The sequence below is a fragment of the Mustelus asterias genome, chromosome 8 (assembly GCF_964213995.1).
Source record: "Mustelus asterias chromosome 8, sMusAst1.hap1.1, whole genome shotgun sequence".
NCBI classification, from domain to species: Eukaryota; Metazoa; Chordata; class Chondrichthyes; order Carcharhiniformes; family Triakidae; genus Mustelus; species Mustelus asterias.
This window is the reverse complement of record NC_135808.1, coordinates 106,087,639-106,231,817: the sequence shown is the minus strand read 5'-3', so window position 1 is coordinate 106,231,817 and position 144,179 is coordinate 106,087,639. Positions and strand designations below refer to the sequence as shown.

General features: G+C 44.7%; 1 protein-coding gene across 1 annotated transcript; it reads right to left on the bottom strand.

Moving 5' to 3' along the window:
• Window positions 1-81,770: 81,770 nt before the first annotated feature.
• On the bottom strand, window positions 81,771-85,608 carry klf17 (Kruppel like factor 17). Its single transcript, XM_078218672.1, has 3 exons — window positions 85,328-85,608; window positions 83,384-84,434; window positions 81,771-82,940 (listed from the first exon to the last, which is right to left on the bottom strand). Exons 1-3 carry the CDS (start codon window positions 85,412-85,414, stop codon window positions 82,765-82,767), a joined length of 1,314 nt encoding a protein of 437 aa, XP_078074798.1. The 5' UTR covers window positions 85,415-85,608; the 3' UTR covers window positions 81,771-82,764.
• Window positions 85,609-144,179: the final 58,571 nt, after the last annotated feature.

Here is a 144,179-nt window from a genome sequence, read left to right as displayed (position 1 = left end):
AGAAAGGCACAGATTGTTCATGAAGGATTGGATTAACATGTTGTGGGCTCATTTAGTTAGATTAGGTACAGAGGAACATTAATACAAAGGTAGAAAACTTGAAGGCATCAGCAGCAGGGCTGCGTGGGCTGTGTTCTGCTCACAGGCGAAAGTGAAACTGAGGCTGGATCACATGACACACTTACCTGCTAATGATAAGAACAGAAGAACGTAAGAACTAGGAGCAGGAGTAGGCCATCTGGCCCCTCGAGCCTGCCCCGCCATTCAATAAGATCATGGCTAATCTTTTTGTGGACCCAGCTCCACTTACCCGCCGGCTCACCATAACCCTTAATTCCTTTACTGTTCAAAAATGTATCTATCCTTGCCTTAAAAACATTCAATGAGGTAGCCCCAACTGCTTCACTGGGCAGGGAATTCCAGATTCACAACCCTTTGTGTGAAGAAGTTCCTCCTCAACTCAGTCCTAAATCTGCTTCCCCTTATTTTGAGGCTATGACCCCTAGTTCTAGTTTCACCCGCCAGTGGAAACAACTTCCCTGCTTCTATCTTATCTATTCCTTTCATAATCTTATGTTTCTATAAGATCTCCCGTCATTCTTCTGAACTCCAATGAGTATAGCCCCAGTCTACTCAGTCTCTCCTCATAAGCCAACCCTCTCAACTCTGGAATCAACCTAGTGAATCTCCTCTGCACCTCCTCCAGTGCCAGTATATCCTTTCTCAAGTAAGGAGACCAAAACTGTACACAGTACTCCAGGTGTGGCCTCACCAGCACCTTATACAGCTGCAACATAACCTAGCTGTTTTTAAACTCCATCCCTCTAGCAATGAAGGACAAAATTCCATTTGTCTTCTTAATTACCTGCTGCACCTGCAAACCAACTCCTTGAGATTCCTGCACCAGGACACCCAGGTCCCTCTGCACAACAGCATGCTGCAATTTTTTACCATTAAAATAATAGTCCATTTTGCTGTTATTCCTACCAAAATGGATGACCTCACATTTACCAACATTGTACTCCATCTGTCAGACCCTCGCCCACTCACTTAGACTATCTCTTTCCCTTTGCAGACTTTCAGCATCCTCTGCACACTTTGCTCTGCCACCCATCTTAGTGTCATCTGCAAATTTTGACACACTACACTTGGTAACCAAATCCAAATCATCTATGTAAATCGTAAACAATTGCAGTCCCAACACTGATCCCTGAGGCACGCCACTAGTTACTGATCGCCAAGCAGAAAAACACCCATTTACCCCCACTCTTTGCTTTCTGTTAGTTAACCAATCCTCTATCCATGCTAATACATTACCCGTAACACCGTGCACCTTTATCTTATGTAGCAATCTTTGGTGCGGCACCTTGTCAAATGCCTTCTGGAAATCCAGATACACCACATCCACACATGTCCACTGCACATGTAATGTTCTCAAAGAATTCCACCAAATTAGTCAAACATGACCTTCCCTTCATGAACCCATGCTGCGTCTTACCAATGGGACAATTTATATCCAGTGATGGTGTGCTGCTATCTCTTAAAGGCATATTACAACAGTAACCACCATAGAGGGGTAAAGGTAACTTGGTCTTCGAATCTCTCTCCTTGAGAAAACTGCCTCTCCTCCACTCTGAGCCCATTTTGACTGAGTTGGGGGCATCGAGATTGCCACCACTTGTCAATCCTTCCATGAAAATTGAGAAGAGAAACCAAGCTTCAGAACTCAGCTGACCCGTGCATGTCTTTTCTTTAGAATTCCACATACTGGTAAGAATGACAGCATAATTGTAAAGTGCAGCAAAGTTGTCATGGTTCCAACACCCATAATTAAAAGCATTATTCATTATTGTATTGTGGCATATAAGACAGAAACATTGAGACTTTGTTGATTGATAACACATATCTCTACTGGGATATTGTTTATCTTTGATTTCTGAACAAATAGATTGTGTGTTTGACAAATATTGAAAACACTACAAAGCTAGAAGCAACTATTGACTAAAGGTTGAAAAAGTGACTGGGTGTGTTTTACTGCCTTAGAGCAAAGAGTCCTACTGCATGTTCTTGTTCAACTCTATATTGAATAGAGCAATGGATTATATTGGATTCTGTAAACTGCATTCTCTAATCCGTATTTATTTGTTTTACCAATGGCCCTTAAACTTGTTCGACCAGGTTGGACAGCAAAGGTGGAAGGCTATTGAAATGGGCGGAATATTGTTTCACAACAGAAGATTGTTTGCATTGAAGCTGAACAAGCGTGAAAGGTGGTAACTAGTGAGATATCTCGGGGATTCATTTTGGGCAGTCCCTGTTTACAATATATGCAAATGTGAGTGAGAATCGGAAACAAAATTCTCCAGGAGCAATTTTAACCCAGCTGACCCCTGCAGGAATAGTGTGGGTAGCTTGTAAAACAGCAGATTGACTTATCCTGTTCCTGCCAGATATGCATTGACAGTCATTTTAACTTGGGAGTTGATTCAGGTGCCAAGCGCATCAGTTGGGGACTGAGAAAACAATTCCGTTCCAAAGCATTTAGACAGCAAAACTGAAAACAAAGCTGTAATTCAAACCTCTTGACATTAAGTGCAAACAATTTGTGCAAAAAATCAGGAAAAACAGATGCCTCATTATTAAATGCAAATTGTCCTGCAATGTAATTACAGCTCCTCTGTGATTTTGAAGAGGACAGACTTCTCAGCCTGCCCAGAGGCTAGCCCACTCTGGAAAATATTGCGGGGTTGCCTTCACAAACCGACTGCAATGAATGGAAGCATAATTTAAAGAGATACTGTGGATGCTGGAATCTGAAACCAAAAGAGAAAATGACATAGAAATGTCTTTCTGTGCCTTTTAGCTTTGACAAAGGGTCATCTGGACTCGAAACGTCAACTCTTTTCTCTCCTTACAGATGCTGCCAGACCTGCTGAGATTTTCCAGCATTTTCTCTTTTGGCTGCACTGTAGGCACTTAGATCCGAAGAATCTGCATGCTGCTTATTAGATTCTGAATGGATTTCTGAACCTGGAGATTGATTGAATTGAATTTTAACTCCCAAAAACTTGTCAGGTTCAATAAATCTGAAACAGGAAACCTACCTGCAGTTTTTCAGGGAGGTGGGATGGGAGTGGACAACTGATCCACTCATGGGAGGTGGATTGTTCATTTAACTATTATAATGAAGTTGCCTGCCTCCCTTTCCATTGTCATTCCATTTTTAACACACGTCAGCCAGGTGTTCCCAGAGGTAAGAAGGACTGAGTGCGTGAGGTAAATGCCTTTCCAGCACTGCTTGTGGGCTAGGAGGAGCAAGAACATTTCGCCAGACTCAAAAAGATACCCAGTAAACCACACAACACCCCTCACCATAATAATCTGTCTGCTATGCCCATCCTCGACAATCGTTGGACCCCGCCCAAACATTATCTGATCATGCCTCCCCTGACAACCAATGCTGCCCCTGACCGTCACTGGGCACCCCTTCACTATCAGGATTCTCTGGTCCATCATAATCAGGGACCTCCCGCTCAATCACTAATATCCTCTCAGTAAGAAGTCAAACAACACCAGGTTAAAGTCCAAATGGTTTATTTGGTATCATGAGCTTTCGGAGTGCTGCTCCTTCACCAGGTGAGTCAAGTCCCACTCACCTGAGGAAGGAGCAATGCTCTGAAAGCTCGTGATACCAAATAAACCTGTTGGACTTTAACCTGGTGTTGTGAGACCTGTTACTGTGCCCACCCCAGTCCAATGCCGGCGTCTCCACGTCATAATATCCTCTCACTTAGCTACTAAAAGAACTGGGTGGGGATCCTGTTCAGATCTAAATTGGGTGGGATCCATTCACTTGCTGAACTTAAATGAGGTCCAGGAGTTAAAATGTGATGGGCCTGATATTTTCTGCAGCAAGTTTGTCGCAAACTCTCCCTCTTAGAAATCGACTCAGGGTTAAAATCTATTCCTCTTATTTGGTGATGATAGTAGCTGGAAGAGACTGTAAACAGTCAGGAACCAGCTGATTAAATAGACACAGGCCTTTGAAATTGGAGTGCTGAGCAGATGAGTGGTAGGTTCGAAAAAAGGCAAAAATTGTGAGATCTTAGAATACCTACAGCACAGAAAGAGGCCATTCGGCCCATCGAGTCTGCACCGACCACAATCCCACCCAGGCCCTACCCCCATATCCCTACATATTTACCCACTAATCCCTCTAACCTATGCTTCTCAGGACACTAAGGGCAATTTTGGCATGGCCAATGAACCTAACCCGCACATCTTTGAACTGTGGGAGGAAACCGGAGCACCCGGAGGAAACCCACGCAGACACGAGGAGAATGTGCAAACTCCACACAGACAGTGACCCAAGCCGGGAATCGAACCCAGGTCCCTGGAGCTGTGAAGCAGCAGTGCTAACCACTGTGCTGCCGTGCTGCCCAAATGGAAAAAAAAACAGCAACAATATATGTTAGTATTATCCTACAGGACATGGTACATCGAATCATAGAATCCCCCTATTGCAGAAGGAGGTCATTCAGCCCATCGAGTCTGCACCAACCACAATTTCACCCAGGCCCTATTCCTGTAACCCCACATATTCACCCTGCTAATCCGCTGACACGAGGGTCAATTTAGCATGGCCAATCAACCTAACCCACACATCTTTGGACTGTGGGAGGAAACTGGAGCACTTGGTGGAAACCTACCAAGGGAAGAATTTGAATGTCTCGCTGACTAGATTGCTGAAGCCACTAACACAATGCAGTAGGAGTGCGATGAACAAATGGAGTCTTGGCTTGGATAGCTGGAGGAATTGAGAATGACTCCCAGAAACTTACAGAATACTGAGAGACCTGGATAGAGTGGACATGGAGAGGATGTTTCCACTTTTGGGAGAGACAAGAACTCAAGGGTACAACCTCAGAGTGAAGGGACACTTCTTTAAAACTGAAATGAGGAGGAATTTCTTCAGCCAGAGGGTGGTGAAGCTGTGGAACCTATTGCCACAGAGGGCTGTGGAGGCCAGGCCATTGAGTGTCTTTAAGACAGAGATAGATAGGTTCTTAATCAATAAGGGGATCAAGGATTATGGGGAGAAAGCAGGAGAATGAGGATGAGAATCATATCAGCCATGATTGAATGGCAGAGCAGACTCAGTGGGCTGAATGGCCCAATTCTGCTCCTCTACCTTATGGTCTTATGATAACCTGATTTAAGTAAAATAATAAAATGCTTAAATTTCCACACGCAGAAATAGATTACAGAGAGGATAGAATAAGCAATTTGTAGTGCAGTAAAGTTAAAGGGTATATGGCTTTTGAAGTTTGGTGACTTGGCTGGCTTCAAGCTGAACTCAGTGGTCTTCCTGTGATCAGCATTCAGGCGATGTAAAGATATGGACAGATGATTTATCTGTTCTTCTGAAGAAAGCAACAGTGGGGTTGAATTCTTCGTCCGTGGCACATGGAGAGTCAGAAGCAGCTGACGTAAATGAAACATGCAAGTTGGATGGAGAGAGCGAGAGGCCAACCTGAGGATCTTGCTCCTTCAGCATCCCATTCATTTCTGCTGGTCTGCAGAGAAAACAGGTGCTTAAGCACATGAAGAGTTTGCTGGCTTGTCACACAATCCTCTCTCTCGCCAACTGCCCAGTAACCCAAATATGTTTGTACGATGGTGGAGTTCAGAATCATGGCTTACATAATTAGATGATGTCCTTTCATAGCCAGGTGACTATCCAGGTGATTAAGGCTGGAATTCTCCGACCTCATCTGCGGCTGGGATACTTCAGACTTGCAGCTGTGAATAGAAATTTGACTGAGTGCCAAATTCTCCATTCTTGCAGGCAGTTGTGGCAGGGCATACGACATCCATGGTTTGTCTCCACCCTGTTGAGTGCCGAGGTGAGTTAATGGATGCCTTGCTAGCGAGTAGAAGATGGCCCTGATTCATACTCCTTAAAAGCAATTGTTCCTGGTGAGACTTTGCAGGTCGGTTGTCTCCATTTCAATAGTGTAGAAAGTAGCATGATGCAAGTATGCATCCATCTTCCATGGTGATTTCAAATCCTTGGACTGTGGCTTTAGAGCGAGATTTGAAATAGCCATTTCGTATTGAAGACACAGTCAGAAGTCTCACAACACCAAGTTAAAGTCTCACAACACCAGGTTAAAGTCTCACAACAACAGGTTAAAGTCTCACAACACCAGGTTAAAGTCTCACAATACCAGGTTAAAGTCTCACAACACCAGGTTAAAGTCTCACAACGCCAGGTTAAAGTCTCACAATACCAGGTTAAAGTCTCACAACACCAGGTTAAAGGCCCAGCTTCCTCGCCATTTCCTCTGCACAAACCTGCTTATAAGCAATAGCCACAGATGCCACTGGCATGCAATGCTGCCGAGGAGCCCTGACTCACACTGATGATCTGACAGCAGTGACCGTAAAGGGTGTTTCACATTTTAGAATGCTGTAGGGACGCTTCCATGTTGAGGCATGCTTTCAATCTCTTGCGTGTCTCAGCAGTGCTAATCCACCCACCACCCTGAATCAACAAGTCTCCTGGATGCAGCTTTTTAATTGATTGCCTCTGGGGAGAGATTGAGCAATTGTGAATTGTGTCTTTGTCTATACATGCTGTGTTTATGAAACCTACCTCTCCACTCACCCTGATGAAGGAGCAGAGCTCGTGATCCCAAATAAACCTGTTGGACTTTAACCTGGTGTTGTGAGACTTCTGACTGTGCCCACCCCAGTCCAACGCCAGCATCTCCACATCATGTATTGAAGACAGAGGGAGCAAAAAGTTTCCCAGATATTATAAAGATTTGTTGACGTGGCTGTGGCAGGACATTGCACAACCCAACTTTTCAGCAGGCTTCCTGTTTGCTGCCACACCAGATTGAGTCTTCCAGTTGTCCTTTGAAAGTTATTCCAATCTTCTGAGTATACCTGAACCAACCTCAGCAGCATGGCTCTATTCAGCAAATCATTGTCCCTGAACCCTCCACAAGTCCCTGTCTTCAAACAAAGAAAAATTTCTCATTAGCATCTTGTCTGGTGCCTAACACAATAAAAATATTTTTTCTGTTCTTCACCACAGCAGCTCCCTCTGTCTCTCTGCCTGTGTCTCATGTCAAGGTGTGAAAACTGCCACTTGCTTTTCAATAGATTTTGGTTACAGATCACATGGGCCAGTATCTGGGCAGAATGAGCATGATCACTATCCAGGAAATTTTGTTTTACTTTCAGTTAAAAAGACACATTTCTAAACGTAATGGGTGAGGTTCTCCGGCCTCCCAACCACGTGTTTTCCGCCGGTGTAAGGTGGTGCATTGTTTGCTAGCAGTGGGATTCTCTGGTCCCGCCACTGTTAATGGGAATTCCCATTGATGACACCCCATGCCAGCAGGAAACCTGCAGGTGGAGGGTGCACTGTCAGTGGGACCGGAGAATTCCTCCAGTATAAACAGCTGGAGAATTCCGGCCAACCTTCTTGTAAATTTCCACTTTGGGCAACTGCTTAGATTAGCACTTTGGTTTCTCACTGTGGTGTGTTGGCACTAACCAGTTGCAACACAATCTTGATGGCATGTGCTGTTAGGTAAGAAGGAAGTAATTCCTTTATATGTATCAATAACATTTAATTCTCAGTCAATCTTTCTTTAGAAGGATAGCATTTGGTGAAGCATTCCTTGACAGAATTGAATAGTTCAAAGGGACATTGCAACAGATATACATTATTGATAGCGTAGATTTCTTGCAAAATGCCATTGTTATCCAGCAATGAGTACCATCTCTAATGTTGCCCCTTTTATATGTTCATTCACCCAATGATATCAGCTTATGTTGTGTATCTATGTCAATATATAATTGTTCTCCAAGGCGGCCTTCACGACAGACGACGGTGCAGAGTCGCTGAGCAGAAACTGATAGCCAAGTTCCGCACACATGAGGATGGCCTCAACTGGCTTATTGGGTTCATGTCACACTATCTGTAATCCCCACAGCTTGCCTGGACCTGCAGAGTCTCACTGGCTGTCCTGTCTGGAGACAATACACATCCCTTTAGCCTGTTTTGATGCTCTCTCCACTCACATTGTTTGTATCTTAAAGACTTGATTAGCTGTAAGTATTCGCATTCCAACCATTATTCTGTAAATTGAGTTTGTGTCTTTATATGCCCTGTTTGTGAACGGAATTCCCACTCACCTGAAGAAGGGGCTTAAGGCTCCGAAAGCTTGTGTGGCTTTTGCTACCAAATAAACCTGTTGGACTTTAACCTGGTGTTGTTAAACTTCTTACAATATATAATTGATCAGTTTTTAATGAGATTTTCTCTAATTTTTTGCAATCTGCTGAGAAACACATGCTGCTTATGGAAATGCTTCCTTGTTGGATAATTAGCATGTGACCCAATTACATTTTTTAAACTAAACCTACAGGTTTAAAGCTTCTGAGCATTTCAGTTTAGTTTCCCTACCCAAAGTGGGGAGTGACTGAGAGAAAGCAATCTAGCTGCCAGTATTATTGGCAGGGGCAGCAGAGGCCTTTCTATCAGCAGAGGCTCGCACCAGGAGCCTGTGCTGCATTGCGCATGATCCTTGATCGAGGGAAATGGATCGGGTGGATATCCCATTCTGCTGCTACTTCACCCCAAAGAGAAGAATGCAGTTCTGATCTTTAAGCTGGTTGCTGCTTGGATATGCACGATGCCACACTGCATTGTTGCTGGTTGTTGTTGCATAATAAGCCTTAATGTTTACAACTGCCAATGTGGCATATATTCAATGATTCATATGTAGCTTTTAGGCTGAGCACATGGCCAAAACTTATTGTATTCTTTCAAATTCTGACATTTGCGCATTTTATGTGTGATTTGTTTGTTTAAGCATGGGCACATAAGTTGGAAAGACTATAGGTCAGAGGACTAGGTCTACAATCTACATTCCTCCTAAGTCAGCCCCCCTACACCTGGCTTGCATCACCTCCTCTCCCGACTAACACGAGGCTGTCCTCTCCCATTCTTCTTCACCCAGGTTCAACTGGGTCCATATTTTGCTCTCCATTCCTCCCCCATTGCCCATCAATCCCCGCACCTCAGCTTATACCTGGCCAGCATTGTGTTCACCTTCCGCCATCACATATGAATTGCTTTGGGCTGCCGGGCAGTAATGTATATTTCTGCATCCTGCAGAAACAATCAGTATATGCTGTAATCGTTAAGGAAGAATATATTGAAAAAGTTCTGTCACATCTTCATCTCTTTTTTTTTCAAATGAACTCTTGCTTAATAGTTTTAGTTTTATTTCCAGACCAAGGCAAAATTTTACTAGTCCCATTCACAAAGAAAGCCCTACAAATGCCAAAAAAAGTCACACAACAAAAAGTTAACTTCCAATGGGCTCAGTGTCAGGAGGATAACAATTGTCACACATAACAGCCTGATCACCAAAGCTTTACATCATTTGTGACTAAAATGAAGCAGTCATGATTAGTTACTGCAGCCTCTCCCCATGGCTCACCGAGGAATGTAGGACTATTTGGCTTAGTCGATTTCTGAAAGAGCTCCACTGTATTCTTCCGTTTTGAGCACCAACTTTTAGCAACAGCTTTCTCACTTCCTTACCTCCATTACATAACCATCAATGGATCGCAGCTCCTGCTAAACACAGATTCAGAATATGGCAGCAGGTTGGCACTCTGCCTGTACATTTCTCCGCTGCCCTTCACTTCTCCAAGGCAGCAGTATTCTTAATCCACTTCACCTAATAGCTGTTCTCTTTATGGGGTCAGAGCTGAACTTGTCCTTTATACTTACACAAGAGGAGGGGTAATCAGCATTCTCAGCTACCCCCTCTTGCTTTCCTTCATCTATTTAGGCAGCTGTCACAAGCTATCACTGCTCATTGTACAATCTTTTTCACTTTCAGGCTCCTACTGATTTCACAAGACTTTCTTTAGCAACTGCTGCTCCATTCTGCTACAGACCTCACTTGAAGAAAATAAAAAGCACCAATCCTTTGCTGTATCTCCTGATTAAACAATATTTGATTACTTAATCCCATTCCTAAAAGCCCATTAACAGAATTCCCATTGCTTGCTTTTGAGGACACGCTCCTAATCAATGTCTCATGCAAATATAAACCAAACAAGTTGTCATTGCCAGATATATATCACCCAGTTAACTCCTGTGCCTGCCTGACTTCCTCACCCCTCCCACTATTTTTATATTTATTTGTGGGACATGGGCATCACTGGCTGGCCAGCATTTGCTGCTCTTGTTCAGAGTTGAGAGTCAACCACATTGGGGTGGCACTGTGGCACAGTAGTTAGCACTGCTGCCTCACAGTGCCAGGGACCCAGGTTCGATTCCGGCTTGGGTCACTGTCTGTGTGGAGTTTGCACATTCTCCCCATGTCTGCATGGGTTTGCTCCGGGTCCTCTGGTTTCCTCCCACAGTCCAAAGATGTGCGGGTTAGGTGGATTGGCTATGCTAAATTGCCCCTTAGTGTCAGGGGGACCAGCTAGGGTAAATGGAGTTATGGAGATAGGGCTTGCGTGGGATTGTGGTCGGTGCAGACTCGATAGGCCAAATGGCCTCCTTCTGCACTGTAGGATTCTATGATTGCTGTGGCTCTGGAGTCACATGTAGGCCAGATCAGGTAAGGACAGCAGATCTCTTTTCCTCAAGGACATTAGTGAACCAGATGGGTTTTTCTGACAATCGACAATGGTTTCATGGTCATCAGTAAATTCTTAATTTCAGATATTTTTTATTGAATTCAAATTCCACCATCTGCCTTGGTGGGAAGATTCTTAGAGATAGGATCTATACACATTTAGAACTGAATAGTCTCATTAGGGATAGACAACATGGTTTTGTACGAGGGAGGTCATGCCTCACAAATTTGGTTGAGTTTTTTGAGGAGGTGACAAAAATGATTGACGAGGGAAGGGCTGTGGATGTCGTCTACATGGATTTTAGTAAAGCATTTGACAAGGTCCCTCATGGCAGGCTGGTGCAAAAGGTTAAATCTCACGGGATCAAAGGTGAACTAGCTAGATGGGTACAGAACTGCCTTGGCCATAGAAGACAGAGGGTAGCAGTGGAGGGGCCTTTTTCTGATTGGAGGTCTGTGATTAGTGGTGTCCCGCAGGACTCTGGGACCTCTGCTGTTTGTGATATATATAAATGATTTGGAAGAAGATGTAGCTGGTCTGATTAGTAAGTTTGCAGACGACACAAAGATTGCTGGAGTTGCGGATAGTGATGAACATTGTCAGAGAATACAGCAGGACATAGATAGGCTGGAAAATTGGGCAGAGAAATGGCAGATGGAATTTAATCCAGATAAATGCGAAGAGATGTATTTTGGTAGATCTAATGCAGGGGGGAGCTATACAATAAATGGCAGAACCATCAGGAGTATAGACACACAGATGGATCTGGGTGTGCAAGTCCACAGATCCTTAAAGGTGGCAGCACAGGTGGAAAAGGTGGTGAAGAAGGCATATGGCAAGCTTGCCTTTATTGGACGGGGCATAGAGTATAAAAGTTGGCATATGATGTTGCAGTTATATAGAACGTTGGTTAGGCCACATTTGGAATACTGCGTCCAGTTCTGGTCGTCACACTACCAGAAGGATGTGGAGGCTTTGGAGAGAGTGCAGAAAAGGTTTTCCAGGATGTTGCTTGGTATGGAGGGTATTAGCTATGAGGTGAGATTGAGTAAATTATTCTCCCTGGAAAGACGGAGGTTGAGGGGCAACCTAATAGAAGTTTTTAGAAAATTATGAAGGGCATAGATAGGGTGAACAGTTGGAAGCTTTTTCCCAGGTCAGAAATGACAAACACAAGGGGTCATAAGTTCAAGGTAAGGGGCGCAAGGTTCAATACAGATATGCAGGGGACATATTTTACACAGAGGGTGGTGGGGGCCTGGAATGCACTACCAAGCAAGGTGGTTGAGGCAGACACGCTAGGATCATTTAAGACTTATCTAGATAACCACATGAACAGACTGGGAATAGAGGGATACAAACGGATGGTCTAGTTAGGAACACATGATCGGCGCAGGCTTGGGGGGCCGAAGGACCTGTTCCTGTGCTGTATTGTTCTTTGTGATTCAAGCCCAGGTCCCCAGAACATTATGAGAGCTTCTGGATTAATAGTCTCACAATAATACCATTAGGCCATCACCTCCCCTCTGTTATTTGCCCATATTGGTTAACTAACCCAAGGTAGATTTGTATGGAGATTAGCACATCCAATGCTATATTTTCTAAAATTAGAATCTTGCTCCATGAATACTTAAACATAATTTAATTGCAAAAGGAGTTATCCATTAACTTTATTTTTCTGTCTTTGCAAAGTAATGTTTGCTCAGGTCCCAAAAAAAGTACATATAGCTAGGTTGGATTTATTTTGAAAGATTGGATGGGCAATTGGCTTCCACGATGCATTGTGAGTTCAGGTAGAGAAGCTGTTTGTCCTCAATTCCAGCTATCATTCTATACTAAGGCTGCTGTAAAAAATAGTTTGATTTTCTGATGGGCTTCTTTCATACCACGATAGTTAAGCATTACTATTGAAAGTTGACTCTCTGCCCTGATTTTACCGGGACGGCCGCCCGAGGCTCATAAGGTCGCGCCCGAGGCCAATGGGGAACGCCATCCTGCAAGCCTTGCCTGCCCTGATTTTGGGGCGGCCGTGCCAGTAAAATTCTCTTTTATACTTCCTTCCCACTGTTCTGAGCCTTATTCCATTTACTTTTTTCAGATGGGAGGTGTGCTTTTGCTTGGGAAGAGTTTTTTCCTCCCTCCTATTCTCTCCTTCTATTTAATTTCCTCAGGGGAGCATGGTTGGTTTGAAAATTTAGTGGTTTTTAAAGATTTCTTCATTAAGGTGAGGAAACTCACTTTGTTTGCTTTTCTCTTTCTCTTTTTTCTCTTTGTATCTTCCTGTCTCAATGTTAATAATTGGAATGTTAACATTTTCTATCAACAGAATATCAGTGGAATGATCAAAATATTTTTGCTTGCTTCAGAATCAAACGTGTGCATTTTTTTGAATGATGAGAAATATTGGTTCTGAATTTCTTTGACGGTTCTAATAATACCTTGGCAAAAAATATAAGTACCTTGTTGCACTGGACTTCCTATGTCCCTGGAAGTTTATAGCAGGATTGTGAAAACAAAACTTATGGCCACCTTATACAAAGACAAGAGAGGTGAGTGTTGGAGAAGGGGCTAAGCTTCCCTATTTTGGGAGGTCCCAATTCTCCTATTCGGAAGAGAATAGCATGTTCCTGAAAGTTAAAACAGTTGGAGGAATACAAATGGATCCCACCAAAGATTCACAAGAGATCAACTTGGACCCCCAAATAAAAGTTTTTTATTATTATTCATTCGTGGGACATGGGCATCGCTGGCTGGCCAGCATTTATTGCCCATCCCTAGTTTCCCTTGGAGGGCAGGTGAGAGTCAACCCTACTGCTGTGGCTCAGGAGTCACATGTAGGCCAGACCAGGTAAGGATGGCAGATTTCCTTCCCTAAAGGGCATTAGTGAACCAGATGGGTTAAAAGTGAGAATTTTATTTTTAAAATTTGGCTGCTTTCCCTTACGTAGGAGATTGCCCATAGAGACACTGGTATTTGCCAGCTCCATGTAAATGAGATGCCCTCCCACTGACTGCAAACATCGGCAGGGTCAGTACTCGAAGATCAATAGGCACAATCCTGTCAGAATTGCTGGTACGTAGCCTGCAGATTTTCAGGGCCTCTGACTGCCTCTCAGTTTAATATGCTTTCAGAAGTTTATGCACCAAATGCAAAAATTACAAGTAATTTGTTTACACACACAGCCTTTCTGTTTTCTGAAATAAAGATAAATTTAACTGATTTCAAGTGTAAATTTTACTTGGATAAAACTTGTAAATTCTCTGGCCTTTTTCTCCAAACAACAATTGAACAGGAAGCTGCTGGAAGGTACAGAAAAAGATTTGAGCATGGAATCGATACACTCTGGGAAATCAAATACACTGCAAAGGCTTAGTCTGCACAATATACATTCAGCTAACAAAATGCAAGATAAAACTGTTAGGATTGAGTTTTATATTTTGTACGTGTTGGGTGGGTAGTGGATGGTTCACTGAAGTCAGTGTTAGGTCTGATCAATTTTCATGGTTGGATCTCATTTGCATGCAAGGGTTGAGGTGCCAACACCAGCACTAATCGTTCTTATAAGCTGCCCATTCTTTGTGGAGATGAGAAATTGTGTCTACTGCCATTTAAAAGCTAACTGCTGCCTTTAAAGCAGTTTTTAAGGAAGGTCGGTAGAGAACACACCACTGAGACAGCAGGTAGCATCACATCGTCCAAAGTCCATCAATTCTCTGAAACAGCCTTAGAGACACTCATAAAACCATAAAACCATTAGGCATAGGAATAGGCTATTCAGTCCTTCGAGGTGCTTCACCATTTAATAAGATCATGGTTGATCTAACACTCACTAAATTCACCTTCTTGCTTTCTCTCTAACCCTTAATTCCCCTGCTGAATAAAAACCTATTGATCTCAGCCTAAAAGTTTCAAGGACTCAGCCTCTACAGCTTCCTGGAGTAAAGAATTCCAAAGCTGGTAAAATTCCGGCCTCAGAACCAATCTCGTAAAATTCCGCCTCGCAAATTGCTACCAACTAATGCCAACACTACCCCACTCCCTTGTCTCCCTCCATCCAATTGTCATCATCACTGCCTCTGCTTTGGTCACCACTACCACCCGCTGGCCACTTCTATCTCCTGACACCCCCCCCCCCTCACTTCTCTTTCTGATACAATCACCCCCTTGCTGATTGTCTCATTCCCTGCCCTAATTGCCTCCCTTCCTGGTCCAGTTGTCCTGTTTCCTGATCAGCAACGTCAACCATTTCCCCCTAACCCCGACCACCCCCAACTATTTCCCACGTACTCCCACCTTCCTTATTTACCTAAGGACCAATACTGAGATGACAGCAGACCAATCCTGCTTCACTGACAAGTTGCCTCCTGATGCGCGTCAATAAGCACATGGAATCAAGGCTTCGGTATTGAAGGCTTTAATAAAGTAACAAGGGAACTACTAACACGAATACACCAGTTCAGACTGAAGGGGTCCTGCCGGAGCAGGGGGTCTTATACCCTGCCACCGGAGGCGGGACCCCACTGGAATGTGCCACGATAACTCTCATAACAGGTAAACACCCTAACCCAACAACATAGTACAACCCCCACAGTAATAACACCCTAGCCCAACAGTAACGTGGTAACAAACCCCAGTGGTGAACCAACGATGGTTCACCACATTCACCCCTCCTTTAAGAACAAAAGGTGGCGGGGTGGACGAAAAACAGGTCATATAAACAGACAATAACAGAAAAGTTACAGGATTCACAAGTCCAGACGGTCTGGAGGACCGCACCGACGCTGCGATCTCCTCAACACCGGTTGCGAAACCGGAGCAGGTGCCGATCTCTTCAACACCGGTTGCGAAAACGGAGCAGGTGCTTGTGGTGGCGCTCTTAAAGTAACGTCTGGCTGTCCCCTCAAGGACTCCCGGGCCGGCCGGCCCTGGTGAGGCGATGGTGCAGGGGATCCTGGAACGTTTGGTGGTAGTGGTGGTGGTGATGATGATGGTGGCGCCGATCTCCGAGTCTCAGGCAAGCTGTACATGGGAGTAAAAGTGTTATGCACTGGTCCCGGTGCTGACCGCGCCACGTCTGGGGAAGTAATGAGGAGTAGTGGATTTGTGACTGGGGGAATAGGAGCGACAGGGGTTGCTACGTCCCCTGCGGGCGCCAGGTCTCTAATGGAGACAGTGTCCTCTCGCCCGTCAGGATATGCCACATAGGCATACTGAGGGTTGGCGTGGAGGAGTTGGACCGGTTCGACCAAGGGGTCGGACTTGCGAGCCCTCACATGGCGCCGCAGAAGGACGGGTCCTGGGTACGTCAACCAGGCTGGCAATGAGGTCCCCGAGGACGACTTCCGAGGGAATGAGAACATCCTCTCGTGGGGAGTAGCATTGGTTGCCGTACACAGGAGGGAGCGGATAGCATGGAGCGCATTTGGAAGGACCTCCTGCCAACGGGAGACTGGAAGGCCCCTGGATTTCAGTGCCAGTAGGACAGCCTTCCAGACTGTAGCATTCTCCCTTTCCACCTGTCCGTTACCCCTAGGGTTGTAGCTCGTGGTTCTACTAGAGGCAATCCCGAATGAGAGCAGGAATTGCCTCAAGTCGTTGCTCATGAACGACGAGCCCCTGTCGCTATGAATGTAGCAGGGGTACCCGAACAGGGTAAAAAGTTCACTGAAAACCTTGATGACGGTGGCAGTTGACGTGTCCGCACAGGGGAAAACAAACGGAAACCGGGAATACTCGTCTATTATATTGAGAAAATAGACATTCCGGTCCGTTGAGGGAAGGGGGCCCTTAAAATCCACACTCAGCCTCTCAAAAGGGCGAGTGGCCTTGACCAATTGTGCCCGGTCTGGTCGATAAAAGTGTGGTTTGCATTCTGCGCAAATCCGACAGCTTCTAGTTACTGACCTGACATCCTCCACCGAGTAGGGCAGGTTGCGGGCTTTGATGAAGTGGTAGAGTCTGGTGACTCCAGGATGACACAGATCATTGTGGAGAGCCTTCAAGCGGTCCTCCTGCATGATGGCGCATGTTCCGCGCGAGAGGGCATCCGAGGGCTCATTGAGCTTCCCTGGACGATACATAATATCGTAATTATAGGTGGAGAGCTCAATTCTCCACCGCAAGATCTTATCGTTCTTGATCTTGCCCCTCTGCGTGTTACTGAACATAAACGCCACGGATCGTTGATCCGTGATCAGGGTGAACCGCTTACCTGCCAGGTAATGGCGCCAGTGTCTGACTGCCTCCACAATGGCCTGAGCCTCCTTTTCCACCGCTGAGTGCCGAATTTCTGGGCCTTGAAGGGTGCGGGAAAAGAACGCGACGGGCCTGCCTGCCTGGTTTAGTGTGGCGGCTAGGGCGAAGTCAGATGCATCACTCTCCACCTGGAAAGGGATGGATTCATCCATCGCGTGCATCGTGGCTTTCGAAATGTCGCTCTTCAAAACCTTGAAGGCCAATTGGGCCTCCGGCGTAAGTGGGAAGGTCGTGGACTTAATGAGCGGACGAGCTTTGTCCGCGTAGTTGGGGACCCACTGTGCATAATGTGAAAAGAACCCGAGGCATCTCCTCAGTGCCTTCGTGCTAGCGGGCAAGGGAAGTTCAGTGAGTGGGCGCATACGGTCTGGATCAGGGCCAATGACCCCGTTTTCCACCACGTATCCGAGGATGGCTAACCTACGCGTACGGAATACGCACTTCTCCCTGTTATAGGTCAGATTCAGGCGAGATGCAGTGCGCAGAAAGTGTTGGAGATTCGTGTCGTGGTCCTGCTGGTCATGGCCGCAGATGGTGACGTTATCCAGGTACGGGAAGGTAGCCCGCAACCCGTTCTGGTCCACCATTCGGTCCATAGCACGCTGGAAGACCGAGACCCCATTGGTGACACCAAATGGAACCCTGAGGAATTGGTATAGACGACCATCCGCCTCAAAAGCCGTATATTGTCGGTCCTCTGGGCGGATGGGGAGTTGATGGTAGGCGGACTTAAGGTCTATGGTAGAAAACACATTGACCATATCAGAAATGCGCGGGAGAGGATACGCATCCAGCTGCGTGTATCTATTAATGGTCTGACTATAGTCGATGACCATCCGAGGTTTGTTCCCGCTTTTGACTACCACGACCTGCGCTCTCCACGGACTAGCACTGGCCTGTATGATCCCTTCCTTGAGGAGCCGCTGAACCTCAGATCTAATAAAGATCCGGTCCTCAGCGCTGTAACGCCTACTTTTAGTAGCGATGGGCTTGCAGCCAGGTACCAGATTTTTAAAAAGGGATGGTGTCGTGATCTTCAGGGTGGATAAACTGCACGCGGGGCGCCTTGGGCAATTTGGAGGCTGCGGCTGATTCCCTACTGCCAGTGAAGGGAGTGGCCCACCGTACTGTAGGATCACACTCTTCATGTGGACCATAAAGTTTAGTCCGAGGAGAATTGGCGCGCAAAGTTGAGGTAGCACAAGGAGCCTGTATTGCTCGTAAACTGTGCCCTGTACCTCAAGAGTTACCATACATCGTCCTTGGATCGGTACAGACCGGGACTGTGATGCCATGGAAATTGTCTGTTTGGCAGGGAGAACCCGGAGTCCACACCTTTTAGCAGTTTCAGGGTGTATGAAACTTTCGGTGCTCCCACTGTCAAACAGACAATTCACAGTTCTGCCACTAACCTTTACCTCCATCATAGAATGTTCCAGTCTGTAATGCCTGGTCTGATCCAGAGAGATCGACGCCACCGTTGGCCCCTGGGCGTCACTGCATGCTGCCGATGTGGATGCTGAGGACCCCTGCTGGTCGCTGCTGCATGCTGCCGATGTGGATGCTGAGGACCCCTGCTGGTCGCTCCTAGTCGTCGTGGACCATGATGGCCGCCCCCATGAATCGCACGTGGGCGAGGGCGCCAAGCGCAGCGACTCCTGGTGGTCTTCCTCCTCCTCTGTCTGCCACGATGGCGCCGTCCTGAGATCGCACGTGGTCGGACCTCGTGGGTACTGCGACGCCGAAAGAGATGGTCTCCGTTCTGGAGGGTTACAAGCTGCACTGCCGTTTTTAGGTTTGGACCTGCAGACTTTGCCGTAGTGGCCTTTTTTACCGCACTGGCTGCAGATTGCCGTTCTTGCCGGACACTGTTGCCGTGGATGCTTGGCCCCTCCACAAAAATAGCATCGCTGGCCACCTGGAGCTGCCGCCGTCGTCGAATCGGTCTGGGAGCGCGGGTTCGCGGGGCGAGGAGGGAGCAGAGCTTGCTCCAACCACGTTGACTGCACGTGGTCCTCGGGGTACAGCGCCAAGCTCTTCGACGCCGCCTCCAACCTCACGGCCATCCCCATTGCCTGGGTCAAGTTGAGTTTCCCCTTTTCTAGCAATTTAAGCCTGATGTACGAGGACCCTACCCCTGCTACGAACGCGTCTCGGGCGAGGTCGTACATATACTGCTCGGCGGAGACGTCCTTACAGTCGCAACCCCTGGCAAGCTGCAGGAGCTCATTGGCATAATCCTCTATGGTTTCGCCCGACTGCCGACGTCGTGTAGCGAGGAGGTAACGAGCATGTATCTCGTTGGGTGGCATAATGTACCTATTCTTTAGGAGCTCGACGGCACCCTGGTAAGTGGGAGCTGCACGAATGGCTAGGTAAATCGTGTCGCTTACCCTCGCGTGGAGGACCTGGAGTCTATCACTGTCCGTAGTGATAGCTACCGAGGCTGCCAGGTAGTCCTCAAAGCACTTCCACCAATGGTCGAATGTGTTAGCTGCACCGACCGCACGTGGGTCCAGTGTCAGACGATCCGGTTTTAGGATCTGTTCCATACTCTGTTTTTTTTTCTTCTTGTTGCACAGTTGTGAGTTTTCTGTTTACTTTATTAAATTGATGCGCGTCAATAAGCACATGGAATCAAGGCTTCGGTATTGAAGGCTTTAATAAAGTAACAAGGGAACTACTAACACGAATACACCAGTTCAGACTGAAGGGGTCCTGCCGGAGCAGGGGGTCTTATACCCTGCCACCGGAGGCGGGACCCCACTGGAATGTGCCACGATAACTCTCATAACAGGTAAACACCCTAACCCAACAACATAGTACAACCCCCACAGTAATAACACCCTAGCCCAACAGTAACATGGTAACAAACCCCAATGGTGAACCAACGATGGTTCACCACACCTCCTAAAGCTCGCTGGCTGTTAGTGAGCATTTTTGTGACTCCGAGCCATAAACGAGAAGTTAAATGTAACTACATGTGAGCCACATTCATTTGTTTACACTAATATCATTCATGGCCATCTTGATTTGTTCTACAACATTTCATTGTTAATGGTCCCAGCTAATTTGTTACACTGTATAAAGAGATCAGATAAACAGCTCACATAATTGTGTGGGTCTCAGTCCATGTATGGTGGTTTAGCAACACTGTTATTTTTATGATTCTGAATTCTTGATAAGAACAAGTTGATTCAAGTAGAAAGCCATTTTTTTGCTTGAAGTCCCTCTTCTTACCCGTAGAATCTGTCATATTCTATCTTGGCTGAGTGGTAGAACTCCCTGCTTTTAAGTCAGTGGGTTTTGAGGTTAAACCCCGATCCAGCACAGCCCTTTCAGGGTTGTAGAGTTGTTTGAATTTTGACGAGGTATTAAAACGAGGTCCTCTCAGATGGAGAAAAGATTCCTCAGCACGAAAGATGATCTCTCAACCAACAACGCTAACAGATTATTTAATTATTACCACGTTGTGGGATCTTGCTTTGTGCAGATTGGCAGCTGTGTCTCCAACATTACAACATATGGGGCCCGATTTTACCAACAATTTGCGCCTGTTTTTGGGTGTGAAATCGCGGTAAAATCGGGCGTAAGGCCTTTATCACGATCCGCACCCGCGTCCGAGCAAATCGCGACTTTACCGACACCCGATTCGGCCGCGGATCTGTTCCGTACCCGAATCGGGCGGCCCGACGATTTAAATGCATTAGCATTTAAATTGATTTAATGAACTGCCCACCCAACTCTACCATCAAATCCCATTTTACCTTCTTCTGTTCCGTTCCGGATCCGCGCTTTTAGCGACCTGCAAAATAAAAATCTGAAGCCGATTTTTATTTTGCAGGGGAATCTCCGAAGTGGGTTCAGAGCCTGCAACGGCTCTCTGACCCAGATCATCCTCTGGTAGAGGGGGGGGGGGAGGAGGAGGGGGGGCGGGTCAGATCATCCTCTGGGGGGGGGGGGGGAGGAGGAGGGGGGCGGCTCAGATGTATCTCTGGTTGAGGGGGAGGAGGAGGGGGCGGGTCAGATCATCCTCTGGGGGGGAGGAGGGAGGCGGGTCGGATGGATCTCTGGGGGGGGGAGGGAGGCAGGTCGGACGGATCTCTGGGGGGGCAGGGGGGTCCGCTGCCACTCTGCGGGTGATTGGTGGGGAGGGAGGGGGGCAGGAGTGTCTGCTGCCACTCTGCAGGCGATCCCTCCTCCCTCCCAGAGGAAAGAATCCTCCGTGGGCGGCACAGTAGCACAGTGGTTAGCACTGCTGCTTTCGATTCCCGGCTTGGGTCACAGTCTGTGTGGAGTTTGCACATTCTCCTCGTGTCTGCGTGGGTTTCCTCCGGGTACTCCGGTTTCCTCCCACAGTCCAAAGATGTGCGGGTTAGGTTGATTGGTCATGCTAAAAAATTGCCCCTTAGCGTCCCAGGATGTGTAGGTTAGAGGGATGAGTGGGTAAATATGTAGGGATATGGGGGAAGGACCTGGGTGGGATTGTGGTCGGTGCAGACTCGATGGGCCAACTGGCCTCTTTCTGTACTGTAGGGATTCTATTCGATTCTCCCGGAGTGGCCACGCGTCCACTCCAGGAGGAGGGATTCATTCCTCCGGTGGGGAGGAGGGATCGCCCGCAGAGTGGCAGCAGACACTCCTGCCCCCCTTCCCTCCCACCGATCACCCGCAGAGTGGCAGCGGACCCCCCTACCCCCCCAGAGATCCATCCGACCAGCCTCCCTCCTCCCCCCCAGAGATCCATCCAACCCGCCTCCCTCCTCCCTCCTCCCCCCCAGAGGATGATCTGACCCACCCCCTCCTCCTCCCCCCCAACCAGAGATACATCTGAGCCGCCCCCCCTTCTCCTCCTCCCCCCCAGAGGATGATCTGTGTCAGAGAGCCGCTGTCTTTGCTTTCTGCTTTTTTTTCCTGCAACTGGTTTTAATGATACATCACACAAACAACTAAGTATATGCAAGTCAAATCCACACAAATGTAGTCAGGAACAGGAGGCACCGAATTAATGTGAATGGGTATTGTCCAATTAACATTCAAAGCATTTTCTCCTTGCATTTAAGCCGTGTAATAGTAGAAATAAAAACAGGAATCTGTTTTTTCATTCCCTGTATCCTTCCTGTAGAATCACATTTTAATAAAATAAATGGATTAGATCATAAATAAAAAACACAACTTATTAATGACATCACAATAATATGTGCATTTGTCAAAGTTCCACTGATGTCAACACCAGTCAAGCAGTCCAGTGATGGTTGTTTCTAAAATCCAAAATTTTGAAGACTACTTTTTCTTCCAGAATTTGCTATAATTGTCAACTTTAAATTCATCTTCAAATTGCTCCTCTTTCATTCTAGCTCTTTTGGGAACACGTTTGCACATTCTTGCTTTCCTTTCAGCTTCTGGCAGAAGGGAAACATCGACTGGCATCATAATAATTTTTTTAGGCTCCTTGTATCGGATATTGATAGTGGACCCATCAGGTCGAACCAGCAAAACAGGATACAGCCTGGCATAGACCTGCCTTCCAAAGCGAACTACTGATGTTCTATTCGAATTGTCCTGCCTGGGTACGCTGGACACAGGATACACAGCAGGAAGCAATCTTTCAGAAACATTTAGCTGTAAAAAAAGCACAAACCGCCACAGCCGCGCACTCCAGCCCAGCGCCCGGGCGCGCTTTTTCAAATTTTTTTCGAACTGCGCATGTGCAGTTCAGAGCTCCGATCGTTCCGGCAGCGCTAAGCCCCCTCGTGAACGTCACCACCGACCTGGGAAAAAGCTTCCCACCGTTCACCCTATCTATGCCTTTCATAATTTTATACACCTCTATTAGGTCACCCCTCATCCTCCGTCTTTCCAGTGAGAACAACCCCAGTTTACCCAATCTCTCTTCATAACTAAGCCCTTCCATACCAGGCAACATCCTGGTAAACCTCCTCTGCACTCTCTCTAAAGCCTCCACGTCCTGGGCGCAGTATTCCAAATGCGGCCGAACCAACGTTCTATACAACCGCAACATCAGACCCCAACTTTTATACTCTATGCCCTGTCCTATAAAGGCAAGCATGCCATATGCCTTATTCACTACCTTCTCCACCCTGTGCCATCACCTTCAAGGATCTGTGGACTTGCACACCCAGGTCCCTCTGCGTATCTACCCCTTTATGGTTCTGCCATTTATCGTATAGCTCCCCCCTACGTTAGTTCTACCAAAATGCATCACTTTGCATTTATCTGGATTGAACTCCATCTGCCATTTCTTTGCCCAAATTTCCAGCCTATCTATATCCTTCTGTAGCCTCTGACAATGTTCCTCACTATCTGCAAGTCCAGCCATTTTCGTGTCGTCCGCAAACTTACTGATCACCCCAGTTACACCTTCTTCCAGATCGTTTATATAAATCACAAACAGCAGAGGTCCCAATACAGAGCCCTGCGGAACACCACTAGTCACAGGCATCCAGCCGGAAAAAGACCCTTCCACTACCACCCTCTGTCTTCTGTGACCAAGCCAGTTCTCCACCCATCTAGCCACCTCCCCCTTTATCCCATGAGATCCAACCTTTTGCACCAACCTACCATGAGGGACTTTGTCAAACGCTTTATTAAAGTCCATATGGACGACATCCACGGCCCTTCCCTCGTCAACCATTCTAGTCACTTCTAGTCACTTCTTCAAAAAACTCCTCCCTCTCACAAAACCATGCTGACTATCGTTAATGAGTTTATTCCTTTCTAAATGCGCATACATCCTATCTCTAAGAATCCTCTCCAACAACTTCCCTACCATGGATGTCAAGCTCACCGGCCTATAATTTCCCGGGTTATCCTTCCTACCCTTCTTAAATAACGGGACCACATTAGCTATCCTCCAATCCTCTGGGACCTCACCTGTGTCCAGTGACGAGACAAAGATTTGTGTCAGAGGCCTAGCGATTTCATCTCTCATCTCCCTGAGCAGCCTGGTATAGATGGGATAGATTCCATCAGGCCCTGGGGATTTGTCAGTCTTTATATTCCCTAAAAAAACCTAACACTTCCTCCCTTGTAATGGAGATTTTCTCTAACGGGTCAACACTCCCCTCCAAGACACTCCCAGTCAACACATCCCTCTCCTTTGTGAATACCGACGCAAAGTATTCATTTAGGATCTCCCCTACTTCTTTGGGCTCTAAGCATAATTCCCCACTTTTGTCCCTGAGAGGTCCGATTTTTTCCCTGACAACCCTTTTGCTCCTAATGTATGAATAAAATGCCTTGGGATTCTCCTTAATCCTGTCTGCCAAGGACATTTCGTGACCCCTTTTTGCCTTTCTAATTCCTCGTTTGAGTTCTTTCCTACTTTCTTTGTATTCCTCCACAGCTCCCTCCGTTTTTAGCTGCCTGGACCTAACGTACGCCACTCTTTTCTTTATGACCAATCGCTCAATTTCCCTTTACTTGGCTTTAAAGTGCTTTGAGCCATGTCAAGATTGTAAAAGGCACCACATAAATGCAAGTCTTTATTTATGCTTTATATATGATCCCCTAGTTTCAGAACTAGATCTTGTAAAGGTTGTAATTTGTTTTGATGTGAACAGTGAGGAATACATTTTATAAATTGGTGTTCTCACCATAGTTCCGGAGACGAGTCATAGTGGGCTTGAAACATCAACTCTGTTTCTCTCTCCAGAGATGCTGCCAGAACTGCTGAGCTTTTCCAGACCTTTCAGTTTTTACTCCCATCACAGAGTTTGGGCACACAATGGGACTTGTCACTTCAGACCAAGTCTGCACCGACCACAATCCCACCCAGGCCCTATTCCTGTAACCCCATGTATTTTCCCTGCTAATCCCCCTGACACTAGGGTCAATTTAAAATGGCCAATCAACCTAATCCGCACATCTTTGGAATACTCTGGGCAATTTGGGGTCACAGTCTCAAAACAAAGGGTTGGCCACTTTGTACTGAGTTTATGAGAAATTCCGTCACTCAAAAGTTTGTGGATTTTGGAATTCTCTGCTCCAGAGAGCTGTGGATGCTAAGTTGTTGCGTATGTTCAAGACATAAATTGATAGATATGTTAATATTAATTAATTGAGAGATAAGGGGATAATATGGGACGATGGAGTTGAGATAGAAGGTTAGTCAGGATCTTATGAAATGGTAGGATAGACTCAAAGGGCTGAATGGCCTACTACTGCTCATATTTCTTCTGTTCTTATGAATTCTGTGAGCTGAGTCACTCCCTGCTCTCCATCAGATCTTGTATGCTACAGACATGAGGCAACTAACATCTCATTACTATACTCATACATTGGTAATAAATTATGGTTCAACAGGTTATGTATACTGTCAATGTCACAGTCTGTGTGGCATGCTTTAGCTTAGATAATCAGGTCTACAGCAGGGGCTAATACAGTCAGGGTAGAATTCTGGTGAAGTGGATTGCTCTCAACTGTCTGATTGGTCTCATCTTCACAAAGGACTGATAAGGGACAGTCAGCATAGCTTTGTGAGTGGAAAATCATGTCTCACAAATTTGAAATTTGATTGAGTTTTTTGAAGGGGTAACAAAGAAGGTAGATGAGGGCAGTGCAGTTGATGTCGTCTACATGGACTTTAGCAAGCCTTTGACAAGGTACCGCATGATAGGTGTTGCATAAGGTTAAATCTCACGGGATCCAGGATGAGGTAGCTAAATGGATACAAAATTGACTTGATGACAGAAGCCAGAGGGTGGTTGTAGAGGGTTGTTTTACAAACTGGAGGCCTGTGACCAGCGGTGTGCCTCAGGGATCAGTGCTGGGTCCACTGTTATTTGTCATTTATATTAATGATTCGGATGGGAATTTAGGAGGCATGGTTAGTAAGTTTGCAGATGACACCAAGATTGGTGGTGTAGTGGACAGTGAAGAAGATTATCTGGGATTGCAACAGGATCTTGATCAATTGGGCCAGTGGGCTGACGAATGGCAGATGGAGTTTAATTTAGACAAATGCGAGGTAATGCATTTTGGTAGATTGAACCAGGACAGGACTTGCTCAGTTAATGGTAGGACATTGGGGAGAGTTACAGAGCAAAGAGATCTAGGGGTACAGGTTCATAGCTCCTTGAAAGTGGAGTCACAGGTTGACAGAGTGGTGAAGAAGGCATTCGGCATGCTTGGTTTCATCGGTCAGAACATTGAATACAGGAGTTGGGACGTCTTGTTGAAGTTGTACAAGACATTGGTAAGGCCACACTTGGAGTACTGTGTACAGTTCTGATCATCCTATTAAAGAAAAGATATTATTAAACTAGAAAGAGTGTAGAAAAGATTTACTAGGATGCTACCGGGACTTGATGGTTTGAATTATAAGGAGAGGCTAGATAGACTGGGACTTTTTTCTCTGGACCATAGAAGGCTGAGGGATGATCTTATAGAGGTCTATAAAATAATGAGGGGCGTAGATCGGCTAAATAGTCAATATCTTTTCCCAAAAGTGGGGAGTCGAAAACTAGAGGGCATAGGTTTAAGGTGAGAGGGGAGAGATACAAAAGTGTCCAGAGGGGCAATTATTTCACACAGAGGGTGGTGAGTGTCTGGAACAAGCTGCCAGAGGTAGTAGTAGGGGCAGGTACAATTCTATCTTTTAAAAAGCATTTAGACAGTTACATGGGTAAGATGGGTATAGAGGGATATGGACCAAATGCAGGCAATTGGGATTAGCTTCAGGGTTTAAACAAAAAGGCCAGCATGGACAAGTTGGGCCGAAGGGCGTGTTTTCATGCTGTTAACCTCTATGACTCTATGACTCTATTTGTAAGTGATGTGGTATTGTGATAGGAGGACCATTACAATGGGGAAACTTTCCAGCAAAACCTTTTTAGTTGCTTGCATTTATTAGCTCCTCCGTCATCAAACGACGTGATGGAATAAATTTTCACCGTCATTGCCTGGGCGACAATCTGGTTGAGCAGATTGCTTTCCCTTTGCAGAATCCATCTGGATTTGATGGTGGTGCTTTCTCATAGGAAGGATCAACCCTGTGAAAGATTGCACAACATATCAGGAATTTGATAGACGTCATTGTGTACATCATGATTTTCTGTTCATCTGTTTGAATTCACAGTTAAGGATCTGGTGGCGTAATCATTTGAGTAAGTGACAGCCACAGGCAAAATCATTCTGGTTGTGGCAAGTGTCTCTATGTTTGGCTTCAGGAACTGGCGAGGTGTCAGCCTCAAAGCTAGACCTTGCCTGCCATGTCTAATTAGCTGTGAATAAGGCAAATGGACATGGGTGGTTGTGTCGGGTCAAGTGTAGGCCTGAGTGCACCTTCCTCCCATCTTTCCTTAAATCCTTCCCCAAAGTGAACAGTGGGAAGATTTGGATGGAATGCCCACCTTATTCCTGTTGTGGCAGCTAACAAAGCAATTGCCAAAAAGACATTGATATGAAATCTGAGTACCTCCCCTGAAAAATTTGGGAAAATGTGAAATATGAACCAGAAGTCAATGCAACAGAAATTATACAAAGAAATCAATTACAAAGGGAGTACGGCAGGAAAAGTAATATCTGAAGGTAATTCAGGCACTTGCCTTTAATAACAAAGTCAAGATCACAAATGATTCACTCCAAAGAGCCCTTATATGCCACTTATCATTTGTCCATGGGACCATAATGAGAGAAGCTTGAAAACCATCGTGAAAGGAGAGTGTAGGCCTGATTTCCTGCTTAAAATAATGGGCATGACCCGCAAAGAGATTAAAATAAGCAAAAGTATGAATAGATCTCAAAAAAGATGAGCACTGTCATATACGCTGCATCATTCCAATGGATGGTACTGGGGGAGGTTTGGTTTAATTTAGCAGATGGTTTTTAGAGAATCAGGATTTACTCAAAGACCAATTGCAATATCATGGGATTAACAACACCATTGTGGAGGTCTGAAATATAAACATTTAAACAACCAATATGTCCACTGTTGCACTAAGTGAGTATTCAATTAGGGATGGCCAGTGACACTCGCATGAGGTAAAAAAGCAGTAGGCCAGCAAATTGCCTGACTCCATAGTGCACTGTGTCCTCACTTCCTCTTGGCTTCTTGACCTGACCTACAGAGCTCTTACAAACACAAGTGAAATGTTTACTTTCAAGCTGAAAATCAATGCAAATAAGATTGAAATTAGTGAAGGCGCATGATCACAATTTAATTACAGGGAATGCATTGAGCTTTCAAGGTCAGACTTATTCTGGGCCTATATGGGTCATGCATGAGAATGGATGTGAAGGTTGGGCTTATACCAGCTGAATTGTTTTGTGTTTATTTGGAGACTTTTTGCCCCAATTGTTTAGCAATATTTATTATTGCTACAATTAAAATTGAGCAATAAAAATTGCAAGGTGAATCTTCTCTTTTAACTGCCATCAAGACACCCACTCCTCGGAACTGCAACCTGAGCTGTTACCACTTCTGGTGGCGCTGCTGATCTGATAGCCCAAGACTGGGCTGGCAGTGCTTTGAGGTGGACCACTGTCCTTCACTGACTAGCAGCCACTTATCTGGCTGTCATAAAAAATTTGCCACCCCGCGATCCCGCTGCTGGCTGAAGCAGCCTATTTTCTGCTCTGGTGGAAGGACTTCTGCATCCCACGAAAAATTCCAGTTATGGTGTGGCCAAACTGACTCAGAGGTTTATTGGAGGACAACATGAAAAACATTCAACCCAAGTGCCTCCCGCTTTGATCACAGTTTACGTCTGAATAAATTATCATTCCACACTCAGGTTAGTTGTGTTGCAAGGTCAATCTGCAGCCTTATTATTCCAAAGAGTAATGTGTCAAAAGTTCCAGTTTGAAGTAGCAATAATAGTGTGCCCTGCTGCAGTATCAATTTTCATCTGAAACTTGGAAAGAGTTCATGGAATCCCTGCAGTGCAGAAGAGGCAACTTGGCCCATCGAGTCTACACCGATTCTCTAACAGAATATCTTACCCAGGCCCTCTATACTGCTCTATCCCCATAACCCCACGGTTTATCATGGTTAATCCATCTAACCTACACATCTTGGGACACTAAGACCCTGATTTTACCGCCCCCCCCCCCCCCCCCCCCCCCACCCCGAGGCTCGCAGAACAGCATTCTCCATTGGCCTTGGGCGCAATCTTATGAGCCTCGGGCAGGCGTGTCGGTAAAATTCCCGCCTAAGGGGCAATTTAGCATGGCCAATCCATCTAACCTGCATTTTTGGACTGCGGGAGAAAACCGGAGCACCTGGAGGAAACCCACGCAGACACAGGGAGAACGTGCAAACTCCAAACAGACAGTCACCTAAGGCTGGAATCAAATCCAGGTTCTTGGTGCTGTGAGGCAGCAGTGCTAACCACTGTGGCACCATGCCACCCTTTTGCTTTGTGATCGTTTAGCATGGAACATCAGTCAGACTGGAAGGTTCAGCACATACAATTTTCTCATTAGCTTGGTGTAGTGATAAACTGCATTGAGGTCCTCCGGTCATTAGGGTTTTAACGCATTAGCCCCTAGGTACCTTGCTTGTTGAACACACATTCCCTCTGTCTGGCACCTCATGCAGGGCCTAAATGAAGGAAATATCTGGCTATCCTAAAGAGAGAAAAGCCCCTCCTTACTTCACTAGTTGCACAAACATCTCTGACACAGCAACGGAAATGAAGGTGCTGTGTGTCCTTGATGGGGTTTGTGTACAACAAGACTTTAGACACCCTGTTTAATCACAGCCAGAGCCCCCAGGAGCGATGGCTACAAACTACTTCCCAATTGCTGCTGGCAATACCTTTCTGTCAGCTGACCCAGTCCAGGTTAGGATCTCACTGTACATTAAAGTTGAAGAGGCCACCTTCACAAAACCCAGAGCTCCTAACTCTGTTGTCAGACACGAGCTCCTGATAGTTGTCCTGAAATTATCTTATTAGTTTGAAGCAGTTTTCTACGGTTCTAGTCCTCCCATTTAGTAAATATTCCAAGTTACATAGAACATAGAACATTACAGCGCAGTACAGGCCCTTCGGCCCTCGATGTTGCGCCGACCAGTGAAACCAATCTAAAGCCCATCTAACCTACACTATTACAATATAAAGAACAAAGAACAAAGAACAGTACAGCACAGGAAACAGGCCCTTCGGCCCTCCAAGCCTGTGCCGCTCCTTGGTCCAACTAGACCAATCGTTTGTATCCCTCCATTCCCAGGCTGCTCATGTGACTATCCAGGTAAGTCTTAAACGATGTCAGCGTGCCTGCCTCCACCACCCTACTTGGCAGCGCATTCCAGGCCCCCACCACCCTCTGTGTAAAAAACGTCCCTCTGATGTCTGAGTTATACTTCGCCCCTCTCAGCTTGAGCCCATGACCCCTCGTGATCGTCACCTCCGACCTGGGAAAAAGCTTCCCACTGTTCACCCTATCTATACCCTTCATAATCTTGTATACCTCTATTAGATCTCCCCTCATTCTCCGTCTTTCCAAGGAGAACAACCCCAGTCTACCCAATCTCTCCTCATAGCTAAGACCCTCCATACCAGGCAACATCCTGGTAAACCTTCTCTGCACTCTCTCCAATGCCTCCACGTCCTTCTGGTAGTGCGGCGACCAGAACTGGACGCAGTACTCCAAATGCGGCCTAACCAGCGTTCTATACAGCTGCATCATCAGACTCCAGCTTTTATACTCTATACCCCATCCTATAAAGGCAAGCATACCATATGCCTTCTTCACCACCTTCTCCACCTGTGTCGCCACCTTCAAGGATTTGTGGACTTGCACACCTAGGTCCCTCTGTGTTTCTATACTCCTGATGACTCTGCCATTTATTGCATAACTCCTCCCTACATTATTTCTTCCAAAATGCATCACTTAGCATTTATCCGGATTAAATTCCATCTGCCACCTCTCCGCCCAATTTTCCAGCCTATCTATATCCTGCTGTATTGCCCGACAATGCTCTTCGCTATCCGCAATTCCAGCCATCTTTGTGTCATCCGCAAACTTGCTGATTACACCAGTTACACCTTCTTCCAAATCATTTATATATATCACAAATAGCAGAGGTCCCAGTACAGAGCCCTGCGGAACACCACTGGTCACAGACCTCCAGCCGGAAAAAGACCCTTCGACCACTACCCTCTGTCTCCTATGGCCAAGCCAGTTCTCCACCCATCGAGCCACTTCTCCTTGTATCCCATGAGCCTTAACCTTCTTAACCAACCTGCCATGTGGGACTTTGTCAAATGCCTTACTGAAATCCATATAGACGACATCCACGGCCCTTCCTTCATCAACCGTTTTTGTCACTTCCTCAAAAAACTCCACCAAATTTGTAAGGCACGACCTCCCTCTTACAAAACCATGCTGTCTGTCACTAATGAGATTGTTCCGTTCTAAATGCACATACATCCTGTCTCTAAGAATCCTCTCCAACAACTTCCCTACCACGGACGTCAAGCTCACCGGCCTATAATTTCCTGGGTTATCCCTGCTACCCTTCTTAAACAACGGGACCACATTCGCTATCCTCCAATCCTCAGGGACCTCACCCGTGTCCAAAGAAGTGACAAAGATTTCCGTCAGAGGCCCAGCAATTTCCTCTCTCGTCTCCCTGAGCAGTCGAGGATAGATGCCATCAGGCCCTGGGGCTTTGTCAGTTTTAATGTTCCCTAAAAAACCTAACACTTCCTCTCTCGTAATGGAGATTTTCTCTAACGGGTCAACACCTCCCTCCGAGACACTCCCGGTTAACACGCCCCTCTCCTTCGTGAATACCGATGCAAAGTATTCATTTAGGATCTCCCCTATTCCCTTGGGTTCTAAGCATAATTCCCCTCCTTTGTCCCTGAGAGGTCCGATTTTCTCCCTGACAACTCTTTTGTTCCTAACGTATGAATAGAATGCCTTAGGATTCTCCTTAATCCTGCCTGCCAAGAACATCTCGTGCCCTCTTTTTGCCCTTCTAACTCCCCGTTTGAGATCTTTCCTATTCTCTCTGTATTCCTCCAGAGCTCCATCTGTTTTCAGTTGCCTGGACTTAACGTACGCCTCCCTTTTCATTTTAATCAGATCCTCAATTTCCCTGGTTATCCACGGCTCTCGAATCCTACCTTTCCTATCTTTCCTTTTTACAGGCACATGCCTATCCTGCAGCCTTATCAATAGTTCCTTAAAAGACTCCCACATGCCAGACGCGGACTTACCCTCGAACATCCTCTCCCAATCAACATCCACCAATTCCTGCCTAATCCGGCTATAGTCAGCCTTCCCCCAATTTAGCACCCTGCCCGTAGGACAGCACTCATCCTTGTCCATTACTATCCTAAAGTTAACAGAGTTGTGGTCACTATTTGCCACATGTTCCCCTACCGAAACTTTGACGACCTGACCGGGCTCATTTCCCAGAACTAGGTCCAGTATAGCCCCCTCTCTAGTCGGGCTATCTACATACTGTTCCAAAGAACCTTCCAGTACGCATTTTACAAATTCCTCCCCGTCCGGTCCCCCAGCTCTAAGCACTTTCCAGTCTGTGCCAGGGAAATTAAAGTCCCCCACTACAACAACCCTATTTTTTCTGCACCTATCCAGAATCTCCTGACATATCCTTTCCTCCACTTCCCGTGGGCTGTTGGGTGGTCTGTAGTACACCCCCAGCATAGTGACTGCACCCTTCCCGTTTCTGAGTTCCACCCACAGCGACTCAGTACATGACCCCTCTAAGTTGTCTACCCTCTGCACCGCGGTAATATGCTCCTTAACTAATATCGCTACTCCCCCACCTTTTTTAGCCCCTCCTCTGTCTCGCCTAAAACACTGATACCCCGGAATATTCAGCTGCCAGTCCTGTCCTTCTTTTAACCAAGTTTCCGTCACCGCAACCACATCCAAATTCCGCACAAGCATTAAGGCCCTAAGTTCGTCTGTTTTACCCGTTACACTCCTCGCATTGAAGCAGATGCACTCCAGACCTCCAGGCCCAGTCAGGTCCTCCTCCTCCAGAGTGCTCCTCTTCTTAGCTAGCCTTGCCCTGGCCCCCAGCTCGACCCCAGCCTCAGTATTTACTGACCTCCTGTTTTGTTCCCCACCCCCCTGCCACACTAGTTTAAATCCTGCCGAAACACTCGAGCAAAACTCCCAGCCAGGATATTTGCTCCCTTCCAGTTAAGGTGTAACCCATCCTTTCTGTACAGTTGCCATCCTGACTTGAAGATTTCCCAGTTATCTATGAATTTAAAACCCTCCCTCTTGCACCAGTCCTTTAGCCACACGTTCAACTGTAGAATCTCCCTGTTCCGAGCCTCACTTGCACTAGGCACCGGGAGCAGTCCAGAGATTGCTACCCTGGAGGTCTTACTTTTTAGCCTAGCACCCAACTCCCTGAATTTCTCTCGTATGACCCCCCTGCTCTTCCTACCTACATCATTTCCCCCAATGTGTACAATCACATCCGTTTGACTACCTTCCTTTTTAAATATGCTTCCTACCCTCTCGGAGACATCCAGTACCCCGGCACCAGGGAGGCAGACTACCATCCTGGATTCTCGTTCAGTCCCACAGAAGCGCCTGTCCGTGCCTCTAACTATTGCGTCCCCCACAACTATCGCTCTCCTAAACCCCTTCTTTCCCTTCCGGACCCCTGAGCCTGTCTCCGTGGAGGCGATCTGGTCCTCGTGGCTTACCCCTGGAGGGTCATCCCCCTCCACAGAATCCAAAACAATATACCTATTGTGGAGGGGGACAACCACAGGGGATCCCTCCACAGACTGCTCACTCCCTTCCCTTCTCCCATCTGTTGCCCATCCCTTTCTCTTATGGGAGACTGCCACTGGGGTGCTTTCTGGCACATCACCCTTCTGACTATTACCCCTCCTAACCGTGACCCACGTGTCTTCCTTCCGAGACCCTGGTGTCACTACCTGACTATAACTTTTATCTATGACTCTCTCATTTTCCCGAACTAAACTGAGTTCATCGAGCCTCAGCTCCAGCTCCCTTACACGATCCTTCAGGAGATGCAGTTCCACACATCTGGCACAGATATGGACTTCCGGGAGGCAAGTTGTCTCCAGGAACTCCCACATCCCACACCGAATGCAGTATACTGGCCTCCCACTCATACCAGCCATGTCCTTTTTAGTTTTGGGGATAAAACAAAAAGGGGGTGTAACCGAAGAAAAACAAACAAACAACCTTCCTCGCCGAAGCCCTGTGAGCCAAAGCCCTTATAGCTCTCACTCTGTCCCCTGCTCACTCCACTGCCCGCTAACGACGTTGCCCGCTCAAAGGTGCGGCCTACTTTTAAACCCTCCAAAATCTTCCCAGGCTGCTGCTGGGCCTATTTCCTGTTTAGAAAAAAAAACCTCCGATTTTTTTCACTAATTTAACTGAAAAATAATTAAATAAATTAGTGCACAAACAAGCTCCCTTACCCTCAGCCTGCTCCTGTGGAACAATGAGGCTGAAACCTCCAAGTTAAGCACTTTTAAACCCTCCAAAATCTTCCCAGGCTGCTGCTGGGCCTATTTCCTGTTTAGAAAAAAAAACCTCCGATTTTTTTCACTAATTTAACTGAAAAATAATTAAATAAATTAGTGCACAAACAAGCTCCCTTACCCTCAGCCTGCTCCAATTTAAATGGTTATCCAATAACCATTTAAATGCTCTTAATGTTGACGAGTCCACTACTGCTGCAGGCAGGGCATTCCACACCCTTATTACTCTCTGAGTAAAGAACCTACCTCTAACATCTGTCCTATATCTATCACCCCTCAATTTAAACCTATGTCCCCTTGTGTTAGCCATCATCATCCGCGGAAAAAGGCTCTCTCTATCCACCCTATCTAATCGTCTGATCATCTTGTAAGCCTCTATTAAGTCACCTCTTAACCTTCTTCTCTCTAACGAAAACAACCTCAAGCCCCTCAGCCTTGCCTCATACGATTTTCCCACCATACCAGGCAACATCCTGGTAAATCTCCTCTGCACCCTTCCCAACGCTTCCACATCCTTCCTATAATGCGGCGACCAGAACTGTACGCAATACTCCAAGTGCGGCCGCACCAGAATTTTGGACAGTTGCAACATGACCTCCTGGCTCCGAAACTCAATCCCTCTACCAATAAAAGCTAACACACCGTACGCCTTCTTAACAACCCTATCAACCTGGGTGCCAACTTTCAGGGATCTATGCACATGGACACCCAGATCCCTCTGTTCGTCCACACTACTAAGTATCTTACCATTAGCCCAGTACTCTGTATTCCTGTTACTCCTTCCAAAGTGAATCACTTCGCAACTTTCCGCATTAAACTCCATTTGCCATCTCTCAGCCCAGCGCTGCAGCTTATTTATGTCCCTCTGTAACCTGCCACTTCCCTCCAGACTGTCTACAACTCGACCGACTTTCGTGTCATCCGCAAATTTACTAACCCATCCTTCTATGCCCTCATCCAGGTCATTAATAAAAATAACAAACAGCAGTGGCCCCAAAACAGGTCCTTGCGGTACACCACTAGTAACTGAACTCCAGGATGAATATTTCCCATCAACCACCACCCTCTACCTTTGTCAAAATCCTTAACAATTTTAATTCTTTCTATTGGGACATCCTTCTGATAGAGTTGTGAAGGGAATTATTTGAGGCACTGCCTCATCGTTAAGACATTGTGGCTCAAAGTGCGATGCAGCTTGATGGACAAGTTATCACCATTCTGAACAACTGGTGGCAAGCTCCATCCATCATTGATGTCAATGCTGGGATTATTTAAGAAGCAATTTGATATCTTAATATTGAAATCAATCTGGATGGATTATTAAAATGAGTTAAATATCTTATCTATAATGAGCAGAATGTTCCATTGAACTATCAAATTATTTGGTTCCATTGAAGGCTCACTAATAGATCAGGTAGAGCAAAGGGTACTCATTACTGGGCTGACTAATGAATTATCAAGAGGCTCATTAGTGCTTGGAATTAATAATTAGACAACTTGTTGCCATCCACGATTCGAGGATGATGTCTGCTAATCAGGAGGCTAAACAGGTCAATCCTTGATCCATAGATCTTTGGGAACATGGCGGATGTTCTACAAGATACTGGGATCCGGAATGCAGATTTGCCCGTCTTCCTCTAGGAATCTGCTGCCACCTTACATTGCTGCCGGCTTTCAGTCCTCCAATGTCTTATCCCAGCTCCACTCACCAGTATACTTCTCATGTTAAACTTGGGAGAAAATTTGAATGGCAGTGGCACACATCTCCAACAGTAGACCTCCAAACCTGCTGTAATTCCAACCACATCTCAGGATCCAAGAATTTTGGGGTCACGTCAGCTTCTCTGATTAAGGAAAAAGCATAATGGCAGAAGATTAAAAGATAGAATTAAAAGATAAAAATGGCAATCCCCTAAGTTTTTTAATCTCTCTGTGGCTTTTTGACTATCACTGCTATTTACCAATCAGCATTCTCTCTGTCCTAACAATGAGTGAACCTTTTGAAGTCTGCTCGCTTTTGTTCCAGGAGGTCACATTTTTCAGCACCATTTTCCTCGAGCCAGTTCTGATGACGGCAATGCTTGATCCCAACTGTCTGGACACGGGAGTCCAGGATGGCTAACTTTAATTGATTGCACTCTTCCGGAATTGTGTTGGGTGTGTGAAGTTTTTCCAGACAGGTTGTGAGTTGCACTTGGAATCCTCACGTTGGTCAGGCTGCTTTAGGGCGAGACATCGATCTCGGACTTTCAAGTCGTATGATGTGTTGACGCTGGGTGGATATTCATCACTGAGTGAACAAGTCGATGATCTGTCCAGAAGGCATCAGTCCCCTCTATGGAGCATTTGAATTGAACAATTACATAATCTAGGAAGTGCCAGCGCTTCGATCTAGGATGTTTTTGATTTTGATTTGATTTATTATTGTCACATGTATTACCATACCGTGAAAAGTATTGTTTCTTGCGCGCTATACAGACAAAACATACCATTCATAGAGAAGGAAACGAGAGAGTGCAGAATGTAGTGTTACAGTCATAGCTAGGGTGTAGAGAAAGGTCAACTTAATGCAAGGTAAGTCCATTCAAAAGTCTGTCAGCAGCAGGGAAGAAGCTGCTCTGAGTCGGTTGGTACATGACCTCAGACTTTTGTATCTTTTTCCTGAAGGAATAAGGTGGAAGAGAGAATGTCCAGGGTGCGTGGCGTCCTTAATTATGCTGGCTGCTTTGCCGAGGCAGCAGGAAGTGTAGACAGAGTCAACGGATGGGAGGCTGGTTTGCGTGATGGATTGGGCTGCATTCACGACCTTTTGTAGTTTCTTGCGGTCGTGGGCAGAGCAGGAGCCATACCAAGCTGTGATACAACCAGAAAGAATGCTTTCTATGGTGCATCTGTAAAAGTTGGTGAGAGTCATAGCTGACATGCCAAATTTAGAACCATAGAACCATAAAACCATAGAAAATTACAGCTCAGAAACAGGCCTTTTGGCCCTTCTTGTCTGTGCCTTAGTCTTCTGAGAAAGTAGAGGCGTTGGTGGGTTTTCTTAACTATAGTGTCGGCATGGGGGGACCAGGACAGGTTGTTGGTGATCTGGACACCTAAAAACTTGACGTTCTCGATCCTTTCTATTTCGTCCCCATTTATGTAGACAGGGGCATGTTCTCCTTTACGTTTCCTGAAGTCGATGTCTGTGTGGTTTTGTATTTGTCTTTCTGGTGGACGAGGGTGTTTGTTATACTGAGGCCATGCTGAGCACACCAGTAGGAGGATTCCATTTGCATTGTATTTCCCGAAACGCTTTTCCTAATTGTTCTGCTCCAGATATCAGAATCACTGTCAACCCTAACATTAAAGTTCCCAGAAGGATGATCCATTCTCCTTTTGGATGGCACTAAGGACTTCATTAAGGTCATTTTTTTATTCATTTGTGGGACATAGGCATCGCTGGTTGGCCAGCATTTACTGCCCATCTCCAGTTGCCCTTGTTCAGAGGGCAGATAAAAGTCAGCCAGATTGCTGTGGCTCTGGGGTCACATGTAGGCCAGACCAGGTAAGGACGGCAGATTTCCTTCCCTAAAGGATATTAGTGAACCAGATGGGTTTTCCAACAATCGCCAATGGTTTCATGGTCGTCAGTAGATACTTAATTCCAGAATTTTTTTTTATTGAATTCAAATTCCACCATCTGCCTTGGAGGGATTTGAACCTGGATCCTCAGAATATTCGCTGATTTTCTGGATTAATAGTCTCGCGATAATGAAGAGCAGCAGATTTGTGCAGTGTCCAGAAACTTCTAATAATAATATATCACTGAAACAGATGAGGATGTGAGTGATAGGTTGGATAATCACAGAAGAAAGGTGAAGAAAGTAGTTTGAGCCAATGGAGGAAGGTGATATGATTTTAAATGCCATCTTGCTGACACCTTGGACGTCAGACCAGTGCAGGAATTTCTATGATATCATGAATATAGGAAAGTTAAGGGAGCTGTAACCTGCCCATATGCACTTTGCCACCATGATACCCCCTTTGCATTTCAGGTGGAAGTCCATATTGTCTTACACAGTGCAGTGTGATTTTATAAGACATTAACTCTTGCACTTGGAGCCTTCATTCAAAACTCCCATCTTGAGGTTTGCGATCATCTTGTCCCCTTACCCTGCAGCTTGTTGAATCATCACTGGACTCCTTCAAAGGTCACTATGTCCTTTCATGGGGCAAGGTATCACAATCGATCACAATATTCTAAATAATTTCTAACCTATACTGTACCAATGGCTGATGAAAGAACATTGTCCTGAAATGGTAACTCTCTTTCCTCTGATGTTGCTTGAATATTTCCAGCATTTTCTGTTTAGATTTCAGATATGACAGTACCAGAGGTATTTTGCAAATGTTGCAATTGTAATGCCTCCTTACATTTAAATCCAATTCCCCTTGAGATGAAGATAAATCAGGATCCTCTTCGCATTTTTGATGATTTTTTTTCTCTATTTTAAGCTTTCTTTTAATGGCTTATTGACTTGAACCCAAGAGTGAAATGTTTATTGGGCTTCTAATTGCTTTGTTTGTCTATATCTCTCTACCACTTTCTCACTTGGGTGACATTTCCATTTGCTGTTCTTGTGTCCAACGTGTACTGATTAACAATTTATTACATTTAACAAGGAAGCAGGAATGGGTCATTCAGACTGCTCTGCCACTCAATTAAATAATGGCCGATCTTTATCTGAACTCCAGTTATCTGCCATGATTCTGTAACCCTTTACACCCTAATCGAACAGAAATCGGTCAATCAGTTCTGAAATTTTCAATTGACGTAGCCACGTCAACGTTTGAGAGAGTTTCAGATTTTCACCCACCCTTCATCTCGAGAAATGCTTCCTGATATCATCCATGAATGGCCTAGCTCAAATTTTGGTTATGCTTTCTTAATGTGGACACCCTAACCAAGACAAATACTTTGGGCGGGATCTTGAGCCCACACTTGCCATCCACAGGAACAGCAGAACGGGTTCAACATGCAGAGTTCGGAAAAGCGTGATCCTCACCTGTGAGACCGCATTCTCCGACTTTTGTGCTGACCTCACCAGTGGCGGGACGTGGAACACTCCGGGGAAAGGTGCGAACCTAATTTGAATGCATCAGCACATCATTAGTCAGCACTCACTCCGGATGTTGAGCCCGTACCAAATATTCAGCTGGTGCCAGCATGGCATCACATCGATGCCATTTACAACAGCTCTACACAAGTGTGAACCTGGCGCCATCACTTCCAAGGGTGATGTCGGAGGTAAGCGTTCAGGTGGCCATTGTTTCTCAGGTAGTCCGTCATATAAGGGGCACCAAGGAGAATGCTGAGGACACATACAAGGGCAGCTTGGGACCGGGGCTGAGGGTCACTGCTGCCATCATGGGGCGGGGGGTGGGGCGATTGGTAGGGGGTGTGTGGGTCACTCAGAGGCCTTATCATACCTTCATATTGGGTCTTCACTTACATAAGGGGATGTGTTGGCTGCCAAAGAGGCATCATTTCCCAGTTCTTCCATGTTGTGTTAAGTTAAAGTTTATTTATTAGTCACAAGTAGGTTTACATTAACACTGCAATGAAGTTACTGTGAAAATCCCCTAGTCGCCACACTCCAGAGCTTGTTCAGTTACACTGAGAGAATCTAGCTTGGCCAACGCACTTAACCAGCACATCTTTCGGATTGAGGGAGGAAACCGGAGCACCTGGAGCAAACCCACGCAGACGCGGGGAGAACATGTAGACTCTGCACAGAGCGTGACCCAAACCAGGAATTGAACCCGGGTCCCTGGCACTATGAGGCAGCAGTGCTAACCACTGTGCCACCATGCTGCCCCTGCTCAAACAGTAGCTGAGTAGGTGCCCTTCCTTGTTGGAGCTGCAAACAGGGTGAGAGGCCATCACAACTGAGGGGCAGTATCAGGTGCGGCTAAGGGGTCCTTGGGTTCTGCTTTGGAAGAGGTCAGGTTGCAAGGGCAGAATTGGGGGTATCAGTGATGGGGAACTACACTGCCTCATGAGGCTTAAAGACCCTCTTATTTGGGGAGAGCAAATGCAGTGAAACCTATAACCCTCACTCTGTGAATGATTTGAGACCAGAGGAGATAACTGGACAGGAATTTCAAATCTACTTCTCTGCAAACTCTGACTAAGAGATATAGCAGTGAGAGTGCATTGATTGCGCTCATTTAAGGCTGCTTAACTGCATTGAAGAGCCTGAGGAATGAAGCTGCCCTCTAGGGAATTGCTGACCTCTCAAGAAACAATTGTGTCTCTTCAAGATGAATGTTGTTGCCAGAGCGACTAACTGATGAATTTTGGAGGAGTCCAGCATGCCAGTTTAATATCCAGAGCTAGATCGAGTTGCACAGTCTGGGGACAAATTTAACCCTTTGGAACACCAAGCCCCAAGAATGTAGACACGTCTTTCAATTCAAGTCTTAGCAGTACATAGCTTGTACTCTGGAGAGACCCCTGACAAGGTAGGATGGTGTTAGCTGGCATCACTCCCCTGTTCAATATCATGTCTGGCACCATTTCTGATGTACCCATTCTGGATGTAGATGTTGTTGTAATGCATTCTCTAATGCACTGTAGCGCTATGCAAGGTCAGGACTTATGCTTTTTGGCTGGGGGTGGGGAGGGGGCTGCGGAAAGTGCGGATTAGATGCCATGAGACAATAGAAGCTTAACATTATTCATCCTGTTGGAGTACAGAGGAAGCGAGGTGAGGGTGTGGCTGTGGTGCCAGAGAGAGTGCTGTGGGAGAGCAGAAATTCACACAGGTAATGGGAAGCACTGGGGTGGAAGTCACAGATGCATGGAGCGGTGAGGGCTCTGTGATGACTCCTCAGTGCTCACTATGGTATTCTTACTCTTTCAGTGAATGATCCATGAGAATCATGGTGTCTGTTGAATTGGACTTCCTACTGATCAGCAATGTGCTGCGGTGCGTGGCCAGGATCAGCAGCCTGCAACAGCTCAGGGAGCAGGACCACACATGGAAGAACAACCTTGGAGACGTTGGTGGCTAAGTATTTTCCAGTGTCAATGTTCCTATATTCAGTTGTCCGAGCTGTAGTGCTGGAGAAGACTGCATCTGCCCCTAAGGACAGTGGACCACCTCTGCCACACATTGCATGAGCTGGCATCCCATGGAACTGGATGTCACCCAATGCCTGTGGCCCTTAAAGTTACAGCCACTCTGAACTTTTATGCTCGTGGTTCGTTCCAGGGCAGCACATGCGACAACTATGGCATCTCCCAGTCTGCCACTCACAAATGTATTAGGGAGGTTACAGATACCCCTTATGCCAGGGCTGATATATTTATCAACATTGACCAGGTGAGCCAGAACACCAGGCTTTGTCCACCTAGCAGAGATACCCCAGATGCAAGGTCTGATAGACTGCACCCTCTGAGTTGAAGGTGCCAGGTTCACGCTTCTGTAGACCTGTTGTAAATGGCACTAGCATTATGTCACGCCAGCATCCACTGAATATCCAGTGAGGAAACCCGGGAGAGAGCTCGCTAGTGACATGCTAATGTATTAAAATGAGTGCTCTGCAGTCCCGTAGCGTGTTTCGCGCCACTCCACCGGCAAGGCGGCTGGAAGATCGGAATTCGGAAACTCACCAGCATGTGCCACCATTCCCGTAGATGGAGAGAGCGGGCCCCAGTGGGTTTCGGCAGTAAGAAAGCAGCTCTTCTCCTCTGTGGTAAATTCCCACTGCACAAAATTCCCAACTTTTATCCTCTGTTTGTGATGTCCTCTGGTCGACAATCAGAATGCGCCAATAGCCTCTGTGCACCTCAGCTTGGTCAGAATCAGAAACTCCAAGGTTATATTGTGAAGCCAGACTAGAACCCAATAATTTTTCTATTTTGGCATAAATATGAAGAAAGGATACTTCACTCCAGGAGTAATTCCACTGACAAGTTAGGGTTTTTTAAAACAAAACTAAGTTTTATTCATAACACAGTTTAAATATACATCTAACAAAATGAGACAGTTTAACTCTTGACCACTGAACAATTTTTGAACATGAAAATAAAACTTCTAACTTATTACTATTCAGTTCCAATTAAGCAATAAAGAACAGTACAGCACAGGAAACAGGCCCTTCGGCCCTCCAAGCCTGTGCCGCTCCTTGGTCCAACTAGACCAATCGTTTGTATCCCTCCATTCCCAGGCTGCTCATGTGACTATCCAATATTATAGTCTTAACCCCCACTTTTAAAATCGTAAATCCAGGCATACTCGTTTTAACCTTTGTTAACAGCTTTGGACCTTTCAGAGAGATTTTGTAGAGAGAGAGAGCTGTTTGGTAGGCTGCCATCTTTAAACAGTCCTTTCCAACAACTGAACTCAGAAAGCTGTTTTTCTCAGCTACAAACCTAGCTCCTCCCAGTTCTAGTATCACATGATATATGACCCTATATACCTAACTCACCGCTCCATTACTTTAATAAAGAAAATATCCCACGGGTCTCTTCTTTGGTAAACAAAAGCTCATTAAGCCTTCTGCTAAAATGAGTAATTATCCAGCTTTCTGCTGTATTCCCACTAGACAAACCAACTGCTCGTAACAAAACACTGAATCTTAAAGCAATCCCCCCTTTAAACATAACGGGAGCGATTCTCCCAAAAAAATTTAAAGTACCTAATTTGTGTGAAAACTGGAATAACTCATGCCGATTTTTTTTGGTGAGATTTACAGAATGAATGTCCCACACTGTGAGCCCCGCTGAGTGCCCTGGCATGATTCAATCTGGAAAGTGGTGGGTGGGGCCTATTCCTACTGGAGAGGCCGGCGGCATAGCGCTGAGCGGGCCATTGTGCATATGCTGACCTGTCAGCGTGGAGATCGATGCATACGCTGTGGCTGATCGCTGGCCAGCCCCGGGGCCCCGCGACCCTCGCAACGCTGCCACTCCAACTCCCCCACCCCCGATCACTGGCCGTCGGAGCTCTCCAGGCACTGCCACTCCAACTCCCCCCACCCCCCTCCCCGTGGCAGCCCTGACCATTCCCACACCCAGATGGCCAGCCTCGATCACCACCCTCTTCATTCCCTCTGCCAATGATCCCTGTGCAAAGTGGCAGGTGGCCCACCCCACCCCCACTGATCACCCCATCCCTTGGCACTCCTTGACGCCTGGTGGGCAGTGCCAGGGGGCCAGGCTGGCACTGCCCTGGGGGCACCACCTTTACCTCCGACCTCCTGAAGGGGGGGCCTCCATGGCCTCTGTTTTCTCCAGCGGGGTTGGCTGTCTGTTCCCTGTTAGTGGGGAGCTGTAGTAAACCCCGCTGGAGTGAACCACTCCCGGTGGGGGGTGGGGGGGGGAGGTGACAGGGGGGAAGAGATGCTAGTCGGCCTAGAGACTTCAGTCCTGGGCCCACTAATGAAATTTAAATTCAAATTTAAATATTTAAATCAGTTCCGCGCCAATTCCTAGCATGGAGCTGATGACTCCAAAACCTTGGAGCCAGAGACACGTGGAGGCCATGGCGCCCAGCAGGGAGCCTGCTAAACGGTCTCCACTGATGTCTTCGAGCCCATTGCACTGCTCGAGCAGCATAGCGGGCTTGGAGAATTGCCCCAACATATATTAATGGCAAAATATCATCACACCCTTTAAACCGCTGTACAGAAGGCGATACAAACTTAGTCATTGCAGCCTGTCCTCTTGATTTAACCCTTTAGGCATCTGCCATTGTTCTCACTAATATCTACATTTCCAACTTATCGAACCTATGCAATTGTCTGGGAGGGTTTTCCGAGTGCAGCACATGTCTTGGCTCAATATCCACAAACTTGGATATATTCCTCTCTGGAGCAAATCCATGTCATTTATATATAGAACTAAAAGATGAAACTCCCACTTAACTGCTCACGGTTGAATTATTTACTGGGATTTATTGAGTAGATTGAAACTCAAAGTTGAATGTAATAGCCTCTTCTGTTCATAACAGGGTAAAGTTCCTGACAGTGCTCACAATAAGAACTAGATTAATATTTCAGACCAGTGAAAATGTTGCTCTAATGGACGGAGAGTGCTAAATGTCTCTGCGCTTTCTGAAGGGTTGCTATATTTTTACTCATTCTAAATTTAAAAACCTAAGTATGGCAGAATTTTGCTTTTCTGCATTGGATGAGAGTGGGGGCGTGAATGGCCCTACCGACGTCATAGGGTGGAGAGACAAATCATTGAATTATACATACAAACATTTAATATATTCATGCAACATTCCTGTTAGTGCCTCTTCTATGTAGGTGTTAACCATTTATTTCAACCAAAAACAGCACACACACGAATGGAGGATTTCCATTGCAAATCTATTAGAGAAGTTCAAGATTTGATCAGAATTAGATCCTCGTGTGTCTTTGCGTAAAAAATGCTCGTTCAACGACTAATTGCACTTTTAAAAAACAATCTCAGGTTCAGTCAATAGTGTGTGCTGAGTTACAGTGGGGCTTGCGGTGGATGTAGTACAGTTGGCCTCAATGTCCTCTGCGAAAGGCAGGAATGTGGCCACAGTCAAATTCCCATTCCTGATTGTCAAACAGCATTGATCTTGCTTTTGATGTGTTCCCAATTGAATTACTTGCTAAGATTCGCTGACTAGGTTAAAATATGAAGGGGGTGAAATTGGTGTTCAGCGATAGTGGGAATCATGGGCTGGATTTTCTGCCCCTGCTCGAGTTGGGGTCAGTAGTGGATGTTGCTGAAAATTAGCCCCAGAGCCAGTGTACTAATTCCTCTGCTCTGTCCCAACTCCAGGCCAGTTTTGCACAGACAGGATCAAGGTTGGCAGGGCTACCCGCACAGGGCCACTGGCCGATTAAACCAATTTGGTGCTTTATTGAGGCCCATTAACGGAGACCTTTCAATCAGCCTCCGGCTTCCTGAATCAGTGGGGCCAGTTTGGGTATTTTTTTTCATTCATTCGTGGGAGATGAGCATTGCTGGCTGACCAGCATTTATTGCCCATCCCTAGTTGCCCTTGAACAGAGTGGCGTGCTAGGCCATTTCAGAAGGCAGTTAAAAGTCAACCACATTGCTATGGCTCTGGAATCACATGTAGGCCAGACCAGCTAAGGACGGCAGATTTCCTTCCCTAAAGGACGTTAGTGAACCAGATGGGTTTTTCCAGCATGTGACAAAGATTTCATGGTCATCGGTGGATTCTTAATTCCAGGGTTTTTTTTTCTTGAATTCAAATTGCACCATCTGCCGCGGAGGGATTCAAACCCAGGCCCCCAGAACATTAGCTGAATTTCTGGGTTAATAGTCTGGTGATTATACCACTAGACCATCGCCTCCCCTACGGCAGATTGGTGAGTTGGCGCTGCAGGCTTGGAGGTACTTTCTGCTGGCCTGAGTACAAGTCCATCAATAGGCCATTCTGTAGAGGGGCTCCCCCCACCTCCATCACCTCCCACTGTAATTGCCTGGCTGCTGAATTTATTTTTAACTAAAGAGGTAAAAAGGTGGGAGAAAGGGCGCCTCCATGTTGAAGTGTTAGTTACTTATGGTTCAGCGCAGCCCTCAGCTCCTCTGAAGCTAGAAGGCCTCTGAGTTGGCCATTCATTGGGATTTACACAAGGGTGACCTCTTAATTGACGTGGGGCAAGGTCCTTTGTCCATTTAATTGTGTCCAATTGGATAACCTGCAGGACTATGCAAAGACTGTGTGCCCTGGGATAGCGTTCCAGGTGCAGAAACAGTCCCAACTTTTGTTTCCTACCCTTGGAGGGTAGGAAATCAGCCCACATGGCTGAGCATCATCAGTTCATTCTACACACTGGATGGAATTTTCTCAAAAATTCTAAGTGCAAAATGGAACGTTTTCTCACCTGTTTTTTCAGCGAGGTAAGTCATGGTAATTTACGACACAGAGGTCGTAAGCTGATTCTTGCCAGTAGGGGGAGGTGGAGTCTCAGCCCGCCTATGAGGCTGGTTGCTGAGCTCTGGGGGTGCCATTGCGCAAGCTCTCTGATCTTCCAGTATACTGTGTGCACAGTATACACAGTATACTGGGAGATATGTCACAACCACCCCCCACCCCTCCCCCCCCACCCCACTCCCCTATCACCAACCTTTGGCGTGGCGAGCCTGTAAGGTCCTATCCATGGTGTCCAGTTCCTTAAAGACAACGAGAAAGAAAATGAGATGCACTGTAAGACTGGTTCATTATTGTCCTTTTCTGAGCTTGCATTGAATGCCAGTTTCATTCTGAAAATGCCCTCGCTACCTTACTACTGGATTTACAGTCCAGTTCGAGTCTCTATGTTCAGGAGATAGCTTTAAAAAAAATTCAAAACAAGGAGGTAAAAGTTAGCAGCAGGCCTACTCAGAATTTCTACTTCTGGATAATGTTAAAAAATCTGGTTCCAAATGGTTGTAATCACAATTCCACAAGTGAGACATCTTAACTGAAGCAACACGAGGCAGGTTTATCTTTTGGCTCCCTTAAATGATAAGGTTAAGCTTATTAAAATCCTCACACTGCACATCACTGATTACCGTGACTAGTATTAAAATAGCAAAGAAAGAATCATTTACATGTAAGCTCCACTGTGATGGGAAAATAACCATGACTGCGGTTAGGCAAGCAATTGTTGCAGCAGTATTTTACCCTTTACCTCATGATGGTGTTGCACCACATTGTGGCTGAGTCATTCAATTACAGCCTTTTCAAACCACTTTGACAAAAGAGATCCTCTGCAAACACGGAGGATTGGTTTCTGCAGTACCTGTGCTAGACCTGCCACTTCCAAGTTCATATGCAGCTCAAACTTATAGGTTCTTTATTTGTTTTGTATTAGTGTCACAAGTAGGCTTACATTATCATTGCAATGAAGTTACTGTGAGAATCCCCTAGTCGCCACACTCCGGTGCCTGTTCGGGTACACTGAGCGAGAATTTAGCACGGCCAATGTACCCAACCAGCACGTCTTTCGGACTGTGGGAGAAAAACATGCAGACACGTGGAGAACGTGCAGATTCCACAGAGACAATGACCTGAGCTGGGAATCGAACCTGGTGCTATGAGGCAGCCATGCTAACCACTGTGCCATGTGTCGTTCAGTGCTTGCACTGTGTTCGGACTGTAGGGACTCATTGTAAAGTGAGTTTGGGCAATTCCAAATACACTCATGAGTGGAAAGAATCGAAGGCCGGGATTTTCCGCCTTCGTTTGCGGCAGGCGTCACGATGGGCGGGAGGGGAAAATCTCACAAAACTGGAAAAATCATCTTTATGTTGCCGGGAAACCAGTTTTCAATCGTCTGTTCTTCCTGGTGATGGTGGGTTGCGTTTCCCACTGCTGAACATCGGGAATATCATTTCCATAATTCTGGATGGAATTGCTGGAGGGGTGGCATGGTAGCACAGTGGTAGGGGTGGCACGGTAGCACAGTGGTAGGGGGCGGCACGGTAGCACAGTGGTTAGCACTGCTGCTTCACAGCTCCAGGGACCTGGGTTCAATTCCCGGCTTGGGTCACTGTCTGTGTGGAGTTTGCACATTCTCTTCGTGTCTGCGTGGGTTTCCTCCGGGTGCTCCGGTTTCCTTCCACAGTCCAAAGATGTGCGGGTTAGGTTGATTGGCCATGCTAAGATTGCCCTTAGTGTCCTGAGATGCGTAGGTTAGAGGGATTAGTGGGTAAAATATGTAGGGATATGGGGATAGGGCCTGGGTAGGATTGTGGTTGGTGCAGACTCGATGGGCCGAATGGCCTCTTTCTGTACTGTAGGGTTCCTATGATTCCATGATTCTATGGATGTAATTACAAACCCCTGCTCGTGGGATCAATCCTGCCGCGCCCCCCCCCCTCCCCACACACACTGAATCATGAAGGCATGTCAGTGTGTGATCATGCCGACATGTTTCACAACGGTACATATGCGTTGTACGTCTGGCGACCTTCACTTCGCTCCTCCATTCGAGGAATGTTCGCCTCCCTCCTTTTGGGAAACATTGACGGTCTTCAGTGCCAGGCTTTGATGGCAGCACCACATCAGTTTCAGGTGGCGAACACAAAAATCTCAACCCACCAGACCTTGCTGATGCTAAGGTAGGGCAGTCATTTCAAAGGGTTAGGGCTTGCTTGGGAAGAGGGGCGGGGGTGGGGGGGGGGGGGGGGGGGGCGGGGTGGGAGGGGGGAGGTGGCCTCCAGCGTGTTCAGTGGCTGCACAGTGAGGCTTGACTTGGTGAAGGGGAAGGATCCCAGTGTGTGTGTGTAACTGTTTAACAGTAAAAGTGGCCTCATGATGCTGAGGGCTTGGTCTCCACCTCAGAATGTCCATGAGCTGACTAACGGATATGCACTGCATGAACAACAGGATGCAGGGGGAGGGCAGAGAGGTCTATGAAGCAGGAAACGTTTAACTTTCACTTCCTTGGTGACAAAGGAAGTGGGGTTGGGGGGGGGGGCGGGGAGTTCATACTCACACAAGGAGGGTCCAAGCTGGTCTGGGAGATTTTATAAGTGTATCTTCATGCCCACACTCTTTTTTAACCCTTTGGAGATTAGCAGGGGGAAGCTTTGCAAGGATTCCCAAGCTGATTATCAGCCCGTTGAACTACACTGAACGCTCCTTCCACAGACAACCAGTCCTGGATTTGAACCAAGAGTTTCTGGGTCAGTGGGAGGGATGCTACCACTCTGGCACAAGACCCCCTATGGGGTCTAGAAGTGAGGGTTCAGCACCACCACCGCGATTTTGTTTTTCATTCGTGGGACATGGGCGTCGCTGGCTGGCCAGCATTTATTGTCCATCCCTAGTTGCCCTTGAGAAGGTGCTGGTGAGCTGCCTTCTTGAATCGCTGCAGTCTGCGTGCTGTGGGTTGACCCACAATGCCGTTAGGGAGGGAATTCCAGGATTTTGACCCAGCGGCTGTGAAGGAACGGTGATATATTTCCAAGTCAGGATGGTGAGTGGCTTGGAGGGGAACTTGCAAGTGGTAGTGTTCCCATTTATCTGCTGTCCTTGTCCTTCTAGATGGAAGTGGTCATGGGTTTGGAATGTGCTGCCTAAGGATCTTTGGTGAATTGCTGCAATGCATCTTGTAGATAGCACACACTGCTGCTACTGAGCGTCGGTGGTGGAGGGATTGAATGTTTGTAGACGTGATGCCAATCAAGTGGGCTGCTTTGTCCTGGATGGTGTCAAGCTTCTTGAGTGCTGTTGGAGCAGCACCATCCAGTAGTGGGGAGTATTCCATTACACTCCTGACTTGTGCCTTGTAGATGGTGGACAGGCTTCGGGTAGTTAGGAGGTGAATTACTTGTCGCAGTATTCCTAGTCTCTGACCTGTTGTTCTAGCCACTGTGTTTATGTGATGAATCCAGTTGAGTTTCTGGTCAATGGTAACCCCAAGGATGTTGCCAGTGGGGGTTTCAGTGATGGTTACACCATTGAATGTCAAAGGGCGGTGGTTAGAGTGTCTCTTATTGGTGACGGTCATTGCTTGGCATTTGCGTGGCGCGAATGTTACTTGCCACTTGTTAGCCCAAGCCTGGATATTGTCCAGATCTTGTTGCATTTGAACATGGACTACTTCAATATCTGAGGAGTTGTAAATGGTGCTGAACATTGTGCAATCATCGACGAACATCCCCACTTCTGACCTTATGCTGGAGGGAAGGTCATTGATGAGGCAGTTGAAGATTCTTGGGCCTAGGACACTACCCTGTGGGGTTCCTGCAGAGATGTCCTGGAGCTGAGGTAACTGACCCTCCACAACCACAATCACCTTCCTCTGTAACAAGTATGACTCCAACCAGCAGACAGTTTGCCCCCGAGAAGAGAACCCTCAAGACTAAGGTCCAGCAAGGTCACCTCTTGATGCAGAGTTTCGGAGAACAGAAACCTCAGGGGTAGCTGCCTAGCTGCATGCAGGCTGTACAGATGTTGCCTGCCTTATCTGCAGATGACCGGGAACCATTCTCGCCGATGCCTCTGCTGTCCGGGGATCTGGTAACTCACATTTGCCACATTCTCCACAAATTGATACCACGTAGACTTGGAGGACATCCGTTGCCAGTGGTTGTGAACGTAACAGCCGCACTCAACTTCTATGCCATTGGCTCCTTCCAAGGTTCAACAGGGGAGCTCTGCTGGATCTCTCAGGCATCCAAACACAAACGCATACTGTGGTGCCTGGCCCCTTTAAGAGCTGATCGCCTGAAAGACTCACATGACCCAGGCTGGCCAATTAGGGACCCAGTTGGGACTTCACTCCAACTTGTTTGGTCTTGTCCTATCAATTAGATCCTATGCGATGATGTAAGCATTGAATCTGTGTTGCTCTGTATATAGTTGTTACTCTTAATAAATATTCTTTGTTCATTAATAACCGGTGGAGATAATTTGCTACACGTACATGAGGTCACAGATATCCTTTTTGCCAAGGCCCACAATTACATCATCTTCGACAGAGATCCAGCACACCATGATGCCAGAATGCTAGTTTTCACAGAGATTTCCACGTTTCCACAGATGCAAGGTGCCATCAACTGCATTCATGTGGCTATCAAGGTTCCCTGGCAGAAGGCATGACAATACCTAAACAGGAAAGGCTTCCACTCACTCAATGTACAGTTGCAGCTTTGCACTATATATTCAGGAAGCATCCACAACTCATTTATTTTGAGTAGATCACAAATCCCGGAGATCTTTGAGAGACCACATAGGATCCAGGGCTGGCTCCTTGGGGACAAAGGGTATCCACAACGGACATAGTTGATGACACTTGTGCAATGGTCTCAGATGCTACTAAGACTCCAGGATTGCATCTCATTAGGGGTCATTCAACTTGGCCCAGAAGTCCACGCTGTGCGATTTCAAGCCCCAGAAATGACAAGGTACAGTGACATTTTTGACTGTCAGACAATCGGCAAGTTGCTTGTTATATACCATATGAGATTAGATGGCTTGGTCACACCAACGATATGTACACCAAAAAGTACATATTGGCATAGCTACACAATTGGCATGTGTAGAATGCCAATTGTGATGAAGCAATGGGTCATCAATGAGCTGCATCGAATGACAGAAACAGGGACCCAAACTAAGTGGGGATGATGTAAACTGGGTCGTCACGTGGAGGTCAAGGGGGTAGATTTTGGCAGGGATTACCTGGGACCTAGGGCACAGTAGGTGTGTTAATGAGAGCTGATATGTTTAGTTAACAATCCTTCATTGACCATGCAGAACTACAGACGGCATGTTATGAAGAGTCTGATTTTCCCAGGTGAGGAGTAGAATTGATAGTGAGGAAATTGAATTTGCGACAGCTTTGACTGAATAAGGATCTGGCATACAAAGGGTTAATGCAGGACTGGGTACAGTATTGCCTACAGTGTGATGTAAAGCAACACATGATCTGAGTCTGGAGGGACAGTCTTGTACTGGACAGGGACATGTGTAGAAGCAAGCTTGAAGACAGCTCCGAGCTTAGACCTCATACTGTATAAACGTATCCAGTTACTAGTTGAACACTTACTGTTGAACTATATAAAATCAGAACTTCTTCATGAAACCTACTGAACCCTCAAGACTAAGGTCCAGCAAGGTCACCTCTTGATGCAGAGTTTCGGAGAACAGAAACCTCAGAGGTAGCTGCCTAGCTGCATGCAGGCTGTACAGATGTTGCCTGCCTTATCTGCAGATGACCGGTAGCCATCGGAGCAGCCCAGAATCTCGTAGAAGCTGGAGAAGAAACCGAAAACCTGGCAGATTGAAAATGACCTGACACAAAGCACCAGAAGTGAAGGCACAGAAGATCGTGGGAAAGAAGCTCCGAAACAGGATTTGAAGCAGTAGGCAGAAATAAAATTCCACACTGCGGCAGAAGTTTCCGCTGAATCCCATGGAAGTCCAGCTTCAATACCCAGAGAGTGCATCGTAGAAGATCCAGCAGGGGTGAGCTGGAAAGCTTAAGTTCTTGGCCAGAACTAGTTTAAAAAAGCTTTGAAGTCAACAGCAGTCAGAGTTAAAAGCAAATTACTGAGGAAGCTGGAATCTGAAACAAAAACAGAAAATGCTGCAAAATCCCAGCGGGTCTGACAGCATCTGTGGAGAGAGAATAGAGCCAATGTTTCGAGTCTGCATGACCCTTTTTCAGCTCTGCTGAAGAATCATCCAGACTTGAAATGTTAGTTCCGTTCTCTCTCCACAGATGCTGTCAGACCTGCTGAGATTTTCCAGCAATTTCTGTAGCAGTCATAATTGTTACAGACTGGCAACAGCCCAAATCTACAATCGGCGCCTGAACTTGTGATGGCCAAGCTCGCTGCAATCTTAAAAAATCATAATCTAATGATAAATAATCAACAGATGGATGACCCAAGACAAGCCAGGAATCGATGGCTTCACGGCCGAATGACACTGAGATGCTGTGGGGAAGAGACAGAAAGGCCAATTCAGGGAGTCACTGTGAAAATTTAAAAGACTGAAATTGCTAACACATCACAGCGGGAGCTCACCAAAATCAGCAAGCACAGGAAACCTCATTGTGAAGAAGCATCTGGCAGCACCATCTTAGATTTCCTCAGAGCACTTAAAGCTATGTGCACAAATAATATTAAATGTCCATGGATCAGAAACCTACCTTACAAGACCAGTTTGGACACATCCAAAGATTAAACCAGTCACAAAATTGGGAACTTTTATAGAATCCCCCTACAGTGCACAAGGAGGCTGTTCGGTCCATTGAGTCTGCACTGACAACAATCCCACCCAGGCCCTATCCTGTAACCCCACATATTTACCCAACTAATCCCTCTGACCTATGCATTCCAGGACACTAAGGGGCAATTTAGCATAGCCAATCAACCTAATCCACACATCTTTGGACTGTGGGAGGAAACCGAAGCACCCGAAGGAAACCCACGCAGACACAGGGAGAACATGTAAACTCCACACAGACAGTGACTCAATCCAGGAATCGAACCCAGATCCCTGGGGCTGTGAGGCAGTAATGCGAACCACTGTGCCACTATGCTGCCCTTCGAAAAAGATACATGGTTGTTTTGGGTTTAGGTAGACAGAGGAACTTATGAATCCTTAGCAAAATTCGATGAACTTTTAAAATCATTTGACACATATTTTAATCAGGACTAATCAGGAACAGAATTGTTGTTGGAGTGACGGACAATGCACTTTCAGTTATGCTTCAAGCTAAGGAAGATTTGACACTTGAAAAGGCCGTTCAGATTGTCAGGCAATCTGAAATCCATTTAAAGCATAGATCCATCTTAAGGGGCAAAGGGATGCTATGGTACAGAAGAACAACCCCACTCTGTTCAGTGAGTAAAACAGTAGAGGAGCGAAGACGTTCCAGGCCAAGGGAAGCAATACCCTAACTGGCCACTAGAGAGTGGGTGACCAGGCCAGCACTGTGGAGCCAAGCAAACCCACAAGTGTGACCAATGTCGGACAGTCTTAGCACAGTGCTTTAAATTCAACTGCATAGGACACTGCAGAAAGCTATGCAAGGCTAAAACAACCAGATGGATGGGGATTCCAAGATGATTCACAAGATTAAGGGACCAGACCAAGAGAAAACACAGGCATGCTTCTTGGGTGAGATCTGATATCCGAGATTTTTGTTCTGGCATGTGGAGTCCTTGGTTAATGGTCACCACTCAGACTTTAAATTGGACATGGGAGCCAGTGTTACAGTTTACTGGATAAAGAATTGAGGCTGAGAGACGTCTGGCTATGAATGATACTCTATGGCCTGGAAGAATCTGACTTGAAGTTAGAATCGTAGAATCCTACAGTGCAGAAGGAGGCCATTTGGCCCATCAAGGCTGCACTGACCATAATCCCACCCAGGACTTATCACCATAACCCCATTCAATTACCCTCGCTAGTTCCCCTGATACTAAGGGACAATTTAGCATGGCCACTCCACCTAACCCGCACATCTTTGTGGGAGGAAAACCATGTAGACATGGGGAGAATGTGCAAACTTCACACAGACAGTGACCCAAGCCAGGAATTGAACCCCTGTCTCTGGTGCTGTGACGCAGCAGTGCTGACCACTATACAACTGTGCCGCCCCAAAGTTAAAGTTTATTTATTAGCGTTACAAGTAGACTTACATTAACACTGCAATGAAGTTACTGTGAAAATCTCCTCATCGCCACACTCCAGTGAGTGTGAGAATTTACACTGAGGGAGAATTTAGCATGGCTAATGCGCTTAACCAACACGTCTTTCAGACTGTGTGAGGAAACCGGAGCACCCAGAGGAAACCCATGCAGACGCAAGGGCAATGTGCAGACTCCGCACAGGCAGTGACCCAAGTTGGGAATCGAACCTGGGTCCCTGGCACTGTGAGGCAGCAGTGCTAGCCACTGGGCCGCCATGACTTCCGGTTATGGGCATGAATCTGGAACCATTGAGGTATGGTGGCAAACAAATCTTTGAAGTTAGGTACATTATCCATAAGCTGCCTTTCTCTCTTCAGAACAGAGATATCTGCTTAGTCCTGAATCTGCTTAAAATGGCAGAAGGTGTCCAAACAAGCTGCCATGAATTTCTCGGAACTGCAAATTCTCGAGAGCTCCGACAGAAGAGATGCTCTCAATTCAGAATTATCTTCACTCTTTGCGCAGCCAGTTTGTCTGTTCCCTTTGCAGTTGCCAGAAGCTTCTCGTTGGTCAGACTGGCTGACCACTCAGATGGTTACCATGATGCCTCAAGTGGGCAATAGCCAAGAGATGAATCTGCAGCAAGGTGACCCTCAACCTCCGGATCCTTGCTGGAACAGTGAAGCAGCCATTAACTGATAGCAGCACGAAGGTGAAGCAAGGAAGCAAACCAATGAGAACATTGTTGCACTGAAAACTAAACTGATCAATGATAAGTCACATCCACAAGAGATAGAGAATCTGGTGAACATGTGCGATGACAATAATCTCCCCCTCAATGTCAACAAAATGAAGGGGATAGTCATTGACTTCAGGAAGCGCAGTGGAGGACATGCCCCTGTCTACATCAACGGGAACAAAGAGGAAATGGTTGAGACCTTCGAGTTTCTAGGTGTCCAGATCACCAACAACCTGTCCTGGTTCCTCCATGCCGACGCTATGGTTAAGAAAGCCCACCAACGCCTCTACTTTCTCAGGAGGCTAAGGAAATTTGGCATGTCTACTATGACGCTCACCAACCTTTACAGATGTGCCATAGAAAGCAACTTTTCTGGTTGTACCACAGCTTGGTATGGCTCCTGCTCTGCCCAAGGCCGCAAGAAACTGCAAAGGGTCATGAATGAAGCCCAGTCCATCACGCAAACCAGACTCCCATCCATTGACTCTGCCTACACTTCCCACTTCCTTGGAAAAGCAGCCAGCATAATTCAAGACTCCACACATCCCGGACATATTCTCTTCCACATTCTTCCGTCGGGAAAAAGATACAAAAGTCTGTGGTCACGTACCAACAGACTCAAGGGCAGCTTCTTCCCTGCTGCCATCAGACTTTTGAATAGACCTACCTCGCATTAAGTTGATCTTTATCTACACTCTAGCTATCACTGTGACACTACATCCTGCACTCTCCCCTTTCCTTCTCTATGGACGGTATGCTTGCCTGTATAGCGCGGAAGAAATAATACTTTTCACTGTATACTGATACATGTGACAATAATAAAGCAAATCAAAACAATAGGAAGAGACGTCTTCCATCCCAACCTGCATCCTGGTGAACCATGTGTACGAAGAAACACCTACTGCCCCCTACAGGCAAGCTGAGAGCTCGTTCTCACTGTAAGGAACAGGATAAAACAGTTGCTATCAATCACAGCTATTGGAGAGTTGACAAGGAGTGATTAAACTCAAAAGAGCGCAAGAAGGGAATTAAAGACATTCAACCAAGTGTCAAAATTAGCACATTAAACAACAACTGCCTATTTGCCCACTGCAACAGAGTTTATCACTCCACCAATGTTTATAACAACAAGACTAGAAGGTTGGAGCCTTGCAGGGAGTGGTAGGAAGGGGGGACTCAGCATTCTTTCTTGATGTGGGGGACGACTGCAATGAGCAATCAGCAGCAGGTCCTGATGTCCGTGGAGGGTGAGGTGGAGGTGGGTGTGGACAAGGGCGTGACAGTGTACACTGATACTGGGAGATCGGGGCACCGGCATCCCCGGAGCTCAACAGCTGGCTTCACTGGTGAGATTAGGCTCCTCACCCCCCTTACTGGCGAGAATCACATTCTGGCTCTATTTTATAATTAACTGCCATACAATTGCATCTGGGAGCTTGCCCAAAATATCAGCGCCATTCTCTTCCGTTCAAATTTGTTCAGCGCTTAGAATTGCTTTGGTAAGATCGGTCCCTCAGACTTCACTGTATGCTTTTTCTCACTAGCGAAGCATGTGGACAACTAAATGGAAGCACTTTACTTGTGAACGAAAACATCAATGTGATTATAAGGCAGCTACGAGGAGGAGATGATTAAAGGGAGGAAAAAGAAGAAAATGAAAGACAGAGATAAGTAATTGAGAAAAAGGACATGGTTAGAAACTGAAAGAAAGAGAAGGAAAAACAGAGAACACTTGCTCCTGTGTCATCCCACCCAATCCATAAAGAATTTGGCTGGCACAGTGGACAGTGGTTAACGCTGCTGCCTCACAGCCCCATGACCCGGGTTCAATTCCGGCCTTGGGTCACTGTCTGTGTGGAGTTTGCACCTTCTCCCCATGCCTGCGTGGGTTTCCTCTGGGTGCTCCGGTTTCCTCCCCGAAGATGTGCGGGTTTGGTTGATTAGCCATGCTAAATTCACCATTATTGTCTAGAGGATTAGCAGGGTAAATACATGGGATGAAGGGGATGGGGCCTGGGTGGGATTGTTGATGCAAGGTCCGATGGGCCAAATGGCCACCTCCTGCCCTGTTGGGATTCTATGAAATGTGTTGTATCACATGGCTGTTCATGACATGTGCTATATTTGGAATAAAAATGAATGATATTTAGGATTTTTGTGTCACTGTATCAGCTGCAATCACACAGGACAACAAAACACGCAGCGCAAATATGTCTTAGAAATTATAATTATTGTTTATTTCACTTGTCATGTAATACAGTTATAGATTCAAGGAGATGTAAATTAACCCATAATTAACGTGGCCTTTTTGATGTGAACCACAGGCACAGACTTTGAACAATTATGTTGTCAAATGAAAGCGAAGCAGAATCCAGATGAAAAGTCAAAATTTGTATTTTGAACAAATCTCAACCTTCTAGAACTTCATAGAAAGTGTTTTAAGGGCAGGGCTCTGTGAAAGGGATCTTTTCAATGTTGAAGAAACATAAAGGTTGATATCGTTGGAACTGGGTGGGTGGGTGAGTTAAGAGAGCTTTTGAAGAATGATATTTTGTTGGAAAAATATTCAATAATAACTCCAAATAAGTTCAACAGCTCCAAAGTGTGACTGGATCAAACTAAAATAGCAAAGAATATTATAATGGTAACATTAGGAATGCAGTCTCATTTTTAATGGGAATAAGAGGAAAGACCAGCATAAAAAAGAATCAACTCTCTGGTCTCGTGTGTAACATCTGCTCAAACAAAATTAGGATAAATATCTGATTCAGAATGGGATTGATGTTTTTTTCAGAGAGATTAGTGTAGGCATATTTGAGCAAATACTTAATGGGACTCATCTAAATGAGTGTAAAGTAAAATCTTGTCCATGTGTGAAATAAACCTATATGCATTAACTAGCGGGATAATTTTAGCCCTGCCTATCTGGTGGTAACAAGGCAAGTAGGCAGTTAAAATTGGTCAGGAGACTAACCTGCCAGTGCCCATCCTCCAGTTTTAACCTGCTCTTATGAGAATATAAGAAAACTTGTGGTGCAGTGGGTAGCATCCCTGCCTCTGAGCCAGAAGCTCCAGGTTCTAGTTCCACCCCAGGACTTGATGACCAAAGAAGGTATGCTCATTATGCAAGTAAAACAGGTTGAGTATCAATCTGCAAAATCCTTCCCGCACATGCCAATGCCTGGCAGTAAGAGTGGGAGAGACTCCTAGTCAGTCATGCTTGATGTGGAGTAGTGCTCCTCAAGGGGTGGCACAGTGGTTAGTACAACAGCCTCACAACTCAAGGGACCTAGTTTCAATTCCAGCCTTGGATGACTGTCTGTGTGGAGTTTGAACGTTCTGCCGTTTTCCCCCTACAGTCCACAGATGTGCAGGTTAGGTGGATTGGCCATGCTAAATTGCCCCTAGTGTCCCAAGATGTGTAGGTTAGATGGATTAACCATGGGAATTGTATGGGGTTATGGGGATAGGGCAGGGGAGAGGGCCTGGTTAAGAATCTCAATCAGAGAATTGATGCAGACTAAAGGAGTTAATGGTCTCTTCTACACTTTAGGGATTCTATGTTCTATGTCTATAAGACCCTGATAACAGGTTAGTGACCTGTTCCAGGTAAACTCGCTATGGCAACAGATGAAAGTCTGTCTTGTTCACCACTGGGTGTGGGCAGAGAAACAATGAAACAAACAACTCATGAGGAGGTGACAAGGTCACCGACCTGAAACTGGCATACTTCCTTGAATATGTGGATGGGACTCATACATCAGTCGAGAATACAACAACCAGCTAAAGCATCTTCTTTGTTGAACAGCAAGCCTTATCCCCCAACTCCAGAAAACCTATCTAGCTTCACGCCAAATCTTGATTCAGCTATGAATATCAGAGGAGAGGCATGAGTGATTGTCAGCAAAACTGTGTCAAAAGCAAAACTTTCCAGTGATACCTGATACCAAAAGAAGATAGCCATTGTTGTTGGAGCCTCGTCATTGTAGCATCACTGCTAGAATTCCTCAACAAAGCATTCATGTAGAAACAATCTTCAGCTTCAAGCACCTTCAGCAAGGCCTTGAACAATCAGCCTGCAGTATAAATTATTGCTCCCTTTGAAATTTGGCATTCTTGCATCTGTCCTGCTGAGTGCAAAGCTCCAACAGCATGCCCCTTTCTTCAGCAATATGAATTCCATACTTTCCAGCAACTGTTCCAAATTTTGTTTCTACAGTTAGAACAAGAACAGTACAGCACAGAACAGGCCCTTTGGCCCACGATGTTGTGCCGGGCTTTATCTGAAACCAAGATCAAGCTATCCCACTCCCTATCATCCTGGTGTGCTCCATGTGCCTATCCAATAACCGCTTAAATGTTCCTAAAGTGTCTGACTCCACTATCACTGCAGGCAGTCCATTCCACACCCCAATCACTCTCTGCGTAAAGAACCTACCTCTGACATCCTTCCTATATCTTCCACCACGAACCCTATAGTTATGCCCCCTTGTAATAGCTCCATCCACCCGAGGAAATAGTCTTTGAACGTTCACTCTATCTATCCCCGTCATCATTTTATAAACCTCTATTAAGTCTCCCCTCAGCCTCCTCCGCTCCAGAGAGAACAGCCCTAGCTCCCTCAACCTTTCCTCATAAGACCTACCCTCCAAACCAGGCAGCATCCTGGTAAATCTCCTCTGCACTCTTTCCAGCGCTTCCACATCCTTCTTATAGTGAGGTGACCAGAACTGCACACAATATTCCAAATGTGGTCTCACCAAGGTCCTGTACAGTTGCAGCATAACCCCACGGCTCTTAAACTCCAACCCCCTGTTAATAAAACCTAACACACTATAGGCCTTCTTCACAGCTCTATCCACTTGAGTGGCAACCTTTAGATATCTGTGGATATGGACCCCAAGATCTCTCTGTTCCTCCACAGTCTTCAGAACCCTACCTTTGACCCCCCTGTAATCCACATTTAAATTAGTCCTACCAAAATGAATCACCTCACATTTATCAGGGTTAAACTCCATTTGCCATTTTTCAGCCCAGCTTTGCATCCTATCTATGTCTCTTTGCAGCCTACAACAGCCCTCCACTTCATCCACTACTCCACCAATCTTGGGGTCATCAGCAAATTTACTGATCCACCCTTCAGCCCCCTCCTCTAAGTCATTAATAAAAATCACAAAGAGCAGAAGACCAAGCACTGATCCCTGTGGCACTCCGCTAGCAACCTGCCTCCAATCCGAAAATTTTCCATCCACCACCACCCTCTGTCTTCGATCAGACAGCCAGTTACCTATCCAATCGGCCAACTTTCCCTCTATCCCACACCTCCTCACTTTCATCATAAGCCGACCATGGGGGACCTTATCAAACGCCTTACTAAAATCCATGTATATGACATCAACCGCCCTACCTTCATCAACACACTTAGTTACCTCCTCAAAAAATACAATCAAATTTGTGAGGCACGACTTGCCCTTCACGAGTTCTTCCTTCTTCTTAGCCTCTATCACTGAAAATGGTGAGACAAACATTAATTAACATGAATTAATGTTGACTGTGCGCCTTGGGTGACTGTGTGGAGTTTGCACGTTCTCCCCGTGTCTACGTGGGTTTTCTCTGGGTGATCTGGTTTCGTCCCACAATCCAAAGATGTGCAGGTTTGTTGGATTGGCCATGCTAAATTGCCTTTTAGAGTCCCAAGATGTGATGATTATGGGGATTAGGGGGGTAAATGCATGAGGTGAGGGGGATAGGGCAGGGGAGTGGGCCTGGGTAAGATGCTGTGTTGGAGCATCAGTGCAGACTTGATGAGCTGAATGGCCTCCTTCTGCACTGTAAGAATTCTAGGCGGATGACTTTCTAACCTCGTCACACCTGGCATAGATCACACCAATCCTGGAAAATAGCGTGCGGGCCTAAACATTACTTTGGCACCAAACAGTGCCTTTCCAATGGTGCAAACTGATTGCGCCCAGAAAGTGTGCGAGGCCCTTTATTTCACATAGCATTTAAATATGCAAAGTCCATTCGACTCCCAGCTCATGGGATCTTTGGGCTCTCGGGCGCAGCGCGAGAAAGTCAAGAATCAGTACTGGTCATCACGAGCGGAGGTCTGGCTCGATGGCCACAACAGGGGACTTGGAGGCCATTGAAGCCCCTGGGTGGTACCTTGCAGTACCCACCTGGCACCCTTGCTGTGCCCACCTGGCATCCCACAATGGCTTTTGGGCACTGCAAATGTGCCTAGGGCATCCCTGAAAGAGAAAAATAGATTTCACCATTAGCGCTGCCTCACCCTGGAGGTCCATTCAAGCTTGCCCCCTCCTCAGCCCCCCAACACCCACCACAACCAGTCAGCGGAGAAAGTCACAGTGACACACCCCACCCTCCTATGCATTCAGGGCAACTTTGCTGACATCGCAGCCTTGTCAGTGCAGGCTTCAGTGCCAGTTGACACACACGCTCTCTTACATCCCTGAGCATCCCGAGGAATGGGCACCCAACAACATTTCCTCACACAGGTCCATGTTATCTGTGCACTTACCCTTGCTGATCACAGAAGCTCATTGAACATTTTGCAGCACTGAAGCCATGTGCAGTGTACCATGCCATGCCCACTGACCTGGGCAACAACCTCTGCCCAGGTCATTCTTGTCAAGTGGGGCAGCCTTCTCTTGTTGTCTCTGGGCAGCAGAATGTTCCGCCTGGCACTGACCTCCCCCACCAGGACTCCCACAGACACAAGGGGCAGAGTGCCCATTGGACTTTCCCTCCTGCCTTCCATGCCCACCAGGCAGTTGGCTCAGCCTTGCCCACAACCCCTGCAGTTTTTAAACCCTGTGTCAGGTCCCCATTGGCAACCAACGTGTTCCCATGCCCATCTGAATTGAAAATCCAACCAGCTGACACATTTCACACTGGGCAGGCCTTAAGTGTGATATTGTGTGACGAACATGTCCTGTGCCAGGAGAGGGGTTGGCACCCACTTCCAGCCCTGCCAAATTTGCACGTACTCTGAGGGTAAAATTCAGGCCCATCACTTTGTCACACGTCATGCCAACCTGACCACAAATCACCATTCCTTCAGTATTCTGGAATTGCCTGTCTAATCCCATTGTGCAAACATGATCACCACAAAGATGGGAGAGATTCTAGGCCCATCACAATCTTCGCAGGAGGTGGGTAATAAGTGCAGCCATGCCAGTGTCACTCGCATTCACCGAGCAGATTAAATAATAATAGAAAATGTCTTTACTTTATGAGTTTGCTGATGTGTTACAGACTTGTTTCAAATCTGTTAATAATCTTCATTGCGTCTGTTGGGAATTAGTTTGCGATTTCTGTAATGTGGTTTACGTAATGTTCTTCCAGCCTGTGACCAGATGGACATGTCAATCCCGCAAGTCTGAGTTAGATTGAAATTTTGTTTTCTTCTCATTCACAGGATGTGGCCAGCATGTATTACCCACCTCTAATTACCCTAGAGAAGGTGGTGGTGAGTCCACCTCTTTAGGTACTGCAGTCTATTTGGTGCAGGTCCATTAGTGCTGTTAGGCAGCAAGTTCCAGGATTCTGATCCAGTGATAGTGAAGGAACAGTGATATAGTTCCCGGTCAGGTAGCATGTGGCTTGGAGGGGAACTTTCAGGCATTGGTGTTCCCTTGCGTCAGCTATGCTCACCTTCTTGGTGGTAGAGGTCATGAGGTACCAGAGAAACATAGAAACTAGAAGCAGGAGTAGGCCATTCAGCCCTTTGAGCGTGCTTCACCATTCATTTTGATCATGGCTGATCATCGAATTCAGTATCCTGATCCTCCCTTCCCCCCATATCCCTTAATCCCTTTAGCCCCAAGAGCTAGATCTAATTTATTCTTGAAATCAGACGACATTTTGGCCTCAACTACATTCTGTGGTAATGAATTCCACACATTCACCACCCTCTGGGTGAAGAAATTTCTCACCTCAGTTCAAAAAGGTTTACCCCTTATCCTCAAACTATGACCCCGAGTTCTGGACTCCTCCAGTATTGGGAACATTCTTTCTGAATCTACTCTGTTTAACCCTGTTAAAATTTTATAAGTTTCTACAAGATCCCCTCTCACTCTTCTAAACTCCAGTAAATATAATCCTAACCGACTTAGTCTCTCCTCATATGACAGACCTGCCATCCTAGGAATCAGCCAGGTAAACCTTCGCTGTACTCCCTCTATTGCAAGGACACCCTCCCTCAGATAAGGATAACAAAACTGCACACAATACTCCAGGTGTGGCCTCACCAACGCCCTACACAATTGCAGCAAAACGTCCTTATCCTATACTCAAATCCTCTCGCTATGAAGGCCAACATACCATTTGCCCTCTTTACAGCCTGCTGTACCTGCGCACTTACTTTCAGCGACTGATGCACGAGGACTCCAAGGCCTCATTGAGTATCCACATCTCTCAATTTATACCCATTCAAGTAATAATCTGTCTTCCTATTATTGCTACCAAAGTGGATAACCTCACAATTATCCACATTATACTGCATGATATGATGTCCACGTGAGATGAACATGGGCTGACCTCACCCTTAAGTTTTAAGTTTTTATGTTTATTTATTAGTGTCACTAGTAAACTTACATTAACACTGCAATGAAGTTACTGTGAAAATCCCCTAAAAACTTTAAAACCACCCTACTCCTAACGGCCAGATGTCTACTGTACACATGTACCCCTAATTTAATATAATCCTGCATCAAATCTCACTCAGTGGCTAGCTGGAATAGAAACTCTGATTTCCTGTCTAATGCTTTTCCCAATATTACCACTACAGTTTTGCGGTCTGTATACCCACCCCCATCAATGTTTTTTGTCCCTTGAAGAAGAACTTTTGAAGAAGCCTCATTGGGTTGCCAAGTGAATTTTCGTTAGATAGTGCACTGTGCGTCGGTGGTGTCAAGAGGGAATGTTTAGGATGGTAGGCAGGGTGCTGATCGAGTGAATCATAGAATCTCTACAGTGCAGAAGAAGGCCTTTCAGCCCATCGAGTCTGCACCAACCACAACCCCATCCAGGCCCTATTCCCATAATCCCACATACTTACTCTGCTAATCCCCCTACACAAGGGTCAATTTAGCATTGCCAATCAACCTAACCCACACATCTTTGGACTGCTTTGTTCCCAGAATTAAAAGGCAAGTGTACTAATCCAGTGTAACATCCATCCTGTATTCTTAAATCACATGTGGTTAGAAACTTCCTTAATTTATTATCATATCCCCCAGTGTTCTCTGGTTCTGGTCAAAATTCTTGGCTAAGTTACTGAAGCAATTATTCGGAACTGCTATGGCTGAATGGAGTTGGCTAAAGTCTCATTTTTCAGTTTCATCAGTCACCAATAATTGTCCTTATATTGTACGTAGAGAATAGGAAATGACTGGCAGTGAGGTACAGGGCAATATTTCATTTGTGTGGTCCTTATGAACATCAACAGAACTCTGAGACTGATTTATTGCCTTATCTTATTGCCAGCTACTAGCTATATGTATAATTCATTCTTTTCAAAATTAACTAATTTTACTTTACCTATGGCTATCCAAATGTGATAAAAGCTGGGTGACCTTGGTCAAAGGGTAATAAAGATGGTGGAGGGAAATGACCTGAATATGTACAGGATTGCATGATCTATACCATAGCTTTGCAAATTCTTTAGTTACAGCAATGGGTTGCCAGCCAATATGGAATATATATTCCAAATATACTACAATCCATGTACCTGGATTGCATTGTAAATCTGATGCCAGGTTTACACTTAGCCCACAAAACCTTGCTTCTTGTCACAATTATGAGTCACACTTTTTATGTCAAGACTTGACATTGAATATCGCTTTGTAAACAGTTGTAATGGGAAAATTACTTTCAAAGATATAAATGTTTCCTAGCTGTCATGATACATTAGCAGTTACTTGCCACTTGCTGGCGGTGTGTAGGTACTTTCCAGAATTATTGTTTGCTACTTGCAGGCAAATATGCTCTATAAATTTTTTTAGAAATGGTTTAGATATTTCTAGCCTTTTTTTTCAGTATTCCCCATTTTAGGGCTGCTTTTCTCATTTTGATGTGTTTTTCTCATTCTCTTTGCAGCGCTCCAATCCTTCTGGCCTTTCTCCCAGGTCATCCACTTCACGCCGGTCTCTCTGCACTGTCCCTTTGCCAAGTTACATGACCAGCTTTGTAACTCTTCTCACCACACTGCAGCTCCAGTCTGTTTCCTGATAGGGCCACTCGCTCCATTGGATTAACATCCTCGTAAATCACTTTATGCTTTTTGCCGGTACATGAGTACATTTTTGTGACAAGGAGACCAGAACTTCATACAGAACTCAGTGAGGTGCTATATAAAATTAACATGGCCTCCCTGCTTTTGTATTATTTCCCTCCAGAAGCCAATCCTGGAACATTGTTTGCTTGGGATTGGAGAGAAAAATGAAAATGTATGGTTCACATATATTGTAAGAGTCTTAACAACACCAGGTTAAAGTCCAACAGGTTTATTTGGTAGCAAACACCATTAGCTTTCGGAGCGCTGCTCCTTCGTCAGATGGAGTGGAAATGTGCTCTCAAACAGGGCACAGTGCACAAAAATCAAGTTACAGAATACTATTAGAATGCGAATCCCTACAGCCAACCAGACTGTGGGTGGGACATTGTCTGTATCTTTAAGATCTGGCTGGCTGTAGGGATTCGCATTCTAATCAGTATTCTGTAACTTGATTTTTGTGTCTCTGTGCCCTGTTTGAGGGCTCATTTCCACTCCATCTGATGAAGGAGCAGCGCTCCGAAAGCTAATGGTGTTTGCTACCAAATAAACCTGTTGGACTTTAACCTGGTGTTGTTAAAACTCTTACTGTGTTCACCCCAGTCCAACGCCGGCATCTCCACATCATCACATATATTGGCCAGAAGCAGCATCTGACTTTAGGCATTGGACCAAATGTGGGGATAGTACTGAATTAATAAATGACTTTGACCCAGCACGTTACTATGGCTGAGTGAAATATGAAGGTACATGGAGATTGCTCCTATAGAGGCTTGAGAACTGCATTCAATTAGAAGTCTGATCAGTCAGTTCTTACTCTGTTGGCATTCCTTATTTTGCATCAGTAAGGCTCACTGTTCCTTCTGCCTCCTCCTCTTCTGCACATCAAGTACAGGTGTAGACTAACCTCAGAACACATGAATTGTCTTGTCGTAATAGGGAAAGGCTACAGAACAAAATGGATGGAAATAATCATTGACATTTGAATGACGCCACTTAATTCATCCAACATTGGAGCTGCCACTTCAATATCTCAATAGTATTCTCTAGGAGCATTTGAATGGGACTTCCGCTTTTCTTTTCAGCCTTGGTTTGGGGTTCTGATCTGCTTTTGATTTGATTTATTGTTGTCACATGTATTGTGAAAATTATGGTTTTTTTGCACACTATACAGACAAAGCACGGAGTACATAGGGGAGACGGAAAGGAGAGTTGGCCCATAATCATTCTTGTCAAAGTACTGCAGTGGCTTGCTGTTACCGTCTGCAATATTGCTGACCAGGAAACGCACCCACTCTTACACCAACCATTGGGCATAATAGAAGGGACACACCTTCCATGGTCATCAAGTCCTGGAGTGGGACTTGAACCCAGAACCTCTAGCCTCAAAGAAGGGACACTATCACCACACCACAAGACCTGTCTACAGAAGGGTATGAGTTAAAAAATAAAAGTAGCATCAAATTTCCTGCAGTTGTTTGGTTCCAGAGATCCAAGATGATTGGACATTGATGGAAGTAAATTCTTTGCAATTTATATATGGCATAGAATTGTTATCTGACAATCTAAAGGCAATTTGCATGCTATAATTGATACGCTTACTCCATATGTAGTTATGTCCATCCATTGGGTAGAAATTCAGACTCCATCCAGGAAACTGACTAACATGGCGCTCCTGACAAAAGGAGCTGCAGTGACCTGCTTGATGCAGCTGTACATTATCTATCTGGCAAATTTCTTGAAATAGGCCAGTGGCAAGAAGAGGTTGATTGAGCAGCATTTACACAGGAACAAGCATAGCTGGATAAGGTCTTCAGGTCAGCAGCCAGCTTCTGGCAAATCTAGCAGCCACCGCCTTGATGAAGGACAGGCTGTCCAGGTGGGTCTCTTCTGACATGCTTGTGGCTGAGTTAGATAATGTAATTCCATTACATCTCTCCCGGTGTTACTCAAATTCCTCTTCCTCCTCCAAACCCAATAGTCAAGTCAAAATGGAGTGATTGGCGCTGCTTGCAATGGCAAAGTGACAACAAGGAGTGTCGCCTTTGCAACATGCATCATAAGAGTTCTGAAGTGAGGTGAGGGGACAACAGGAAGCAACATCGGAGAGTGAGCTCAAAGTTTAGCAGTTGAAGCAGAAAACAACTGTCAAAATGTAACCAAAAGTAACACAGAAACATTCCTTTAAATGCTTGAGTTCTTTAATGAACAGCGAGCCAACATCCCAGCAGGCACTCAATGGCTCAGTTGCATATAATGATTTAGACTTAGATTGGGAGGCATGTTTAGGAAGTTTGCAGATGACATAAAAAATGACCATGCCATTGATAATGAAGTGGATAGCTGTCGACATCAGAATGAAATCAATGGCTTGGTTGAGTGGATGGAAAAGTGGCAAATGCAATTCAATTTGGAAAAGTGTGAGGTAATGCATCTGGGAGGTAAACAGAGCAAGGGAATACTCAATAAACGGGAAAATGTTGAGTTAGTGAGAGACCTTGGAATGCATGTCCACAGATCCCTGAAGATCGCAGGACCGGTGGACAAGGAGGTCAAGAAAGCACATGGAATGTTTTTCTGTATTGGGCAGTGATGTAATGATGGAATTGTATGAAACATTGGATAGGCCACAGCTGGAGTTTTCTGTACACTTCTGGTCATATTACAGGAAAGACGTAATTACTCTGGAGAGAGAGTGCAGAGGAGACTTACTTGAATGTTGCCAGGACTTGAAAATTGCAGCTATGAGGAGAGATTTCAGAGGCAAGACTTGTTTTCCTTGGAACAGAGGAGATGAAGGGGTGACCACCAGGCAGTCACCTCATGGGGAGGTGATGGCCCAGTGGTCAATAGACTGAGTAGCTGCTTGCTACTATTAATCCAGAAACTCAGATAATATTCTGGGCACCTGGGTTCAAATCCTGCCATGGCAGGTGGTGGAATTCGAATTCAATAAAAAAATATCTGGAATTAAGAATCTACTGATGGCCATGAAACCATTGTCAATTATTGGAAAAACACATCCTGTTCACTAATGCCCTATAGGGAAAGAAATCTGCCGTTCTTACCCGGTCTGGCCTACATGTGACTCCAGAGCCATAGCAATGCCCTCTGAAATGGCTTAGCAAGCCACTCAGTTCAAGGGCAAATAGGAATGGGCAATAAATGCTGGCCAGCTAGCGATATCCATGTCCCAAAAATAAATAAACAAAATTATGAGGGGGGTAGACAAGAAGGTCTTGTTTCCCCCCCCTAGCTGAGGGGTCAGTCACCAGTGGGTATATATTTAAGGTGATTGGTAGAAGAATCAGAGGAGACATGAGGAAAAATCTTTTCACCCAGAGGGTGCTGCCTGTCTGGAATTCACTGCCTAAGTTGGTGGTTGTGGCCAAAACCCTCAACTCATTAAAAAGGTGACTGGATCTGCATCTGAAATGCTGTAACCTGCAAAAGTACAGACCAGGTGCTGGGAAATGGGATTAAAATGGGATTGTTTCAGTCTTCTCTTTTGGCCAGTGCAAACACAATGGGCTGAATGGTCTCTTGCTGTGCTAACTTTTCTATGGTTCTATGGAATCGAGGGAAGCATGGCAAAAAGTAGGCAATTTTATTTGGGACAGGTTCGCATGCATTTATCTAATTCTCTAATCACTAATGAGGAAATGCAATACAGAAATGCTACCACAAAGGCTGTGAAAGCAGAATCTGAATTCAATGCCGAGTATATTGAGACATCACTTACCTATTGTGCAGTAGAGGTGCAGTGCCACCAACAATTCCTGAGCAGATGCAGCCTCACTGTATATCATGGAACGTCTATTATTTTTAAAGTTAATAAATAATATATGAATGATATACTCTACAAAAAATAAACAGTAATAAATTATACTTGAATCCTGCACAAAAATAAGAATCGCTGAGGGTGATGACAATATGATACCCTCTTATTAACGCTCAGATTATACTATCTGTCTTAAGAAAAAAACTCAAAGGCCTTATCACTTATCACCGTTCACGCCGGTGGGATTTTCCCAGTTCGCTGCTGTTAATGGAGATTTGACTGGCTGCCAAATTCTCCAACCTCGCTGCAGTAGGAGCATGGCATGAACGACTTGTAAGATCGCGTCCAAAGTTTTATCATCATCATTGTAACCACTCCAGAATAATTGCTGACTATTATAATATATACGATCAAGTTAAATTTTTTTGGACCATAACTTTTGCTCCTAAGGGTTGATCTGGTTAGCTGAGTTAGCTGAACAGCTGGTTTGTGATGCAGAGTGACGCCAACAGCGCGGGTTCAATTCCTGTACTGGCTGTGGTTATCCATTTGGGTCGCCAGAGATCTAGGTTCAATTCCGGCCTTGGGTGACTGTCAGGGTGGAGTTTGCCTGTTCTCTCCTGTGTCTGCGTGGGTTCCCTCTGGGAGCTCTAGAATCATTGAATTCCTACAGTGCAAAAGGAGGCCATCTGGCCTGTCGAGACTGCACCGACAACAATCCCACCCAGGCCCTAACCCCATAACCCCACATGTTTACCCTGCTAATCCTCCTGACACTAAGGGCAATTTATCATTTCCTCCCACAGTCCAAAGATGTGCAGGTTAGGTTGGTTTGCCGTGCTAAATTGCCTCTTAGTGTTCAATAAATGTAGGTTAGAGGGGCTAATACATGGGGTTAAGAGGAAGGGGCGTGATTAAGACAATAAAAGTGGGTCGATCCAGGCTCGATGGGCTGAATGGCCTCAATCTGCACTATGGAGATTCTATGATCTAGCAGATGGAGATGTCTGGTGCAATTGACATTTGATGATCTCCACACTGAAGGTTATACAAGCACCAACAAATGGATTAAATCAGTCACTGTGACGTGTGTGTTAAAGAGCTACTGGTGCAGGCTGGCCTGTGTGTATTAATACTGGTCCCCAGTCTGGATAAACGGGCTGGGTAGAGGGTAGTGACAGGAAGGGCATTCTGTTGCAAAACCATCCATTAAATCCAAAAAGATGGTTGATACGAAGGCGATCAGCCAGGATTGCGATGACCCCATGTAACATGGAAAAAGCCAAAAGAGAAACTAACTGGTAGGAAGATTTTGTTATCATGCATTTATCAATTTTGGATCATCACAGAATTCCTTGATTTTTCATGCAGTACTACTTATTTCAATTGCTCTCGTTTCCTGAACTTCGTACAATTAAAAATCCAGTTCCCCAAGAATCAAGTTCTGAACATTCTAATACTGTATTTCAAAGCATCTGATCTGTACTTCATGAATGTATCCACAAGGAGGTGCTGGTGGACTGCAGTAAAAACAACGTGACAAGTACTGCCACCTCGCTGCAGAACTTGCATCATGCGTTTCAATAGCATTACAACTGAAAACACTCAGAAATCTGTATCCAAACTAAATTATTTAAAATTGAATGGTGAACTATGGCAAATGTATATGATGGAAGAAAATTGTCAATCTTTAAAATATATAAAATTTCAAGCACACTTTCTGAAATTGACCCTCTTATATGTCAAAGATGTTCTCTGATGGAATTAGAGATTGGATGATTTAATTCATACATGAATTATTAAATTTAGACAAATCCTACATTTTTGCTCACAGTGCTTTTTTTTCACACAGCCTGCTTGACAGCATTTGATAGTGATACAGTGTGCATAAACTAACTTGTTATAAATTAGTTTGCACTATAATGACCTCCCTGATTCAGTAATTGCAGGTTTAATCAATTCATTAGGGCACGTTTCAGCATCTAGATTCTGACATAACAAAAAACAGGTAACTTGATGAAAGAATCAGCCAATAAATGGTAATGCTTTTTTTTTAAAGATAAACTGCATTTATAAAAAGAACATTCTTGTTGCTTTTCTTAAAATTCATAGAATCATACAGTGCAGAAGGAGGCCATTCAGCCCATCAAGTCTGCACCAAACACAATCTCACCCAGGCTCTATCCCCATAACCCTAAGCATTTACCTTAGCTAGTCCCCCTGGCACAAGGGCAATTTTAGCATAGCCAATTCACCTAAACTGCACATCTTTGGGCTGTGAGAGGAAACCGGATTACCCGGAGGATCCCACGCAGACACGGGAAGAATATGCAAACTCCACACAGACAGTCACCTAAGCCGGGAATCAAACCTGGGTCCCTGGCGCTGTGAGGCAGCAGTGCTAACCACTGTGCAAATCTATCTAGAAGCCCCTAAGAATGCCGGTTTAACTTTCTACCATTTTAAGGACATATTATTTTGACTTGGTACTGAATTATTGAATTATTAAGTGAATTGTCCTATTTTTCAGTGGTTCAATGACAGAGCCATTCAGTTCAGGAAGGCAGCAGGTTTGAACCCCAATCAGGTATTCAGGAGCAGAGGGTCAGAAGAAGATCATTCAATCTCTTGACCCTTTTCTGCCATTCAATTTCCATAGATCGCAGTGTACAAATCAGCCCGGGGTATAAGACAACTCAATTTTTTATCACCAAATATCTGCAGATACTCGATGTATAAGTAGACCCCGCTACAAATTGTTAGATTCACATTAATAGCCAGCCTTAATTTTTCACCTCAGAAATGTATGTTTTTACTTTACTTAAGCCAGCTCATGGAATCAAGTGGACATTGCACATTGTGTTGCAAAGAAAATGCACAGGGGCTTAAAGCATGCCCACACAGAGTAGACTGGGCATGCCATGAACAGTAATGAGCCCTCCAGCAAAAAGAATTAAGTACAATGCTGCTCTGAAGCTTAAATAATTTCTGACTCATCAAATAACTGCTGCGGCAAGGGAATTCAATGTTAGTGAAAAACTGGTGCGAGAATGGAAGAAGGAATCCACCTTGAAGAAGAGGCCCAAAGCCAAGTGCTCCATCAGGACAGGGAATGGCCACTGACCTGATCTTGAGAAGCATGTATGAGAATGGGTCCTCAAAAATCGAGGGAATGGTCAGATCGTCACCCAACATGCAATGCATGTGAATAAACATTTGGAGTTGACCCAATCAAATGCTGAGTTCAGCCACGGTTTCAGACCAACAGATAGTTGGTGCAGTAGCTTCATGGGGTGGGCACAGTAAGAAGTCCCACAACACCAGGTTAGACTCCAACAGGTTTATTTGGAATCACGAGCTGCTCCTTCATGGAATGAAATTGTCCAATGTTCTGACAGGAGACTGAAATTGCTCACAGACTACAAAAAGACCCTGAAGCCAAAATGAGCTTCCAGTGATTCATCACCAGACAGTGGCAAAACTATGAGTAATAATTCAATCACATTGACAATGTAGATGAAACATCCAAGAATTTCGATATGGCCAGCAACCAAACTGTGAAGTAGATAGTTTCAAAAGCAGTGGTGAAGACAATAGGATGTGAGAAGAAAAGATTTGTGGCGGTGCTTGGCTGATGGAACAAATTTAAAGTCTATGGGAATTTTCAAATGTAAGATCATGGGCCAGCACAGTGGTTAGCACTGCAGCCTCACAGTGCCAGGGACTCGGGTTCGATTCGCGGCTTGGGTCACTGTCTGTGTGGAGTCTGCACCTTCTCCCCGCGTCTGTGTGAGTTTCCTCTGGGTGCTCCAGTTTCCTCCCACAATCTGAAAGACGAGCTGGTTAGGTGCATTGGCCATGCTAAATTCTCCCTCAGTGTGCCCAAGTAGGTGTGGAGAGTGACGACTCGGGGATTGTCACAGTAACTTCATTGCAGTGCTAATATAACCCTACTTGTGATACTAATAACTAAATGCTGAACATCAAGATCCTTGCCGGGGTTTTTGTGCATGTCCATGACAATGTTGCATGCATGAGGCTGGAATGAAGTTACTGATTGATCATGTGTGGAGTAGGTGTCCTGTGGCCAATGTAGAGAATGCAACTTATTAGTGTGGGACATGTTGTGATCCTAATTTAACCGATTGAGATCAGGCAACACCTATCTATATTATAGTTATATCAGGGGGTCTGATGTCTGTAGTTCAGCCTGCGGATGCCTCAACAAACCATTGAAGGATCATATTCACTCCTAGTGGAATAGGTGGATGATGGACAGAGAAAGAAATATTTACCAAGAGTGGGTATATACGCATTGCTCTGCTTTATATTTTGTGTGCTTTCATTCTCAAATGTCATCAGATTGTCAAAAATGTAGATGATCCAATTCAATGGATAGTGAGGAAGATGATTTGTTGTGGAGGAATAATTCTGAAGGTGAAAGTGTTGAATGGGATCTCACAACGATGTGTTTGCCAAAATGATTGTGCTGTTAGTGTACCTTTAAGAGATTTTTTTTAAATCATGTTTTCTAGCTCAGTCTTAGCTAAGGTTATTGGCACCGAGTTGTCCACCAGATGTCCTTTTATTGCTCCTTAAGTGGCTTAAATGGGGATCTCAGGTACTTTTTCAGATTAGTTTTTATGACCCTGCATTGTTAGGAGGAAAATTGGCTGGCAGGTCAGGTGACAGGAAGTCTTTCATTTTTAGTTCTGTGCTGCAGGTTTGAGTTTTAGAAGGGACATCAAGCTGGAAAGAGCTGTCTCCCTCTCTCCCTCTCCATGGTTCTGGGAGGTTCTGCTGAAAGCTGAAAGCCTTCCTGGAGTAGAAAATCTGTTTTTAGTGACTTGACCAGAGAGTCTCCCTGTTCTGGGAAGCTGTTCTGACTTCAAATTTTTCTGGGTATGTTAAGAGGGCAACTAGAACTTACAAGACTGAAGGTTTTCAATTCTCCAACCAAAGGACTCAATTCCAGTATCACGTGAGCATTAGAGTTTGCTGTGTTGAACTTGTTTAAAGGGTTTTGTCTATGGAAGGTTTTGGTTTGATTGGAACATTTTAGATATATTTGTTAAGGGCTATACATTATTGTGGTTGCTTTGTTTTTGTTTGTAATTGATCAAGGTTATTGCTAATTTTCTTTCCATGCATGTTAACTATATTCTTAATTAAACTTTATTTGATTAAAACTACCTAGTGGGTCATTTGAATCATACCTGAAGTGAAACATATCAGGCTTACACAATCCAAATTCAAGATGCAAAACTTATGATTCAGGTGGGCTCCAAAAAACACTTTGGAGCTTCTACCTGGACCACAACATGACTCAGAATTAATTTGATGCACTTGTTGCCACTGATGCCAAAGACAATGGGGGCGATCTTACCAAAAAAATTCGAAGTGCCAAACTAACGTGAAACAGAGAGAAATTTGCAACGATTTTTAGGGCAACTTTAAAATTGAATCTTACCACACTGTGGCGAATTTCAAGTCTGTCAAGATTTTTTTGCCAGTGGGAGGAATGGGCAGGGCCTAAATCCAAAAGCCAGCTGATAGTAGCAGAGAGCGCAATTATGCATGTGCAGGTTTCTGTGCTCTAAGGCCTGTCAGTGCCTCTGTTGCAATAGCCAGCCTTTGTGGCCCAGCACCCCCACCCCCCACTCCCGTGGGGCTCCATAGCTGATTGCAATGCCATTCCACGCTGCACAGAATGATTGCAAACCTACCCTCCTGAAATGGTCTCTACCCTCCCACCCAAAATGATCATCACCCCCCCTTCCCCCACGGATTTCAGCTGCAGAGCAGCAGCGGTTCCCCCCCTCCCCCCACCAATCACTGCTGCAGAGTGGCAGAGGTCCCCTCGAATGGCCTGTCCCAACTGGCTCCGCCCCCTCATATGGCCCCACCCCCTTGGCACTACCCGGTGGACACTGTCAGGGTGCCAGGCTGGCAGTGCCAGATTGCCCAGTGGGTAGGGCCAGTGTGCCAGGCTGGTGGTGCCAGGCTGGCAGTGCCAGGCTGACACTGCCCGAGGGGAAACCTCCCACCCCCAAACTCCCGGAAGGCCTCAATGGCCTCTGGTTCTAGCGACGATTCTGTCCCAGGCTTGTTAATTCCATTCAAATTACATTTGAAAGAAATGTAAATATTATAATCAGCCTTGTGTTCTTTTGGGATACAAGGCTGATCATGCCGGATATCTGGTGACAGTAAGATCACGAGAAGTGAAAAATCGGGCCAGAATCTGAATTCTCGGCTCTCTTGCGATCTTACCGGCTCACTCTGCCCATCGGCCCGCGGGGCACAATGGTAAGATCACTCCCAATGAATTTGAAAGTTTTAAAATGCTTTGATTGTGGTTAGAATTCATTAATTCAATAAACTGTGTTGCATTAATTTAATATGAATTCTTCATATTATGTGTTTTTCAAGATGGCGACCATCCAACATCTAAACTGCTGTTCACATTTTATACTTGCCCCTTAAGCTGATTCTCATTTTTGGAGGCTTCAAATATTGACTTATACACCACAACCTACAGTAGATCAGAATCAATCTGTATCTTAACTGCATTTATCCACCATAGTTCCATATTGTTTAACACCACTGCCAAATAAAAATAAAATCTATCAGTCTCAATTTTGAAATTTTCAGTTAAGTCACCCTCAACAGCTTTGTTGGAGGGAGATTGGCAGATCTTTCTTTTATTCATTCATGAGATGTGGGCATCACTGGCTGGGCCATCATTTATTGCCCATCCCTAATAGCCCTTGGAAAGATGGCCTTCTTGAAATGCTGCAGTTGATGTGGTGTAGGTACACCACAGTGCTGTTATGGAGAGAGTCCCAGGATTTTGACTCAGCAACGGTGAAGGGAAGGCAATATATTTCCAAGTAAGGATGGTGAATGGCTTGGATGAACTTGCAGCTGGTGGTGTTCCCAGGTATCTGCTGTTCTTGTCTTTCTAGATGATAGTAGTTGTGGGTTTGGAAGGTGTTGTCTAAGAAGTCTTGGTGAGTTCCTGCTGGGTATCTTGTAAATGCTACACATTACTACCACTGTGAGTCAGTGTTGGAGGGAATGAATGTTCGTGGATGGGGTACCACTCAAGCAGACTACTTTGTCCTGGATGGTGTCAGGACTCTTGAATGTTGTTTGAGCTGCACTCGTGCAAGCAAGTGTATTCCATCACATTCCTGACTTGTGCCTTGAAGACAGTGGAAGACTTTGGGAAGTCAGGAGGGGAATTACTCGCCGCAGGATTCCTAATCTTTGACCTGCTCTGATCGCCACAGTATCTATATGGCTAGTCCAGTTCAGTTTCTGGTCAATGGTAACCACAGGATGTTGACGGTGGGGGATTCAATGATGGTAATGCCATTGAATGTCAAGGGGCAATGGTTAAATTCCCTCTTGTTGGAGGTGCTCACTCCTTGGCACTTGAGTAGTGCAAATATTACTTGCCAGGGGAGGGGAGGGAAACATGTATTAACATGGCAAAGAAAACTTGAGAAAGCCAGCTAGTAATAAAGCAAAGCACATTTTCATGACATTGAACTCAATTTTTAAGGATATCAGACTTCACCATCATTACTCCTCTGAAACTAATAGCGACTACTGGAGTCTGCACGTGCACAGTTAAATGTGGAAATCCAGAAGTTGCTGTCAGTGATTCTACATTTTCTCCACAGACTGCTCTGCCATCAAGCATAAATCACAGAACTAATGTGAATTTATCCTATTAGTCTCAATGTATTAACTCTTGAGGATATCACATCTTGTTGAATGAAGTGTAACTAGATTTTTACAACGTACTTCGTTCATAATTACCACTACAAATTCCAACTGGCTCTCAAAAACTAAATTAATATTTGTAGAGTATCAAATTTCTCCATTATGATAAAAAAATTACATTCTAAAATCATATTTTGTATGTTTGTTTACGATATTTCAATTTCTACCTTAACCCAATATGTATGGCCCAATCATTTATTTTGCTGTCTGTAAAACTTTTTTAAAAAGTGAAAAGATTATAACTTTCTCATGCTTTTCGTTGCCATATTTATATATGTTTAATTAAAGGTGAAAAATCCAGTGCATTTTACTTCCATTTTTCTGTCTGTGAGAATACTTCATTGTGATTGGTTGTTTACTCCGCTGGATGACATCACTGTTGTTGGATATCTCTCGATGCGAGATTCAAATTGAAGTTGACGAAGAGGAAATCCACACTAGAAAGTTGATACGTCTTTGTGGCTGTTTCCTTTAAGGCTAATGGTAAGTGCCATCATTTCATCGCAACATCTAGGTCATTGAAGTTCTGTAATAAAGACCTACAGAAAATATTGTGACACTGGAGGAGCTCTTTGGAAATCATACATTTTTATACCTACTAAAGATCATTTGTAATGTGAACTATGAAAATAATGGGATACTGATTCATATACTCCGCACAGAAGAAAAAATTAAGCAATTTCAATTTCATCATCTATTATTGTTGGACCTACCCTTTATTTATGATGTTCTTGATTCTCCATTACATAAATTCTGTATAAATGATCCCAAATCTGCATTGTTCCTTCACGTCAAAATCTGTTGTAGATTAAGTGGTGTAATGGTTCACAACACTTCTCCATTGTGCACCAATCCTCATAGAATCATAGAAACCCTACAGTGCAGAAGGAGGTCATTCGGTCCATGGAGTCTGCACCGACCACAATCCAACCCAGGCCCTACCCCCATATCCCTACACATTTACCCACTAATCCTTCTAACCTACGCATCTCAGGACACTAAGGGGCAATTTTAGCATGGCCAATCAACCTAACTCGCACATCTTTGGACTGTGGCACGGTAGCACAGTGGTTAGCACTGCTGCTTCACAGCTCCAGGGTCCCGGGTTCGATTCCTGCCTCGGGTCACTGTCTGTGTGGAGTTTGCACATTCTCCTCGTGTCTGCGTGGGTTTCCTCCGGGTGCTCCGGTTTCCTCCCACAGTCCAAAGATGTGCGGGTTAGGTTGATTGGCCAGGTTAAAAATTGCCCCTTAGAGTCCTGAGATGCATAGGTTAGAGGGATTAGTGGGTAAATATGTGGGGGTAGGGCCTGGGTGGGATTGTGGTCGGTGCAGACTCGATGGGCCGAATGGCCTCCTTCTGCACTGTAGGGTTTCTATGATTTCTATGAAACCGGAGCTCCCGGAGGAAACCCACGCAGACATGAGGAGAATGTGCAAACTCCACAGACAGTGACCCAAGCCGGGAATCGAACCCAGGTCCCTGGAGCTGTGAAGCAGCAGTGCTAACCACTGTGCTACCGTGCCACCCATATACCAATCCTATACCAAACTTGAGTGCATTTGAAAGTGAGACAGGGTGCATAAAGTAACAACGCTGCTCATACCTTGGTCCTAACACCGCTGCTTTGATGAATAGAAATTGAACTGTCACTTGCAAAGATATTCTCCAGAGTCTTAAAGTAATACAGTGTTGTCCCTCTATTTAACCCTTCAACATATTATTCGTACATTCTAATAATTTTAAATACAAGCTCTTTTAATTACACATTAAGATTAATTAAAGATTAGTCAATGGTACATTCATCATGACCATTAATTTTCAGTGCTATTGACACTAATTTGCCATCAGCAATAAACTATCTGGAATATGCATTATTATCTTTAACAACAATTAGGTCTTCATAGAATCATAGAATCCCTACAGTGCAGAAAGAGGCCATTTGACCCTTTGAGCCTGCACCGCAGCAATCCCACCCAGGCCCCATCCCTGTAACCCCACATATTTATCCTGCTAATGTGGGAGGCGGTGGCCTCAGGGTATTATCGCTAGACTGTTAATCCGGAAATTCTGGTTCTGAGGACCCAGGTTTGATTCCCACCACAGCAGATGGTGGAATTTGAATTCAATTCAAAATAAAATCTGGAATTAAGAATTTCCTGATGAGTATGAAACCATTGCTGATTGTTGGAAAAAAAACCCCCATCTGATTCACTAATGTCCTTTAGGGAAGGAAATCTGCCATCCTTTACAGGTCTGACCTACATGTGACTCCAGAGCCACAGCAATGTGGTTGACTCTCAAGGCCAAAGCAACTAGGGATGGGCTGGCCATCCAGCAACGCCCATGTCCCATAAATACATTTTAAAAATCTCTTTATTTTCTTTCCTCACCAATTTAAGCTTCAGGGTTTTTTTAATTTAAAGTGTTAACTTTTTATTAAGGCATTGGTCATTCTCTGATACCTGAGCTAAGTAACCAGTATTTATGAAGTGAGTCACAACAAAAACACAAGATGCTGGAAAATCTCAGCAGGTCTGACAGCATCTGTGGGGAGAGAATAGAACTAACGTTTTGAGTCTAGATGACCCTTTGTTAGACCTGCTGAGATTTTCCAGCATTTTCTGTTTCGGTTTCAGATTCCAGCAGCCACAGTATGTTGCTTTTATCTTTATGAAGTAAGTATTTTCTCAGAGGAAGGCATCCCTTAGATGCATCATTCGAAGTCAAGGTTATTCCATGACAAGCAAGAATTACTTCAATTTTGACTCAAGGTGGAAGAAACACCTTCATATCGTTCACACTACAGGATTGTACAAAATGTTTTACAGCCAATGGGAATATTTTCGAAGTGCGGTCACTGTTGCAATGTGTGCACAGCAAGCTCCCATAAACAGCAATGTAGTAATGAGCAGATATGTTGTTTGGATGATGCTGGTTGGTCAGGAAAGGACACTGTGGATAACTCCCTTGCTCTGCCTCGGCAGGAGAAAGCAGACATGGATCCGGGTTAAATATTTTATTAAACAGACAGCACCTCCGACAGTACAGTGGAGCTCCCGCCGTACTGCACTGGAGTCAACCCAGATTTATTTACAATGAAATCTATGTGACTTTGAAGCTGTGGCCTTCTGACATCGAAGGTGAGAAATGCGAATGAGTTTACCACATTTGGAGACTGAATTGAACAGAATGTGATCGTTTTTATTTTGATGCTTAATTTGTGCTTTAAAAAAAAGTTATCATTTACAGGGCGAGCTGTGAGTAAGTGTTTAAGAGAGTGGTGGGTCTGTGGAATTCATTGCCACAGAGGGCTGTGGAGGCCGAGACGTTGAGCGTCTTCAAGACAGAAATTGATAAATTCTTGATTTCTCGAGGAATTAAGGGCTATGGGGAGAGAGCGGGTAAATGGAGTTGAAATCAACCATGATTGAATGGTGGAGTGGACTCGATGGGCCGAATGGCCTTACTTCCGCTCCTATGTCTTATGGTCTTATGGTCTTAAGAAGGACACAAATCGATGAATTTCTCTTTTTATCACTCCACCTGCTAACAATATCATAAAGGAAATAAAACTTGTGAAGGTTCTTTTATGTGAAGGGAAAAAAAACAGGTATTCTTCAATTTAGGGAAACTTCCCTTCAGCACCAAAGCAGTGTTGAATCTCAACATCCAGCACCCCAAAGACTGACCAACAATCCCTAGTCTTCATTAAAACTTCTAAACAACGTCCTTCACTGTAGTAGAGTGGATTTAACGCACGCCACACAACAGCTTTCTGAATAATATGGGCAATGCAATGGCATCTAGTATGGAATTGTAGGCAGCGCTCTGTTAGGGTCCAACTGAGTTTCAATTTGACCAAGTAATTCACTTCTCGCAGTCGCCAAAAGATACTGGCAAATTTAGAAATGACCCGAACCCACTTTCTTTCTGTTTTAGTTTATGAATTGAGTGTGGTTAATTGTAAGCTGCTGCGCTCCAAGTCAAAGACGCGCCGAAATCTTTCACCACGAACCTCAACCAGGACACTGAGACATTAATCCCTGTCTAGCTGCTTATGAGAAATAAATGGGACAGTGTCTGGGGGAAAAAGAGATTTATAATAGTATTAGGCTCTATCAAGACTTCACCTCTCGTCTCTTTCCGTCACACCTCCCTCCCATTGAACCGTTCAAATTAGTCCTATTAAACAATGGAGGGAATCACCTCTGCGTTGGAGTGGGTAATAATGGCATTTTCGCAGTGTTGAGATCCCGTTCACTGCGATAGCGGTTGATTCGGGACAAGTATCTCGGCACTGAAATCTGTTCAAGGTCACCGGTGCATCTAAATATTGAAATGGGAACTTGTAGTGGTCAGAAACATTCTATTCACACACACACATATATATAAATAAATGTTTCCATAAACGGCGAGTGGTGTTTGATATTTTGGAGTTGACTGTGACAGGAGTGACTCGATGTGAAACTGGTCCAGGTACTGTTTTGAAACAAATTGCCCTGGAGCGAATATTCAAGAAATGAATCTCCACACGGAGCAAACCGTTTGCGATTATTTTATCCCCTTCATCAAAACAAATGATCGCAACAACAAATGTGTTTTTAATACTTTATTCGTTATATATATATATATAAAATCAAAAAAAACACGAATATAAAGGATGCATTGGGAGGTGCACGGTAAATGATGTCTTAATCGCTGGTACTAGATCACCAAAAACCTCCCCATCAATAAAACAGCAGTTAGTTCCAGTGTTTAGATAGCTCGGTGTTAACATTAGAACCCCGATTACAATGGAAACAAAAAAATATTGCACTTTGAACACTTCTTTCAACACCATCTGCATAGAACACGTCCTTTTCAGCTTACGTGGAGACAATGAAGTGAGTCATACTTTGAGAACTTTTATTTTTTTTGTGTGGCTGTATTTACGTTAGAAAGTTTTTCAAGTATTTTTTTTTAAAACAAGGAGCTGTTCTCTTTATACAATGCAAACTAGACAAAATAAAAATAGAGAAAATAAAAGGAGGCCAACAACTTCATCCAAGGCAGTACCTGGTCTATTTTATCATGAAAACGTTTAGTGCCAGTTTGAACCAACGCCCACAAAAAACAGAGTTCAAAACAAGTGTATTTTCATTTAGCTTTTGTTAAGTGAGTGTCCGTATAGCGAATAAGCTTAATGTACAAAACGATTCTGCAACAGTACAAGCTTGGATTTAAAGTATATTTTTTGCTTCATTTAGTTATGCTTGCGAATTCAGTTTTAACCCAAACAATATAGGCTCTATATACATTGAATGTACAACTGGGTCCGGCCCTGTTTCTTTTGGCATAAAGCCTCCCCCACCTATCCCCCTCCAATTGAGTTTATTGTCTTCCCGTTGTAATACTTTTGTTTTATCTCTGGAAGACATATCAGGGGGACAAGAGGTTCTCTCTCTCTCTCTTTAAATACTGAGTAATAATTTAGTGCTACTTTTTTTTAAAAGATCCTTTATATACATAAATTAGTCATTACCCAGTATCAAAATATTGTAAATAATTTGATCTGTATAAATAGTGTGCCCAAGTTTGCCCTCGCTGCTTTACATGTGTCTTTTCATGTGTAAGGCGAGGTGGTCGGATCTGGAGAACGCCCTCTCGCACAGGTGACACTGGAAGGGACGGTGACCGGTGTGTTTGCGGTAGTGGCGAGTTAACTCGTCGGATCGAGCGAATTTCCAGCCACAGCCTTCCCAGTTGCAGTGATAAGGCTTCTCACCTGAAGAGACAGGGGGGAGAAAATGAAAGGAGAACATTAGGTGAGGGAGGAAATGAAACGATAAAGTTAATTGGGGATCCAATTTCCCCAAACGTTTTAAAATTACTCTGCAAAATGTCTGTTAAAAGTTTATTTTATTCCTTCATAAGCTATTGTGTGCCACGTTGTATCTGCTCGATAAATACTTTCGTAGATCACCCCGAGCATGCCTGCTTATCTTTCCATGCAGTTAACAGTCTACAGGCACTTGTTCTGTTCGATACTGTGCACACATGATTAAGTTGGGGAAACTACGTTGAAAGATATCTCATTGAGACTTAAACCTGCTTTTTTTCTCTCTCTCTCGCAGTTACATTTCAAATAACTTTTAAAAATCTTTCTAAGAACCTCAAAGTGCCTGGGGGTGGGTGGGGGGGAGTTAACTCCTGTTTGCAGTTACTCACCCGTGTGCGTCCTCATGTGCGCCTTGAGGTGGGAGCTTTTAGTGTACATCTTGCCGCAGCCCGGGAACTCGCAGTTGTGAGTGGCCGTGCGCTTCCTCGCCCACGACCTTCGGCCCCTCTTGGGTTTACTATCATCCGGGACGCCCACCGGCGGGTAGAAGTCGAGGAGTGGCGAAGACGGCGGGGTCAGCATCATCCCGTGCATGCCCGCGGAGACCTTCAGGGGCTCCCGGTACACGTTGAACTGTCCGTGAAACTGAGGCGGCACTTGGTGCCCATAGTGGTGGGGTGGGTAGGCGCCGACGATCTGGTACTGCTGTGGCACGGGCATGTGCGTGCGGCGGTGCATGTCTGGCATTGCCTGGCAGTCCTTGCTCACGATTTGGCCCGAGGGCATTGAAGGGGCGACCCTGTGATGCCCAAAGCTGTGGCGGTGCAGTTGAGGCTGCTGGTGGTGCATTTGGGGCAGACTGGGTTTCTGGTCCATCATTGAGCCCATGCATTCTGAAGGAGATCCCGCTAGCATACAGGACTGGCCTGACTGAGGCTCTCTCTTGATTTTATGTCCCAAGTGGTGGATGTGCTCCATGGGAATGACCCTTGGCAGAGCGTTGCTCATGTTGGGAGATCTTAGCTCTGTATATTCTGTACTCTCCATGGCAGCCTTGATGCCAAAGTCCTGAGTCAGCTCGCAACCGCCGGAAAAGTTGCTTGGCAAATCCGGGGTGAGTAATTCAGCCACCAGGCTCTGGTTGGGGCTGCCGCCGAAGCTGTTCCCATAGTTGTTGGAGGGAGGGTAGGAGCCGTCGCTGTCATACACGGTGCTACAACTCTCCGGGGTCTCGGGCAGAGGGTAGGCTGAATGGTGCCCTGCCCCGCTCCTGTTCTCCGAACCCATGGTGTTGGACAAAATAAACTCCAAATCCACGAATTTCCCCAACTCGTCCTCTTCCTTTTTGACAGCAGGGTTTTCGAGCGAGTTGAACGCGGCGTTGTTGACCGGTCTTATCAGGTAGCCACACTTGGAGACTGGCTCTTCAACCTTCCATCTCTGTGGGAACGAAAACAAAGTTCAAGAGAATCAGTGAGGAGGTTTAAAAAAATACTAGGGCTGTGCTGCAAACAGGGCAGCTCTTCCACCTAATGTTCTTTAAGGAAACCTCCCGGACGGGGGTTATTTGATGCACCGATCTCACCAAACCAGCTCAACCAGTTTGGACTGCTTCAAAGAGCTGCTCTTTATATATTTATTTGTGCAGTCAATTCTACTATGAATGTCACAGAGCCACCTGATTCCTGCTCTCCCTCCCAGCCAATCTACTTCATTCCTTATTCTCATTTACTTTAATACTCACAGGCTGTTACTAAAATATTTCGTTCCTTTTTTTAAACACAATGCATCTTTAAGGAAGTCCTTGTCCCAATCATTCCTCCGGAAAGATTTTGTTTGCAGTGACGGATTTCAGAATTTGCCACATCAACGCCCTCACAACTGACAGTGAGAGGGAGATACTACCCAGTGACTTAAACCTTACACATTGGCACATTCGCCCAATTAGCTCTTGCAAAACCGATAAAGATTCAACTGTGCTTAGAAGGTGGAAACAAGACGAGGTATACACTGTTTTAATGGCGAAAGATGTGTCTGTTTTAAGAGCCCACAGCGAGCGATATTTAGCCTCTCTATAAATTTACTGTAAATGTAGCTATGCATGCATACGCCGCAAATGAATAAAAGTTGCCAGGTTGGCAGGTGGTGGAAGATATTAGTAGTTGAAACCAATCTGGTTTTAGCACCGAATACAACGAACGCGACTCACGGAATACAGTCTAAGAAACTAGATGCCACTAAAGTGAATTGAAAATAAGACTTCCATGTGAGCCAGAGGAAAGTAAGACACCTTTTCACACAGAAACGCGAATAATCCGCTTTGAAATACTTACATTGATGATCTCAGTTTGTTTCTGGACCAACATCTCATGACTGGCAAAGGTAGCAATTGAAGGAAGCATGGTGTCAGCCAGGGCCATTGCTCCTTCCTTGCCTGACGAGTGTCTTCACAACAAGCGGCAAGTAGTAGGAATAAACTGCCTCCTGGTTCTTAATTCCAAGGTGTAAGCTGTTTCAGGTTGTGAGTGTGAAATGAACTTTCTGTCAGAGTAATCAGTTCAGAACTGTTTCCCCAACTCTAGGAGTGCGGCTTGTTAATACTCTATCCTGTGCTTGATTGGCTGTCAAACTCATCTATATTAATGAGCGTGGTGAATGGGTAATTAAGAATCATCCAATCTCGCGTGGCCAACTCCAAAAAAAGAAACTTCTCCTGACAATCTGAAATCTAACTGGTGGGATTCAGGCTCATGAATATGAAGCAGTGGATTTGGTGGGCGGTGGGATGTGGTCACGATTGCTGCTATGCTGGTTGCAGGCTCCACATTGGTGCATGTGGAGTTAAAGCTGTTTGTTTTTGTTTTTAAAAAATAAAGTCAAAACTTCGTCCAATGGTGTCGCTAATGTCACAGAAAGAGAGGCGAGCAGCAACGCTGACGCGATCTAAATTTAGTGTCGGTATAAAAAGGGGGCTTTTGGGGGAAGCGGCGAGGGAGTCCCTCCCAGAAACACTATTGCCTTGTTCCAGGCTTAGTGAAACCGCTGGACCCGCCGCAAAAGCCAAACACCAGTTTCTCCTGGAGTCAGTTTTTGTATGGGGCCCGCAGGTGAAATTCCAATAACTTTTCATGACAATGTCTTCAAACATCCTCACAAGCAGATCTCAGCAAGCAGCCGAAACCTAGTGCCTTGATGCAAGCACCAATATTTTTTAAAATTCAAGCTCTAGTTCGATTCACTATTATTTTCATTATATTTTAATACCACCTCACCCCGCCACGCAGGAGCAGAAAGTCAAACAAGTGACAATATAGAACTTTTAAACTATAGAACTTTTTAAACAATTCATGAAATAGTTGTATTCGCGCGATAGTGCGGGGTTAGCTTCCAGACTACCGAACTAAACTTCTAACTTTTATTGTGGGACTGATTTCAGTGCGGGTGGAGATCCACCTCCGGCATATTGTTCATATGGTGTTGAACGCACTCGCACAAATACAGCCACATAACCTCACACTCTGTCTCACACACACATTCTCAAACATCCTCACACACACACATTCTCACACACACATTCTCAAACACATTCTCTCACACACATTCTCAAACATCCTCACACTCACACACATTCTCAAACATCCTCACACACATTCTCAAACATCCTCACACTCACACATTCTCAAACATCCTCACACTCACACTCATTCTCAAACATTCTCACACACATTCTCAAACATCCTCACACTCACACTCATTCTCAAACATTCTCACACTCACACTCATTCTCAAACATTCTCACACACATTCTCAAACATCCTCACACTCACACTCATTCTCAAACATTCTCACACTCATTCTCAAACATCCTCACACACACACATTCTCAAACATTCTCTCACAGACACATTCTCAAACATCCTCACACTCACACACATTCCCAAACATTCTCTCACACACACATTCTCAAACATTCTCTCACACACATTCTCAAACATCCTCACACTCACACATCCTCAAACACCCTCACACTCACACACATTCTCACACTCACACATTCTCAAACACCCTCACACTCACACACATTCTCACACTCACACATTCTCACACACACACATTCTCAAACATTCACACACACACATTCTCAAACATCCTCACACTCACACATCCTCAAACACCCTCACACTCACACACATTCTCACACTCACACATTCTCACACACACACATTCTCAAACATTCACACACACACATTCTCAAACATCCTCACACTCACACATCCTCAAACACCCTCACACTCACACACATTCTCACACTCACACATTCTCAAACATTCTCAAATATTCTCACACACATTCACACACACATTCTCAAACATCCTCACACACACACACATTCTCACACTCACATTCTCAAACATTCTCACACACACATTCTCAAACACCCTCACACTCACACACATTCTCACACTCACACGTTCTCAAACATCCTCACACACATTCACACACACACATTCTCAAACACCCTCACACTCACACACATTCTCACACTCACACATTCTCAAACATTCTCACACACATTCACACACACATTCTCAAAAATGTTCTCACTCACATTCACACACACATTCTCACACATTCACACACAAACACATTCACACACATTCTGAAACATTCTCACTCACACATTCACACACACATTCTCACACATTCACACACACATTCTCACACATTCACACACACATTCTCACACATTCACACACAAACACATTCACACACACACATTCTGAAGCATTCTCACACACATTCACAAACATTCTCACACACACACACATTCTCAAACATTCTCACACACATTCACACACACATTCTCAAAAAACGTTCTCACACACACACATTCACACACACACATTCTCACACACACACAAACACATTCACACACACACATTCTCACACACACACATTCTCACACAAACACATTCACACACACACATTCTCAAACATTCTCACACACATTCACAAACATTCTCACACACACACATTCTCAAATATTCTCACAAACACACATTCTCAAACATTCTCACACACATTCACACACACATTCTCAAAAAAAGTTCTTACACACACGTTTACACACACACATTCTCACACACACACACATTCACACACATTCTCAAACATTCTCACAAACACACATTCTCAAACATTCTCACACACATTCGCACATTCTCACACACACACATTCTCAAACATTCTCACAAACACATTCTCACACACATTCACACACACACATTCTCACACACACACATTCACACACACACATTCACACACACACATTCACACACACACATTCTCAAACATTCTCACACTCACACATTCACACATACGCACACATTCTCAAATATTCTCACACATTCTCATTCATACACATTTTCACACACACATTCTCAAACATTCTCACACTCACACAGATTCTCACATACACACACATTCACACATTCTCAAACATTCTCTCACACACATACATTCACACACACACACATTCTCAAACATTCTCACGCACACATTCTCAAACATTCTCACACAAGTTCTCAAACATTTTCACACGCACACATTCACACACACACATTCTCAAACATTCTCACACAAGTTCTCATTCTCACACTCACGCACATTCTCAAACATTCTCACTCACACACATTCTCAAACATTCTCACACACATTCACACACACACATTCTCAAAAAACATTCTCACACACACATTCACACACACACATTCTCACACACACACATTCACACACAAACACATTCACGCGCACACATTCTGAAACATTCTCACACACATTCACAAACATTCTCACACACACACATTCTCAAACATTCTCACACACATTCACATACACACATTCTCAAACATTCTCACACAAATTCACATACACACATTCTCAAAAAACGTTCTCACATACATTCACACACACACATTCTCACACACATTCACAAACATTCTCACACACACACATTCTCAAACATTCTCACACACATTCACAAACACACATTCTCAAAAAACGTTCTCACATACATTCACACACACACATTCTCACACACACATTCACACACACACATTCTCAAACATTCTCACACTCACACACATTCACACACATGCACACATTCTCGAATATTGTCACACACACACATTCTCATTCATACACATTCTCACACACACATTCTCAAACATTCTCTCACACACATTCTCAACTATTCTCACACAAGTTCTCAAACATTTTCACACGCACACATTCACACACACACATTCTCAAACATTCTCACACAAGTTCTCAAACATTCTCACACTCACGCACATTCTCAAACATTCTCTCACACACACACATTCTCAAACATTCTCTCACACACATTCTCAAACAGCCTCACACTTGTGCGCACATTCTCAAACATTCTCACACAAATTCTCGAAGTGTCTCTCTCACACACACCCACATATTCGCACACCCAAACGTTCTCACACTCGCACACATATCCTCACACACAGACATTCGCAAACATTCTCTCTCTCTCACACACACATATTCTCTCTCATACACACACATTCCCCCATTCGCATACATACGTTCTCTCTCACCCACACAACCCCCCCCCCCCCCTTCACACACACACACCTGTAGCAGGAACAGAAGGCAACGCATTTTTCCAGAAATCATGGTTACAGTGTACACCCTTCTGACAATGTAAGTTGTGTCCACCCCGTTTACATTGTTAATATGAAAGATCATACAAAAAAATGCCTTCTAAGATCTATTCGATTTCTGCCCTCGAAACCTCTTTTTTCTGGCGTATTTCGATCATTGGGGATATTCCGAACACTGTAGATAGAGTGTTCCAGTCAGGAGGATTGCTTACATTCACGTCCAGCTTCATGTTCGATTAAGTAGAACTTACAAATCAACTTGTTGTATTAAGTAATATATTTGTGTTTTTTTTTGTTCTCCATGTTAACAAGGAAAATACAGACCTCGTGTTATCACCATCAAACGAAAATAACAACATATAGTCATTATTTCCACGTGTTCATTCTGGAGAATATCTTGAGAAATTGAAATTGTATTAATTCTTCTCAAAATAGAGACAGAAAATCGCAGCGAAGTTTGCAAAGCGAATACACAGAGCCTTTCCGGAAGGATAACGCTAACTTGAACAGGTCTATTCTTATTATTTCATGTATTTACCGTGTAACGGTATGGGTGTTGGAATTAATGGAAGCAATCAAAGCAGCCCGGAAGCAAAGTAAATAAATAAACCGAGAGGGTAAAAAGATACATTCAATAAAAGGACAAAGTCTTTTTCAACAGGGCACCTTGGGAGGGAGGGCAAGTGACAATTATTCTGATAGTGATAGCTTGAAAGAGGTTCACAAAGATCCGACCGCAGAATAATGTTCTTCCGAATTCGCACGTTGCATTCAATGTGGCAAATAAGAATTCAAGTGTATTGGTGAGATCAGTCTTAGAAATGTTTTGACTTCCCACAGGTTAGTGCAGGTTAACTCTTGCAACAAGGAACATGAACAATGTCGCGGGGTTAACTTAAAGTGGCTGTGCCCCGCTCACATTTTAATTATAAGTGCGTTCCATCTATGTTACCAGTTAGGTATTAGTTTCAACATCTGCCCTTCCCACCAAATACACCTGTATTAAAGAGAAACATTCTTTGAAGAAATTCGTCAGAGCTACGAATTTTAGGAAGTCCATTTCAAAATAAAATCTAATTCTTGTGGTGAAATAACCCAAATGTTGTTTTTTCTTTTAAAAAACTGCTACAAACTGACTAGCAATTAAATGTTTGTTGTGCTTGTTACTTGGTGTTGGACAGTACAATGCATATTGTCTGTCAGTGCAATGCAGTTCAACACTGGGATACCGTTTGCTCTCATTATATTTTGAGGTACCTAAGTCAATATATATTCGCTGACTTCTAAAGATTTGCCTCGACATCTCTTCCTATATTGCAAGTTGCAGCAAACGTGACAATTTTATTGACGTCCCCAATGCGGACTTTATTCTCTCAGTTGAAGTCCAGTTGAAGCCACATACAATGACTTATGGATTGAGAAAGGGTATCGGCAGTATATTTTTCTTCAGGGGGTAGCTTTCTCCAGATCTAAATTCGAAACTTTCGAGGTAACGTGGAGGTTGTACCTTGCCCACTAACTGGAAACCATGGAAAATCTTGAAAAGGGATTGAAACTGACTTACGGAATGAAACAAATCAAATGCTCACTCCAAATGGAAATCACAATTCTTTTATGTCAATTCCCCGGTCCAGCCCATTTGAAAATGTGCAATTTTCGTTCACAGTGTAAGAAAATCCTTCAGTTCACTTAGTACGAGACAGACATATTGCAAAACGAGTAAACACAAATTATTTGACACATGTTATTGCCATTTGATGTATATATAATTGGGATGGGCTCAATCACCACCCACCTACCCCCCCCCCCCCCCTCCCCAATTTAAGGCTGACAATAAGGATTCTGTAGATTAACGGACCATATATTTGTCATTTAAATAAATATCGTAGAACAAGAAAAGGCTTGATTTTTTTCAACACTTGTCAAATTTGGTACAGTAACTTAATCTTCAATCATGCAACAAAGGTATCTGACGCGTGTAACACGAGGACTAGGATCATTGACCACACTAAACACAGACACACACACACAGAAACACAGCCACTCACCCAAACACCCTAACGCAGACTAACACTCCAACACAGAAACACACAAACACCTCAACACAGACACACACAAAGCACCACCCCACCCCCCCAACACACACTGAAAACACATTAGCACTGGAATACACACACAAAAACACACACACTCATTTACACACATACGGAAATGTACACTGAAACACGGACTCAAACACAGAGACACACAGAAACACATACACAATCACACTGCAACAGGAAGGCACACAAACACACTGCAACACACAGACTAAAGAACATACATACACAAGACACAGAGACACAGAAACACACACATGCACACACAAACACACTGCAACACACACACTAAGGAACATTCATACACAACACACAGAGACACAGAAACACTCACACACACACAAAAAGCCCAGAGGTCAATGCCTGCTCTCAAAAATCATTCTCTTCTATTATTTTGTGTTGGATGAATGGAAAACGTGTTAGCTGTTTTGTCAGCTCGGGGATGGTGGTGATAGTGGAGAATGGATGGAGGGAGGGTAGTGTGTGTGTGTTGGGGGTTCTAACTAAACCGGTATCTGTATTGGTGCTTACCCTAATACTGTAGATACGATAAGCCAGGAAATTACAATTATTAGATCAAATATGAGACCTAAAACTCTGACAATGAAAAAGCCGAACGCCAATCCGATAATAAAGTTTTTAAAAATGTGATTATTTTTATTATTTGCTCTGTATTTATTATTCGATCTGCTCTGCTCTGAGTTCATTCCTGTTACTGTAATATGGAGAAATCGAAAATGCAAAAAAGTGACTCTTAACCTTGAAGTAATTTATCCTTATCTGGGATTTGACAGTTCCCGAAGTGGACCCATTGAATCTTATCAGGGCAAGAGTTGAAGATGAGAGCCAGGCTGTAAAAGCTTGCTAACGTTGAAAATACTCTGTGGACGGGAAACTCGACAGAAAAACAAAAATAATCAGGTCAATTCGAATGATCGAAGTTGGATTCTGATTCGGCTTGGATGTGAATCTGAGTGATCCCAGGACTTGAATGATAAATAAAGCGCGGGTTATATTTCAGATCTGTAGAACACAACGATTTTAAAAACGATTATAACGACTTTGGAATGAAGGGCGTAAACATATTCTTGTTTAACTTTTGTTTCAGTGTATCCTTTAATTTTGTACATTTAAACAAGATTCAGTAAACCTAGAACTAAGGTATACATAAATTCATTTGTTAATATATTTACAGTCCTCTGACCACTGACCGGGCAATCAATGTAGTAAATGTTTATATAATTAATAGATTTCATGTACAGTAACTCAAATAAAGATGCTGTTTGTAAATAAAACTATAGATTGAATGTTCATTTCCATACCGGGACCTGATGGTAAGTAACAGGCGTCAGTACATACTTGATACATTTACAATAACTTGCAACCTTTTATTTGCATTTATTGCTGCTGACTGCTGCTGTGAGAGGCGAAAGCACGTTAGCTTTCTGAACTTGTGTGAGGGAGATCAGAGAGCTCCGCCAAAAAGCTGCGTTGTGGTCGGGGTTCCTCGCCTTCTCTTCTCTTTATATACCCCTGTTATTTTTAACCTAACTACGCAAATCATAATCAGAATGCGGCATTGTTTCGCTCCGGGACCAGAAGGAAATGGGAATGTTGCGAGTTTCCTGATGGAGTTTGGGCTTCGGCGTGTCACAGAGACAGTGACAGGGAGAGAGAGAGAGAGAGGGAAGTTGGCTCCAATCCAACTTTCAACTTTCACTCGGTCCAAAAAAAAAGCACAAAACCATGGTAGGGCAGAGACAGCACAATCTGCATGTTTCTGTTAACACTGCCTGTTTCAAATCTAACGGCAACAGCTAGAGAATATGTAACCGGCACAGTAGAGCAATGCATTACAACATTCTAACAGAGAAATATGAAACGACTCCAGGGTATCGAGGCGCAGGTTTAAAGCAACGATACTTCACATGACAAAAAGTAGAATATAAAAGTAGAATCATCGAATCCTTGCAGTCAGAATGAGGCCACAACAATCCCACCCAGGCCTCATCGCCGTAACCCCACGTATTCACCCTGCTAATCCCCCTAATTTACACATTGTGGGACACTAAAGGGCAATTCAGCATGGTCAATCAACCTAGCTCGCACATTTTTGAACTAGTGTCTAAGAGGGTCCCGGCAAATTGTTATTTATTATTTATTTGTCACAAGTAGGCTTACATTAACACTGCAATGAAGTTACTGTGAAATCACCCTAGTGCCACACTCCGGTGCCTGTTCGGGTACACTGAGGGAGAATTTAGCATGGCCAATGCACCTAACCAACATGTCTTTGGGACTGTCGGAGGAAACCCACACAACACAGGGAGAACGTGCAGACTCCGCACAGACAGTAACCCAAGCTGGGAATCGAGCCCGGGTCACTGGCGCTGTGAGGTAGCAGTGCTAACCACTGTGCTACCGTGCCGCCCCACTGTGCCGCCTGTGCCACCATGCTGAATTGTTGGAGTCAATTCTAGTTTAGGTTGTTTTTCTGAACACTTGCTGGCACCACCTCAGGTTCCCCTCTATTGAATGAAATGAAACCTCCCTGATTGCCTCAGTATAAAACTGCTTTCGGTTGTTTGTTATCCATTCTTCTGACTATACGGCCATCTTAGCTGTCTTACCAAGTTCACAGCTTCCATCCTGGCGGTGTTAGCTTTGGACAAAGGTATCACATCTTGCCAAGCGATCCACCTGATCACAGAGAGGCCTGCCCTGTGAACTCCACTGAGTGTTTTGATGTCCCTGTGGTTAATGCTGGACAGAAACAAAATAATCTCAATGTAGGCTTTGCCTTCAAATGAAGTGCCTTGGAAATTCCATACTCCTTTATTTGAGCTACTAAAAGAGAGATCTGTTTTTTAACAGAGGCACTGTCACCTCACTGTCCAGTGTTCTACCAAAAATATGTGAAAAGTTACATTAAATTGAAATATCTTTTTCCAGAAGGAAATGTTATTCTTAAAGTTTGTAAAAGTAAATTGCGTAACAGCTCAAATTTGACACTACATATAGTCCATTACAGTTTCATTTCTTCCAGGACAGTAAGTGGCACTCTGAAGTGTCTCCCATTTACAATATTCATTTCATGGTGCACTCAGCCTAAGGAGGAGAGTTCCCAGTCCCAGTACTCTGGCAGGAAGGCCTCAGTTTATGGCTTTCTGCACTGAGTGGGCGGCACGGTGGTACAGTGGTTAGCACTGCTGCCGCCTAGTGCCAGGGACATGGGTTCGATACCGGCCCTGAGGGACTCTCTGTGTGGAGTTTGCATGTTTGCCTTGTGTCTGCTTGGGTTTCCTTCAGATGCTCCAGTTTCCTTCCGCAGTCCAAAGATGTGCAGGATAGGTTAACTGGCCAAGCTGAATTGCCCCTTAGTGTCAGGGAGACTAGTAGGGTAAATATGTGGGGTTATGATGTTAGGGCTTAGGTGGGATTGTTGTTGGTGCAAGCTCAATGGGCTGAATGGCCTGCTTCTGCACTGTAGGGCCTTTATTCTATTCTATGAACTTCTGACCCCAGGCATGTTAACAAAGCATGTGCAGAGCTGCGCTAAGTTTAAACACAGTAGCACCAATCTCACTTTTTGAGAAAAGTGCAGCATACCTGACATGAGCATCCAGAGGAAACCCATGCAGACACTGGGAGAAAGTGCACACTCCACATAGACAGTGACCCAAGGCTGGCATTGAACCCTGGTCCCTGGCACTGTGAGGCCATGAAGTGGAGATGCCGGCGTTGGACTGGGGTATGCACCCTCTCTCCACTCACATTGTCTGTACCTTTAAGACTTGATTGCCTGTAAAGACTCACATTCCAACCATTATCTTGTAAATTGAGTTTGTGTCTATGTATGCCCTGTTTGTGAACACAACTCCTCACTCACCTGAAGAAGAAGTAACACTCCGAAAGCTTGTGCTACCAAATAAACCTGCTGGACTTTAACCTGGTGCTGTGAGGCAGCAGTGCTAACAACTGTGCCACCGTGCCACTCGTATGATGGAGGTAGGATAAGCCACACACCCTTTTCATGGCACTCGTTGTCATATTCTAGTACATAAAGAGTTTAAAAGTACCACAGAGTCCATGGAAAGCATTGTGCAAGAAGTTAGGTTGGGTGAGGTAAGCCTTGAAGTGGCTTGCGCCTTGATGGAACAGTTGGAGCCATACTGAGTGGTCTGCAGACTTCTCCTCCCAGTCAGTGTTATTAATGCCTCCATGTTTTAGCGCAGCCTTCCACGTATGGTAGAAGAGAAGCTGCTGAGGAAGGTGATTTCCGGGTATCCAGACACAATGGCCTGTCTATTGGAGTGGGTTCTGCAGGAGCAGGGCTTCGATGCTGGAAGATGCAACTTCATAGAGATGATAGTTTTGTTCCAACGGTCCCCCCATTCGTTCCCCAGGATTCAACACAAGCTGATGGAAGCTCTCAAGGGTCTTAATGTGGCATCGATAGACAAGTTTCGCTACAGTAGGGGAGGGTGGTCAATGCAATGGCCATATAAACCAAGACCTTTGTTGACTTCCAAAGTTTTCTGTTGTCAAAGCCACACTGGCGCAGCTTGAAGAGGGCAGCGCTGGCACTGTTGACTTGGTGCTGGACTTTCTCATCAATGGAAAACCCTTGCTAGAGACTGGAAAACCTGATGGGCCAGTGTTAGATCAAAGTGCAGATACTGAACTCTGGTCAGCATAAAACTCCTTCTGACTGATGAAGTCCATGTCCTGGTGAGGTGTGCTGCAGCTAACTAGAGGTAATGTGTGTGCATTTGTCTGCATGTGTGCATGCATGTGTGTGTATGAGAGGGGTGGGGGCCTGGTGGGGACAGAAAGATGCAAATGTCAACAAAATCTATCAGTGGACCATTTCTTCTCATTGCCTTGGAAACTGTAATTCAAGAACTTGTGACTTTGATTTAAAATCTAGTGTGCAGGTTAACAGCTGATTCCTCAATTGTGACTACCAGGAACAATGTGAGTACAGGCTGAGTGCTAAAGTACACATCATTGCTTTACACAAGTGATGCTTTTCTTTTCATGGACATATATGCAAACCACGGAGAACGGGGACCAGATATAAATTTTCAATGTGGGGCATAGAATCTGTGTATGCTTTGAACAGCTGATGCTAATAGATCGCAGAAATCTGAAGTAGGATTTAAATATCAATGAGAAAATTATGCCAAAGAATACCAAACCCCCAACCCATAAATTCCAAGCAGAATAAACTAGCAAGGAAGAATTGAATACAAATAAGCCTGAGCTCCCTAAACTTTGAACAACCGAGCCTCAGGATGGTACTTTATCAACTCAACATTGAGTTCAGCATTTCAAACCGTAACCCCTATCCACCCACCTGCACACCCCCTCTCTCCCCCCCTCTCCCCCTTTCTATTTTGTTTCCTTTTCTTTGCATGCTTTGGTACAGCTGTCACCTGCACTGGACACATTCCTTATTTCTTTTTTTGCCCCATCGCTGTTCCCTTTGGCCCTTTAAGACAAACACTTCTGTCATTCAATCTCTCCAGACTTTCACATTGCTTCCATTGGTCCTTGTCCCACTCACCCCTTACTCGAAAACCTATTACATCTCTAACTTTTCCCAATTCGGATGAAAAGTCATTGACCTGGAACACTAACTGTTTCTCTCGCGACGGAAACTGCCTGAATATTTCTGGCGTTTTTCTGTTTTAATTTCAGAAAGGTGCCTTCTGGCCAAAGGTTGGGCGTCCCTTCATCTCACCATTTGTGGTGACCTTGCCAGAAACTCCATCAAGAGCACTGATTCTGTTCGTCAAGCCATTGGCTAATAGGTGCAGCATTCTGATCAATGACTGTGGGCAACTGAACATGGCTACATGTTGGCAGACATGGACTCTCTGTATCCACAGTTTTAATTAAGAGAAGAATCGGAATGGTCAAGTCTGGAGGCAACAAAAGTATGGATGAGGGTTTCAGCAGCACGTGGGCTGAGGCAGAATTAGAGATGGAAGATATAGACAGAACATATTACGGAAGTGGAAATAGATTGCCCTGGTAATGGAGAAGATATAGGGGCAGAAGCTTACCTCAGGATTTTAGGATCCTGACTGAGGTTGTGGGCTGTCTGGTAGTGCATCCCACAAATGCTAAGGAGGGCGAGGGAGTGGAGCTTGTGGTGGGGCTGAAGATAATAGCTTTGTCCATCACAATATTTAATTTTAGAAAGTTGCTGCTCATGCAATACAATGGCAGACAAGCAGTTTGACAATCAGATCTGGTGGATAAGCAGAGAGAGGTGGTGGTGACTTAGAGTTGGGTCTATTTAGCGGACATGTGGAATATGATGTTGGGTTTTCAGATGATGTCCCCAATTGGCACGTGTAGGTGAGAATCAGGAGTGGGCCAAAGATAGATCCTTGGGGAATTCCAGAAGCAACAGTGTGGGAGTGGGAAGGGAAAGCTATTGCAGGAGATTCTCTGGCTACAACTGGATAAATAGTAGTGGAACCAGCAATGGACAATCCCTTTCAACTGTTTGATGGAGGAGAGGCATTGGAGGAGGATAATGTGGTCACTACGTCAAAGGCAGCGAACAGGTCGAGAAGGAGTTCAGAGAAAAGGGATAATACAAAACCAATATTGGCCCTTTGAGGCAATTAAGTGCAGTAAGTTTTCAAGACATTTGTTTTAGCTGCGATCAAGGTATTTGCTAAATTAACGTATTGAGAGACTAATCATTCCATATCCTATGTTCAGTCATTTTTATTGCAATGAAAGCATGAAAGTAACACACAGTTTTCTTCTCTTGTTGTTCCCAAGTAACTAAAGTTTAATGAAAAGGAAGTTCTACGGCAATGGGAATAGTAATTAGAGATGTTTGTTTGCGAGGCAGACGTACACAGAGCAACAGTCAGGCTATCACCTCCATCAGTCTCCTGCCTTCCAAACACATTAAAGCAGCTCTATAGTTTAGTTAGCCTGATAACGACAAACAGTTGGCAAATCATGCTAAAATATCTCAGGATTCCGTATGATGTGGTGAGACTTTAAAACATTTTTTTATAAACACAAAAAAACGACTACCATTATTATTTACAGAAAATATTACTGGGCATCCTAACAATAACATCAAAACACGGAAACATCAATCTGAATCTTCGATTTGTTGCTGAATAAACAGCAAATGTATAATTATACTAATATTAAATGATAGATTTAACCTGATTAAATGGAATCGGTGGCTGGGGATTTTCATTGATTCTTTCTCTCTTTAGATTAGCTTGTAGTACATCTTGTTCTATTTGTTTATTTTTATCCATGTACTTAACTTTACAAAGGCTGATCTTTGTGTCTCTCCCCTCCCACACAGTTTATTCATCAGCTTTTCTTTGGGCCAGGCAATGTTTTACCACCTTAAGGAACAGAAACACTTTGCTGTAGTTGGTTTTGTGCTGTCTTGGTTTCCCTAATCTCTGTGTGCACTGACTCCTCTACACAGAGATTTAACCTCCTCCTTCCTCTAATGTCTTGACTCTTAGAAACCCTACAATGCCGAAGGAGGCCAGTTGACCCATCGAGCCTGCACCAACTCCCTGTGTCTTATAAGTTCTGTTTGTGAACAGAATTCCCACTCACCTGAAGAAGGGGCTCAGAGCCTCGAAAGCTTGTGTGGCTTTTGCTACCAAATAAACCTGTTGGACTTTAACCTGGTGTTGTTAAACTTCTTACTGTGGCAACTCCCTCTGACAGAGTACCATACCCAAGCCCTTTCCCCCACCCTATCCCTGTAACCCCACACATTTCCATGGCTAATCCATCTAACCTACACGTCTTAGGACACGAAGGGGCAATTTACCATGGCCAATCCACCTAAGCTGCACATCTTTGGAGTGTGGGAGGAAGCTGGAGCACCGGGAGGAAACCCACACAGACTCCACACAGTCGCCCAAGGCCAGAATTGAACCTGTGTCCCTGGCGCTGTGAGGCAGCAATGCTAACCATTGTGCCACTGTGCCGCTCATGTTCACTAAGAATGGATTTTCACAGGTGAAATTGGGAGACTGTACCTTGTAATGAGAGAAATTGGGCAGTGATGCTATGTAATAAGAAACTTAAAGGAGGCCATTTGGCCCATTATGCCAATGCCAACTCTTCAGAAAGACTATTTGATTGGTTCCAGTTCCCCTGTTTTGATCTCATAGCCCAGCAAAAAAACTTCTCATCTCCCCTCTGGATCTTTTGCCAATTACCTTGAAACTGTTACCAATCCTCCTGCCAGTGGAAACAATTTCTCCTTATTTATTCTATCAAAGCCTTTCATAACTTTGAACATCTATTTAAAATCCACCTTAACCTGCTCTGCATTATGGCAAACAATTCTATCTTCTCCATTCTCTCCACATAACTTAAGTGCTCTATTCCTGGATATCTGTAGGCCCTTGATATCCATCCTAAAGGGTAGTGTCTAAAACTGGTCACAATGTTATAATGGGGGCCTAATCAATGATTCATAACCATTTAGGGCTGGATTTTCCATGCTCCCAGTGGCATGTTTTGCAGTTGTGGAGGCAGCCCACCATTGGCCGATGGTGGGATCTTCTGATCCTGTCACTGTCATTGGCGGCATGGTGGCACAGTGGTTAGCACTGCTGACTCACAGCACCAGGGACTCGGGTTTGATTCCAGCCTTGTGTTTCAGATTGGACAGAAGATGCCTTGGATTCAGTTATTGTGAACAAAACGTCAAAACTGCAGATGACGCAAAACTTGGAAACCACAGCAAAAGCTGAATAGATTAGACAACCCTTCAGGCTTGAGAATGGCTTGCTTCCAGTCAAGTTTGATGAGTTCCTAGATGGCGGATAAGTCCAATGCATGATCTGCAGAAGGACATAAACAGGCTGGTGAAATGGGTCGATACATGGCAAATGAAATTTATCTGTATGGAGCTTGTACATGTTTCTCTGATTCTGCGTGTGTTTCCTCCGGGTGCTCTCGTTTCCTCCCACAGTCCAAAGATTTGCTGATTAGGTTGATTGGCCATGCTAAGTTGCCCCTTTGTGTCAGGGGAACTAGCAGGGTAAATACATGGGCTTATGGGAAAAGGGCCTGGGTGGAATTGTTGCCAGTGCAGGTTCGATGGGCCGAATGGCCTCCTTCTGCACTGGGGTTTCCCATTGTATGCACCTTTTGCTGGCAGGGAACCTGCAGTGGGGGTTGACTGTCAATGGTTATCCAGCCCTTAAAATAACCTACTGTTGCACCCTGCACTACTTATAAGTCAAGCACTCCATGTGCTTTTCAATTGCTTCATCAACTAGTCCAGCTTCATCAATGTTGCGAATGCCCAACTATGTATGAAACAGCCTGGCATCTCTATTCTTGCACCTCTTTTGAATCATAGAATCATAGAATCCCTACAGTACAGAAAGGGGCCATATGGTCCACCAAGCCTGCACCGACAACAATCCCACACAGGCCCTATCCCCATAACACCATATACTTACCCTCCTAATACCTCTGATGCTAAGGGTAATTTAACATGGCCAATCAACCTAACATGCACATCTTTGGAGTGTGGGAGGAAACCAAATCATTTGGACGAAACCCATGCAGACACGGAAGAATGTGCAAACTCCACACAGACAGTGATCTGAGGCTGGAATTGAACCTGCATCCCTGGCACTGTGAGACAGCAGTGCTAACCACTGTGCCACCACTTGTACTGTTTGCTTTCTATTGCCTTGTCTTGTTCTTCATCGCAAAACGCAAAGCTTCACACTTCTCTGCATTAAATTTCATTTGCCATGTATCTACCCATTTCGTGGAGATTAGAAACTTGATGTCCATCCTAGTCTGCATCCTAGACTTGAAGCTTTGATTACCTGTAAAGACTCGCATTCCAACCATTATTTTGTAAATTGAGTTTGTGTCTTTATATGCCCTGTTTGTGAACACAACTCCCACTCATCTGATGAAGGAGCAGCGCTCTGAAAGCTTGTGCTACCAAATAAACCTGTTGGACTTTAACCTGGCGTTGTGAGACTTCTTGCTGTGTCTAACCATTTCACAAACTATTTATGTCCTTCTGCAGACCTTGCATTGGACTTATCCGCCATCTCGGAACCCATCAAACTTGACTGGAAACAAGTCATTCTCAATCCTGAGGGTTGTCTAATCTTTTCAGCTTTTACTGTATTTCGAAGTTTTGTGTCATCTGCAGTTTTGAAGCTTTGTCGACAATAACTGAATCTAGGGCATCTTCTCTCCAATCTGAAACACAACCGTTCACCACGATCTCTGCCATCTTAACCACTCAGCTGCCACTACCCCTTTAATCCCAATGTTTGAAAGATTGTCATTTGCTTGTGTAAGTGCAGTTTAACTTCTGTATAACTGGCACAATTTGCTTATGCATTTTTATCAATAATTGAGTGAAAAGCTGAATGCATGAGATGTAAGCATACTTGAAATCTGACTTCCACTTAACTTTACGTGAGAAACACATTTTAAAAACTGATATTCAATTCCTGGAAGCGGTTTCTGGATATATGCCTTATCTCTGTACTGAGAATGTGCACACCCAGGCAGTTATCCAGCACTGTATACACTCAACAGAAAGCCCACAAGAGTAAAAAAAAACAAAAGAATATATTAATCGCAAGATGAAGATGAAAGGGCCACTAACAGCCAACTTTAGCAATGAAGTGAAGCAGTTTCCATTTTGCTGAATTCTCACACAGTATGTGAAGGAGATCTCCCCAGCTCTCATCTCACTGAAGGAGCAGCAATGAAATGGCAGCATGTGGTGGTTTGACACTCAAACCACAGATTGCTGATCCAGGTATAAAGGTCGAGAATTTTCTGTAAAGACAAGATTGATGATGAATGCCATAAGTTAGACTTTTGTAGACCTCAATCCCCACAGTTTGCTGGGGAGGATAAGGGTGTGTTTAAGGTGAACCCTGTTATTAGTGTGTAAATGTAACAGCCATTTGTGGCAAGGAAGAGGTGCACCATGAGTGACGCATCTCCACAAGTTGCTAGACGACTTGCAATGCTCTGGCATTGTCAAGAAATTGTATTGTTAAAATAAATAAACCCACTGCAGACTAGCAACTCCCGACAGCAACTTGCATTAATATTGAACTTATAATGTAAAAACTTTCCATGGTAGTTCACGGAGCGGTATCAAATAAAATATGCAGCATGCCATGTAAGGAAGTATTTGGACAGATGACCAAAAAATTGGACATGGAGATAAATAGTAAGGAGCATCGTAATGGAGGAAAGAGGTGAGATATAGAGAGATAGAGTGGACTAGGGAGGGCATTCCAGAGTTTAGGGTCTAGCCCATTGCAGTCAAGGTCAATCCCTTCCCGCCACTAATTTCGAGATACCTTTCCCATAATCTCCCATGTCTCTTTCCTGCCCAGTTGTAACAGCCACCTGTGCATTTATTCAGTTTTTGTGGAATTAATTAGTTTGCCTATGCGAGTGGCAAACAGTTTAAAAAAGTGTTGAGGAACTACCTGCCTGTTTAATTATTAGTGTCACAAGTAGGCTTACATTAACACTGCAATTAAGTTACTGTGAAAATCCCCCAGTCACCACTCTCTGGCGTCTGTTTGGGTACACTGAGGGAGAATTTAGCATGGCCAATGCATCTAACCAACACATCCTTCGGACTGTGGGAGGAAACCGGAGCACCCGAAGGGAACACCCGCAGACACGGCGAGAATGTGCAGACTCCGCACAGACAGTGACCCAAGCGGGAACCGATCCCAGGTCCCTGGTGCTGTGAGGCAGCAGTGCTAACCACTGTGCCACCATACCACCCTGTGTGTTTAGCGAAACACTATATCAAATTTACAGATGCTTGGTAGCAAGTTGCTTAGCAATTATTGACGGGACATAACGCAAACAAAAGGTATTGCTAGAGGTTTGTGCAGTCATGCCACAAAAGTCAACAAGTCTGCTTGAAATGCTTGCATGTTCCTTCAATCCTTTGTAAGTTAAAAAGACAGGTCTGAATTCAAAATAGCATACCAACAAAAAAAAGTTGGTCTGGAGAAAATAACTTTTTGTTCTTTAGCCTATCAAATTCTTCAATTTTCAGAGGTAGAGTCAGAGAAAAGAAAATAAGAAAGAACACATAAAAATACATGGAATGAGAAAAAGCCATTCATCAATGATATGCAAATCACTCCATAGTGGATTTCATCCAACCCAATTAATTTCCTAAGGAAAAGTTTAGCAAAGTTCATCCCTGTCCTCTGAAGGGAAATCAGACTGAGTCCAGATATCTTTCAAACCTACATCCTGTATTACACACCCTGGAACAGGTGCCTTCCTTGACATGACATTTTCCGTGGTCCCAACAGCCATCCAAACATGTTCCATGCATCATGCAATTATTTTTTAATCAGTATTTATCTTTACCATCTTTCTGAGAATGATACCTGACATTTTTAATAGCTAGTCATAAATAAATATAATTACAAAGTTCAGATAGTCAACATTAATATTAAAAGAACATATCTCGTGTGTACAGTGTCACATACAACAAATGTGTGAAAGTGCTTCTTATTAGTGGGCATAACAATTTTTCTATAATAGTGCATAATTTTCTGCCCAGCTTTAGTAATGTAAATTATGTACTGGCAGTAAATAAATGGATTATTGGTTCCTTAATCTCTGGAGCAACCCAACTGTAAAAACCTTTAGTTTGTATATAATGGTGTTAACCAGACACAGTATTTGTGCCTCAGCTAATGTTTTCTTCACATCTATATTCCCTTTAAGTTGTAGTCAGCACCATTTCAGAGGAGAATAAACAGACAGTGACTAAGAGGGAGTGTCATGCCCAGTACAGGCATGAAGATATTATACATTTTAAAGCTGCATCTTAAAAATATAGCTGTTAAGGTGGCTGCAATGTATCAACATAGCAACATAGGAATTAGGAGCAGAAGTAGGCAAATTCAACACTTCGAGCCTTCTCTGCCATTCAATCAGATCATGGCTGATCTCTCCCATATCATGTGAACTTTGGCATTTTGAACTGTAGAGTAAGAAGCCTCACAACACCAGGTTAAAGTCCAACAGGTTTATTTGGTAGCACAAGCTTTCAGAGTGTTGCTCCTTCTTCAGGTGAGTGAGGAGTTGTGTTCACAAACAGGGCATACGTAGACACAAACTCAATTTACAAGATAATGGTTGGAATGCAAGTCTTTACATGTAATCAAGTCTTAAAGGTACAGATAATGTGAGTGGAGATAGGGTTAAGCACAGGTTAAAGAGGTGTGTATTGTCTCCAGCCAGGACAGTTAGTGAGATTTTGCAAGCCCAGGCAAGTCGTGGGGGTTACAGATAGTGTGACATGAACCCTAGATCTTGGTTGAGGCCGTCCTCATGTGTGCGGAACTTGGCTATCAGTTTTTGCTCGGCAATTCTACGTTGTCGTGTGTCGTGAAGGCCGCTTTGGAGAACGCTTATCCGAAGATCAGAGGGGATCTTCGGATGAGCGTTCTCCAAGTTGGCCTTCACGACACACGACAATGCAGAATCACGAGCAAAAACTGATAGCCAAGTTCCACACACATGAGGACGGCCTCAACCGAGATCTAGGGTTCATGTCACACTATCTGTAACCCCCATGATTTGCTTGGGTTTGCAAAATCTCACTAACTGTCCTGGCTGGAGACAATACACACCTCTTTAACCTGTGCTTAACCCTATCTCCATTCACATTGTCTGTACCTTTAAGACTTGATTACCCGTAAAGACTCGCATTCCAACCATTATCTTGTAAATTGAGTTTGTGTCTATATATGCCCTGTTTGTGAACACAACTCCTCGCTCACCTGAAGAAGGAGTGACACTCCGAAAGCTTGTGCTACCAAATAAACCTGTTGGACTTTAACCTGGTGCTGTGAGACTTCTTACTGTGTTTACCCCAGTCCAACGCCGGCATCTCCACATTTTGAACTGCAGACAGAAGAGTCTGTGGCCAATACCTAAATATGGACCTGAGTGAAGGAACCTTACAACCACTTCTGAGATCCGCACATCTCATTGTTTAAGGATGGATCAAAGCTGACGGATAATGGGGTTTTCAAACAACTTGTCTCCACATTTCATGAGGGACAACAAAGCTCAATTGGGTGTTAGGCAAATTCGAAATGGATCTCATTGATCTTACCCTGTATTGTGATGGTATCTCATCTAAACTCAAAGATATTGGCTGTCTCAAACTAAGTGTGAAAAGCCACAATACAGGATGTTTATTGCCTAACACACCACCTTCTTTGGAAAAGAATTTGGACTTGTAGCAGGTCGCATGGGTGAGGTAGCCATGTTTGTTGTCTGCTTCTAAAACAACAAGAATCAGCTTTGCAGACACAGAGACCTGCAGAAAGCCATGACACAGTCAGAGTTTTAACAACACCAGGTTAAAGTCCAACAGGTTTATTTGGTAGCAAATGCCATTTGCTTTCGGAGCGCTGCTTCTTCATCAGATGGAGTGGATATCTGCTCTCAAACAGGGCATACAGAGACACAAAATCAAGTTACAGAATACTGATTAGAATGCGAATCTCGACAGCCAACCAGGTCTTAAAGATACAGACAGTGTGAGTGGAGGGAGCATTAAGCACAGATTAAAGAGATGTGTATTGTCTCCAGACAGGACAGCCAGTGAGATTCTGCAAGTCCAGGAGGCAAGCTGTGGGGGTAACTGATAGTGTGACATAAACCCAAGATCCCGGTTTAGGCCGTCCTCATGTGTGCGGAACTTGGCTATCAGTTTCTGCTCAGCGACTCTGCGCTGTCGTGTGTCGTGAAGGCCGCCTTGGAGAACGCTTACCCGAAGATCAGAGGCTGAATGCCCATGACCGCTGAAGTGCTCCCCCACAGGAAAAGAACAGTCTTGCCTGGTGATTGTTGAGCTGTGTTCATTCATCCGTTGTCGTAGCGTCTGCATGGTTTCCCCAATGTACCATGCCTCGGGACATCCTTTCCTGCAGCGTATCAGGTAGACAACGTTGGCCGAGTTGCAAGAGTAGGTACCGTGTACTTGGTAGATGGTGTTCTCACATGAGATGATGCCACGATTCTCCCATCCCTCTGCACTGATTTTCTAGCACAGCTGGCCAGGAGATTCAAGCGGTGGCTGAATCATGCAATTTACACTGGGCATCCAGCTCTGAGCGCCTCTCCCAGTGCCAGATTTCTGGCATGGAGCTGCATAAATTATGCAATAGGTAACTTGAATAACATTTGAATGGCATTAGCGGGCCTGGAACTGAAATCTCCAGCCCCACTAGCCTCTCTCTCCCCCATCCCCGCCAGGAGTATTTCACTCCAGTGGGGTTACTGTAGCTCCCCACCATTAGGGAGCTGGCGGGCAGACCCTGCTGGAGTGATGGGGGAGGGGGGACCAATTGAGGCCCCCCCAGAGTGTTGGGCAGCAGGGGGGAGGGGTGCTGATGACAGGATTAATGGTCACACAACATGGCATGGGATTGGACATGGTACGTCCGATGGGCTGAAGGGTAGAGTATGGGAAACCAATCAGCTGAGCATCAGAGTAATGGAGTCTGCAAGTGACAAAGGCATGAATGAGGGCTTCCGCAGCAGCTGGGTAAAGGTGGGTGTGGAGGCAAAAGATGGTTTGGAGGTGAAAGTGGTCTTTGTGATAATCATAGAAAGAAATCATAGAAACCCTACAGTGCAGAAACAGGCCATTCGGCCCATCGAGTCTCCACCGACCACAATCCCACCCAGGCCCTACCCCCACATCCCTACACATATTACCCGCTAATCCCTCTAACCTACGCATTTCAGGACACTAAGGGGCAATTTAGCATGGCCAATCAACCTAATCCGCACATCTTTGGACTGTGGGAGGAAACCGGAGCACCCGGAGGAAACCCACGCAGACACGAGGAGAATGTGCAAACTCCACACAGACAGTGACCCAAGCCGGGAATCGAACCCAGGTCCCTGGAGCTGTGAAGCAGCAGTGCTAACCACTGTGCTACCGTGCCGCCCCACTGTGCTACCGTGCCGCCCCTTCATAATGAGGAAATGAAATCAGAAGCTGAATGGAAGATTGATCAGGTTATCAGATTGCATGTTGCAATCTGGTCATTGACATCCAGTTAATTGCTGAGACAGTCCTGGCTGGAGGTACAGCTTAATGGGAGGGATGCATCAAGGCTAAAACCTAGATTCTTCATGTTATAATTTTTAAAAAAACTTATTTGAAATCAGAAAATGTGATGACTGTTCAAAAAGTTTTGAATTATCCCTGATGAATTTCTCTATAGCATCCGAAGAGACTTCAGAGTTTAGTTTACATATTCAAACGGCTTGCTGCTTTTTTTAGGCATCTGCACAGGGTATCTAAAAACTGGCCTCGCGAATTTAGCAGTAGGACAGATTGCAAATTGCTTAGGATGTCCCACTGTTAAATTTATATCCTCTGAGCTTTTCAACACCTGAGCAAAGGGCATAAATCAGACAAAGAGTTACCCCGCTATTAAATTCAAATATTCCTAAGCATAGGAGAGGCATTGTCCATTCATGCCTCCATTAAATTAGCTGAGAAGTGAATGGGCAATTATAAGAATTTTCAAATTTTGCCAATAATTCGAACAGAGTAACTCCGACCAACAAAAAATGGCTGGTGCGCATATATGCACTGGCCCATGAATGCACAGAGTGCCAATGACATCATTCTGCTCTGTCCAGCCTGTCAATACACCTGTGCACATACATAAATAGCTTTTATATCTGTATGGATGCACTGCCTGCAATGAATGCAGTTGGAGGTATAGGTTAAGCCTGAAGAATAATAAAGTTAGGGAGAGGACCAGATATCCTTCCAAATTCCAATGTTGAGGCGGTCAAACTCAGCAACAATAGAATGTCTTGGCACACTGTGCACATCTCCGGCTCAGTTATCATATTGTTATGTCTGCCAGAGAGGGTCGGCTGAATGGTGCCATTTTTAGTCCTGGCAGTTGCCCATACCAACGCTCGTAAGGGAACAACAGAATCGACTGTGCATGCCTAGCGTTGGCAACAAGCACAGCCTAATTGGAATTCGAGCTTTGCTCAAGAAGATAGAATTGATTTTTTAAAAACCTCAGATAGGTTCAAAGTTGGGCAGCCCATTGACACAGTGGTTAGCACTGCCACCACTCAGCTCTAGGGACCTGGGTTCAATTCCAACCTTGGGTGACCCTCTGTATGGAGTTGGGCTATTCTCCCCGTGTCTGCGTGGGTTTCCTCTGAGTGCTCCGGTTTCCTCCCACAGTCCAAAGATGTGCAGTTTAGGTGCATTGGCCATACTAAATTGCTGTTTAGATGTCTAGGTTAGATGGATTATCCATGGTAAATGTGTGGGGTTAGAGGGATTGTGTAGGGAGAGGGGCTGGGTAAAGATACCTCGTCCCAGCCTCGCTCGCCCTGAAACTGGAAAATCCCACCCAAGGTTAACGGGCCTTTCCATGGTCCACCCCTCGCTCGGTCTGATTCCCGTGACGGCCGGGATGATAAAATTCACCCCACTCGGTCAGAGAGTTGGTGCAGAGAGAGGCTGAATGGCCTCTTCTGCACTGTAGGGATCTATGAATCTATGTATCGAGTAGACAGTCTGAAAGAACAGATGGTGCTTGAAATTTAATTTTAAAGTAAATAGCTCCGTTTCGCCTGCTGTCTATTTGGTGATGATTGTGCTATGAATCATCTGAAGCATTTCCAGCACAAACCTCTTGCAGAGTGCCTGCAGGGTTTCAGAAGAACTCTCCCGTGCTGCGTAAAAGCTCTTGCTTTTAACTCTGTAGGTGTCAGAACCAACAGTTGTAGTATTCTCTCTCCCAGATCCAATTAGACAGTATCTCATGCGACCTTGCTGATTAGTGCAGGAGATAACTACAAAAAGAATTCAAATCATACTTTGTGCAATTAAACATATCAGACAGATCTCACCACATACAAAAAGAGGAAATGTACATTTTTGTTTGTGGAGTTATAAACACAACTCAGATATCCAAATCTTCACAATAGAGAGAAAAAAAACAGATTATTTTTTGATCAAAGGAACCATCTGTTAATTAAATCAATGAGCCAATCTGATCTGAGATCAAAGGTCTCTTTGAGAATTAAGGTCAAACAATATGGACTTTGTTACAGGCATTATTATCCAGTGGGGGTGCTGCATGCTCTATTTCTTCACTTTGTGAGTTTGATGGAAACTTGAGATTTTGCAAAAAGGTCCTATTGTGGTTAAACTTAAAGCACATTTTTTCAAAAATATATAATAGAGAAAATCACCCCCATCTTGACAAAGATGTCTAGATATTTTATGATGAGCAATGACTTCAAGTGGGCATGAGGTACATACGTTCCTTGTGAAGTAAATAATGAAAGGTTAGCCATCAGATTTTCAGTATAAACTGGAATTAATTCCATTTAAACTTTACTGTTTCATTAATTCCATTAACATAATCAGCAAATTGCAACTTTTTGCACTCTAAAAGGCAGTATTATTGGCTGAAGACGATTTGGCTTCATGTAGTAAGTTGATTATCTTTACAGTTAATTTTTCTACTTTTGGCTAGTACTCAAACTGTGTCTTATGTCTGGTCTGATGTCTTTTTGTCAAAGGTAAAATCTTCATTATAATTAGAAAAATGACAAGCAAAATGAGCCTCAACGTGCATTATATAGGTGCTTGTCATTCACTTTAAACTACAGATAATATCTGACATCACGCTGCTGAGCCCACATATATTGCACTGTTTTAATAACAGGTGTGGTCGTAAGGAAAGTGCCAAAGCTAACAGACGTGTTCAGGAAAACCCAGGAGTTCAGGGATGGACTAAGAGTAATTTCTAAGCAACTTCTAATTGCAAAAGGACAAGAACAAGCATTTCATAATATTGTGATTTCACACAAATTAAGAGACAGGCAAAGGTCAATGACAGCCATGTGTAGGGACCGAAGTTGGTGTTAAGCCAGAATGTATATAAGCACCAATATCCCTGTGATGATGGAACAGGATGTGTGAGGCCAACTTTTGCGAACAAGGCCCTGGATTCGAGAGATGGTGAAGCTCAGTGAATCGGGCCTGGCAGCTTGGTCAAGTTCATTGATACGGGTAGTATTAGAAATCTCAGCCAGATAGCATAGAATAGTAAGTTATTGTGGGAACTGAGAGTTGTTTGTGTAGAGAGTTTGTACAATAAGAATTTGTTAATAAAATTGGGTTAAACCGCAAATGGACTCTTGTCCTTTCTTCATCTCATGAGTAAGAGCACCTGGGTAAATGAGTTTGCGTATAAATTGATTGAAGTGTTTAAAGTTACAGACAACACCCATTTCCTAACAAACCACTGGCATCTGTAGAAATTTCAATGTATGTGGACTCTCCTTTGAACAGGCACAGCCCTTATCTCAGTGGAAGTTTTGGACACAGCTCAATGGTTTAGGTAACCAGGGCACCCTGAACTCCAGGACTCTTTCACATAACAAAAGGAACAGGGAATATTCGTTGTAAATGTGAAGGAAGTGCTTGAGAGTGGGCAGACACTTGCAGCAATTGCATTGCTGCCTCTGATTCTAACTGTTGCAAGGAAATCTGGAACTGTGCTCTCAAAAATGCACGGCCACGATCATCCTCAGAGACTAGTAAGACAATTCCCACAACAGCTTGTGATGCTTTTCATCAAAGTTTATGATAAAGTAATGGATTACAGAATGGAGACAGAGGTAAGAGAAATTGACCACTTCAATCAGAAATACTTATATAACTAAATGAGATAATTGTGTTTTATTGTTGGTGGGCTATGCTGTTTGGGAAAATAAAGCTATCCTTGGCAGCCATAGGTAAGCATGAGTACAGCGAATGTGGAATTTATGCAGTCTCCTCTCTGTGGAATTGGTCGGTTTTGCTCAGTTGGCTGGACGGTTTGTGATGTGGAATGATGCCAACAGTGGGGTTCAGTTCCCATAGTGGCTGAGGTTATTTGTGGAGGGCTTGCCTTCTCAAACTTAACCCCTTGCCTGAGATGTGTTGATCCTCAGGATAAATTTCCACCAGTCAGCTTTTCCCTTCAAAGGACTAAGGTGACTTTACCTTTTGTTTTACTCTTGTGGAATACTGAGCAACAATGGCAGGTCCATTCACCGGAAGTCGTGCTCAACCAGAGTTTTGGGTGACTCTCCCTGACTGAATCGAGTGCTTTAGGCTTCTTTGTACCTTCCTCACCCAACAATACAGGAGCAAACCTCAACCAATCCATTTACAAAGCAAGGTACATTGCTCCAGTTGCTTGCCACACTAAATGCAAATGTTATATAGCAAAATTAATGGTTATACAAACACGTAGTGCAAAAGATGTTCACAAAACATTTAGGGAAAATTCCCCCTAGACATGCAGTGGACATGGGGGGTGGTGGGGAGTGGTGGGGGGGTGGGGTGGAGAATTTGGGGGAGGTCGAGAAATTGGTTTCAGGCTACTGTGAATTTACACTGGGATCTTCTGCTGGTGTCCCCCACAGTGAGTCGGAAAACCCATTAGAGTCTGGCATGAACCTCATTTGCATCCAGTTAATGGAATGCAGATGAAAGCCCGACCAACCCCTCCCCCCCCAACGCACGTCAGATTTTCCGTGATGTCAGTGGGAAAACACACCAATGTGAAACACATTTGGAACAAGGTGGTATACAAAAATTAGGACTCACCTGAACAATACCTAGGACACCTTCCAGAGTTCAGGATGGAGGCCCCTAACTACTCTGAACCCCAGAAGACCGCAGCAGTGGGTTGGGCAGCATCTACAGGTGGACCTTCCAGATTTGGTGTGCTGGAAGGGGTCCATCTTCTAGCTTCAGAATGTTCCTGGAGATCCATCTTTATTCTCAGGAAGTCCACCTTCATTCTTCATTCTGGGTCAGTGGTATTGGCTGTTTTTTCAATATGGCGCCAGGACATGATGATGGATTACGTGTCATCCAGGGCTGCCCCGCCAATGAATATGGTGTATAACACCTGGGTGCATAACTAGTGAGGTCAGGGCCAGAAGATTTGGTGTGTTTTCATGCCAGCCTCCGCAACAGGAAATACTCCAGGTTCCCATCCCTGCCACGGCATTTAATCTGAAAATGGGAAAGGTCCGCCCTCAGACTGCAAACTGCAAAACATTCCTAACCAAAAAAAATGTCAAGGCAAACTAAATTAATAACAACCTGCCTGTGAAAAGCACTATTGTGCTGGAGAATTTCACCCCACACCCAGGAGGAAGTTCCACCTCCAAGAAGTGCCGGCTATGCGATGGGCCAGCAGCTCTGTAGTACCGGCAGTGCTGGGTTGCAGAGTTGTCCCACCAGTCTGAGCGCGGGAGCCCATAAAACTAAATAATACATTAGTCTTGTGGTGAGGATGGAAAGGGAGGCCTGGGTAGGTATGGGGAGAGGGAGGGAGGGAGTCATGATGGCAAGGTCAGGTGGGGGGGCGGTGGGGGGGGGAGCACCTGAGGGGAGCACAGACTTTGGAGATGAGACCTGATCTGGAAAGAGGACTGGTGACAGAGGTGCCACTTCCCACCCCCTTGCACCCCCACCAACCCAACCCCCCACCCCCACCCCACACTACTTTCTCACCTGAAGCTAGAACAGGGTGATCTACTGGCCTTCCCTTGCCCTCCTGCCTGAACTCCTTCCAATGGCTGAAACGTATCTGTTGGGTGGGAAGCGGCCCTTAAGGGCCCCAAATGGGACATGGGCTGTGTACATTCAACATTAAACTGGCCTACACTGCCTTCTCCTAAAACCACTGCTCCTGAGATGTCACAGGACTGAAATGGACAATCAGAGCTTTCCTGAAAAATAAGTACGTTTATTTATTAGCCACAAGTAAGGCTTACATTAGCACTGCAATGAAGTTACTGTGAAAATCACCTAGTCGCCACACTCCGGCGACTGTTCGGGTTACACTGAAGGAGAATTTAGCATGGCCAATGTACCTAACCAGGACGTCTTTCAGACTATGGGAAGAAACCGGAGCACCCAGAGGAAACTCACGCAGATAGGGGGAGAATGTGCAAACTCCGCACAGACAGTGACCCAAGCCAGGAATCGAGCCCAGGTCCCTGGCGCTGTGATGTAGCAGTGCTAGTGGTTAGCACTGTGCCATCATGCCGCCCACACTTTCACCCACGCCGCGTCGATCATTTTTCTTGAATCCCCTTTGAATCTCCTGCCCCTTACCATAAAAGTATGCCCCCTTTTGATTGACCCTCAACCAAGGGGAACAGCTGTTTCCTATTCACCCTGTCTGTACCCCTCATAATCCTATTTACCTCAATCAAGTCTCCCCTCAGTCTTCTCTGCTGTAGAGGAGACAATCCAATCCAAGGAAAATGAAAACAAGTTTGCTGGAATTCTTGGAGATCGTGCATTTTTTTTGGGGGGGTTGTTTTTTTTAAGAGTTGTCAGCTTCAAATTTGATTTTTGTTTTGAAGTTTTGGTGGTCACTTACAATGTACCACAGGAATGGAGCTGTAAACACAGAAGAATAGCTGCAGTTTGTTATTTTCCTGCTCAGAGGAGCATTGGACTCTGATCTTCTCCTTGAATGCAGGAATTCCTACAAACTTTGGAGTGCTGCTGCTGTTGGTTCATAGTGAAAAATTAGTTATTTGGATTCCAGGTATAATTCTCCCCTGTTAACAGGGATAGATCCATTCACATTATCTCTCTTTTCCCAGTAAACAAACCTATTTGGATGAATAAGGAGCCATTGAACACTGAAGAAGGCAATCTGTTACTAATCATAAACCACTTCTATGCTGATCCAGTTTTGGATTGGTTTTCGTGGCATTCATGAGCCAGCTCCTGATACTTACACACTTAAATTCCATTGGACAAAAGAGCTGAATTCCAGTGGAGAGGTGGGAGTGACTGCCCTTGACACCAAAGCAATATTTAACCAAGAATACACCAAGTGTATTGGCGGGGGTGGTGGTGAACTCTCCACTGACTGGAGGCATATCTAGCACAAAGGAAGATGAAACAAAAACGGAAATGCTGGAAAGTCTCAGCAGGTCTGGCAGCATCTGTGGAGAGAGAATGGAGCCAATGTTTTGAGTCTGGATCCGCAGATGCTGTCAGACCTGCTGAGATTTCCAGCATTTTCTGTAATACTATCCGCAGAATTTTGCTTTTAGCAAAGGAAGATGGTTGTGGAGCCCAAATACATTAGTGCAGGAATTCCTCAGACGAGTACCGTTCCTAAACCATCTTCAGCTGCTTCATCAGCGACCTTCTGTCCATCATAAGATCAGAAGTGGAGATGTTTGCTAATGACTGAGCAGTATTTGTAACTCCTCACAGTCTGAAGCCATCACAATTTTGGCATGGACAGGTAAATGGCAAGTCACCTTTGCCTCTGCTGGCAATAACAAGCAGGAATCTAACCATTTCCCCTTGACACTCAATGGCATCATCATTGCTGAAACCCTCACTATATAACATCCCTGCGGGGAGGGATGGGGGGTGGTCACTATTCACCAGAAACTTAACTGGATTAGTTAAAGCTAAATACTGTTGCTTTAAGAGCCAGTCAGAGGCTGGGAATTTTGAAGCAATTAACTCATTTCCTGACTCCTGCAAGCCTGTGCACAATCTACAAGTCAGGAGTGTGTATGAAAGCTCTCCCCTTGCCTGGATAAGTGCAGAGCTTGGACTTACTGGGCACTTCCAGTGCAATGGTAAATGGCTGTTGCTAGCAGCCCTTGTGTAAAGCCTGCCATTTTGGCTTTGGCCACTGGTGGACTGATATCACAGGCCACACAGCCAAGTTAGGAGTGTGTATTGCTCTGTGGATCTTTGCAGAGCCTTCCGCCACCCCCACCCCCACCCCCTTCCCGACCACCCCCCCCCCCCCCCGCACCCGCTTTACCCCTACATCAGGTAAGATTGGAAAACATGAAGTTGCAAATTTAAAATGTGCACACTCACAATAGCTTAAAGAGTTTTAAGTTTGTTGCTTTGCTGCTGAATCCACCTTGCAGTACTAGTTGGAAAATTTGACATCAACAAATCCAGGTTATGCGACAGAACGACTTGCCTGGAATGTAGGTGGGGTATCACTTTCCTCAGGAAACAGGTTGGACTTGCATCAGTTATCAGCTGGTTCCATTATAAACACATTTGCCTGTTTCTTCTCACTGTGTGCCCGTGCCTCTTTAGGTAAATCCGTTTATCACGTCCTGTGCAGTCAATTTTGACCTCTGGGTGGTTGACTGCTAGAGGGTGTTGATTGGTTGCCTCGGTGGCAAAGATGTGGTTGTAATACTGAGGCTCTGACAACAAGCTGTGGGGTGTGAGATGAGTATTCCAGTGCAGCTCTGATGAAGGGTCATCTAGACTCAAAACGTTGGCTCTATTCTCTCCCCACAGATGCTGTCAGACCTGCTGAGATTTTCCAGCATTTTCTGTTTTTGTTCCAATGCAGCTCTCCAGATTAAAGGTAGCCAGTATAGCCTGGATGGACTGGCAACAGGGTAAGTGTGGCAGGATCATGATTGTGGAAAGGGACACTGGCAGCAACCAGGATTATTTCTCTTGGTGCCCAAACGAGCAGTCCTGCTTCGCCTGGCCCATAAAAATCGTTTCAAATTTTTGCTAGGCCTCTTCAGATCTATAATTTGTGGAACAAATCAAATAGACATGATGAGAGACATGGACAGAGTGGATGAGGAGCAGCTGTTCCCCTTAGTTGAAGGGTCAGTCACGAGGGGACATAGGTTCAAGATGAGGGGCAGGAGGTTTAGGGGGATGTGAAGAAAAAACTTTTTACCCAGAGGGTGGTGATAGTCTGGGATGTGCTACCTGGGAGAGTGATGGAGATGGGTTGCCTCACATCCTTTAAAAGTATCTGGATGAGCACTTGGCACATCATAACATTCAGGGCTATGGGCCAAGTGCTGGCAAGTGGGATTAGGTGGGAGTTCAGGTGTTTCTAACGTGTTGGTACGGATTCGGTGGGCCGAAGGGCCTCTTCTGCGCTGTATGATTCTACGATTCTGTGATGCTATGAGTTAGGGCATGGCACACAATCTAGTAAAGTAAAGTTTATTTATTAGTCACAAGTAAGGCTTACATTAACACTGCAATGAAGTTACTGCAAAATTCCCCCAGTCGTCATACTTCAGCACCCTGTTCGGGTCAATGCACCTAACCAGCACGTCTTTCAGACTGTGAGAGGAAACCGGAGCACCCAGAGGAAACCTACGCAGACACGGGGAGAACGTGCAAACTCCACAGAGACAGTAATCCAAGCTGGAAATCGAACCCGGGTTCCTGGCACTGTGAGGCTAACCATTGTGTCACCATGCCGCCCACCACCAGAACGTTTCTAAGGGCTAAGAGACCCCCAACGTCAGGACCAAATGGAGGTTCTGAGCCCACTAAGAAGACCTGTGTTGTAATCTGCTAAGAGATGGTCTGTAAGTTTTCATTTTGGGAGTCAAAGATTGCCCAAAAATGGCAGCTTGGAACTCATAAGTGATCTTAAGATAGTTTATGAAGTTTATAAGAAGTGACATACTAGATATGTGTTACGGTAGCACAGTGGTTAGCACTGCTGCCTCACAGTGCCAGGGACCCGGGTTCGATTCCCGGCTTGGATATTCTTTGTATATTCTCCCTGTGTCTGCTTGGTGTGCTCTGGGTTTCCTCCCACGTCTAGCATGGCAAAAATGTGCAGGTTAGGTGGATTGGCCATGCTAAATTGCCCCTTAGGGTCCAAATATGTGTAGGTTAGGGGTATTAGAGGGGTAAATACATGGGGTTATGGGAATAGGGCCTGGATAAGATGCCCTTTTGCAGAGTCGGTACAGAATTGATGAACCAAATGATCTCCTTCTGCACTGCAGGGATTCTTCGATTGATTCTATGACATGATCTGGTCCTTTCTTCTTGTATCCACTCATACCAGAAGATCTGGGGTTATACATGTTGATGACTTTCCAAAACTATCTATGGGTTTTTTTTCTGTGTGAGGTCCCAGACTCTTCACAGGTGACTGGCCACTTGTCTTCCGAAGTGCCATGAGAGTGCCCCAGTCGAGTCACGAGCCTTGCTGGCAGCTGTCCACAGGGTTCAAGTGAAAACCATGTATGGCTTCTTTCACATACAACTCCTACTTGTCATATAACTACTAATGGCTGTGATCTGCTGTGCCAGTTGTGGGAGTGGAATGCAAAACATTGTCACGTGGCATAGCTTCTGAAACAGGGCAACAGAATTTAAAACGCAATATTGCTTATCAAAAAATAATATAATTAATTTTTAAAAATGAACAGAGGCAAACAATTTTAAACTGCTGGAGAGAACGACATACAACCAAGCTTTATCATTCAATGGAAAAAATGACCCTGGAGAGGATGCACCACCTATACCAGGGACATCAACATCAACCCAAACAGGAGGTCATTATTATGATTACCCACAGATTCTGATCAAGGAACTATATATTTTTATGGAAAAGAGCAAAAACTGTTTCCACTGGAGCAATCTATTGGCAAAGCCAACATTTCAAAGTTGTTTGTTTCTATACATAGTTCACGTTCCATTTATTGCGTCACAGCATCAGGAACACATTTTTAAAAATAAATATGTTTTTATATATGACCATAGATGCTGAAATTGAACTCATAGATATAAAACTGCAAGATTTATCTGCAGTTACGTTTTTTCCACGAGACATTTTGCTGCGATCTCCCCGCGTGTCTGCGTGGGTTTCCTCCGGGTGCTTTGGTTTCCTCCCACAGTTCAAAAGGCGTGCTGGTTAAAGTTTAAAGCTTAAAGTTTATTTACTAGTATCACAAGTAGGCTTACGTGAAGTTAGAAACATAGAAACATAGAAAAACTACAGCACAAAACAGGCCCTTCGGCCCCACAAGTTGTGCCGAACATATCCCTACCTTTTAGGACTACCTATAACCCTCCATCCTATTAAGTCCCATGTACTCATCCAGGAGTCTCTTAAAAGACCCTATTGAGTTTGCCTCCACCACCACTGACGACAGCCGATTCCACTCGCCCACCACCCTCTGTGTGAAAAACTTCCCCCGAACATTTCCCCTGTATCTACCCCCCAGCACCTTAAACCTGTGTCCTCTCGTAGCAACCATTTCCATCCTGGGAAAAAGCCCCTGGGAGTCCACCCGACCTATGCCTCTCAACATCTCATATACCTCTATTAGGTCTCCTCTCATCCAACGTCTCTCCAAGGAGAAAAGACTGAGCTCCCTCAGCCTATCCTCACAAGGCATGCCACTCAATCCAGGCAACATCCTTGTAAATCTCCTCTGCACCCTTTCAATCTTTTCCACATCCTTCCTGTAATGAGGCGACCAGAACTGAGCACAGTACTCCAAGTTGGGTCTGACGAGGGTCTTATATAGCTGCATCATTATCCCTGGACTCCTAAACTCAGTCCCCCGATTGATAAAGGCCAGCACACCATACGCCTTCTTAACCACCTCCTTCACCTGCGGGGCCGATTTTAGAGTCCTATGGACCCGGACCCCAAGGTCCTTCTGATCCTCTACAGTACTAAGAGTCTTTCCCTTTATATTGTATCCCTTCATCCCATTTGACCTGCCAAAATGGACCACTACACATTTATCTGGGTTGAAGTCCATCTGCCACTTTTCCGCATTAGGTGCATTTAGGTGCTAAATTTTCCCTCAGTGTACCCAAACAGATGCCGGAGTGTGACGACTAGAGGATTTTGACAGTCACTTTATTGCAGTGTTAATGTAAGCCTACTTCTGACACCAATAAATAAATAAAACTTCTTATAAACCTCATTGTTGATTGCAGGTTGTCTCTGGAAGATTTCTCTCACAGTTATACTGCCTGCGTCACACCAATCAGAAGTTAAAAATAGCCAGAATGTTCCTTCACTGGATATCATGTTCTGTTTGGTGTATAATAAATACAACATTCATTTTTACTTCAGGAAACACTTTGCAACTAAAAATGGGATTTAGAAATCTGCCAAGTGTCACTTTTTATCTAATGGTTAATGGGTAAAATTGAGGATCTATAGATTGGAAATCTCTTTATTTTAAATATGCTTATGACCTTGGTAAAATAACCCACACAGGGGTCTTAACACAAAGATGTTAATCAGTGTCCTGAAATAAAGCATTCAATGCAATTTCAACCCTCTTAGCTGTCTAGGCTCCGGAATTTCCTTCTTTCCCCTCTGCTTCTCCTCCTTCCTGTTCTCCTTTTAGATCCACCTTTAAAACCATCCTTTTAATCAAGTTTTTGTTCTCTGATGTCTCCTTCCTTGATTGGCATTCATTGTTTTCATTGTATCTCTGTCAAGCACTTTTTCATGTTAAAGGTGCTATATAAATCAAAGTTGTTATGTCTATGCAATGGATTATACCCTCTAACTGCCCCAGCTGAGTATGTAACCGTGTGAATGAGGTAGTTGATGTTGCTGGCACGTCTTCAGAGAGTTAGCATTCTCCCAGGAATTAAAGTTCATTGAATTTTCAGGAGAATTTTTCCCAGGCGTAGGGTGGTAGGCTTGGTTGCATGCAAGGAGATAAATCCCTAAAAATCGTGTTGGATTGGGAGCCTGACATCGTTCCACTCTCTTCTGGCTTTTATCCAGGCTTGTTGAGGGTGAATAGGAAAACTCCCATGCAGCTGTCAGGCAAGGCATTCAAATGTTATAATAAGTAATTAAATCCTGTTTAAATCAAGGATTCTACATTGAACAGGCAGCGGGAACTATTTCCTGTGTTACATGGACCTCACCAAGGTGAGGACAAAGCGGTAAGTGTTACTTCAGGCTGGGAAGCCTTTGATCATTGAAACTGAAGAGCTGTAGCCATGGCCAGGTGAGAGGTTACAGTTCACAGCAATCCTTCAGTGTGTTCAGTGCACGACTGGTGATAGTCAACTTCATCTTTCAGTTCATTCACCTTCAGCTGCACTTGTAGGCCATCCACTTTAACTGTAGCATGGAAGTAGCTCTCCCTTACACCTCCCTTACACAGCTCTCCCTTACATCTCTGGCAAAGATCAGAAGGTCCAACGCCGGCATCTCCACATCATGAAGATCAGAAGGGGCAGGAACATCACAAGCAGAAGCAGCAGCAGCAGAAAGAGCAACACAGGTAGCAGCACTAGCTGTCTTCTCCTCAACAACCTGCCACTCCTCAAAGCAGAGGCAATGGACACAGAGGTCCAGCACCAAAGAGGTGAGATACTTCCCAACATAGGAGCTACAGGCAGAGAGAGAATCAGATCTCTTGATGTGTCTGAACACCATTGCCTCGGGGCCTCAGGTTATTCTGGCAGGTCGTTGCAGACATCCGCAGCCCCCGGAACATGCTCTCCTTCCCAGTGTTCCAGGAGGGCATTGACACAAGCCATGAAGGTGACTGTCACTGGAGGGCCATCCACCCAGGTCTCTATCTTTCCCTGAGGTAATTTGCTCTATTCTCCCACAAGGAGAGAAAGCAGAGAGTTTTGACTGTTAAGAATGACTTGTGTAGGATAGGAGGGAAGGGCAATGTATGCAGAGGATGGCTATGAGGCATGTGTGCAAGTGGGCAATTGGATGAGGGTGAGTGTGAGGGCTGGCTGTTCAGATTGGGATGTTGTACCTGTTAATTCTCAGATACTTTCGACCAGTTTGCTTACTCTAAGGTTTTACCCTGGTGCCCTTATTTGCAAGATGGACAAAGGACAAACACAAGTAAAGGTTCAACAAGTTTATTAATGATAACACTATTAACCCTTAAATTACCCACATAAAACAAGAGGATACCCCAGATTCAAGTATACTACCCGCAAAGATGGTTTGGTTAAACTGCAGGCTCGATTCTCTGAGTCCCTCTGGTCCGTCGTCACGAAGGTGAGTCTCGATGGCAGCTTCTTCCTTCCTTCCTTCTCTGGTCAGTCTTCCGGATGGTCAGGTTCACCTCCTTCGTCGAGTCTTCGCTGCTGGTCTGTCTGAAAATGTGTCCCTTTATCCCCATGCCTGCTTGCCTTTCCAGAATCTTCCCTGGCTTCCGGCCAATGAGGTCCCAGGAGGGGGTTCCAATACCCAGTGGGTTTCTTGATGTCTGCCTGACAGGACACCAGGGTCCGCCCCCAGGTGCCCCATCCCCATGCTGTTGCTTACATGTAACTGCAGGAACTTTCGGTGACAGAAAGTCTGGCCCGATCTGGGCTTCTAACAATAGGCCGGTGCATTTCAATGGGGTGCAATGATCTCCTGTTAAGTATCAGTAGAGTGCAACGACCTTTGATGGATGATTGATGGGTCAGGCCCAGACATGTTTGTGTACTTGTACAATTGGCCTGCCTGAGGTTTGACTGTGTTTGATTTTAATATGCCCAATTCTTTAATTTAGGATATCCAATTTTATCAGCCTTAAAACAAGGCCCTGTTTATATTACCACAATGTGCAGTGCTTGCAAAGAGAGAAGAGAGTGGAGTGGCAAGGTAGGTTGGCCTGAGGTGTGCAGTGCAGGAGAATGTTGGACAAATCAGAATGTGGGGCACTGACTCCAGGCTGGAGGGATTACACTTCTGCTGCTGACTTTCTTGGTCACATCCACATTCTCCTTGGTTGCAGAGGTTGTCCTTTTTCTCCCATTCTTGGGAGAGCTCAACTCCCTGCAGTCCCTCAGATTCTACAGCAAGACCCATAGGTAAGAGTGCCAAACCGAGCAAGCAGCCTTCCCAGGTCTCCTCTCTTGTTGCTGGAGCCTGAAGTATCCATGCCTGATTCAACCTTCCTAACTCATGTTGGAGTCTCTTTGATGAGAAATTTTTGCTTTGAAGATGCTGTGGCTCACCCCACCCACCTCTCCTGATTGTTTGTGGATCCAGGAGGTGGGATGCTTGTGCCATGGCTCAGCTAAAGAACCTCAACTAAAGCCCAGTTCCGTGGGTTCCTGACCCACTAATAGTGCCGCCATTTTGGCAGGGACGAGGATGGGAAAATTCTGCCCTATCTATTGGGTCCCACATTTTGCGGCAGCAGGATGAGGTTGCCTTGACATTTGATTTGGAAATACGAAGACAGCAACCGCCTCAATCCCAGGAGCTTCATGTACACAACAATCAGCCATTGCTACAACCTCAGGGATACCTAGGAGAAGTTCATATTTGTGATAACCCCCAGGACTTACATGGGGAATCACTGATTGACCTCTCTGTAGGACTCATTGAATATGAGCTCCCTGGGGATTGGTAATTAACCCACCAGGTAGAGCTCGTATACTGAGCCCTGTATAAAGCAGGCCCCTGAGTGGGTCCATTATTTTATTGCCCCATTTAGGACCTGTTTGTGTGGACTACAGGCTTGTGACTTTGCTTTATTTTATTTTGTGCAGTGAAGCACTGTTCCTTCACAGCTGACTCATGGAGTTATTATAATTATAATTTATTATTATAACTCCTGGAACTATTATAGTTATTATAATATTCAAGACAACTCATTCCTGACATTTCCCTTTGGGCTAGACAGGATAGATTCAGAAAGAATGTTCCCAGTGGTGGGGGAGCCCAGAACTAGGGGTCACAGTTTGAGGATAAGGGGTAAATCTTTCAGGACTGAGGTGAAGAGAAATGTCTTCACCCAGAGGGTGGTGAATGTTGGAATTCACTGCCACAGAATGTAGTTGAGGTCAAAACGTTGTCTGATTTCAAGAAGAAATTAGATATAGCTCTTGGGGCTAAAGCGATCAAAGGATATGGGGGAAGGGGGATCAGGATATTGAATTTGATGATGAGCCATGATCAAAATGAATGACGGAGCAGGCTCAAAGGGTCGAATGGCCTCCTCCTGCTTCTAGTTTCTATGTTTCTATGTAAGACAAGACTTAAGGTGCGGGGGCCAGGAGAGTTGCACTCGGTTGAAGACTGAGTGAAGCATGACATATTTCAATACAATAACCTGGAGTAATTACCTTGTCGATGGAGTAGAAGCAGAATGTTGTGGGAAAGATGCTGGTGTGTTTACCAAATATGGTGAAACCTATTCTTCAATGGCAAGTTGGAATATGGGTGTCTAAGTGAATCCACAAATGGTTACATAATTTAGATATTTTCACAAGAAAACATCAATGATCAAATCATTTCTCACATTTCTTGAGACAGGCACAGGAATCTTCGTTCTTCATTATTTGCTTTTAATTCATCCTCCCTTTCCCATAGTGCTTCCACGTCCTTCAGCTGTATTACTCTCTAATTATGCCGGATGCAGAGGTCAGCCATTATCCCTGATAACTGAACATGGAGCACCACATGGCAGCAGAATGATGTTTTCAATATTAGTAGATGTGTTCTAGGTTACCAGAGTAGACACATTGGCCTCGTTGTATCACTCCCCAGAGGCATAGTGCCAAATTCTGACTAAAATATGTTTTCCAAGCAAAAGGCATTTCAAGTCAAGTTATTTCCAATGTTCTGAGGTTATGAAAGGTGCTATATAAATGCAAGTCTTTTTTTCCCTTTCAGGTCAATGGCCCAGGTTTTCCAAATTGGCAAATAGCTGCTGTGTAGGATTGTCTCATTGTCAATGCATCATGGCAAATGTCAACCTACTTTGTGTTGATGTACAGGTATGTTTTTCTGTATTAACGTATCAGCTGCAACTTTAACAAGAATGGTTAAGTACTCTGGGTTTAGAAGGATGAGGGGGGGATCTTATTGAAACTTACAGGATACTGTGAGGCCTGGATAGACTGAACGTGGAGAGGATGTTTCTACTAGTAGGAAAAACTAGAAGCAGAGGGCACAACCTCAGGCTGAAGGGACGATCCTTTAAAACAGAGATGAGGAGGAATTTCTTCAGTCAGAGAGTGGTGAATCTGTGGAACTCTTTGCCGCAGAAGGCTGTGGAGGCCAGGTCATTGATTGTCTTTAAGACAGAGATAGATAGGTTCTTGATTAATAAGGGGATCAGAGGTTATGGGGAAAAGGCAGGAGAATGGAGATGAGAAAAATATCAGCCATGATTGAATGGCAGAGCAGACTCGATGGGCCGAGTGGCCTAATTCTGCTCCTATGTCTTATGGTCCATGGTCTTATGGAGTGATATTCCTTTTTGTTTATGTAAACCACTATCTTTGGGTGGCACGGTGGCACAGTGGTTAACACTGCTGCCTCACAGCGCCAGGATCTCAGGTTCAATTCCGGCCTCGGGTCACTGTCTGTGTGGAGTTTGCACATTCTGCCCGGGTCTGCGTGGGTTTCCTCTGGCTGCTCTGGTTTCCTCCCACAGTCCAAAGATATGTGGGTTAGGTTGATTGGCCATGATAAATTGACCCTTAGTGTCAGGGGGAATTAGCTGGGTAAATGCGTGGGGTTACGGGAATAGGAACTGGGTGGGATTGTGGTCAGTAAAGACTCGATGGGCCAAATGACCTCCTTCGGTACTGTAGGGACTCTATGATTCAACCAGCAGTCTGCTAACTAAATGCGTGCATGACCCTTGAATATTTGGGAAATCTGCCATGCTGAACAATCACAATATACTCTCAAAGTAGTTTCCTAAGTTCCTTATCAAAGATCTCAACATAAAAATTTATTGTAGCTTTAAGGATAGATTTTTCCTTTCACTTTGACCGAGGGAATTGGCAATTCCCAGTTGCAGCAAAGGGAAAAAGGGTCAGAGACCAGTTACATCTGCTCCTATCCTGTGCTTTATCTTCCATAAACTTTGACTCTTGTAAAACCTGACTGCCCTGACCGCATGAGATCATTCCCAATTATTATCCCTGCCCTCGCTGATCGACATTATCCCCTATTATCCTCATCGCAATATTTACATCCCTTGGCATTGCGCATCCCTAATTTTTTTTTATTCATTCGTGGGACATGGGCGTCGCTGGCTGGTCAGCATTTATTGTCCATCCCTAGTTTGAGAGTCAACCACATTGCTGTGGCTCTGGTGTCGCATGTAGGCCAGACCAGGTAAGGACGGCAGGTTTCCTTCCCTAAAGGGCATTCGTGAACCAGATGGGTTTTTCTGATAATTGACAATTGTTTCATGGTCATCAGTAGATTTTTAATTCCAGATTGTTTTTATCAAATTCAAATTCCACCATTTGCCGTGGCGGGATTTGAACCCGAGTCCCCAGAATGTTAGCTGAGTTTCTGGATTAATTGTCTAATGATAATACCACTAAGCCATTGCCTCACTGACTCTAGCCTTACAAACCTCCACACATGTTCTCCATTCCATTGGGCATCCTTTTGCTCCGCTATTGGTGACATTCCCTTTAGATACCTATGTCTCAAATGCGGAAAATTGCTTCTGAAACTCCTCAGCCTCCACACCTTCCTGTTCTCTTTTAAAACCTCCTTCCCTCCCACCTACTTTCCTCAGCTTTTGGTCACTCGTCAGTGTCCATTCTTTATTTCTATGATTTGATTTGATTTATTATTGTCACATGTATTAACATACAGTGAAAAGTATTGTTTCTTGCATGCTATACAGACAAAGCATATGTTCATAGAGAGGAAACGAGAGAGTGCAGAATGTAGTGTCACAGTCATAGCTAGGGTGTAGAGAAAGATCAACTTAATACACGGTAAGTCCATTCAAAAGTCTGACAGCAGCAGGAAAGAAGCTGTTCTTGAGTCGGTTGGTACATGATCTCAGACTTTTCTATCTTTTTCCCGACGGAAGAAGGTGGAAGAGAGAATGTCTGGGGTGTGTGGGGTCCTTAATTATGCTGGCTGCTTTTCCGAGGCAGTGGGAAGTTTAAACAGAGTCAGTGGATGGGAGGCTGATGGGAGGATGGAAGTGTCTCAGGCCATTTATCTGTGCTAAAGGTGCTTTATTAATTCAAATTGTTGCTGTTATTTTAAATCAGCTCATTCTTTACGAATAGCATCAGCCAATACAGAATGTGAGAGACATCATCCAAAAAGAATGCTGATAATTGTAATTCATTGGAAACTGGGTTATTCTCGTTTCTAGGTGATTTCCTCCCAATTGTAAAGTTTTGGGTAAATAATGAAAGAGACAGAAATATCTTTTTATGAGCTTGTTTACTCTTTCACAATGTCTGGAATGAGTCTGTTTTTTTATATAGAAACTGTTGCTGCTTTCCTGAGGAGACATTTTCATTCATGTTCAAACAGGGCTGAAGCTGTCCAGAACCCACCATGGCACAGTATCTAAAAGCAGGTGTCTACTTTGACGGGATACAAGTTAACATCCTACTCAACTCCTCATCTCCTCCAAACCAAAGCTTGGCCCAGTGGAGTTGCAGTTCAATATGAAATACACAAAATGCTGTGTCTTAGAAATTCAGTAAGAGTTTTAACAACACCAGCTTAAAGTCCAACAGGTTTATTTGGTAGCAAATACCATTAGCTTTTGGAGCGCTGCTCCTTCGTCAGATGGAGTGGAAATCTGCTCTTAAACAGGGCACAGAGACACAAAATCAAGTTACAGAATACTGATTAGAATGCAAATCTCTACAGCCAACCAGGTCTTAAAGATACAGACAATGTGAGTGGAGGGAGCATTAAGCACAGGTTAAAGAGATGTGTATTGTCTCCAGACAGGACAGCCAGCAAGTCCAGGAGGCAAGCTGTGGGGGTTACTGATAGCGTGACATAAACCCAACATCCCGGTTTAGGCCATCCTCATGTGTGCGGAACTTGGCTATCAGTTTCTGCTCAGCGACTCTGCGCTGTCGTGTGTCGCGAAGGCCGCCTTGGAGAACGCTTACCCGAAGATCAGAGGCTGAATGCCCGTGACTGCTGAAGTGCTCCCCCACAGGAAGAGAACAGTCTTGCCTGGTGATTGTCGAGCAGTGTTCATTCATCCGTTGTCGTAGCGTCTGCATGGTTTCCCCAATGTACCATGCCTCGGGACATCCTTTCCTGCAGCGTATCAGGTAGACAACGTTGGCCGAGTTGCAAGAGTAGGTACCGTGTACCTGGTAGATGGTGTTCTCACGTGAGATGATGGCATCCATGTCGATGATCCGGCACGTCTTGCAGAGGTTGCTGTGGCAGGGTTGTGTGGTGTTGTGGTCACTGTTCTCCTGAAGGCTGGGCAGTTTGCTGCGGACAATGGTCCGTTTGAGGTTATGCGGTTGTTTGAAGGCAAGAAGTGGGGGTGTGGGGATGGCTTTGGCGAGATGTTCGTCTTCATCAATGACATGTTGAAGGCTTCGGAGGAGATGCCGTAGCTTCTCCGCTCCGGGGAAGTACTGGACAACGAAGGGTACTCTGTCCACCATGTCCCGTGTTTGTCTTCTGAGGAGGTCGGTGCGGTTTTTCGCTGTGGCGCGTCGGAACTGTCGATCAATGAGTCGAGCGCCATATCCTGTTCTTATGAGGGCAACTTCAGCGTCTGGAGGTGTCTGTTGCGATCCTCCTCATCCGAGCAGGTCCTGTGTATACGGAGGGCTTGTCCGTAGGGGATGGCTTCTTTAACGTGTTTAGGGTGGAAGCTGGAGAAGTGGAGCATCGTGAGGTTATCCGTGGGCTTGCGGTACAGTGAGGTGCTGAGGTGACCGTCCTTAATGGAGATGCATGTGTCCAAGAATGCAACCGATTCCGGAGAGTAGTTCATGGTGAGTCTGACGGTGGGATGGAACTTGTTGATGTCATCATATAGTTGTTTCAGTGATTGTCCACCATGACTCCAAAGAAAGAAAATGTCATCGATGTATCTAGTGTATAGCATTGCTTGAAGGTCCTGTGCGGTGAAGAAGTCTTGTTTGAACCTGTGCATGAAGATGCTGGCATATTGAGGTGCGAATTTGGTCCCCATGGCTGTTCCGTGTGTCTGGATGAAGAACTGGTTGTTGAAGGTGAAAACATTGTGGTCCAGGATGAAGCGGATGAGTTGTAAAATTGCATCTGGAAACTGGCAGTTGTCGGTGTTGAGTACTGAGGCTGTTGCAGCAATGCCATCTGCCATCAATGCCATCATGCTGGCTGTCCTGTCTGGAGACAATACACATCTCTTTAACCTGTGCTTAATGCTCCCTCCACTCACATTGTATCTTTAAGACCTGGTTGGCTGTAGAGATTTGCATTCTAATCAGTATTCTGTAACTTGATTTTGTGTCTCTGTGCCCTGTTTGAGAGCAGATTTCCACTCCATCTGACGAAGGAGCAGCGCTCCGAAAGCTAATGCTATTTGCTACCAAATAAACCTGTTGGACTTTAAGCTGGTGTTGTTAAAACTCTTACTGTGTTTACCCCAGTCCAACGCCGGCATCTCCACATCTTAGAAATTCCACAGCAATTCTTCGGAAGATCTCCCACTGTAATTTCAGTAGGAGATTGGTTGAGCCCTTAGTGGAATGGCATTTCTCCCGGTTCTACTGACGTGCCCTGACGTAATGACTGGTGATTGGCGCAGCATGTTCTGGCATATCCACATGGAGCACACTCACATGCACACTTGCCCACGCATTCACACAATAGTCAGACCACTCAATCATAAGAACATAAGAACATAAGAAATAGGAGCAGGAGTAGGCCATCTAGCCCCTCGAGCCTGCCCCGCCATTCAATAAGATCATGGCTGATCTGACGTGGATCAGTACCACTTACCCGCCTGATCCCCATAACCCTTAATTCCCTTACCGATCAGGAATCCATCCATCCGCGCTTTAAACATATTCAGCGAGGTAGCCTCCACCACCTCAGTGGGCAGAGAATTCCAGAGATTCACCACCCTCTGGGAGAAGAAGTTCCTCCTCAACTCTGTCTTAAACCGACCCCCCTTTATTTTGAGGCTGTGTCCTCTAGTTTTAACTTCCTTACTAAGTGGAAAGAATCTCTCCGCCTCCACCCTATCCAGCCCCCGCATTATCTTATAAGTCTCCATAAGATCCCCCCTCATCCTTCTAAACTCCAACGAGTACAAACCCAATCTCCTCAGCCTCTCCTCATAATCCAAACCCCTCATCTCCGGTATCAACCTGGTGAACCTTCTCTGCACTCCCTCCAATGCCAATATATCCTTCCTCATATAAGGGGACCAATACTGCACACAGTATTCCAGCTGCGGCCTCACCAATGCCCTGTACAGGTGCATCAAGACATCCCTGCTTTTATATTCTATCCCCCTCGCAATATAGGCCAACATCCCATTTGCCTTCTTGATCACCTGTTGTACCTGCAGACTGGGCTTTTGCGTCTCATGCACAAAGACCCCCAGGTCCCTTTGCACGGTAGCATGTTTTAATTTGTTTCCATTGAGATAGTAATCCCATTTGTTATTATTTCCTCCAAAGTGTATAACCTCGCATTTCTCAACGTTATACTCCATTTGCCATATCCTCGCCCACTCACTCAGCCTGTCCAAATCTCTCTGCAGATCTTCTCCGTCCTCCACACGATTCACTTTTCCACTTATCTTTGTGTCGTCTGCAAACTTCGTTACCCTACACTCCGTCCCCTCCTCCAGATCATCTATATAAATGGTAAACAGTTGCGGCCCGAGTACCGATCCCTGCGGCACGCCACTAGTTACCTTCCTCCAACCGGAAAAACACCCATTTATTCCGACTCTTTGCTTCCTGTCGGATAGCCAGTCCCCAATCCACTTTAACACACTACCCCCAACTCCGTGTGCCCTAATCTTCTTCAGCAGCCTTTTATGGGGCACCTTATCAAACGCCTTTTGGAAATCCAAAAACACCGCATCCACCGGTTCTCCTCCATCAACCGCCCTAGTCACATCTTCATAAAAATCCAACATGTTCGTCAAGCACGACTTTCCCCTCATGAATCCATGCTGTGTCTGATTGATCGAACCATTTCTATCCAGATGCCCTGCTATCTCCTCTTTAATAATGGATTCCAGCATTTTCCCTACTACAGACGTTAAGCTGACCGGCCTATAGTTACTCGCCTTTTGTCTCCTTCCTTTTTTAAACAGCGGCGTAACATTAGCCGTTTTCCAATCAACCGGCACTACCCCAGAATGCAACGAGTTTTGATAAATAATCACTAACGCATCCACTATTACCTCTGACATTTCTTTCAATACCCTGGGATGCATTCCATCCGGACCCGGGGACTTGTCCACCTTCAGTCCCATTAGTCTACCCAGCACTGCCTCTCTGGTAACATTAATTGTATTAAGTATTTCTCCTGCTTTCAAAATCACTGACTCATGTAAAGTGTGGATTGTAATATGTATGCACTCAGTGACCCATTCTCCACAACTGCATTTGATTTCTGTGAGTTTTAAGTTTGCTGCAATTTGAAGACCTGCACCCAAGGATGGCGTGCGTTAAAAAGAACATTGTTGCATAAAGTAAATTAGGATGATTTAGATTTTCAAAGGCCAGTTTTGTGAACCTCACACCCATGTGCTTAAAATAAACTTTACTACGTGAGTACCTGATTCACAGGGCTATCCCCAAATGTTGTGGTAATGGCCATATTTGACGGGTCACACAATTTGGAACATTACATTTCACTGAAAGGGATAGTATGAAGGTTTTGGAGCCATACTAATAGGGTTGCCAACTGTGGTTAAATGTATTCCTGGATGTTTCATCACACGACATGTCCCCATGCTCTTGCCATGAATTGCCAACACACCCATTCCTGTGATGCACTCTCTTCCTAAACCAATTGGAAAGCAAACAAACTTAAAACCCAACTGACTGTCAGCAAAACTACCTCCCCACCACCGCCACTGCCTCTCTATTTTCAATATTTTTATATCTGGTCAATAGAAAAGTTCAAAGAAAATGACAGAAAAAATCCTTTTGAATGTCTCGCTGATTTTTCTCCAGGATTGCACATTGCAGTGTCCTGGAGGTTGATATCCAATTCTTGGAGACTCCAGGCCCAATCCTGGAATCTTTGCAACCCTGCGTAATAACATCCAATCTGCATAGAATTAATTGTCGATTATGAGATCGTTAGCAGCCAGATGTAAGAAATTACAGAAAGCCAGAGAGTGTTGAGTACATAAGAAAACCATAACTAAGGCCCTGAATTTCCTCAGGGCCTGAAGTTCACCTCCAGTTTGAAGGCAGTTGGAAGTGGAGCAAAGTGAAAGAAAACCTAGGGCATCTATTTTCAATCCAGGATTGGGAATCTGGGTCCCAAGCCCACACTACGTCAGTAACAGTGACGCGGCACCATTTTAAAAAGAAAAGCTCTAATTGGCTGGCGATTATTTTGGTTCCCAATTAACAGTGCCAGGAGTGACCTGCAAGGCGGGACATAGTTACCATGGGTCCTTTAAAAAGGTGAATGGCAGCCATGGCTGGGCTTGCCATTCAATAATGTGTTGGAACAGCAGGGACACCAAAGGGCCTGCATTGGGATAGACAAGCATCCATGGGTGTACCAAGGCTCCCAAATGGCTTCCTTGAGGCTTTAAGTGGTGCAATGGTAGACAGGAGAGAAATATTGCATCTGGAAGAAAAAATGTGCCAAGAGACACCAAGAAGGCTGGAGTAGAGGTGGTGATGGCCGTCAACAGAAACGGAGTTACCAAAAGAATGTGGGTCCAATGTAGAAAAAGATTCAATGACATAAATAGTTTGGGAAGGTGAGTGGCAAATGATGCCATTTGGCCCTTTGAGCCTGCTCTGCATTCAATCATGGCTCATTGTCCTCTAACTTTGTGTGCAATAGCATGCACACAAGTTGAGCAAACTGAGTGCCCATAGTTCTCCCTAACATTGTCAGAATAAGTGGCCAGTTGCATCACTGGGACATCAGCTACCCAAATATATAGGGCACAATTGAGCAAAGGGTATCCCTGAGGAAAGTAACATATGATGAAAATGTCATTCTGGAGTGTGTGAAGGCAGACGTCTTTCCTCATCCTATAGAAGAGAGCCCTTTACACAATGAAAATGTCTCAGACTGGTGGTAGTGTCCTGGGCCTCCACACACTAATGCAGGAGGTGGTGATGGGAATCATATGAGTGACTTCAGGTCATTGGAGGTGGCGAGATGAGAGACCGTGAATGGCAGGGTCATTGATAGCGCTATCTACAGGTGAACAGTGTGGTGGAAACTCCTGCACAACGTGCATATATCTCTTCTATCGTTATCACCTATTAAGTTGGCAGTGTTGAAGAACACAAGATCTCATCAACACTTGCTTGTGTTTCCCATATAGCGTTCAGCAGAGGGGAGCCGGCTGTCCCAACCCAGTGATAATTGGCCTCCCCAGCAGGAGAAATATTCCAGAACAAGCACTGTTGCATCATTCCTCTGCATCTTCCAGCGGTCAGATACATTCAACTCAGACCTCAACCAAGATTCAAGATGATGGTAACCTTGACAACTGCAGGGACGGAGCTGCCACGGGGGCCGTGAGGCAAATGTAATTGTGGACCAGAGCGCAAATATCCACGAACATCTGCCTGGATAGGCGCACTCTCTTTCTGGCACCAGTATGCGGACAATTGCAGGTAGTTGACTCTTAGGCAAAGTCTTGGGTATTGCCTTCTTCCCTTTGCAGGCCCTTGCTATACTCCTCTGAATCCCTCCATATCGGGAGGATGGATCTGCTGAAGCTCCTCTTCACCACTCTGTCAGTGTTGCAGTAGCCTGTTCCCATTTCAAATCATTCAGTTTGTACTTGTTTGTTCACCAGGACTCCTCTACCAATTTCTGCTACCCAAGTGGCCGTACGGTGGCACCATGGTCAGCACTACTGTCTCACAGCTCCAGGGAGCCGGGTTCAATTCCGCCCTTGGGTGACTGTGTGGAGTTTGCATGTTCTCTCCGTGTCTGCATGGGTTTTCTCCCACAGTCCAAAGATGTGCAAGTTAGGTGAATTGGAAATGTTAAATTGCCCTTCAGTGTTCAAAAATGTGTAGGTTAGGAGGATTAGCAGGGTAAATACAAGGAGACAGGGCATGGGTGGGATGTTCTGTCGGAGAGTTGGTGCAGACTCGATGGGCTGAATGGCCTCTTTCTGCACTGTTGGGATTCTATGATATGGTGTGAGCAGCCTCACGTCCCCCTCAATGCTCCTTGGTCTATTCACTGGTCACAAGTGCAAGCCTCTCTGTATCAGTGATGGCAAGTCTCTGTCACTACTTGTTCTCCACTTCTTCTACTTTGACCAGTGCTTCTGTAAGCCCTCATGATTCCCTGCTAAGTTCATGACAGCTTCACCTCAATGTGTCCCGGACACCACATTTTCCCTACGCCTCTTGATTGAAAATTTTAAAACTACTCCTTTGAGACCTGTCAATGAGCTCATCAATGAGGTATGTGGATTTTCCAGTTCCCTTCCCTTCTGCCGTCCCTTTGAAAATTATGTTGCATTCCCAAGGCATGGGGATCAGTGACGCCTTTTGGGAATGAAACTTGCAATGCCTTGCTGAACTCAAGTCCACAGACACCTGAAAATTCAGTAAGAAGTCTCACAACACCAGGTTAACGTCCGACAGGTTTATTTGGTATTATGAGCTTTCACTCACCTGATGAAGGGGCAGCGCTCCGAAAGCTCGTGATACCAAATAAACCTGTTGGACTTTAACCTGGTGTTGTGAGACTTCTTACTGTGCCCACCCCAGTCCAACGCCGGCCTCTCCACATCGTGACCTGAAAATTCAGCCTTGGGTCATAGCCAGGTCAGGATTTTCCAAAGAGCCTGGGGTAGTGAAAATTCCTTCCGATTCAAGCATGGCCCATGCCAAAGATTAGGAGAAAGGGAATTTTCCCAGGAGGAACTGAGTTCCTGAGTCATAAAGACCTTGTAAATTATGCTAACATAGTTCTCTGATAGCACTCTTATTAAGAGGGCTGCCAAATTGCCAGAAGCTGGGGTGACTGCCAACAGCCTTCAAGCTGCCATCCAGTCTTATGTCTCCCGCTGTTGCTCTTCAACTGGTCACCCAAGGTGCACCCATACTGGCAGGGGCATGCACTGATTATATTACAGTCAGCTGATCTTGTTCTGAACACACATATTTCAGCATGGCCAGCAGAGGAGGCCAGCAGTGCCCAACTCATGAACCATACACCAATGGAGCAGACCCAAAGATAACCAGCAATTAGCTCCAGCTGAGCTACTCCCATACAAGGTAAGGCAAAGCTATTTGGAAACAAGTAAGGATCAATGTGTTTTTTTATTCAGTTACAGGATGTGAGTGTCACTCAATAGACCAGCATTTATTGCCCAACCCCCGTTGCCCTTGGGAAGGTGGTAGTGAGCTGCCTTCTTGAGCCGCTGCAGTCCCTGGGCTGTAGGTACACCCACTGTGCTGTTAGGGAGGGAGTTACAGGATTTTGACCCAGCAACACTGGAGGAATGGCAATATATTTGCAAGTCAGGATGGTGAGTGATTTGGAGGGGATGTTTCAGCTGGTGCTGTTCCCAGGTTGGTGTTGTCCTTCTAGATGGTAGTGGTTGTGGGTTTGGAAGGTGCTGCCGAAGGAACCTTGATGAATTCCTGTAGATTTCTTTTTTGATTTGATTCATTATTGTCACATGTGTTGGTTACAGTGAAAAGTATTGTTTCTTGCACGCTATACAGACAAAGCATACCATACATAGAGAAGAAAAGGAGAGAGTGAAGAATGCAGTGCCATTTGATAACACTGTTGATGACCCCTTCCATCACTTTACTGATGATCGAGAGGACTGATAGGGCGGCAATTGGCTAGTTTGGATTTTTCCTGCTATTTGTACAGAGGAGGTAACTGGGCAAATTTCCACATTGCCAGGTAGATGCCAGCATTGTAGCTGTACTGGAACAGCTTGGCTAGGAGTACGGCAAATTCTGGTGCTTCAGGATTATTGCTGGAATATTGTCAGGGCCCATAGCCTTTGCAAAATCCAGTGCCTTCAGCCATTTCATGATTATCACATGGAGTGAATCAAATTGGCTGAAGACTGACATATATCTTGCCCAGGCACATGCCATGTACAGGTTACTCCAGTGACCCATTGGCATACACCCATTGTCTCTCGAGACAGGCAAGCCAAGGAAGGCAGGATTCAAAGAAGGCAGAAACAGAAACATAGAAAATAGGTGCAGGAGTAGGCCATTCGGCCCTTCGAGCCTGCAACACCATCCAATATGATCATGGCTGATCATGCACTCTCAGTATCCCACTCTCGCTTTCTCTCCATACCCCTTGATCCCTTTAGCCACAAGGGCCACCTCCAGCTCCCTCTTGAACATATCTAGTGAACCGGCCCCAACAGCTTTCTGTGGCAGAAAATTCAATAGGTTCACAACGCTCTGAGTGAAGAAGTTCTTCCTCACCTTAGTCCTGAATGGCTTATCCTTTATCTTAGACTGTGACTCCTAGTTCTGGACTTCCCCAAAATCGGGAACATTCTTCCCACATCTAGCCTGTCCAGTCCCATCAGGATTTTATATATTTCTATGAGATCTCCTCTCATTCTTCGAAATTCCAGTGAGTACAAGCCCAGTCGATCCAGTCTCTCTTCATATGTCAGTCCTGCCATTCCGGGAATCAGTCTGGTGAACTTTCACTGGACTCCCTCAAAAGCAAGAATGTCCTTCCTCAGACTAGGAGACCAAAACTGCACACAATACTCAAGGTGCGGCCTCACCAAGACCCTGTACAACTGCAGCAAGAGGCAGAACTGCAGAGCTTAGATTTGTTCTGTTGTTGTTGGATCGCTTAACTCTTTACTTGACTTGCTGCTTATGCTTTTTGGCACAGTTAGTCCTGTGTTGTGGTCTCACCAAGTTGACACCTAGGTATGCCTGCTGCTGCTCCTGGCATGCCTTCTTCATTGAACCAGAGTTGATCCCCCAACTTGCTAGTAATGATAGTGGGGGTCTGCTGGGCCATGAGGTTATAGAGTGTGGTTGAGTGCAATTGTGCTGCTGTTGCCACTGGCCCACAATGCTTCATGGATGCCCAGTCTTGAGTTGTTAGATCTGTTCAAAGTCATACCATTTAGCACAGTGTTAGTGCCACACAACACGATGGATATCCTCAATGTGCAGACAGGACTTTGTCGCCACAACGGCTGTGCAATGGTCACTCCTACCAATACTGTCATGGACAGATGCATCTGCAACAGGCAGGTTGGTGAGGGTGAGGTCAAGTATGTTTTTCCCTCTTGTTTTCCTCACCAGCTGCTGCAGTCCCAGCCTAGCAGTTATGTCCTTTAGGTTTGGCCAGCTTGGCCTGTGGTTGTAGTACTGAGCCACTCTTTGGTGATGTACATTGAAGTTCCCCACAGAGTACAGACTACACCCTTGCCACCCTCAGTGCTTTCTCCAAGTGGTATTCAACATGGAGGAGTACTGATTCATCTGCTGAGGAAGAAAGGTGTGTTTGATTTAATTTATTGTTGTCACATGTATTGGGATACAGTAACAAGTATTGTTTCTTGCATGCTATACAGACCAAATATACCATTCATAAAGTACATAGGGGAGGAGGAAAGGAGAGGGTGCAGAGTATAGTGTTACAGTCATAGTTAGGGTGTAGAGAAAGATCAGTTAAATGTGGTAACCAGCACGAAGTTTCCTTGCCCATGTTTGACCTGGTGCCGTGAAACTTCATGGGGTCCAGAGTCAATGGAGTGGGATACTGAAAGTGCATGATCAATCATGATCATATCGAATGGTGGTGCAGGCTCAAAGGGCCGAATGGCCTACTCCTGCACCTATTTTCTATATTTCTATGTTTTTTAAGGACTCCCAGGACAACTCCCTCCCAACTGTACACCACTGCGCCACAAGCTCTTCCGGGCCTGTCCTGACAGTCGGGTAGGACATACCCAGAAATGGTAATGGTGATGTCTGGGACATTATCCATAAGGTATGATTCCGTGAGTGTCATTATGTTAGGCTATTGCTTGACTAGTCTGTGAGACAGCTGTCCAAATTTTGGCAGTAGCCCCCAGATGTTATTGAAGCTTTGACTGAGCAGAGAAAATACTGCAAGATAATCTGCTGGCAAGATCAGGATAAACAATAGCTCTGTTGGTGGAAATCAATGGAACATGTATGTTACCAATACCTTCCAAGGAACACTTAACCTGAATCAATAGTTTTGCAATGCCCTGCTACCTTAACAATCTGGTAGCAGTTTCTTAGCTGAGATTTTGTTTGTCCTTTGGTTCAAAATTAACACCAGCAGCAGGAGAAAATAAAGATAGCTTATGTTTTACCAGCTTTCACAATTGTTCAATGTACAGGCTATTTTTGACAGCACACATAACCTACTCATGCTCCTGCATATAATCCTGGGCCTTATTACATGAACAGTCTTTAACATATAGAAAGTTTGCAATGATGTGCTCAAAATCATACATGTTAAAGCATATTATATAACAAGTGCACATTTTTCAGTCATAATACGGCAGTCCGAGTGACTGAATTTTTTGAAATGGGCAGTTGCATGAAAGCTTCAGGGGACTTCCTGAGAGACAAGCATGCCTAGTTCATTCATAGATGCTGTTATTTCTGGTCAACCTCAAACAGAAGTTTAGTGTGGATAGAATGACACCCATAATCAAGACAAAACGCAAACCAAGCAAGACTGCAGAATGCTCAACAATGTTTTGGATGCCAAAATTGGCTAGGGTGGGGCATTGGCATATCCTCCTTTGAAATTTGAAAAATTTGTCACATTATTCTGTTTGCTGTGAAACCTGCCAATCAACAGAATCCTCACTATGAGATGCATAAGATGTAGCAGGAAGAGGGGAAGCAGTGAGCAAAATGTACAGTAAAGAAGTTCCAGTACGTGGAGACAAGAACCAAATATTGACACAAGGATATGTAAAAGCATCATAGCTTAAACACTTTCGGGAGACCTTCAGATATTAGAAAGGATTCCTTCTTTCCCTTATTTGTATCAGAATACATCCGCCCTTAAGAGCTATGTAGTTTTATACCATTAGAAATAACTTTGTTTGATTCAATATTCTTTCAAATAAAATGACAGAATGCAGCTTATTCTGAGTAATATATTGAGTTGAATTGATTTATTATTGTCACATGTATTGGGATATCGTGAAAAGTATTGTTTCTTTAGCAAGCTGCTACAGACAAATCATACCATTTATCGAGTACATAGGGGAGAAGGAAAAGAGAGGGTGCAGAATATCGTGCAACAGTTACTGATGGGGTAAAGAAAAAGATCAGCTTAATGTGTGATAGGACCATTTAAATGTCTGACGGCAGCAGGGAAGAAGCTGTTCTTGAGTTGGTTGGTACGTGTTCTCAGACTCCTGTGGAAGAAGGTGGAAGAGAGTATGTTCAGGGTCTGTGGGGTCCATCATTATGCTGGCTGCTTTCCTGGGCAGCGGGAAGTATAGATGGAGTCAATGGACTGGTTTTTGTTGATATATTTTGTTGATTTTTTTCTGAGTCTGCATCCAGGTTCTATCATGCCTCACACATGGTAATTTTTGTAACATATCATTTAATGTGGATGTTAGATTATACAGTTTGATGCCATGGTAAACTTGATAGAGACCTGACAGGGTGGATATTACAATTCCAGTACAGTGGTAAGTGACAGAGGAAGTGATTGTTGTTTCATCCTTGATTTGAATTGGTGAGGGAGAAATTTGTTTGGTAATGTAAAATTGTCAAGGCAAATAGGTGGCTTTATTTGATTACGTTGCTTTCAAATTTAACTGAATTGTGTTTAACTCTAACCAAAGTGCATCATCATAGATGGAGAACACAATATACCTTGTCAGAAAATCATATTTCTAAATGTCAGATGTGACCACATTGTTCCAGGTCACTGTGTAATGTTACCATATCAATGTGTGATCAACTAAATGTGGCAAGCAAAAAGCACTAAGTATGCTGTTAGCATAGGGTTCTTGAATGGTCTATAATAGAGAATCTGGTGAACTGGTGTGACAACAATAATCTCTCCTGCAATGTCAGCAAAACGAAGAAGATAGTTATTGACTTCAGGAAGTGTAGTGGAGGATATGTCCCTGTCTACATCAATGGGGATGAAGTGGAAATGGTTAAGAACTTCAAGTTTCTAGGTGTCCAGATCACCAACAACCCATCCTGGTCCCTCCACACCGACGCTATAGTTAAGAAAGCCCACCAACGCTTCTACTTCCAAGACCACAAGAAACTACAAAGGGTCGTGAACGAAGTCCAGTCCATCACGCAAACCAGCCTCCCATCCATTGACTCTGTCTACATTTCCCATTGCCTCAGAAAAGCAACCACCATAATCAAGGGCCCCATGCACCCCAGACATTCTGTTTTCCGCCTTCTTCGGGAAAAAGATACAGAAGTCTGAGGTCACGTACCAACCGACTCAAGAACAGCTTCTTTCCTGCTGCTGTCAGACTTTTGAACTCATATTAAGTTGATCTTTCTCTGCATCCTAGCTATGGCTATAGCACTACATTCTATACCCTCTCCTTTCCTTCACTATATAGGGTATGCTTTGCAAGAAACAATAATTTTCACTGTATACTAAAACATGTGACAATAATAAATCAATACAAATCAAATTAAGTACTCAAAGATAGGTGGTCACGCACATTTTCTCCCACATTTCTCTTTCCAGCATATGTCCCCTCTCTGCTTGCTTGCAGCAGAAAGCTCCATGTAATTTTTCATATGTGGAAACACCTAACACTTGGTCCTTGAGGGAGATGGTGGTTAGGGTGAGGCCAGAGGCCTGACACATACTTGCACCTTTTGCATTTCATTCTCTTTTCTCAAAAGCTAATCTCTCCCCATGACTCGCAGGGTAAGGTTACAACATTCTTACATAATACACAGCAATGTCTTGCTACATGAAGCTCCATTGCAAGTGGGGTCTCACTGACAGCATTCTAAAATATATTTTTCCTCAGTTCTTGTAGATATCCTACAAGATGAGCTGGTGTGACCTTGAGTACAAGTTCAACCAAACACCTCAATGAGCTTTGTTACATAGAATTATAGAATCCCTACAGTGCAGAAGGAGGCCATTTGGCCCATCGAGTCTGCACCAACCACAATCTCACCCAGGCCCTATTCCCGTCACCGTACATATTTACCCTGCTAATCCCCTTGACACTAAGGGTCAATTTAGCAAGGCCAATCAACCTATCCTGCACATCTTTGGACTGTGGGAAGAAACCGGAGAAACCCGGAGGAAACCCACGCAGACACGGGGAGAACGTGCAAACTCCACACAGACAGTGACTCAAGCCGGGAATTGAACCCGGGTCACTGGCGCTGTGAGGCAGCAGTGCTAACCACTGTACTACCGTGCCGCCCCCACTGTGCTATCGTGCTGCCCCACTGTGCTACGGTGCTGCCCCATTATTTTAATCTGGCCAGCTTTGTGGGTTGGGCTGGCTCCCAGAATGGTGTTTTTTTTTTAAAAACAGTGTTTTACATTGCAGAACTCAATTTACATTTGGCGTAACTTTGCATTTAAAATCCCTCTAGTCTTTATGTAGGTTTGCAATATGTGGAGATGCCGGCGTTGGACTGGGGTAAACACGGTAAGTGTTTTAACAACACCAGGTTAAAGTCCAACAGGTTGTTGGACTATGTTGGACTTTAACCTGGTGTTGTTAAAACTCTTACCGTACTGCAATAGACATACCAATTGGGTTTTTGAGGAAGGAGTGTTAGCAGAGTCAGGCCAGAAATATGTATGTGCACCATGACTGTTCCATTAATAAATCATATTCCAAGCTTCTCTGCAATGGAGCCACTCATTGCTCAAGATCTAAGTTTCAAATACTGAGATTGGAGTTCTGCAGCTTCAGGAGGGAGTCTTGCAACACTGCTTGGAACATGGCTTATGGATTTCCTTCGTGAATGCCTCCAAACTGCTGATACTGCTTGGTGTCACTCTCAAGTGAATCCCTGAAATGTTGGTGTTGACCTGTTGTAGGTATGTTTGTAGGTAAGGCCCTGGATTTCACAACTCAAGCTGCTCTGAAGCTAGCTTTCCAGCCAGCAGCTTGTATTTCCCGTAAATTCATTTGTGCTCACTCTTTCTCATTTATTCTCTATGTTTCTTCATCAAGCAGCCCTTTTCACTTCCACTAACTGACTGTGCCCCATAACGGTTATGCATCCTTTCTAGTTGTATCACAGCTTGGTATGGCTCCTGCTGTGACCAAGACCACAAGAAACTACAAAGAGTTGTGAACGTAGCCCACTCCATCACGCAAACCAATCTCCCATCCATTGGCTCAGTTTACACTTCCCGCTACCTCGGAAAAGCAGTCAGTATAATCAAGGACCCCTGGACACACTGAGCGGGATTTTACACCTTCGCTGAGACTGGAAAAACACGCCCAAGCTCAACAGAGATTTCTGTTGTCGGACCCTCGCCTGCTCCGATTCTGTGGCGGGTGAAGTTGTAGAGTTCTGGCAACTGTCTTCCACCTTCTTCCATCGGGAAAAAGATACTAAAGTCTGAGATCACGTAACAGCCGAGTCAAGAACAGCTTCTTCCCTGCTGCCATCAGACCTTTGAATGGACCTACCTTATATTAAATTGATCTTTCTCTACATCCTAGCTATGATTGTAACACTACATTCTGCACTCTTTCCTTTCCTTCTCCCCAATGTACTCTATGAACAGTATGCTTTGTCTGTATAGCAGACAAGAAACAATACTTTTCACTGTATATCAATACATGTGACAATAATAAATCAAATCAAATTGAATCAAAAAGAGAGTCATGGGTATAATTGTCAACTCCTACAGAAACAAAGTTGTCAGTTTAACATCCCACAGGAAGGCCAAGATAATATCTAACAGCCAGTCAGCTAACAACAAAGGTTCTTTTTAAAGTCTTACAGCTACGTTAAGGCAGAAGCCCTCTTAAAGGCAGTTTATCTATCTTCATTGAACCAGGTAAAGACACTTCCCAGACTGGATCATCCTCCTGGAATTGCATGATAACCATAAGCTGGATTTAACTTATAGATTTGTTTAAGATGGATGTCGTTTGGGGAATGGGGAAGTCATACTGAGTTCAGGTACCAGGGATATAGTTTGAAACAAGGGGTGATTTCTAGATAAAATTGTGTGCATGCGTATTACTCCATTATTTATGTGTCTTATAGAATTATAGTCCTGTTCGTGTGTATTTGTCTTTTTCACTTAACAAATAGCCTTTAGTAATTGTTACACTACGACTGGGCTGCTCATTCTCACCAGTGGTTTCACGTGACTCCTCACCCCATTTGAAAATCAATAATAAAAAAAAAGATAAAAAAGAGGCATACATGAGGTCCAGGCAGCTAAAAACAGATGGAGCACTGGAGGAATACTGAGAAAGTAGAAAAGAACTCAAACAGGGACTTAGAAGGGCAAAAAGGGGTCATGAAATGTCCTTGGCAGACAGGATTAAGGAGAATCCTAAGGCATTTTATACATACGTTAGGAACAAGAGGGTTGTTAGGGAAAGAATTGGACCTCTCAGGGACAAAGGAGGGGAATTATGCTTAGGACCAAAGGAAGCTAAATTGCCCCTTAATGTCAGGGGGACTAGCTAGGGTAAATATGAGGGGTTACGGGGAAAGGGTGGGATTGTGGTCGGTGCAGACTCGATGGGCTGAAAGGCCTCCTTCTGCACTGTAGGATTCTATGATTCTAATGACCATGGCAAGTTTCCTCCAAATGAGTCCATTTGTGACAATATAAGGTTCTTCAAATGAAGCTACTATTTAGGTGTAAAGGTACAAGTAGGCATGTTTTAAAAGTTTGTAAATATTAAACATTATTGCATTTACTAGAAAATGATCAATGTAGACCAATGAAACTAGTAAATTATTCCAGTCTAGTTTTTTAAAGTAATTTTTAGTAATTTAAAATTGGGATACTTACAGGTGGGGAACTAGAAATTCCCAATGAAATGTTTATCTTTTGTAATTAACCCCTTTCCAGCTGTATTAATCAAGCTGCGCCAGGTAACACCCTTCAATTTAACAATGAATAGTTTTAATGAATGGATAAAAAGCCAGCTTGGTTCTCTTGCATTGCCCAATTGTACTGATTCATGGAAAATTTTACATTTGTATTTATGTAAATAATTTTGAGCAGTAACTTGAACCATGACTTCATTTGGGAAAACTAGTGCAATTTACAAATGTACACACAAATTAGGAGCAGGTAAAGGTAAAACACTGCGGATGTTGGAATCTGAAGCAAAAACAGAAAACACTGGAAAATCTCAGCAGGTCTGACAGCAACTGTGGAGAGAGAATAGAGCCAACATTTCGAGTCAGAGTGACCCTTCATCCCAATTAGGTGCAGGAGTAGGCCATTCGGTCCTTTGAGTCTGCTCCAACATTGTGGCTGATCTGATTGTGGGCTCAACTCCATTTTAGTCTATTTCATATATCCTTTGACTCCCTTGTTAGTTAA

Coding starts and splice junctions, on each gene's coding strand:
- klf17 (XM_078218672.1), bottom strand. CDS start 85,414: ATGGCCCTGGCTGACACCATGCTTCCTTCAATTGCTACCTTTGCCAGT. Junction 84,435..85,327: donor AACAAACTGAGATCATCAAT/GTAAGTATTTCA, acceptor TCGTTCCCACAG/AGATGGAAGGTTGAAGAGCC. Junction 82,941..83,383: donor GCACATGAGGACGCACACGG/GTGAGTAACTGC, acceptor CTGTCTCTTCAG/GTGAGAAGCCTTATCACTGC.